The 101,783-nt window shown below is 39.5% G+C and overlaps 4 protein-coding genes across 4 annotated transcripts; 2 read left to right on the top strand and 2 right to left on the bottom strand.

Annotated features, from left to right (window-relative positions):
• Positions 1-1,164: 1,164 nt before the first annotated feature.
• On the top strand, positions 1,165-62,802 carry LOC124996672 (ras-specific guanine nucleotide-releasing factor RalGPS1-like). Its single transcript, XM_047569923.1, has 20 exons — positions 1,165-1,492; positions 9,615-9,754; positions 12,705-12,809; positions 12,953-13,003; positions 15,422-15,505; positions 16,118-16,207; positions 17,013-17,105; positions 17,995-18,121; positions 40,006-40,143; positions 41,832-41,925; positions 44,870-44,937; positions 50,599-50,725; positions 52,305-52,456; positions 52,581-52,629; positions 52,943-53,023; positions 53,850-53,955; positions 54,077-54,169; positions 55,440-55,545; positions 55,641-55,732; positions 57,501-62,802. Exons 2-20 carry the CDS (start codon positions 9,698-9,700, stop codon positions 57,528-57,530), a joined length of 1,743 nt encoding a protein of 580 aa, XP_047425879.1. The 5' UTR covers positions 1,165-1,492; positions 9,615-9,697; the 3' UTR covers positions 57,531-62,802.
• On the bottom strand, positions 19,734-31,889 carry LOC124996673 (angiopoietin-related protein 2-like). The gene is made up of 5 exons (XM_047569924.1): positions 31,534-31,889; positions 24,969-25,895; positions 23,773-23,966; positions 21,709-21,979; positions 19,734-21,089 (listed from the first exon to the last, which is right to left on the bottom strand). The coding sequence occupies exons 2-5, from the start codon at positions 25,858-25,860 to the stop codon at positions 20,890-20,892; spliced, it is 1,557 nt and encodes a 518-aa protein (XP_047425880.1). The 5' UTR covers positions 25,861-25,895; positions 31,534-31,889; the 3' UTR covers positions 19,734-20,889.
• A 2,901-nt stretch (positions 62,803-65,703) lies between the features above and the next one.
• fbxw2 (F-box and WD repeat domain containing 2) lies at positions 65,704-73,301 on the bottom strand. The gene is made up of 8 exons (XM_047570465.1): positions 72,608-73,301; positions 71,404-71,696; positions 70,409-70,631; positions 69,816-70,010; positions 69,335-69,468; positions 68,152-68,238; positions 67,838-68,007; positions 65,704-67,608 (listed from the first exon to the last, which is right to left on the bottom strand). Exons 2-8 carry the CDS (start codon positions 71,668-71,670, stop codon positions 67,320-67,322), a joined length of 1,365 nt encoding a protein of 454 aa, XP_047426421.1. The 5' UTR covers positions 71,671-71,696; positions 72,608-73,301; the 3' UTR covers positions 65,704-67,319.
• Positions 73,302-77,636: 4,335 nt separating this feature from the next.
• On the top strand, positions 77,637-98,425 carry crb2a (crumbs cell polarity complex component 2a). Its single transcript, XM_047569881.1, has 13 exons — positions 77,637-77,826; positions 84,286-84,978; positions 85,641-85,836; positions 86,497-86,636; positions 87,192-87,362; positions 87,447-87,560; positions 89,034-89,987; positions 92,210-92,784; positions 93,566-93,731; positions 95,684-96,554; positions 96,873-96,989; positions 97,198-97,324; positions 97,534-98,425. Exons 1-13 carry the CDS (start codon positions 77,775-77,777, stop codon positions 97,753-97,755), a joined length of 4,398 nt encoding a protein of 1,465 aa, XP_047425837.1. The 5' UTR covers positions 77,637-77,774; the 3' UTR covers positions 97,756-98,425.
• The last annotated feature ends 3,358 nt before the right edge of the window (positions 98,426-101,783 follow it).

Here is a 101,783-nt window from a genome sequence, read left to right as displayed (position 1 = left end):
GTGCTTCATATACTGTCAGTTTCAAACTAATGCTTTTTAGCATTACATTTTTATGGAATTTACTCAAAAATATACCAACATTTTCCATAATTATTAAACAGCAGCTACCTTAATGAATAATAATGAGGAAATCTGAAAAACTGATACCAGAAATATTATGCAATACCAATAGCCATTTTCCAGTTGACTGTGTGATGATAAGTGATGTGAATCACAATTGGTTTATGAACTGTTTAGCTGCAACAGCTAGGCCAGACTGTGCACAGTGACATGCATCTATGTGTGTGCCTTTTGTCATAACATAACTACACCATGAGCTGTTAGACACAATGGCACTCATGGGATCATTCTTCAAACTTTGTGGATCACACCCTTTCAAAGTACTTTTCCAGCAACACTGCAATATGAATCCACACATACGAAGTTCAAAAGGTACACTAGTGAAAACCAATGCATTCTAATATAACAGTGCTGCACTAAATCTGAGCTTTGTAAATTCAGCATTTGTTTAAAATAACAGAGAGCTGTTGATTCAACTGGGTTTTCCTTTTGTGATTGTAGTGAACTATATTAGTAGTATAGGCTACTATTGAAATGTATTATGTTGTACCGACACATGTTCTTATTGTTTTGACATTTTAGTTCAACAGCACCACAATCTAAATCTTAGTAATACAGTTGAATTATTACCTTTCTCACTCTGTATCAACATTTATGAAGAAAAGATAGTGTAGGACTGTATTTTTTTTTTCAACAGTAATGATGTAGCTAGCGAGTATCCATATGCATATAAATTTGATTTAGACCCAGAAGCAAAAATCTGCTCCAGCATGCAAGGCTCTTAAGTACGCTGAATGACAAAAACAACATCTAATTTTAAAATATTAAAAAATAATAATAATATAATAATAACTCTCTATGCTGAATCTCCAAAAGAACCTTTGTAAACGATCCGATGTTTGTTGTGATCCGGGCTCAGCCCACGCACACACAACTGAGAGTGTCAGATGTACGAGCCGTGATGCAACCGGTGAAGGCATCATCGATGCACCTGCGTCTGAAGGACGCTATCCCGGAGCTGCTCTCTGATTGGCCTAGCGCCGGCAGAGGCGGGACCGTCTGTGGAGCCGAGCGGATGATTAGGCAATACACCTGGCTGTCAAGATAAGTGCGCCTACCTGTCACTTCCTGCTGTCGGTATTTATTCATTTTCACTTCTTTTTTTCAAACTACGGATAATTCGCCACAACACTGCCATGACTGTATGATTCCGTCTAATGTATCCCGCACGGTTTGCGGATGCGGACCAAACGTTACGACCTTGGCTTCATGTTCGGCTCAAAGGAGGAGTAACCCCCCTGGACACTGTTGGGAAAACACCGCTTGGGTTTAATGAGCCAACGCATCTGGGCTCGTTATAACGTGGACACCTATTGTTTTTCGTCGTTCTTAATCCAGCAGCTGCAGGGGAGGAACTCTGCCCTTTGGGAAGGTAGGAACCGCAGAGGCGTTAACGTGCTGGTACTGTCAGCCTTGAGATGTGACTGAATCAGGCGCTGATGCACACGGTGGCAAAAGGCCTGATCGTGGGCTTCAGATGTTGCTGTAAGAGCCGCGTTATCTGTGGCCGATGTCGTGATAGGATAGTGTCGAACCGTGATTAACAGAACACGTCCGCCGTGTTTACGTTCTCCCTTCGGGGACGCGGACATGTGTTTGTCCGCGACGCTTGACGCGAGCCTCAGCTGTCAAAACATGCCTGTGTTTTGGGTGCAGGGCGTTTAGTAGTGGGCCTTGAGCAGTGAATGACCCTCCAATCCCAAGAGACCGAGTCTTCAGTGAATCGCAGCTTCACTAAAGGTGTATTGAAAAATGTCACCAGACCGTCAGTAATAATATATAATCTAAATCATCATGGTTTTTTAAAAAAAGTGTCCAGACATGGACAAGGACCGCATGATCTGACTGACTAGTGTAAATACTATGACAAGCATTTCAAGTGATACCACCATTTCAGTTTAAAAGCCCCGTATTACGTATTACAATACACACTTTGTATTCCTTTATTGACTTGTATAGTCTACATATGTTGATATAGTCTCATTTTAATGCAGATCTTTCAGAAAATCGTGTAGAATCTATAAAGTGAATTGATCTGTTGATTACTATCATTTTGAGGATTTTCTTTCAAAACAAACAAACAAGCAAAAATACGGACATGTCCTGCATGTGGATGTCAGTTCCCAGCATGGAGGAAAGGGAAAGAAGCGGATGTGTTATTTGGTACAAGAGCAGCATAGGAGTAATAGAGAGAGAGGAGTGATTACTGAAGATTTAGCATAGGACCAGTGGATAGTGGAGGAAGTAGCCAGCTTTGGCTAGGTGTTCAGGTTTGTCATTCACAAGTGACGATGTGATGTTGTCACAATGCAGCAGGAAGTCCATTTAAATATATTTGTTCAAGATGAGAATTTAAAATCAGCTTTAATAAACAAATGTTTTTCATTATTGTTATCCCAACATGGTGTGACATTGATTAGATTTTTTTTTTAGTGACATCGGGAATATTTGGCCTCATCAGTCTTCAAGTGCCACATAGATGCTAGATGGTGAAGAAGCGAGGTGACTGTGGAGGAAAGTCAGTCCATGGTACATGGTAAATAGCAACATAGCAACAGAATCTACATTAGGATTTGAGGCCCACAAAGGCCCTGTTCATACCTGGCATTACCATCCGATCTCTCCCATCAGATCTGTTCACAAGTGGCCAGCTTTAGCTACATGTGTTCAGGCGTGGCATTAACATGCACCTCCAGATTCAATCTCAGTTTTGCGCTCTGTGTGCAAATAAACCAAAAAATCATCTGGGGCGTAGTTTTATATTTTAACAGCAGATGTCTCTAATGAATCACTACCGCTGCTCCAGAACTGAGAACAGCATTGTGTTGTTATTGATCTCTGCACTGATGTTAATTAGACCTGCAAAACTCAGGTTGTAACTCCAACCCTGGAAGTTTGCATACACACCATAATCAGATATAATAAGACAAAACTCAGCAGATGCAGGAGTACCCCTGTTGTGTATAGGCAGTCTTTAATGCGACTCAAGACGCGTTGAATTCACACTACCAAAGGAATGTAGACTCATCCAAACACAAGCGAGCCAGACCACCTCCAGATGTGGTCAGTGACTGTATCACTCCTGTTCATACCTGTGTTTTACATGATCGAATCGCCCAGATTGGATTTTGAAGCAGAGCCTGAACAGGCCCATAGAGTGATTTGTGAACACCGAGTACATACATGCCCACACACACACACACATATCATGGACATATCTCCTTGGTATTCCACCACTTTTTCCATCTTTTCCACAGTCCCAAGAGGACCAAAGCTTGTGCACATTGTTGCACGTCCTCTGTCCCCCACTTGCAGTCACTCTCTTACTTTACCACTTCCTGTTTGGTGCTGTGCTGGGGAGAGTATGTCTGTTTAGAGTTCACAATATTTACATGATATTTTTTACAAAAGTTTTAGACACAATTTAAACATGTTCAATTAGCATCAAGACAAGAAAGAAACTGTCTTAAGTAGGGATGTCCCACTTATATCAAGGCCCATGTAGGCATTCATGACTGCGTCATATTGAGCACATAGTCAAACTGTCTACAATATTGAAAGTAAACACAGGTAGTAAAGTACTTATTTATAGTGGTTTTGTGTGTGTTTTGGAGGTTTTTCAACAGCTTGTGGTGGAAACCACCATCTACCGTATATCTAGCAACAATGCTGAAAGCTAGTTATATGAAACCAACACTGCTGTCTGTACACAGAGTAATGTTTATGTGTGCAAGAGTGGCAACATTGTTCGTGTTGTGGGTTATTTAATTTATTAACACCAATGTTAACATGTTTTTTTGTATTAAGAGCCAATACTTTTATTTTTTTAATCATTATTTGTTTTGCACAATGAAGAAGTCTTTACATTTATGTATAAAATAAAAGGACACCTTTAAATACAGAGCAGGTGGTGGAGGCAGGTAGATTTGTCCTCAGAGCTATGTAACTGCTGAGCATAAGTCAAACAAGACTGACACACATTATTGAATCAGGACACGGATCGGTGATACTCACTGTTAAAATGATTGGAATGCATCAGGGGAAAAAGACTTGATCCAGACATCTCTGGTCTTAAGGCACCTCAGACTGTGTTTCATCACTGATTTACACCGAGTGATGAGATGAGTTGTGTGTTGGGCTGCATCCCTTGGTCAGTTTCCTGTTTCATCAGTTGTACTTTCTTGCTGTGTCACATTATGTGTTTGTTCTTATTTTCCATATATTTATTCTCTCTTAGTTTAATGTTAGTTCAGTTTTATTTATTTCAAACATTCAGAGGGATGCATCAAATGCATATACAGTTGAACAAGAAACAGAAATGAAAATACTTCCAATAAGTAACTTAAATTACTGGAAAAGGAGTGGGGAGAAACATCACACTTATCTGGCCCCACCCCTTGTTAGTATTAATGTGTCATTATTCAATGGTTTCTTCCTCCTCTGCTAAATAATAATAATAAAAGCAGCAATAACAATGATAATATTTAAAGTGCTTTACATACCTTCTCTTCGTTCCCATACCTTCCCAAACATGTTCATCGTGTCTGATTTCCCCACCCAGCGTATTCCACAAAATCACTCCTGTGTGTTGTGTGAAAACAGCAATGTTTGAAGTTTAAATTCCCACTGAGATTATAACCCCTCATGATCCTGATGGCTCTTTTTTGCTGTCTGCATATTGTTTGTAGATTGCTTCTGTAAGTGTTTCACAAGACTTCCAGGCAGTAATCTAAATATGGTAATACCAGAGAGCAGTATAGAATATATAATGTTTTATGGTCCAGTATATCTCTAACTTTTCCCAGTATTCCAAGTATCCTCTTGCTATTTATTACATACATAAGCTAGGCTTACAGCAGATTTAGTTGTCAATGATCTCACCCACAAATTTAGTTTCATTCACACTCTCTATGTTTACATTAGCAATCATGATTTGTGTTTGAGCTATTGATTTATTGTTTCCAAATAACATAATCTTAGTAAGGTGCACGTCCATAGATGCAAAGAAAGTATGTGGTGCACTAGTGTGTCATGTGCCACTGCTACAGACTGTTTTTTTTCTTTCCTTTTCCTTGTATTTTGAGAATACATGATTATTTGTGCAGCCGACATGATGGACCATTTATGCATCACCAAAGGCAATCGCAACACTGGCAGTAATCATCACACAATTCAGCATGTTCTGCTGCACATGTTGACCCATACACACAAGTACTGGCCAGATCCTTACAGAGCATTGAACCTGAGCTTGTATAAATATGCAGAATTCATTCATTTTTGGGTTTTGATGAGAAAAGTAGTTTTCTTTTCAATTTAGGGCAAGCTTTTGGAAGTTTTTTTTTAATGGTAGATATTTGTCAGGGACAAGATATAAGAATGGTGAATAAAACCAAAGCTGGCTTTGTTGCTGTGGGCAGGTTAGTTTCAGGACTAGTGAAAAAAGTGCGGATAATGGATTTGGGGAAATGATTTGACCATAAGCTCTGCCCAATTTGTCAAAGATATTCTCCGTAAATGTTGCCAATTTAGGGCAAGACTAAATCACATGAGTGTGATTAGCAGGCGTCTGTTTGCATCTATTACAAGCATCACTGACAGGAGAATAGATTCTGGCTAGTTGAGTGTCTGTGTAAGGAATTTGCTTTGAATTAAAGCATGTTGTTCACATATAAAGAGTGAACTAAGTTTAAGGCAGTATCCCATATCTGGTCTGTTAGCTTTATATTTAGCTCATCCTCCCATGCACTCCTTATTAGGGCCTACTGATAAGAGGTTGTCTAACAAAGTTTTGGTAGGATGATTTGGGAAGTGAGAGAAGAGGTTTTAAGAAAATCCCTGACTTGGAAAAGGTTTTGTTAATTATATTTAATGTGAGTATATGAATTTAACTATAATGATAAGGTTACAGATTATTGTCAGTTATCTTGAGTTGCTGTGACAACACAACCACACTTAAAGCAGCATTTATTTGTCCAAGACAGATAACTGATGAATTAAAAGAAAAAAGTCCAAGAATTTCCAAGCTCATGAAAAGAGAAGTGCAGAATACGAGATAGTGTTCAGGCCAGCACTCCTCACCAGTGATTTTTGCTCACCATGATGAGAGTAGAGCAATAAACATGTGACTTATACCCATCTACAGTATGTGATGACAGTCAAGAAGTTCAGCCTGAGCAGCAGCATGCTGTCAACAAACAGGCGAGCAGGGTTGAAAACAAGTATTATGTTAAATATTATTGTTAGAATGGAAATAAACAACAACTCTAAAAGTTGTGTGTTTAATTTGATGAGAGTGCACCCAGTTGTTATTAAAACTCAAATCCCGTGTTGAATGATTTGTCAAATGCACAAGTCATTTCTCTCCATGTTCAGATGGCAATGAAGCAGCTACCAGCTAGTATTCTGCACATTTAAATGTTCTAAAGTTTGATGACGGCCTTGTACCTGATGGAAATCTACAGATTCATGTTAAAGACACAAAATAGTATTACCCTACAACACAAACATAGTGGACCTGATCAACAAAAAACACTATTGTGGGGAATAGTTTTATAATGGACTCAAAGAGCCCTTTTCCATGTGCTGCGATTGTTGTTAAGTTTAATCAGTATCTACACCCACTAAAAACATAAAAACGAGGGGGATTCCGGGGACTGGAATAACCACAAGGCTGATTGCAGTGGAAAAAGATGCTCCACTCATTTACATGGTAGTGCATTTGCATAAAGTTGGGGACTTGTAGGAGAGACTTTGAAGAAAGGAAAGATGAAAATCAAAACTGCTGAGGCAAAAATGACCTAGTGTCCACCTGGTTCCTGCAACCTCCCTGCCTGGTACACATCTACACGTCTTTCAAGCCCCACCACGGTTTATGTTGCATTGGTGTTCTCTGGTTTTTCCATTTCATATCGTGACAAATAGACTTCTCTTCCTGCTGTTAATAGTTTATAATGTTAGGCTACAGTAGGACTTTGTTTTTTATCTGTCTGAATTCTTTCTTTTTCTTCTTTTCTTTTTGTCTTTGCTGGAATGAGCTTATACAAGTCAGTTAACGTTAACATTAGAGGTGATCTAGAGCTGCAATCTGTAGTTAGAAATGGTTACTGTTACAGTCTCCCCTCCTCCCGTTCCCCATCCTGCAGGACGCCTCCTTAAAATTTGATTACAGTGTTGCTATGGAGATGATTTAGCCCTGACCCCTTTTTTGCAAACCTCTCGGGGACTCCCCTAAATAGGTGTTTGTTCTGTGAGAGGAGCATAATTATGTGCAGTGCAGGGATACTGTATGCTCCAAAGACTTTTGGTACCATTATATGGATATTGGACTAACTGACCAATAAAGTGGGAGGACACATGTCGGCTCCATCCAGGATGGGGAAGACAGAGAATACAGAGGACTCATCCGAGACTGGAGTCCGGAGTCCGGTGACTTAGAAATACATAAATGCAATACAAAGAAATTATACCATATTTCAACAAATTCTCCTTTGTGCCTCTGGCTGTAAATGTAGCGGTTCTCATGACTTCCCTGGTGAGAAGCTCTTTGTTGAAGACTTTGGTTTGGAAATTTCTGTAGATTTGCTGATCAAAGGCTCGGACACAACTTAATGATTTTTCTTTTCTTTTTTAGACTGTAAACTTCAAATCTATTTCTAATGTTTATATTTTAGAGTCTCCTATCCTTCTTTTCCTTTAATGACATTAATGCCTTTAAGGTGGATAATTTTGGAGGCCAGTTCATATGACGCAGTCCTCCATCACTCTCCACCAAGCTTGTTGACTTCCAGCACCTTGAGTAGCATTTAGCGTAACCTCGCACTGTTGGCTAATGCTAGTGGCTAGGCGCTATATGGTAAAGAATACAGACATTGTGAAAAACAAACAAAAAGACCAACATGTTGAAAAACAGTGTCACCAGCAAAGTCCCCCCACACCATCACACCTACTCCTCCATGCCTCACAGGGAGAACCACACATGTAGAAACCATCCTCTCGCCTGTTCTGTGTCTGGTGAAACCAAAAATCCCATCAGGCCAACAGAGTTCCTCTTTCCTGGTGTCCATTTCTTGCGTTTCTTTGTCCAAGCAATTTCCTTGTTGTTGTTGTTTATCCTCAGTAGTGACTTCTTTGCAGCAATTCTACCATGAAGGCCTGATTAACACGGCCCCTTCTGAACAGTTTAAATTGAGATTTGTCTACCACATCAAATCAAATCAAGCTTTATTGTCATTTTGACATACATACAGTGCAGCGCTAGTCAGACAGTCGTCTGCGTCACACTTGATATCCGTGAAGCATTTATGTGGGCTCTAATCATTTTAGGTTCTGTTACTTTGCAGTTTTAGAAACTGGTGACTCTAATTAATTCATCCACTGCACCAGAGTTAAATCTTGGATTTCTTGTCCTCACAAGAGATGTTTTATTGTTCGCTCCACTGCACCTGAAGATGCATTCATTGGTTTGAGTGATTTTTTCTTGTTGCTATAATATGGATTAGAATGGCAGTTTAATGGGCTATTCACTGTAGAGAATTGTTTACCAACCCTCTCTCTGCACAACACACAACAGTTTCGCTGTTGACACACAACTGTCACCCAATGATGCATCTTAATAGCATCTTTTCCCTCCCTGTCTGGTGAATGTCTACAACTTCTAAACATCAGAACAGCTGTATTCTAACCATGTTTTATGTATAAAAGAGCATTCTACAATACACAACAGTGTAAGAGTGCATCTGCTTTTCTAAGTGGTGGTTGTATACACATGCCCAATCTCAGCTGCCCACTAGAGGTCGTCGTAGCACTGAAAACAACCATTCTTATCATTCAGCAATGTTCTGGTGTCCTCTGCCTCTGTTTGCATTTATGACCTTGTGAGAGGTGTGAGCATTAGTTCTCAGCTTCATTACACCTAAGACAGTCCACTTAGCTTCTGATCTGCCAGTTTTGCAGAAACAAATAATGCGCACCAGTGTTTGTATGCAGTTTTCAAATAGTCAACATGTGTTTATTTATTTCAAACCATGAGCGGAAGGCAGTTAAAATAAAACCTCTGTCTTCAGTTGTGACCAGTCATTTAGGACAGTGTACAGTGTACTTTTTCATTTCATGATGCATTTCACAATTTGGCAAATGTAAGCACATACCAATAAAAACATGCACCACAGAGTATTTTACTGTCAGCATAAAAAACATTGTCCCCCGATATTTATCGTCTTAGTGTGAGTCTAGCAAAAGCTCAAACTTAACTCTGTAAACCTTGGGTGTGTTCTATACCTTTTTGCCCTACCCTACCCTTGGACGTTGTAGTTGGATTCCGAATTTTGTGCATATCTGTACAAAATGTTCGACCCTCTGTAATATTTGTTGTTGATGTAAAGATGTAACCAAAAAAAGAGAGCAACTGCGATGATCACAGGATTTTCTAACATGTCAAATTTAAAAAAATCTAAAACAAATCAGTGTTGAACACTTTTTATTTTTTTTCCCTCCAGGCATGGATGAGAGGTTATGTGTGCCCCCCAGCTAAAGGCCTCTGGCGCCCTGAACTGTGCATCCCACCAGTCCCTCTGTGAGCATGTATCGCAGGAACGGACTCTCGGATGGCACCAGCATCAACTCAGTCACATCAGAGGTGAGAAGGGGGAAAAAATGGTAACATTACTATTTGACTGGAATGATTGAAGATTCCTGAAATAATTTTGGCACAGCGCTTTCATCAACGCAATATTTCACTCCTTCATCTAGAAGGAACTGTGGATTCATTTATAATAATTTACAATAACAAACATAATGTGTAGCTCAGAGGTTGATAGAGCTGGGTAAAACTAAAACCTCTATTTTCTTCTACTGCCATGTGACAAACATCTGCTACTATTGGATGAGCTCAGTTCTCTTGCACAACTTTGAGATCAGATGATTGTTACCGTTATCATGGTGGTGCTGATTTGTTGTTAGTGTGTTGTGTATTTGTATTTTCAATGTGTGTTTAAAAGAAAGATGTCATCTCAGCAGCTGTCTGAATGTTTGTGTTCAAAACATATCTCACTGTAATACAATATCCCCCATGGTGGCTCCGAAAGGTCAACACAGCAACTCCAGAAGATGCAAAACACAATCAAATCAAGACAACCTTTTCTTCAATATGACAACGCAAAAAAACACACCCACAAAGACTGGCTACAGCAGAAAGGTTTCCTGAGGACGCCGGGTTTGTTGCAATAGTTTGGGGCCCCTGAAATGAATGTTGACTGGCTTTGACACTGGCAAAAAAAGAGGTCGAGATGTCAAGAGATTTTTGTGTCATCTTAAGTATATTTAGGAGTTGCAGAACAGTAGTAAGATGAGACAACGTTTTCCCCGAGACAACGGAGCGAATAGTAGTTTACAAGAGGTTCTTCTTGGCGTAGCACTCTATTTAGATTTCATTATGGAGCACATTTTAGGCAATACCCTACGCAATGGGTAGTCCCACAACCAATCAGAGCCATTTTGTTGTAAACATATTCAACTCCACAGCGCTCAGATGATGCGCCAGACTATTTTATCAAGAATACACATTGTGATGTTCCTTAATCTCGAATAATATAAATGAAACCCACACCATTCTTCAGTCTAAAACCCTAAGTGGGATTTGTAGTAGCTTTAAATTAGCCTCAGAAGTTTCACATTGTTATTGCCATAAATGTTAGATCAGCTTCCATCAGGTCAGAATGAAAGGGGGGCTGGCTTGGTCACACAAACTTTAACGATGACTTCAATGTCTCCTCTTTTGCTCTTTTAACATTTGGCACCTGTATTCAGTGAGCACTGTGTTTCAGTGGTGTATTACAGATGATCATACACATCACAGCATTTGTTTTAGACACGCTCCTTTTAGCTGCTTGTATTTTTAGTTTTACTTGTGACACCCTCACAATTTAAATCTATAAATCCAATGATTATCTGACAAGTAGGTGCAGTTACATCTTGCTCTGGATCAATGTGATGGACCAAGTGACTCAGCATCTCTGTCCATCTTGTTGGCACAGAAATTCAGTACTTTTCTTCCACCTGTTGCCCACATAGTCTCTCCAAAAATCTAAAACACATCAATTGTTTTGTAATTAATTTCTACATCTAGGTAATATTTTCTAAAGAAGTCCTTTGCATTTGTCTTAATTGGTTAAAATGCAAGAGGAATGAGACAAAGTCAGATTACACCAGTGCAATGAAGTGGAAGTCCAAAAACAACATAAGTATCACTCATTGTAAAAATCTGTTACCAGACTAGATCTCAATGAACTGGGCTGGTTGATGAGGCCATTACAGCAGATGTAGCTTAGAACTCCACAGGTCAGATATTCAGTACTCCAGACCAGAGACCCTCACAAGATGATGGAGGGGGAGGGGAAGGGAGGGGAAGGGAGAGAGTGAGACACAGCGGTTAGTAATAGAAAATAAATTATAAGAGACAGAAAATAAATTCTAAGATATTAGAGGACAGGAGCCAGAGAAGAGAGAGGAGAGGACATGTCCTCAGTGCATCGTCCCCCAGTGAACTAGGATAATGATAAATAGAAATAGTTAACCCATTTCTTGACCCTTACATTAATTGCAGTTACTGTCACTACGATCACTAAGCATAATTAGCCCTCCAATGATGTAATTGTTAATGCCACCATTTATATTCCCAAATAATACACACACACACACACACACACACACACACACACACACACACACACACACACACACCCCCCCCCTTGGTTGTCTGTTCTTATCACTGTATTGTCTCAAAAAAGGTTAAATCAATGCTAAATAAACAGACAAAGGGAGACATCTGAGACAGTCATAGCATATTACATTTAAAATAATAGTAATATGCTTGAAGTCATCTGTTTTTCCTTGGTATAAAAATCCAGTGAAATCATGTGTCAAGTGTCTGCTGTTGTGTTGCGTGTTTATATTTTTTTATATTATATCAGTGCTTATATTTTGAGTCATGCTCCACACTGTATGCCTCTTAGTGTTCGAGTCTTGGTGTGTACCATTTTTATTGGCCTCTCTGCCTGTGTTATTAAAGGTGGCCTGTGGAGTGTTATTTTTGTGGTTCTCACCAAGACAATCTATGTATCATTGAGGTTTGACTGCATTTCCTTCCTCATAAAGCGGTTCCAAAAATTGTCTTGTACTTCCCACGTCTCTGCTAGCTTACTGTCTTCATTTTTTGGCATTGTTGGCACAGTAATGTGTTCTGGAAAGTGTAGATCATCAGCTGCATTGTGTACCAGAGACAACAGGGGGTCTTTGGTCAAAAACCCTGGACAGAACTTCTAAATGCACTAGGCTTCTTGTGCTTGTGTTCTTGTGTGTTTGTGCCAGGGAATAGTTACACACAAAAAATAGATCAACAACATTTATGGTCTTGAGACAATAAATATCCAAACTCAATCTGGCCTTTTACATGATGGTAAAGGAACAATGACTGCACCCTACCCCCTAACCTTTTGTCCTTTAAAACCGACTCGCTATGTTTTGACAGTAGAGTAATGTGACAGCAGTTGTGCATGATGTGCTGATAGTTAAATGTGTGTGTCTTTCAGGCCAGCAGCAGCTCTGATTCTCTGGATGGACCTTGTGTGGACTATGCCAAGAGCTATGATGCCGTCGTCTTCGATGTGCTCAAGGTGACGCCTGAGGAGTTTGCTGTGAGTGGTCTTTTTGCTTTGTTTTAAGTACACTATAGACAAATTCACATCCAACAGCATAACAACATATATGTATTTTAGGATCAAACACTATGTGTATCATTGCTGCACATTGAGAAATATTGTGGATGTTGTTATTTCAGAGCCAAATCACCCTGATGGATGCACCAGTGTTTAAAGCGATACAGCCCGAGGTAAGAAACCCCTGTAATTATTAAGTGGCCAGTCCACTGAACATCATTTCCAGTTATAACTTCAGATTTTTTCCAGCATCACATTTACGATTTGGATATCAGCTGTGTTGTAACCCTTTAAATGACTAGAGTTTCTTAATCTGTTATTACTGATCTGCTTCAAACTATTTCTGATCTAATCACAACACCATCACCTCTGTTTTGGGCCGACCTCGTGGCCGAGTCCTCGGTTCAGCTTCCAGCTGGCTAGGTTTTTACTTCATATCATTCTTAGCCCCTTTTCTTGATTTTTTTGTGATTTATCTTTTTACTACGTATCATAAGGGTATTATTCAGGGATCCCCAACCCTTCTGTGCAGAGATTTAATCTATCCCACAGAATGATTCCACTCAATTTTCCATTTCAGTAACTTCTTATCAGTTACGATTTCACAGCTGTTCCCACTCAGCTGAACTTAAACTAGCCTACGTGGTTGAAAGTGGAAACCTCTGGCAGGGGAGCCAGGCAGAGATGGGAGACTCATCGGGAACTGAAAACTAGAAATAAGTGAAAGATGAAACCTTCAGATCCACATGGTAAATAGTTCAGATCCCTCATCCAACATGGTCTCCCCAAGTCAATTTCGTAAATGACAGCGGCACAACCAGGATCTTTATATTTTATATCCAAGAACTGCCATGCAACACATAGTCTAGTGCACGGAACTGTAGCTCCATTCAAACTGATAAGTTGATCTTTATTCTTAAACGTGCTGGAGTTCTAGGATTCCTCTTTCTGTGAATTGTACTAATGGCTCAGATTGTTATCCTGAAGAAAAGTTGACTGTCACTCTGACATGATGAAGGATACACTGCAATCTGTCTAGTATATGTGGCATCAACTCTAAATTTTTAAACCAGGATTAGGTTGAAAGACCTTCACCAGAAAATCTGTCCACACACAACATACCTGTTGTTACTGTATCCAACAGATCTATCTTTGATTCATCTGTCCAGAGCATATTATTACAGTAATGCTCTGTTATAACAGCAACATGCATTTCTATTATTTTATATTATAAACTAAATAGAATAATCATGCTGTTTTCAACACTATTGTTCTAGATCAGGGGTCCCCAAACTTTTTTCACATCAACTTTCCTTTCCATAATGAGGGGCCGGGGTCAGTCTATAACAGGAAATCATATGGGCCAAGCTAGCATACTGCCCTCTGTGGCGGGTCTCATGGTGTTGACAGTTGTTAAATTCTTTGAACACTGACACAGTAGGGTTGCAGATTAAACTCACTCAAGCCTCAGGTGGACACTCAATGAACAGCAACTTTTTACACTTGTGCATTGGCTTCATCACTCAGACCCAGAGGTTGACACCTGGGAGGGAGGGACTGCCTGTGGGTGGGGGAGGAGCAGTACACCTGCAGCTCATTGAGAAGAGTAAGAAGATGGATACATGCTTTCTCATTCAAGTCACCAAAAGTCTCCAAGACCAACAGACAAAGTTGCTGGTTTTCAGTCACTAGTTGCTTTTTGGAAAAAAAAAAAAAAAGCTAAATTGTGGAAGTTTAGTGGGATTGCCTTCCATCATTAAGTGGGGCACTCCAATTGGTTTGGCGGGCTGCGTCTGGCCTGGGGGCCTTAGGCTGGAGACCCCTGTTCTAGATCCACTTTGCTTTGTCTTTTCTGACTGTTGTTGCAAATGTTTGGCAATTGAAGCCCATTTAGAAAATTAAGAGTTTGTGTCCTTTAAAAAAAGCTGGTCACTGTTTGATATATTATGGTATGTTCACTGGAAAACTGTAGTTCTCCTCTTTGTCCTTCCTGGACAGCAAAAACTTTTTCCCGACAGACCTCTCATGCAGGTCAAGTTTGTGCATGATCCACTGATGCACTGGTGAAATTGTGAGGTTCTCCTGTACAATACATATCCTGGTTTGGTCAATACTGAACTAAATGACAGTGATCTGAAATCGATTCTGCCTTTAGATTTTTTCCCTGACGGTGGACAATAGAGGGCATATAGGAATAGGATCCTCAGACTACACCACATTACTCCAGAGACCCGGAGACTATCAGACCCTCAGTCACTGAGGTTTAAATAAATCAGGTTCCACCTGTAATTCCCTAAAGAGGTTCAAGTCACTAAAACCTAATCTGGAACCCCAGATTTTAATTTCATGGATTAGAAGGTGTGATATACAGTATGTAGAGGAATTCTAACCGGATTGTTTTTTATTTTAGTTGTGAATATGTCAGTCCATCAGCACTGTATCAAATATGATTAACGCTTTGCTGTTTTTTTGCCTTGTGTTAAACTCCCTTAAGACACACTCCTTAAAGTTAGCCACCTTGCTGCTGGTAGTATTGGTTCTTCTTACAGATTTCTGAAATCTGGTGGTTAATGTGATTTTTGGATTGGCAGGAGCTGGCTAGCTGTGGATGGAATGGGAAGGAGAAACACAGTTTAGCCCCCAATGTGGTTGCATTCACACGCAGATTCAACCAGGTACGTCTGTCAAATATTTCATTCTTTTATAACCTCTTCTTCTCAGATGGTTACACTTTACATGGATGCTGGATGTTTTTTTTCAGTCAGTTACCCGTTAATGATTTTCATTAAGCCAAAATAAGTTAAGTAAGTAATAAATATTACATAAGGTTTATGTACCCTTTATTATTTAGGGTTGCTTAAACACTTTAATACTAATTCATCCCATCTTAATGGAATTCTAAGTGGATCACCAAGTCAAACTCTTACCAGAAGTCTGCTTCTCACACTCACTGATGAAGTTCACAGATGAACTTTGAAGTTGTGTTTAGAGCATTCTGGGTTGCCCTATAAAATAACACATTTGTAAATTATTTCTTACAGTTTATTGCAGTTTCAAACTTGGCTTATGGACACATTTTATAAAGTCTAGATATTAAATGAGGGTTCCTTGGATTGATTTGACTCATGTAGATGATAGTTTCAACTAGTGCAAGTTACTCAGCCTCTGCAACTTTGTCAATTTAAATATGCCTTAAAGTCCATACTTTTATTAAAAAGCCAGGCTAAATTAGTGAATTAGTTGATTGTGTGCAGTTTTTCATTTATATTTGTATCTTGATGTTTCAGGTGAGCTTTTGGCTGGTGAGAGAAATATTAACTGCTCAGACGCTGAAAATTCGAGCAGAAATCCTGAGCCACTTTGTCAAAATAGCAAAGGTAAGTTTGGATTACATAATGAGTGCCTATGGCTTAAATGCCTACACCTTAATAGTAATATACAAGTATTTGATAAGATAAGACTTCATTGTTATAAGGTTTCCCATTGGGGATCAATCATAATGTAATTGCCACAATACCTCCTTCTAAATAAGATACCCACTGTTTATTGACCAATAGTTCATTTTAACAAACATTCACTGTCATTTCAGAATTGCCCTTTTGGGTATATATTAGCGCATTACTTATATAGTACTTTCAACACTTCTTTATAGTTACATACGCACATAATACTATACTCTGTAACTAGGGAAGGCAGAAGCAGACATGATGATGGAAGAAACTAACTATAGATTTCTGTTGCTGTTTCATCTTTATGTCAAACCCAACAAAGAAAAAAGTACTTTCAAACTCATTTTATGTATCTTTGTTCATTGTTTAAACTAAATGCTGAAAACCACCCATCGCATCTTCCCTTGCCATCCTAAAATGGCCTAAGCTCTTAGTTTAACGGTGTAAAATCAGGGAACCATGTTCCCAAATGTTGTGCTTACATTAAATAATGGAGGGTAACTGTAATAATGGAGGGTAAATAAGTAGAGATAAATGGAATTTGGTGATCTTTCAAAATATGTTGACATTTTAATCACTAAGTCATGGACGCACATTTCCTATCGTTCCTTTTTATATTTTCTAGGTTGTTACCAAGAATAATGTAGAGTTCATAATTCACATTACTTACAGACTGAATGTGCATTTTATCAAAATAATATTGTGTTCATAAAATATCTGTGCTTCTTCTCAGAAACTATTGGAACTGAACAACCTCCATTCTCTGGTGTCAGTGGTGTCTGCTTTGCAGAGTGCTCCCATCTTCAGACTCAGCAAAACCTGGGCGGTAAGACACAAGCTTCATGCACTGCTTCAGGTGGAAACAATGCATCGATTTCACACTACAATGTGACCATTGGCAATTACTAGCAAACAACTATAAAATGTGCAGTTCCAGTATTACTGCTGACGTTCAGCTTTCAAATTACGTATAGTACTATATATAAAGTACTTCAGCATATAATTCAACATGTTCTTTTAACCATTGCTTCGTCTAAGTTATACATGGACATAGAGAAATCTTGAGAAGAAGATAAAGACCCAAGAATTGCCAATAGCTTTGGCTTTTGTCAGGAGATTTTTCTGCCATTCGATCCATTAAAAATAAAAATGTTCCTAATCTATGTTTAAAGTCAATGCACATTAAAAAAACACAAGTGGACAACAGGTGGGGAAATTAATATTATACAAAACTCCAACTGGCAACGTGAGAATGCAGCACAGAAAGGAAAAAGACATCTGCAAGACTGTATGAATGTTTTTTTTTAAAAATGTGTTGTACACATACTATTGAACTGTTGACTTAACAGATCCAAATGGATTTGCAACGCTGTGTCTCTGTGTCTTTTACATCGTCATATGATGTAAACCACTGCCACTCAACATAACTCCCAAAGCACTCACTTTGATCCTGAGCAAACCTTTTTTGTCATATCCTGGGCAGGCAACAAAAAACATTTGTAAATGTGTCTAAATCGCGGATGATCGCCTGCAAGCCTCCTGTAATCCACTATCACTGAACAGGGCCTAATTACCTGACTGCAGCTTTCTTCATTAGATGTAAAGAGGAAAGAACTTCTGACATACAGTATATTGCTTTAGTGCAAAGTAAAGACGAGTACATCCGGTTATGAGTAATCCTTCAGTTTTCAATTGTTTTCTGTCTGTTGTTGTAGTTGATAAGTCGGAAAGACAAGGCCACGTTTGAGAAGCTAAACTATCTGACATCCAAGGAAGAGAATTACACCCGCATGAGAGAGTACATCCGCTCCCTGAAGATGGTGCCCTGTATTCCTTACCTTGGTAAGTAAACCATTTGTTCCTTGAGATTTTTTTTTCAAGACTGCTGGCTTCAAGTGTGATGGTGGATTCCTTTGGTAAGGAATGGTGTCTGCTTTGCATACACTCAAATCAGTCATAAAAAGGCTTTTATTTATGCATCCTTTCTGGGGATGGAGAATCTGATACAAATGGATATATGTTTTGAAACATAAGTTTTCAATAACTCTAGGCAGGATATGGACAACAGAAAAGTTACATTCATTTTAATATTTGGGGGATTTCAAAAGTTTTTAATGTTTGTGTCCTTTTTGTTGCTGTTAAAAATGTTATATATATGTTAAATATTAATATATGTTAAACAACTAAGCAGACAGGCCAACCAAGGAGCATAATAATGTGCAATCGTATGTAAACTGTAATCCTTAAACTGTTGTAAAACAGAAAGGAGACTGGGACACATACAGTGTATGATGAGATCAGACACAGATTAAATTGTAAAGTCCTTATAATCCATTACTTTGATTTTCAGAGAACCAAGGTGCTTTCAGGAATAGTGAGTTTGTCTGTCACTCATAACCTAAAGTCCATTTTGTCATTAAAAAGAAATTGGAACTGAGTTCTCCTAACAAAATAAAAATGCAGTAAGAAAATCTCCTTTGTTTCAAATGAGATTCACAGTTTTTCCAGTAGAATTTTAAAAGGTTTAAGGTTGGCAGTTTCAGTGCTAATGCTGTGTTTCCAAAAATCACATGGAAAAATCCATGGTGGATCACAATAGTGTTAGCATCTTGTTTTCAGTCTAGTTCTACATCTAAAAAAACAAAAAACATCTCCAGTTCTTCCTTCAGGCTGAACCTGGACATCAGCACATCAATCAGACTCCAGTAGGCTCCACCATGTTAGATATCATTACTCACTATCTCATAGGCCATGAAGTTCCACAACTGTAAAATCATATAAAGAAAAGGCTGACACTACACCGATAGCTCCAACTGACATGTTGTAACAATCCAATCTGTACAAGTAAACATGTCACAGATTTAGTTGGAAGACAATATTGTGAACATTTTGTTAACATTTTCCGAACCTTTTAGTCGAGATTAGTTTATTCTGCTGTCTCCAAATATCAGCAGCCCTAGCAGTGGGAAATAGCTCCCTGGAGTCATGACAGTTTGCCAGCTGTCATCACTTTCTTGGGGATGTCCAACCATGTGAGCACTGTTAGTCAAACACACTTGAACAGTGACATATCCCAACATTGAAATGAAAGTAAGGTTAGTCAGATTACTTAGTTGAAATGAAAGTGGCCTGGTTTAAAAAGAGCCTGACATTAACCAGGTCACCAAGAAATGTACAGCTTGTAAAACTCAGTTTTGAACTAAAAGTTCAAGTTTGTGTCAAGGCCTGATACTTCAGCAATAGTAGAACGGAACGACACGTGTCTCTTCATGATTTAGACGTGACCAAAACAAGATGTCATGTCTCTTTTGTAGTTCCAGTTTAACTGTTGCTGCTGATGATAGGGTGTTACGGCAGGGTCAGATGAGCAACAATGCAAACACTATAAGGAACTTCCTTCCTGTTAGTGGACAGAGGGTTGATTGTTGTCATATGAGATCACTGAAAACAAACACAGGATTGTAAATACTTTATTGTAAGGTCAGTAATAAAGCAGCATGTAAATACACAGGGTACCCGCTACATTCTGTGTCTGCACACTCATACAGTGACTGGTCTTTTCAACAAACCAGGAAACCTTTGGTGCATAGAAGGAAAAGCTGAAATGTGCTCACTGTTTTGTTTTTGTTTAGATGGCCTGTAGCTCTTTTTAACCGGATACCTGCAATGGAAATCTTGTTGTGCTTTTATATATACTGTATAACATATGTCTATATATCTATATTATTATATATATATATATATATATATATATATATATATATATATATATATATATATACATATATTGATTTTTTTGTATTTTCTCTCTACATTAAAATAATGATCTAATTAAAGAAATGCCTATTAAAAAGGTGTGGCAGTCTTGGTACCTAGGATCTGATAACTCTAAAGAATGCTTTACTACTCTGGTAGTTTCAAGACATGGTTATCTTTATACAAAGACTGGAAGCAGATAAATAGTGTTGTCTTCACTCCACATGTGCAAATCATTTGAGTAACCATGCATATTGTATTCAGTTGTTTGTTTCTCTGTGTTTGCCTGTGATGGACTGGAGACCTGTCCAGGTTCCCCTGCCTTTTGCCCAATGCCAGCTGGGATAGGCTTCTTCTTTAGGTTAAAGTGTGTGAAGCTAATGGATGTGTGACAGGAAATTAGTCAGGCAAATTAGACAAATTGTATCAAAATAAATTACCAGATTTCTCTCCTGCAGAATTATTCTCAATATATAATATTTATACATAAAATACATTATATGTATTCAAAATACCAATAATAATCCATACCAGTTTATTACCAGTAGTCAGTTTTGATCTCTGGATATACAGTACATTCCCTTGTTACTCTTTTAGATTCATATACAATGGGAATAATTGTAGGTGTTAATCTGAACAGAAAACAATATACTGTTGTATCAACAAAATAAGTAAAACCTGTAATTGTTGGAGAAATATAATCTGAAACAAAAAACATACCTATCTGCATGGCTATTGTTGAAGCTCTTTATCTATATTACAAATGTAAAACAACCAACAAAAAGGTTGAAGTTCTAATTAAGGAGGCCTTCTTGTGGTATAACACTGGAATCCTATTGAAGTCCACTAAAGCGTTAATGGAAGGTGTTTGAGCTGGGTCGTATCATCATGGTTACTTTCTTCAGAGAGTAAGCTCCTCCTCTGAATTCAGCCCAGTAGACCCCATCCTGATAGCGGCTGCGGTAATGCCCTCCACGGTACCACACACCGTTCAAGTTGGAATGGGCACAAGCATTATACCACCACCCCCCTTTCTGGTAGTGGGCACAGTTACCTGGAAACAGATGGATTTGATCGTTAATTATTAAGCTCCTGCTCCTTTCATTCTTATTACTTACTAATTGTTGTATAACAAGTATTTATGAATGCGTTCCTTAGGTCTGGAGCCTTAAAGCTTGCAGAATGTTCTTTCTGGTAAAGAAATACATGAAACTAAGTTGTTGTACTAAGCAGCAAGTTTTTGCTTAGCATGCGTTGGTGGATATAGACACATGTTAACTTGGCCCTCAATATTGAGTTCTGGAGTTCAGGATAGTGGAAACGGAGGCAGGCACCTTCGTAATTGCTCTCTTTCAATGCACTCACTCCCACATAACCTTCTTAATCCGTGTATCGTTCATTCTTTTAGTATTGTGGACTGTGGACAACATTGTGAGCTCAACCTTTTATAAATAGATTACATTTTGGAAAATGACGATGCCCAGCTTCAGTTGTCATTCATGAGTTTTCACCATTCTGTCACAGGAAGAGGTTGTAACTGTGAGTACACAACACAACCCTGAATATATGCAGTTATTAATCAGTCACCCACATTTGATGGGAGGGAGGATTAAAAGCAAAACCTGCCAATAATTACCAGCACAATTACAGTGTTTTGCATTGCATTCACTCACCTGTGTAGACATCATGGTCTCTGTCCAGTGTGGTAAACTGCTTGCCATTGTGCCAAGTAAGGGAGTCTCCAGCGTTGCCGTGGTATTGGCCCACCCGTAGCCTGTAGGAATCTGTCTCAGGCTCTACACGGAAGCTTGCATACTCTGCAAAGGTCTTCCGTCCAGACCAGTCTTCCAAGGTGACTAGCAGCTTGTAGGTGCCTTGGTTGGTCAGCCAGTAGATGTTCTCAAGCCCCAACCAGTATTCACCATCAATGTTTCCAAACCCTTGCTGTGAAATGAAAAATAAATGAAAGATTAAATTGACCTATTCGCAACAGAATACTATTACCAAGGGCCCTCATATACTTTAAAGCATATGTTTCCTCTTGCAGTTTTATGTGGTCCATTGATTTAGATTATGTTTTTTTGGTGAACCAAAATCCATTATTGCATGACTTGTTAAAGATCTCCTCCGCCAGTCTCTGGCTTTAATTCACGACACATGGATTCATTCGGGAGGAAGTCCACGTCCTTGCCAAACATGAGCGTGTAATTGGCTAGAATTGCCTTGACTCACTGAGGGTTTTTGACGAATGACCTGCTTAGACGTACTCTGTTGTGCTTTTCTCTGACATACTGAGATGAGAATCTAGATTGGCACATTCTCACTTTAGGCCACAGGATATTAATCTTTGATTGCTATAGTTTAACCCTCCTGAACTTGCACTTATGTAATGCTGGTCCCACCAACAGTAACAGGAAAACACAGAATGCTCATGACGTCTTTGGTTCACTGCACTGGCAGCAGCACTGTGAGCATGTTTAGTTCAAGGAAACTGAGTTCATCTTTGTTGTTGTGATCTCATAGAATGGATTTAGTTCAGTTTTTCTTATGATTACTCATATATTACACAATGCGTGGGTTGGCCAGTCTATTTTGCTAAAGGATTTCAGCTGTGTGGAAAGCCTCTATTATATTTTTTTTCATGAGGAGCTTAACTTTAGCTGCAGTTGTCTCTACAAATACACATAACTGTCTTTTGAGCATTTGGTACATATACACAAGCAAATTACAGCTAGAACTAACTCTGAATCTCAGAGTCAATCTGAACTAAAGTATTTGAATATACTCCACTTTAATGTTCTAAAAGTGATCCACTAAATTAAGTCAAACTTAATCCGAGACCAATCTTGCTTATGATGATGGAACGAAAACAGTCATCTAATCAATGACTTGGCATTTGCTTTTGTACATACACAGTTCACGTATAACATTATGATCACTTTTCTAATATTGTGTAGGTCGCCCTTGAGCCGTTTTGACACATCAGAGAATGGACATGGGCCTTCTGAGGGTTTCCCTTGTTTTTGAATTTTTCCTAAACTCTATCTGTATGTGTCTGTGTCAGGCTGCATCCTGCTGTTGATAGCTGCTGTTGATGGTGCCTGATTGGGTCCCTAGGTTGGTGCTGCATGTCTAAGTAACATCCCCGCAAATGACAGGTCCAAAAGTTTCTCAGCAGGACATTGAATTGTCACAACACGGTGTGTCACGACATGTTATTCACTTCTCCTGTCAGTAGTTTTAATGAAATGGCTGATCGGTGTACGTTCATGGTTCTCAGATGATGTGTCTTAATGTCTTGTTGTTTCCCTGACATTTGCTCCTTTGTACTGTAAGATTAAAACTCTTGGTTGAGTGAAATGTCTCAGTACCTATTTGATGGATTGCTACCACATTTATTTGTGTTCCCCTCTGGATGAGTTGTAATTATTTTGGACAAATGTGGTAACCATTATGCCTGCTTAACATCAGCATGTCAGCTTGTAACCAGCGTGATGTTTTAGCCCAAATGACTACTGTTTAGAAGTACAGCTGCATAACTGGTAGAGTAGTTGTACCATTGCATCACCTTTTAAAGAATGATGACTGGGCCTGTAAAGCTTATAGCACCCTTCTTTATCTAATCATTAGATGAAGAAGGGTGCTTCTAATGTATTAAGTACAGCATTTTTACACCTCAGCATTTCAGAACCATCTAGACCTCACATAGAGCCATTTAAATCCAACCTCATTAGTACCTTGTATGTGTCCCAGTTCCTAAAAAAGTTAACAGAGCCATCCTGACGTCTCTGAATGACAGTCCAGCCACCAGGGTCGTGTCTCTGGTCACACCAAACTTGCATGAGACGGTTCCTGTTGTGTGGTTTTAAGAGGTACATTCCACTAGTTGTGTATCCACTGTCAAGAGCCTCCAGACAGTCTTGAAACGGCCCTGCATAAGAGTATGGTGCAACAAAAAAACATATTGTATGTTGTGCAGAGGCTTTCGTGGCTGGCATTCATTTCACAGACATGCTATCTTCATAATTGTTATAATACTAACAATCTGTGCAACTAAGAGACACGGAAACATTTATGGAATATGGGATATAAAAACACATGGACACTGGGCTCCTGGAAAACTGAAGTCACTGCTGACCATGTGTTATCAGTGCCAAATATGACGAAAGCTTTCCACTGCCGCATATTAGTGTGAGCAAAACTGTGTAGCATTTCAACCATGGACAACATCTCATGGAAACACTGAGAGAACACACTTAAATGCCTGTACTTAAATCTCGTCATGCCATCATGTTTTGTTGTTACAAATTTTAATTGCCATAATGATAGAAAGCTATTTGCAGCATTTCTACATTGCTATAGGGATGTAAAAGCCTATTTATATGTGACACAGTAGACTGTGTAATCCAAACCCTGCACATCCATTTAAAAATAAATAAGTCTATCACAACGTACTATAGGGACATGGTCACATGTAAATGATAGTTCTAAAGTCCAAAAAATGTATTTTCTTATATCATCTGTATGTGTATTAACATACACTAAACTCATTCAAACTGCTTCTCTTTTACCTGCTGATATAAGCTTTATTAAAATAGTCTCTAATGTGATGCAAATGAATGTATATGTTTTATGCTTTATCTTTTTAAGCTAGAGGGTTAGTTTTACCTTTCATTGTGTATCTTATATCAATCACAAGCTATGGATATAAATTTGGTATTGAGAGTAATGCATCAGGCTTGGTTATTTCAAGAAACATTCAGTATTTGAGATTTCTTGTTTGAATCACTGCTTTCTTTCTTACTTGCAATCATGAAAAAGATGTCTGTCTTCATCTGTCTGCCTGTTCGCAGTCAGTACTAGACAATAAGTGGCTTGTCGATAATACACCTCAGCAGAATATACCAAAATCCCAGTGTGGTTATCTACTTACCAGAGGGCTCATTTGTGAAGCTGTAGGTTGAACTTGGTATTGTGGGTGGTGGTGGCGGTAATGCTTTGGCATTCTGGTCATTCTGTATCTCATTTGTCATGGGGTTGTTGGTGTGGCGAGGGTGGGGTGGTGGATGAAAGGGTCTGTAACCTCCAGGAGAAAGTGCAGGCATTTGTAGAGGAGGCTTGGGCATTACAGGAGGCTGTGGCCGGACAGGACGGCTGCGCTCCTGCACCGTATGACTGTATGAGTACCGTCCTTGCTTACAGCGTTCCTCCAGCTGCACCAGGAGAGCGCTCTGGTTGCTTGCAAGGGCTGACAGATGTTGGTACTTATGTTCCAGGTCATGGAAGCGTGAAACTAGCCTCCTCATCTCATTTGTGTGGTTGAGCACACGGGTCTCCAGCTGTGAGGCCTCTAGAGCATTGTCTCGTTTGCGGATAATCTCATGTAGCAGCTGCATGTAGAGCTGTGTTACTCGGGAGTTCATGTTGCGACTCTCTTTGCGCAGTAGCTTGACTTCATTGATCACACCTCCGTCAACCTCTACCAGCTGCTGCAATGCCTCGATCTGCCGTCGCTGCTTCTGCAACTCACTGTTGAGCAGCTCCAGCTCCTGTTTATTCACCCGGTTCTCCAGCAAGGCATCGGGCTCCTTAGAATTGACGCAGATGGCCCCATTGTTTTTCTGCTGTGGGACAATAAAGGTGTAAGAACATTTGTCTGTTTGGGGGGTGCTGTAGTCGACAACAGCACGTTTTTGCCGTTTAGGCGTGTAGATAAACTCTCTCTCCAGGATGTCATCACTGTTATCAATTTCTTGAGTGTCCCCCTGGAGTGTTGACTCTGGTCCAGAGAGGAGACCCAGTAAAACCACTACAGAGAGAAACATAGCAGAGTCCTGTTGGAGCCCAACCAAGGAGATTTCTGCAACAGAAAGGGAGGAGGTGTTAATCTACTATTGTGTATTTTTGTGTAATTACTGAATGGCCTTTTCATTCACCAGCTCTCTGCTCTCCCAGCACTCATAGCATAGTAGCTCATAGTACTATGAACAGATTACAGAGAATTTTTAGGGCTGTGCAAGTAACCCAGTTTCCTAAATATTAATCTGTATCTCGTAGTGAATTTTTAAAAGAGCAATAATGCAGCTAGATAAGGGGTGTAATGATGCACGAAGTCCAGTATTTAAATCATGGTTTGGTATGTTCTCAGTAAAGCAGAGCAAAGCAAGCAAATGTCCATTAGCACAAGTGCATCACATTTATATTGAATCTGAACTGACGATTTAAGTGGCAACATTGAATATTTTAAATTAAATACATGCCTAATTTTCTATAAAATGATGTACCACTATGGTGACTGAGCCTGTGCCCATTGATAAATTTATACATTTGCGTTATTATAATGGATGTCGTATGCTTGTTGCCAGCCAAATGCTGTAATGAGTGTATTATTTATTGTTAACCAGTTAGTAGGTGTAGCCAACTGCTTTCCTCATGCCCTACTGTTCACAGACTCATGCAGTGTTCAGCATAAAGTCACATCACAGTATCTCCCAAAATGACAGGAAAAAAACTATTATCTGTGTTTTTATTTTGGACTACATCAGTTTGCAATGCTGTCCTGTAGTGGAGTATTAAACTGCATATTCCTTTACCCTCAGTGTAATCAACTAGGACTGAAACGTTTCAGATTACCTGTTTAAAGCCAACAAACAAAAATACAGTTGAGAAAAAGTATTTATTGCCCTTATGCTGTACAATTTAAAATCTGACCTCTGCATTTTATCCATCCATTTCACACACACAAAGTAGTGAGCACACTCAAGGGGTTCTGTACTTCAGCCATGGAAAAGGTGATAGACTGCGTGTTGACTTCATCCTTACATACCCTTCTGGTCCGTCCTGGGTTCAAACTGATCCTGCTGTCTTAGCCCTCTTCTCTAGCCACTGGTGCCTAGTCTTAATTCAATCTTTTTCTGACCTTAGTCAAGTCTTTTTTAACTTCAACAACTGTGATTTAGTGTGGGTCATGCTTTTTTCAACTTATTTCTAATTTGCATTTTACTTGATAACTGCCTTATTTGATAAGTCTCTGTTTTTATTAATAATCATTGTTAGAAATGAACAATATATCAGAGATGTCAAATGAACAATAGATATCCACGAAGTAAAAGGTACCGTATCTTAGTCCTATACTGTGAAAATATTCTTATTAAAATATGAACAAGTAGGCTTTTTTAGCAAATGTTTTCCCTATTTTCACTCTTGGCTCAAACCTTACATAATGGCACAATGTGTTATCATGATGTTTTCTGGGATTTTGGATACAAAATGCTATCACAGCCTTGGAATGTTCAAAAACACAAAAAATAAAAGGGAACCTCCCCTGACAATCTCAATGTTATCATGTTGGGGTTTTTTTGGACATGATAGTTACAACATCATATCATGTTCTGCCAAGCCCCGTCTCAGCCAGGGCAGTTCAGACGCTGTTAGTGGACGTTGTCCATTTTCCCATAATACTGCAGACTCTGTAAATGTCTAGCTGAGGTTTTCCTCATGTTGAAAGATGTAAGTCAAGTTGTAAGTCAAAGAAATTACTTGCATAACAGGACCTAAGTGAGTTCATGTGTTTTCACATGCGTCATCGCTCTAGCTCTTGGTCCACGGTCTGGCTACAATTTTTTGTCAAAAATGCTTTTCAAGCCATCATTATACAGACAACTGAAGAAAAAGGCTGTAAGTCAAGCCAAGAGACGTAGTGACCACCAGCGAGTATACTGATCTTGAGCAGACTTACACAGGTGGGGCGGTTTCACTTTTGCATGAAACCACCCCAGTACTTTTGCATGTACACTACTGTGCAAACGTTTTAGACAGCTATGGAAAAAATGCTGTAAATTTAGAATGCTTTCAAAAATATAAATAGGTACACCCACCAATTCTCCAGAGAAGTCAGGCCAGAAGTGGACTTCATGGAAGAGTTGCAACCAAAAATCCATCCCTCTGACATGGAAACAAGGCCAAACAAAAACTTAACTTTGCACGAGAGCATAGGAGCTGGGGTGCAGAAAAATGGCAGCAGGTGCTCTGGTCTCAGGAGTGAAAATTTTAAATATTTGTCTGTAATAGGAGGCAGTTTGTTCACCAAAGGGCTGGTGAGTGCTATAATAATGAGTGTCTGCAGGCAACAGTGAAGCATGGTGGAGGTTCCTTGCAGGCTTGGGGCTGCATTTCTGCAAATTAAGTTGTGGATTTGGTCAGGATTAATGATGTCCTCAATCCTGAGAAATACAGGTAGATACTTATCCGTCAAGGAGGTGTATGATTGGCCCCCACAGAGCCCTGATCTCAACGTCATCGAGTGTGTCTGGGATTACGTGAAGAGACAGAAGGATTTGAGGAGGCCTACATCCACAGAAGATCTGTGGTTAGTTTTCCAAGATGTATGGAACAACCTACCAGCCAAGTTCCTTCAAAAACTGTGTGCAAGTACCTAGAAAAACTGATGCTGTCTTGAAGGCAAAGGGTGGTTACACCAAATATTAATTTAGATTTCTCTTCTGTTCATTCACTGTAATTTTTTAATTGCTGAAAAAACAATTAGCCCTTTTTGAAAATATTCTTAGTGTACAGCGTTTTCCCCCCACTCCTGCCTAAAACGTTTGTAGAGTTGTCCCATTCTGACACTAGTACTGTAGTTGTAGTGCAACCCAAGACAGTGGGTACACTGTGATGCTGCAGTGCTCCCAAAGCCAGACGCTTGCTATTCTTATTATCTTCGCTACGAGCCAGAGTGGTCAGGACTGCTAACACTGTTTACAGTTTTTGGTTGGTTTATGCATGTAGGATTCAACCAGTCTTAATTAAATGCAGTAGATACAGATGTTTTACCATGCATTACATGCTGCACGTGTCTAAAGATCTCTCTTGAGTTGGTTTGATTTGGCAGAATTCTTTCTGCCATTTAGCAAATTCATATTTGTGTGACCTAAAGTTGTGAAGAATATTTTACTAATAAAATATTATTGTACAAGTTTTAAAATATATAGAATCTACCCAGTGCTCTCTGTGTTCTGATACATCTGTTTACGAGTCCTGTGTTGAGCTGTAGTGTTGTAAATGCTTGTGGTCGTAATGTTTTATTGACCAGCTGTGGAGAAGCGTTGCCTTCCTGATCATTTATGCAGCTTAACAATCTTACTCTGTTTTTCGGTGGCAATGTACTGTCCATGTTTTTACAAATATATGTGTGTGTAGGAGTTTATACTGATAAGCCCAAAGAGTCGGATACTGAATTTAATAAATAAATCAGGATTGCATTGATTTTCAAAGCCTTAGAGAAAAATTCCTGCTTTATGGTTTATATCCATTTTTTTTTTCTTATTTTGTTCACTGGTGTTTCTTTTATTTTTACTCATCTCTTTCGGTAGAGAAATTTTGTGGTTAAGAACACGAAAAGTTGTTTTTGCATTGTATATATCAATTAGAATATTATGAAATATTACTGTGTGTGTTCAGCTTCTGAATGGGGAACACAGTCTCTAATTTGACTTGTGGTAACATATGTGGTATGAGCTGTATTCACATAAAATTGGGGTCTTCTGACAGTAAATGAGCAAGGGATGTCTCTAAACATGCAGTAGTTTTATTTATTTAAGTTGCAGGGAAAATATTTGCCTTGTCCCTACTGCATATAATATTTTTTGTTTTTATTAGATGCAGTTATGAAAAGAAACTGAGTACACGGCAGTATTTTATCTGTCACTGTGCTCTGATGAAGATGAATTGTTAATTTCCTGGTCTCGGCTGAACATAAAATGAGGTAATCCATTCAGCCCCAGAGGAACTGAACTGGAAGACACTGTGGTCCAGACAGACAATCACTTTTAAACTTTTTCACTTCATGATGTCTCTCTGTTTAAGCATGTATTTCAGAAAACATGAAAGTGATCTCTTTGAAACCAGCATCACCGTATGTCTGAGCACACGTGTTTACCATTACTCCTGGCAGAACTGTGCATTTGTGTTCCGGGTCTTTACACAGCTAGACATCTTGGCAACAAAACAAGCTGTGTAAACTTCTCTTATAAACACACATAGACCAAATACTATGGCACAAAGATGTTCATCAATGCTTTGTTCCTAAATTTTAATGTTGGGGCACATCCTTATCTGAACAAATAGTAAATCTGCCCCTAGCTACAGTGTGTCAGAGTATAGGCAAGATGTCTGGTGACTGGGAAATGTGCCACACACACCGTAAAATCTACCCAGGCCAAAGCATCAGCTACAGATCACCATCTGTCAGCCAAACCCATAGAAGGTGTCAGCAGACACATACAGAAAACAATCGCAGTCCTCTGTGGGTGACAGCAGAACTATTTAGCTGCACCCAAAGTGATAAATCAGTTTGTCACACATGCTTTATTTCTCCTCATCTCCCTTGCCCCTCGTTCTATCTTTGTCACTGTGTCTGTTCCTGGCATTCATTCATTCTCACCCACACACATGCGAAAACAGCAGCACCAGTTGCTGGTGGCCTCGACTTGTCTGCGCTACAAACACACGTCTGCGTCTGGACATAAAGGAATGACAGACCTTTGGAGGTCTTAAAACCTACTGGGGGTTGACAGGAAAGACACACTGGGATATCTACATTCAGTAGATTTGATATGAGTATTAAGTAATGCACAACTGTATGTAGCTCAATGGAATGTTGCAGGACTGCTTTCCTTTAATTAGTCTCTCATTAATAGCTTCCTCAACGTTTTACCTCTTGGCTAAGGAGTTACTGAAGGTTGGTTTAGGCTTTGTGTATTTTACATTTTAATCTGAAGTCATATAGCATGCTCAGGACTGTTTAAAGATACATACAACTCCACGAGTGGACCAGAGTGAGGTTTGTTTTTATGTTAGGAAATCAACATGGCAGGGTGCATTCCGATTGTACTATCCCTGCAGCTTTGAATTAACTTGAAATAGTATTGGCAAATCATTTAGGAATTTTGTGTTTCAAAGGAATGTGAGTTTGATCTGTTGGTATGCCTTAAGATTAAGATTTCTCTAACTGGTTATATTAAACAGTTTCAGTAAGTTCTTAATGGCCTTCTGATCATGATGCTCTAGATCTGATGCAGTATATTATATGATTCATGAATGTCACAAATGTAGTTCCTCCCCAGCTGTAATCTTAAATTCATCTTCAGCCATAGAGGTGCTGTCATCCAAGAATAATCCTGCAGACTATTATTCAGATGACTTCTTATTATTTGTTTCGTGTTATTGTTATTTGTTTTGATAATGAGACCATATATCCATAGATGCTGAGCATGTTCCACTCCAGCATAAAGCTGGAACATCTATACGCTATTTTCAAACGTGTTGAGCAGCCGTCCTTTCTTAAGTGTACATTAACCTAACTTTTAAGGAAGGTGTATAAGGTGAAAAGAAAAAAAAGGAAGACTGTGTATAAAAGACAGTTGTGTGGGCAAACGGCACAGTCAGGATTTAGTATATTTAGAATTGCATGAAAAATGTTCAGAAATTGCCTGACTTACCTCAACTTGTCTCTGCCCTTATATCCTGTGTCTCTGTGGAAGGTTTCACTCCAGCTCTTCACCAGTTACAGTCAGTCCACATTTCCCCTGCACTTTTGTGGAATTTCTTCATATTAGTCAGAATCAGTTATTTGTTGAAACTCAAATAAAAGTTCTGGTCGTGATGATGGCTCTGCAGTGTCCAATCTAGCAGCAGCAACAATCAATCCAGTCTTTTTTGGGAAGCAGGGCACTTCTCCACCTTTATCGAATGATAAATCCTAAAACTCATACCTTTTCCTCATGCAGAAATAGTTTCTCTTCTTCCCAGAGACTAAACCTTTCTTCCTTCCAATACAAGTGAGGTACTTGTGTTGCTTGTAGTGATTGAGCTCAGGGCCACACCCCTCTCTCCTCCCCGTCACAGCACAGAAATCATGGGGGCAAGAGACAAAGTCTCCAAGTCCCCCTTCCCCACCTAAACTCTTGTCCCCTGCAACTCCCCCAAATCTGTCCTTTCCTCCCTTTTCCCCTTGCTCTCCTCTTGCTTGCCCAGGACTCCCATCTGTGGGGGAGGCTGGGACTTCATCTGTGGGTCAGGATGGTAGGGCTGAGCAGCTGCACGTGTTGTAGTAAGGTCACAGGGCTGGAGTGTGGATATTGAATTGCACATACTGAGGGAATCTATGGGAGAAGTCTCTCACGTTTTTTGCTGTTGGTCTGTCGTTTGCTTCAGTAGCAGCTTACCTTTTGAATTGTACTGTAGGAATGTGAAGTGAAGTTCAGTGTAGGATAATGTGGGCAGAGTTTATATAACTACATAAAATGGATGTAAAATTACATCATTAATGGTAATATATGGTGCACGTGATTGCAGACAATGTTTCTATGCTGCCCTCCTCTGCCCTCTTACTTTGCTTCTGTTTGTTGAAGTTCTCGTTGCCTTTAAGATTACTCTCACTTTGCTATGAAACAAGGCAGTCAATTCAAGACAATTTGCCCAAAACAAGAAGGGGTTGGATAGAGTTTGTGATGTTGTCATAGTAATTGCTGGTTACATAACACACAACAAGCACTTTCAACAACTACTCTGTGACTCATTGTACAGTATTTGTTTTTCATTTCATGGGTTGTTCACAATCTTATTGCGTATAATAGGATTTTATCCTTTGATAAAAAATACACAAAAAAACTCCCTTTTTGTCTTCGAGAGGTCAGCTGGGTATGGAAGATAGATATCTTTACAGACATTTGGTGAAAGTCTAAGGGAGGAGAGGCTCACTTGTGTTTTTGTTTTAGTTCAACAATCAGAGTCAGAATCAGCTTTATTTGCCAAGTATGTGTGCACACGCAAGGAACTTGACTCCGGTCGCTTTGCTTAATGGTACAAGACAAAGCACTTAAATAAGCACAAAAATAAAAGTGTAAAAATATGGAAAAAAATGTTCAACATAAATTAAACTATCAGAAAAAATAAAAGGCAGAAGCAGATATAGACAATGGCCTTGAATAGTATGTATATACAATTAATGAAGAGTTAGTGTGTGAGAATGGTTGTGCATTCTGTGACTGCTCAGATTTTTTCGGAGCACCAGCCCAGGGAAAGAAACTGTTTTTGTTTTTGTGCCGGGTGGCTTTGGTGTACAGTGCTCTGTAACACTGGCCTGAGGGGAGGAGAATAAATAGATTGTGTCCGGGTAGAATTTTACTGCACTTACTGATTGTCGTCTGCAGTCTGTCCCTGTCATGTGTGGAGGCTGATCCAAACCACACTGTGATGGATGTGGTCAGGACAGACTGAATTATTGCTGTGTAGAAAATTATGAGCAGCTCCTAGGGCAAGAATTTAACGCAGGAAGTACAACCTCTGCTGGGCCTTCTCTCTAACAGTGTCAGTATGGGAGGTCCACTTCAGGTCCCATGAGATTGTGGACCCTAGGAACCTGAATGAGACCACGGTATAGATGGTCCTGTTAAGGATGGTAAGAGGAGGGTGAGATGTGGTGCTCTTCCTGAAGTCCACAGTCATCTCCACAGTCTTCAGCGGGTTTAGCTCCAGGTGTTTCTGACTGCACCAGAGAACCAGCTGATCCACTTCCCCTCTGTATGCAGACTCGTCCCCATCCTGGATGAGTCCAATGACGGTGGTGTCATCTGCAAATTTCAAACATTATTGTAGCTTCATATGAACTGTATTCTAACCAGAAATTACATGTATCTGCATTTTTAATTGTACAGAAGGTGAACTGAAGAATTGTAAACATAAGTGGAAACTTTGATTCGGCTCTATTGTTTATGGTGGAGAGCATCATTCATTTTTCATTATGTCTCAAAAGTTAGAATCATATTTGGCAGAGCCAACAAATAAACCAAGAGGCTCTACAGTGCAATAACAACATTATTGCAAATTCAAATCTCAAAAGGAAATATTATGAAGTTGTCTAAATGCCAAGTTGATATATGCTTCAGGGCTCATCTAGATGCAACGCTGCATAAAACCCCAATTAATCTTTTTATTTTTTGTTATGACTCTTCACGTATGTTTACTTTAACAAAATGAAATTCCTGTTACTTCTTGTAAGGCCTTTTGTTCATCATGCATCCTGTGTATTTCTTCTTTCCTGTGCTTTGTAAGAGATTACATGCCCCGGCCTGTGACTACACTCCAGTATCTGTTATTGCTTTAGTTTTCACACACATAGTTTGTCTGTGTGGGCTTTATAATGATCCATGGTGGAGTAACAAGTGTTAGGCAGCTGCTAATCAGGAAACGGTAATGGCCCATTAACAACATCTTTCCTGCTGTTCTCATTTAAAACAGGAATACAAGAGCAGAGGATGACTGCATGAGAAAATGATTGAACTTGCACATCAAATTTGTTTCATTGTTATTGTTCTAAACAGTTGTTATGAAGTTGTGACAGTATTGGACCTTCCTCTTATTGCGTTTCCAGGTTCTCTAAGGACATGTTCATCTCATCTCCCTTATTTGAGACTCACTTGGCAGGATGATAAAACGTGCTCCCTCTTCTTCCACACAGTTGGGGTGGTCTAGTCTCTCTCAATAGTTCTTGTCTTCCAACATGTTTCACAAATATTTATGGTTGTAGACTTACTCATGGTCCCAGTGGCCTCCGTGGATATTCATCTCTTTATGTGTTATTCAGGTATTCCTCCACTTTTTGTTTGGAACTTGACAGTGTCCCTGTTCTGTCTGCTTTGATGAATCTAGAAGAACTGAAAATGAGGGCATTTTTCCATTTGGTTCACCTCCCATCATGTCTTGCACTTTCTCTGTTGTCTAACCCAAATTCTTCATCCTCTCTGGCTGATCTGAACTGCCTAAGGCCATCAGACCTCAAATTTATACATTTATACATCTCAGGTGAATGAAAGCACCCAAGATGCACTGATGAGGGCTTGAGATGTAATCACTCAGACCACACTTGGAGGGGGTCTGGGTTGCGTTTCCAAATTCTTTAAGTTGTGTGCATTCAGGCCACATTGACACACTACATGCTGGGAGGAAAACAAACTACTCAGTTATGTCATTGTACAGTTTAAGCCTGAATCACATAATGAGTTTGTAGACGGCTCGTGTCTTGGCTTTGTTGTGCATGAGAGAAGCATGGGGATGGAAAGAAGGGCTGTAGAACACTGCTGACAGAGCACAGCTGAAAGATATTACACATCATACTCAGGCATCTGTCAGGATGACATCATTGGCTAATATTTGTTAAGCACTTCGTGTTGTGTTATGTAGATGTAGATGTAGATGCAGAACCTGCCAGCACAACTGATATCATGCACAATGAGTATGTCAGTGGGAGGGAAAAACACAACAGACTGTGGGAATAATCTGTTGTCATTAATGGCTATGCAGTCTTAATCTTCTGTGTTTGGAAGTTAATTTGTCTTCTTTTTTATTTGAAAATTACAGTGGTGAGGTATGATGGACATTGCAATCTATCGCTTTTGAGCCAGTACCGCAGGCTTTAAACATGTAGGTATTTATCATTACAGTAACGGCTTAAATGCTAAAACACTGCATGAGTCGTTACCCAGTATTTCCACAACTGTTTTCCAACTTACCCTACCCTTGTCAGCTGAGCCCTGACAGTTTTACATGTTGAGAATATTGTAGTTGACACACACTCATGAATATGATGTGCAATCATTAGTAATAAAGGCTGTCACTGCTCAGGTGGTGTGATGTAGTTTTTCCCATCTTGTAGCATGACATTGCCCTGTGAACACAGCTGCCTGTGTGGCTGAAATTCTTATTTGCCAAATTGATGAAATAACAAGTGGGATGATGTTAATTTAACAATATGAAAGTAACTTTGTATTGTGACAGAAATGCCTGACTTATATATAAGTATACCTGATAACACTGAATAATATCTAATAAAAATTTAACTGAACATACACCTTCTCTCATTCAGTTCACTGACAAGGTGTATCCAAACTTTTAACTGGTAGTGTACTGTTGAATGACTGTAAGGCTGATGAGCTGTGGCCTAGACTGGCTTTGGTTCTTTACAGTATAGCATTCACAACATTGTTAGCAGAACACACAGTGAGCAGGGTGGCAAAGAAAGCTTTGATTAAGTACTTTGTATGTGTTTCCGTTGAAAGGGGTTTTATAAATGACCTGTAACTCTTGTAAAGTCTCATCTCGCGATATTTATGGGGCGGCAGGAGGTACAGTGATCATCCAGTAACCGAAAGGTTGCCGTTTCGATTCCGCCGAATCCCCAGTCTGTCAGTGTGTCCTTGAGCAAGGCGAGTAAGTGATGTTTGGTGGAGGTTGGAGAGGCCGAGGCACATTTTTAGGTTTAATGGAAATGTATAATCGTCATTGCAATAAATAGACTTAAATAAATAATCAATATGACCAATATGCATCAATGACACCTGGCTTAAGTACTTTCAGTAGTGGCAGTGCTAAGGTAAACAGGTAAACGGGTGTGCATTAGAGTCCCAGGTGTTCATGTGTCACCCTACCACCATGGGAGCAGCCGGCCGAGGTTCCCTGACCACTGCTCCATGACCTCTGACTCGTCAAATGCCTCACCCCCCATGGGGCGTGTTTCCTTTGTGCTTCTGAAGATGAACCGTGCTACTGAAGAATTTCAACACACATGTGTGCATGAGTGTGTGTTGCAGTGTTATCTTGAAAGTGGCACAGAGTAGCCAAGTTACTTCTTTATGTATTACTTAAAGTATTTTGGTTATAAAAATGGGATTAAACATTGAAGTGGACTTTAAAGAAAGTGTTGGTTCATACAGCCACAAAATGATAGTTAACAGATTTTAAACTTTGTGGTTCAGAATTAACTAACTAACTAAACAGCTCAATGCTATGTGAATCCAGACTTGACATAACCTGATGTGTTAAAACCTGTCACGTGTGTGTTGTCTTTCTATCAATAATCTGTTTTTCTGTACATCCAGTTACAAATTTTATAAAAAAAAATCTCCTTGTTACTATAAGGAGAAATCCACATCATTTCTAGTTAACATGATAAAGGTATTTTTTTACCCCATGAATTTTGCTTTCTTTGAATGGTCTGCTAAGCTGCTCTGCACGTCTGCCCCTGAATTTATTGGAGTCCTGTAACTTTTATGAACGCACATTCCCCAGCATGTTCACCTGTGCACTCTGGTCCTTTCTAACCCTATAAAAGTCTCCCCTCATTTTCCACATCCAACATCAGCCACACTGCAGATGTAATTGCCCGTCCTGAGAACAAAAAAAGCCTGATTGTCCATGCTTACAATGGCTTACGTACGTATGTAGTTCTAAAGACCAAACATTGTTGAGTCATTTGAATGAACTCATTGTTTTTATCAAGTCAGCCAGAAGCCCATTAATTTCTATGGGAACCTCTGTAATCTCTCAAATATTTGTGATGTATTTTGGAGATGCTGCAGGTTGCACCAAGCAATTGGAAAAACACATTAGCTAACAGCCTGCTCCTTTCCTTGATTTTGCTGATAGTCCAGCTGTTGTGGTGAGCACACTGCACCAACACTAATCATTTAAATGATCATGAAATTATGTGGAGCAACTTGCCATGTGGGGAGATGGTACCTAATACAGTTTAACCAATCAAAAAGACAATCAGGTTGACTGCTGGTCTTTTTCTTATTTGTTCTGCTTCAGCTTCATTTAGCTACACATGTAGATCCAGTGCTAGCTTTTTTTCCTCCAGTGGCATTAGTGGTTTACGTTTAAAGATATGCATTTCCTTGCATTTAATTCTCCCCAAATATCAACAAATTTATGGGCAACAAGCAGTGCTGTGTGGAAATTAGGCATTGGGTTAGTTTGTCAACACAAAAGAAGTTTTCACTCCAAAAACCCCACATAAACTATTAATTATTGAACCGATTGCTATTTAAAATGCATTTCCTGAGCATGAGCATGGAATGTACAATAGTTTATGTAGTGGTGAAGTATTCAGTAGTAGTTAATAATCCTGGACTACCTTGGAAAGTCAGTTGTTGGCAGAAGCAATGTACACTTGATGTGTCAGGATTCAGTATGAATTTGAGTAGTATCGAGTCATGCTAGACTTTACTAGAATAGAGTGATTTTCTGGACTGGAAGTGGAGCTAGATAGGTCCTGGCTAGTTTGGAAATTAACAGTAGGAAAAAAACAGAACCCAAATCATGTGATTAATATTTGTAAGTCATAGGTTAAATCAGGGGGTTTCCATATGTCGACATAAACTATTTAACCCACATACAAGTCAGTATTAAGATTCTTAAATCCATTTTTCTTGGTCCGTTTTCTTGAGTTTTAGCAAAATATAGGCTATTTAGCTAAAAAAAACCCTGGATCAGTCTAGCCTCTGACGCACAGGGAAACCAATTAAAGTAATCCTTTATACGCCTTGTTACTGTGAAAAGTAATGTCATTACTGTTACATATATTTAAGTAATGTCTGTGTATAGTGTTCCAAATATGTGTGAATGTTTTCACCATCTGTTTGTGATTTCTCAGCTTGCATTATTGTGGGACTCCCAGCTCCTCGATGAATAATACTTGAGCAATGTTTTTGTCCTCACCATTTAGCATAATGGTGGTCATTAAAAGCCACTAGGAAACCAAAATTAGCAGCTATTTGTCTGCTTTAGTTTTACAGTTTTTTGTTTAAGGCTCAAGGAAAGATGCCAATGGCTTTTACTTGTAACCACAAATTGATGTGATCAACATCTGAGAGTAAAGCTGTGACACGTAAAGAAAAGCTGCCAGTGTGCCAGCCATAAAATGTGGGAAATCCTCACCAAGTATACCAATTATACTTTTGCAAAACACAATGAAGACTTGTTGAGAATGACATGAACCAGTTAGTGAAACTGTAAACCCTGTCAAGTACTGTTAACAACAGAGATAACCATGAGGACAGAAGATCAGTTATTTTATGATTGTTTGTTTAACAGATTTCTTTCTCTATAACAGTATACATAACATATATGGAATATGAGCAGAAATGTGCACGTGTAAAGATGGTAGTCAAACACAATCACTGACTTACTTTTGTCTCAATTGAGTCACTTCAATATTTGTTCATTATAGTTTTTTTACTCTACTACATTGTACAAAGTTTAGTCATGTGTTTTGCATCTTAGACCACCAGGCCACCATGCTGCCCCTCATTTTGTAAATTACTTAATAAAGCCTTTTATGTCACAGTTCTGTCTCTTGCCGTTGAATGTGGCAGGCTGCCTTGCTCTATGAGGCGCACCCCATTCAGACTTAATTGGTGTGACTTTTCAGACACTTCACCCATGAATACAGGCCTGGAACAACACACAAAATGTGTTAAGCTTGGAACTGTTCTGTCAGATGTTAAGATATTACTAACAGTATTATTAGATATTAGTTTCAGTGGAGACATATTGGTACTGTGAACATTTCCGCCCTTGGTATCAGTCCAATTTTCATTTTTTTCATGGCTGTAAGGCTTTGTAAGATTTGACCAATCAAACAACTGAGCACATTCCTCTCAGAAACAGTCATTTGTTGGAGATTTTACATAGGGATGTTGAAAATGATGTTATAACCTGGCATAAAATACATGTGTGACTGTTGTGTGTGCCGCTAGAGCATTTATATGTGTATTATTGCTATGGTCATCTGTGAATCTAGACACCCTTTTTCCAGGTTATTTTTACACTGTTTTGTTGTTCTGTCCAAATTCCCTGAATCAGAAATGCATTTTTTCTTGCGTCAAGTGTTCGTAGTTACTAACGTTCTCCTGAGGAACATCCTCAGGTCAATTAAACATCCACTATCTATTAAAGAGTTACAAAAAAAGTATATGCATAACTCACATATACCTTGATGGGTTCATTTAAGACCTAATCCAAAAAATGAATAATTGCTTGCCATAACACTTCATTTCTATTTTTGACCATTTTGGCAGTTATTGTCAGTGCTGAACTATGGGTGACATGCTGTCTCCTGTCATTTCCGTCAGGGATCTACCTGTTGGACATGATCTACATCGACTCAGCCTATCCTGCATCAGACAGTATCATAGAGACTGAGCAGCGGACCAATCAGATGAACAACCTTTTGAGAGTTATCTCCGACCTGCAGATGTCCTGTAACTATGGTGAGAAACAATGGTGTTATAACACATTATCCAGCAGGAAATATGTAGTACCTGGCCGATAGTGCTGGTCACCAGTACTCTTGACAGAGTCTGAAAGTCTGAAATATTCTGAAAAACTGCACAGTGGGATACTTGGAAGAGATGATCTTCCTTGTATGGACCAGCACTATGACATAACTTTTCTTTTGTTTCGAAAATTCTACAGTCACAAATTCACATTGATAGCATCTGCTAGAGATAGTACTGTACGTTTTTCTTGCACTACATTTGAGCAGGCAGCACTTTTATGTGAAAGCCATAAACGAGTGGAATGCATCCATTTTTTTAAGTTCTGCCAGCAGCATTAAAGACAAGTGGAAAAATTTGCTAAAAGCAACTGATCATTGCAGCCACTGACACTTCTGTTCTGTTGGCCTGGTTTTGAATTGTCTAACATACATTTGCTTACAACATGGTGTATGTTCATGTGTGTCTTCACTTGTATTGGCTGTTAAAACAGTTTACACATTTCCCCATTGTGGGACAAATAAAGGCTTTCTATATATATTCTATATATTGTAGGTAGTTGCTTTCCTATTGGAAATAACATAGCACACTCACATAACATCATTCATTAAGGTGAGCACTTTGTTTAAAATTAAGTTAAGCTTACAGTGAAGATGTAAGTGAAGTTTTGGGAAATCTGTGAAATTAGCTTGACTTAAAGTGCCAAGGGGAGGCATTCAAAAATTGCCTTAACTCTGATATAATCAAATGGTAACAATTATGTATAAAAACAACTTTACGTGAACCCTTACACAAGAGAAACTATTCAAAACTCTTACTTACCAACAGTACACCTCTGCCTCTGACTTTGAGCAAATGTGCATTTCATAAAATGGTATATACAAAATAGACAAATGCACACACATTTGGCCACAATAACTTATCAGAATTTATTGTATAACATAAAAATTGTTTCAGGATGCATTACTGAACTTGTAGCCCCAAACAGAGCAAGCACTAAGGCAAATATGGCCTTCATTCCTTTTAAGAGGAAGACACCTTGAGCAGATCTGAGCTAATATGAAGAAATCCGTTGGCTTAAAGAAGGAGGTGGGACAGAACAGAAGTATACATAATTAAACAGACAGCATATTTAGTGTGAAGTAATACGCATTCAATGGTTTTTATTTATTTTTTATTATTTTCTACATTGTCAATTAATGCTGAGGACATCAAAACTATGAATGAACACAAATTGAATTATTTAGTAAACCTAAAAAGTGTTCAACAAACCAGACTATGGTTTATATTTTAGATTCTTCAATGAGCTTTGCACAGTCAAGAAGACAGCAACATACACCTCAGAGAATGATAGTGATAGAATGCTGCATCAGATGTTTTGGCCTCCACAATCATTTGACCTAAACCCAAGTGAGATGGTTTGGGATCAGTTGAACTGCAGAGTCTGGGAAGCCCTTCAAGATTATTAGAAAACCATTCCAGGTGAATGAAGCTGATTGAGAGAATGCCAAGAGTGTTCAAAACTGTCATCAAAGCAAAATGTGTCTACTTTGAGATCTAAATTGTATGCTTTTTGTCCAAAATGCCACGTGTGCTCCTTCATAGTTTTTACGAGAGAGAGAGAAAGAGAAAGAGAGAGTGTGTCAGGTTGAGTTTAACTTTTTCCAACCATTTTCCTTCAGATCACTTGCTGACCCTGCCACATGTTCAGAAGTATCTTTTGTCAGTTCGCTACATAGAGGAACTTCAGAAGTTTGTTGAGGATGACAACTTCAAGTAAGTTTTATCGTCAAATGCACAAAATTATAATATTTATGTTTTATTTATTGTTTTAACAATGTCTAAAACACCCTCACACTCCTTTTTTTGTTTTTTTTGTTTTTAACTTTCTTATGGCCAGATTAACAAACCATTTAGTGAATACATTGTCAGTGTCCGTATCACTGGTCACATAGGCTTTTGGAAATGTGTGTAAATTTGATGGTGCACAGGAAACAGAATACATGGAACAACAGCTCATATATATTCCTCCATGGGGAGTTCATTCATCCAGCTGGCACTGATGAGTTTCTCAGGTGGTGTCTCAAGTCCTCTGCTATAGCTGTGGCTGTATGTCGACACTTTGGATTCACATATATCCTCTTTTTAGGGGAGAGTGGCAAAAAAACTTTCCTCTTTTTAATTTCTAGAAAATGATCTAAACTATGCCAGTGGAGAAACAACCTAATCAGAGCTGCTAGATCAGACCACTGACCTGCATACACTGACAAGACCTTTAAGTTTTAACTGAAGTTGAAATGTGAGAGGAGCTTTTCTGCAGGTCATGTGTGTAGGAGTCCCAAGAGCCTGTCATTGGTTTTGCCAGTCAGTAATGCATTAAATCATTGGCTCCCATGAGAGGCAGTGAATCATAATTAGCTTAAAAATGTTCCATTGTTAAACATGATGCAATAGTCCTGAATACAACCAAAACTTAAACCATGTAGAATTATGATCAGTATTGCAAATTCAGGTTGTTGCTTTTAGCCTATATTTGGCACCATTAAATATATGCCAAATTACCGTGGATGTTGTAGATCCATGGATGTCCAGACAACATCACTACATTTTTTATGATACTGAAGAAAAGTCAATGATATTTGGATGATTTTTTTCTAAGGAGACTTGAGAGACAAAGGAGACATAGGACAGTGAAAACTTGGGGAGTCACACTGAAACCAAAATATGGATCAAACCCTGTGGTAATATTTGGGTAAGGTCTCGTAAAATGAGTCAGTCAGCTCTCCCCAAGTGTGCTGACAGCTAGAAATCTCCAACAAAGAAAAGTATGAAGTATTTGGGCAGTTTTTGTGATTTTGCCTTTGTACAACACAATGGATGTGAAGCATCAGTGACGGTGTAATTGATGTGTAGTGTTTTAGCTTTAAATTACGCAGAATAACACAAATATGACTTTGTATTGGGATGGGAGACATTTTTCACATGGCCAGGCTCAACAGTAACTGGTCCTTTGTGGCCTGTTTCCTTTGTATGTTATGACAGATTGAGGAGCTAACAGGTCTAGCGTTGATCGCTATTCGTGAGAAGTCTCAGTATCGTGTACAAAGAGGTGTTGATTGAAGTGATCATCAATAGGCTGAGTCATTCTTAAAAAGAAGAAATATAAGCTCGGCAAACACTTGGAAGACAATGAAAGACCATGGAACAGATTTCCGATCTCCCAACAGAAGTCCCTGCCCCTGTGTAGTCTATTCAGGGAAGATGCACAGAACTCTCTTCTTACAGCAGCTACCTGCCTAAGATTCATTTAAGAATGCACTACTCATTGAGAGTTGTATGGGTATTTACCCAACTGCGACAACAAAGTATGTCAGCTTGGCAAGCAGCAGCTTGCAGACAGAGTTCGATGACACCGCTTGCAGATTTTTTCCCATCCTTTTGTTGTAACCATGATGAGAATTTATTTATTCATTCAGCATTTTTCAACTGAAGGGTCCAGCCATTCAATGTTTAATTATAGTGCAGCTTAGTGGGTATACAATGGGCTCAGCTTTTCACTCTAATCATTTCTCACGAGGGTCAATTCTCTGTACACTTAAAATATCAACTGGCTGAGTAGCTGAATTCAGATCATCTGTAATGGTTGTTAGCATCCTTGTTCACTGACATATACCATACAGAAATTCAGCTGGATTACTGACGAAGGAGAAAGTGTGGATAGTGAGTTTTGTACTTGTGTCATACATGAACTGTTGGTGTTCCTGAGCCTTGGGCACATTCTCCAATGAGACCCCAGTGTGTGTGAAAATTGCAAGAGTCTAGGATTTAACCATCTATCTATTAGACATTTGAAATATGGACTGACTGACACATCCACACTTAAAACACAGAAAACGACTCACTCCATTCAAACAGATTTTTCTTTATTTTGCTTCAGTATACTTTTGTATATGCATATTTTAAGTTGTGTTACATGTGTTCTATTAAATCCATAACCTGGCAGCTAAGAGTTGATAGGCCCAAGAAATTGGGCCTATCAACTCTCTCTCAGAATCTCAGAATCAGAACATCAGAAAAGTCCTGATGTATTTGAGCTTCTTCAGAGCACCACATGGTCAGCAAATATAATTTACTTGAATGTAGTATTTCTCAAATTTCAGAACTGACATAGCAAGTAATTTAAATTATTCATCACAGTGCAAACATAAAGCTACAGTCAATAATGTGCTTTATATTGCAGGCGAATACACTGGAATAAACTATGAATATAAGACGTAGCGGAGTACTAAATTTTGCATAACAACCTTGTGGGAATGGAAAATAAACACTGGACTTTTTTTTGGAGCCTAGACTGCAGAACAGAAACCTCTTACCAGTCCATTTTTACATCAGTGGCTGATTGAAACAGTCACGGCTTCATTTACTCAGTTAGTAAATGCTCAGTTAGAAAAGCTGGTTCTGATTTTTGTTTAATGGTCTTTCATAAATAAACTGGAACTGCTGTGAAAAGCCTGCATCTGGCTTTGTGAAGGCTTCACCATTGCACTCCACTGTTAGTGGTTCAGAGACATTACCCACACATTCTGCATAATTTTCTGACTTATTGACCTCATCATTAAACAGTTGGGGTGACATGAGAGCAGTCAGTGGGGGTATTTCAGTCTAGACTATAGTTACAGCAGTGGGCTGACACGTCTGATGGAAACCATTTGTGTTGTAGGCTGTCTCTGAAGATTGAACCAGGCAACAGCTCCCCTCGCATCGCTTCTTCAAAAGAAGATCTGGCAGGTAAGACACACGTAATTGAACTATTCCTAATGTGTCCCCCAGAGATCAAATTGTGCACCTTCTCACATGTCATTGTAGTGCATCCATTCACTCCAACAATCAATCATAAATTGTAAATGCAAACCCTGATGAATACTGGTGTGTATAAATTGCTGCTGTGAGGGATGGTGGCAGTCAAATCAAGACAAAGTTTCAGTATCTTAGAGCCTGCAGTGCAGGAGCAGGACCGTTCCCCGGTTTGGTTGGATATATTCTTTGCTGCACTTGGTAGTGGCGTTATAGATCCTATGTAGAGGATACAATCCTACACTCCATAGCTAAAAAAAAAAAAACTATAGACATTTCATTTAACTTGAAACTCCATAAAGCATACACCTATAAGCATGCATGAAAAGAACACAAAGTGTGTGACAGCCACTATGTTGTCTCCATTGTCCACTGACAGCAATTTTCAGAAATTTTGAAAATCTCATTTGAAGTGTTACAATGTTGCACCTCTATAAGCTCCAAGCTCCTCTCTGCTTCATGGGATAGTCTCATTGAATAATTCTCAGTAGTTGAATAGTGGTCTAACAAAAAATTCTAACTTGTAAATGGTTAAGATTTTGCTTGGACTTTGTGTTAAACTCTTAAGACAGATACTTAAGTTTGTGTGTTAAACTGTGAAATCCATTACTTATTGTTTGGGTTGTGGTCCAAAGCATGTCGGTAGAAAAGAGCCCTGAGGTACTCCACAGGCCAGAGGGACCGTAAAAGGAACCAATAGCAAAAGTTACTAATTGTTTTAAGGAACCAATCATTATCCCTTTACATCTCTGAAAACAGACTGAGATACTGTCATCTGCTGGAAATAGAATCTGGGAATATTTCAGAATCTCCCTTTATGAGCATGACAAACAGATGCTGTTTGGATGAAACACACACAGGGCCCAGACTTTCTGAGGGTTTATGTAGCATGTGGGCTGCATAAACAACCAGTGTCAACTCTTCCGTCAATGTCATTTTCCATTATTTCCCGCTTCTTCCATCTCCACATTGCCTGTCTGTGTAGCAGAAAGGCATAAAACTGAATTCTTCCTGCATCGTAAACTGTTCAAACAGGCCAGTGCAGTGGGAGTTGTGACCTCCCTTCCACTGTGTTGGAAGCATGCCCAGCTTGCCTGAGATGCCTTGTTGATGTGAGAGGGTGGTCAGTGCTATAAGCCTGGCATTGTCTCCATCTTCCATCGATACATCCACCTGGCATTAAATGTTTTTTCTTTAGTTTTAATAGATTGTATTTTATTTAAGTAAATCTTTCACATCTCACTCCCTTCTTGTCACTTTATTTGAATGAAATAGGCCACTCACTCACCACCTCTCCCTCGTGTGTTTTGCTGTGGTTTGAAGGAGTTGATTTGTTATTGGCAGAGGTGGCAGGAACAAGACATACGCAAGCTGTAAGTCAGGGTAATGAAGAACTCAGAACCACAATAAAGGTAGACATTTCCAAATACATGCAGAGTCACTTATTTTTGTATCATTTAAATTCAGTTATCTGTGACCCCCTCAGTCTGAGAGTAATTTAGTCGTTGTTTAGGATGGGACAGTTGGGGATGTGACAGTCCCTGTGTGTGCGTATAACACAGAAATAAATGTTGTGTGCATACTGTCCTGCTGTGTTGGGTGATTGATGAAGGCTCAAAACTGTACCCCCTCAAAACTCCCACGGCCCAGAGAGTCTGGGGAATAATAATGTTAGAAACTCATAATATGAACAACAAGTTAGGTCAGTTAATTCTGTTTTTGAGTATATAACCATGTTGCATTAACAGCTGACTAAAACATCCCATGGGCAACTTAACGAGGGGACTAATAGTGGTCTAACTGCAGCAACGTGTTAGCCATTGATCTTTTTCCATTGACTCATGTCTCAAAGGCTGGCCAGCCACATGATTATTTGTTGTAGTTTCCATAGTAACTGCAATTACTACTTTCTCTCTCACATTGCCACTTATCAAACAATTTAGTATAATTTCTGACTCAGATAATTTGGTTTATTAATCTTAGCAGAGTAACAGACTGATTTAGCGCTAGTCATGGGATTGTGCAGTAAAGTGGAAAAAAGGGAAAGTTTAAATTTTATTCCATGTTTATTACAAGAGGATCTTTCTGTGCCAAGAAGGTAATGTGCTGCAGTCACTGCAGTACACACTACAACAGTAATTCACTTAAGATGGAAGCATGTGTCCGAGGCTATTAAATTGAAAAGTGTTACTGGAAACTGTGTTGTCTCAATTTGAACTTTTGGTTTCATTTGGCAAAGCTTTGTTTTATTATCCGTAAAAGGTAATTTGTTCCTTAGGAGTAGATACACATTTTCCTTATGCATATGACCTAGCAGCTACATTTCTTATTCTATTATGATGAGTTCAGATTTGATTATCAGAAGCGTCACATTATCATAAAAAAATGCCAAAATTCAAACCTGAAAACACATTACAGTACATCTTACACTATACAAAATTGTTGAATTTGAACAAAATTTTCAGGTTTAGTGTATGTTCAGAGTTTTCCATAAACACCCGCTTACTTGCATCAAATTCTACAACAGGTGGTCTGGTCATCTGTTATTGGGCTTTTTACAGCGCAGCTTTCTGTAAAATGCATTACAAATGCACACTAAAACAGCCAATGTTGTCAAAGACCCAGGCCTGTTTCATCAGGAAAATGCGGAATCCAGGTTGAGGGAGAGGGCGTTGCGTGAACCAAGACGTGGCTCAGCAGGAGTCTTTGTGGACTCAGATAAAAGTGAAAATGAAACTGAAGATAACGTTGAGATGATTCAATAGATTGACACAGTTGAATAAGTTTAAATTGCTTAGATGAGACAAGGGTTTCCCCCTTAATGAACCTTTTTTACATTTATTGAATAATGGTGCATTAAAATTTGTAGTTCAAGTATACTAACTGTGTAAGTCTGTTCTAGTGACATAGTCATAGTGTTAAATGTGAGAGAAATGTCTACAACCATGTTACGACCCTGTCACTAGTTGGAGAATGTTTGAAACAGCAAGTTTCTGGTGCCTGGTGGTGTTCTCCCAGCTAGCAATGGCAAATACTGAATTAGTAACGTCTGGATACACGGCAAATTGCTTGGTCTTGGCCATGGTTTTGACAGCACACAAACAGCCGAAGGTAGGGGTGGAAAAAAGGACTGTTCTGGTTTGTTGGCTCTATCTGCATAAACACATCCCGTGTACTCCGCACACTACCAAACAGAGGATTTTCATTTAGTCACTCTCTCCATGATGGCCAAGTTGATGTAAGATGGAGTGCTCAACTAAACATGTACATGGACATAAACAAGACATGACATGATGCTTTCACCCAGCTAAAACATCACTTAGGCAATGTATGTGTACGTGGCATGGTTTGAATCGTTATGTTTCAGTTGTCTACTGTATTGGGAAACCATGACTGACTGAGCTTTTCGTGACTGTTTCACCGCAGACCAGAGTCTGCTTTATTCGTGTAAGCTGTGCTGTAATGTCTTGGCAGCAGTTCAACTAGCTGAGCATGCACACACGCGTGCTTAGAGATGAGCTAAGAGCTAACATCAATCACCTGGAATATGACTTTTCAAAGGATTTATTACATTATCCAGACAGACTAGAGGCTGCAACAGTGCTGACATACAACGTCATGGAGTCTGTCTGGGAGTACATGAAGACACAGAAGACTCTGGAATAACCTGCCAACCATAATGTACCTACACATCATAAGGAACAACTTTCAAATATGAATGAATGACATATAAAATCAATCAAAACACACACTAATGTTAAGATAGTCCACCATGGTGGTGGAGAGTGTTGCCTTCAGCTGGACAGAAATTTTGTTACTCTAAAGGTCATAGCAAATCACTCACAGCTGTTTGAGAATCAGTCAGTGAGCCCTCGAAGACTTTCTACAGTCTTAGCAATTCTACATTCTTGTAAGTTTTTATACGTCTGTACTGTGCATCTTCAGGGTATGTGCCAAATTGCTTCCATTGAGCAGTTAAGATAATTCAGTCTGGACCACACGGGTGGACCAACCATTCAACAATTACAATCCATCCAGCTTGTGATAACAAACTGTCTCTTGGTGACCTTCGGTTGTCTGGTTGATGTGACTTGCATATTAAGCAGACATTAACGGCCTAAAGTTCATTCTTGCTTTTTGTTACCATCAGAGTTAATATTATTGAGGTTTTGTTCAAACCATTCAGTATTTAGATATAAAATAACAAGCCTGGTTATTTTATTAACCAAAAACTGGATCCAAAATGGACCTGCTGAGATTTCAGCTTCCAAGATGCAGCACCCCAAACCAGTGCCAGGCCTTTACAAGCTAATAGTAGAGTAATTAAGCCACAATGGGGCAGCATCAATACCAGGGGGATCATTCTCTCACCACATTATCCTTTAATTTTCCCTTCACCACGTTATTATTTGTGATTACAAAGTTGTAGAGGAGTAAAACGTTCCCGCTAGTCAGATGGAAAGATTCTAATTAGAACAAATTCCGTAGTGCCTCATCAGTGGGAATGTATCCGATTCTTCAGCAAAACAGCCAATCACATGCAGCTGCCTCTGTTTCTGAGCTCTGGTCCCAAATTTTCAAGAGGCTCTAAAGGCCAAACAGTACAACAAAGTAAATTTCAAGCCGAGCATATTGAACGCAGACTACCCAGCTGGGTCCAAACTGGTCACGTCTAGCTAATTGAATGGCCCCAGTGGGTTTCCAGTAACAGGGAACAGAAAGTGACTCAGAAGTTCCACTGGCACAAAATGCTCATCGCAACACTACATTAATTCACAAATCCTTCCAGGAGGCAGAGCTGGAGCCAGACTGATGATAGGATGATGAAGGCACATGTGTACAATCGCTGTACATAGAACCTGTAGATGGAGTGACCCCACTGGGTCTTGCTGTAAATAAAATGTTCATGTAGAGGCTCTTGTGCCTCACTGGTTCCATCTAGTGGCTTTATTGAAGAGCACATATACACAATAAAGTGTATAATATCTTGTGTTTTTGCCATGAAAGGAAACTAACACTGACAAACAACTGAAATATAAACTAATCTAATTAAATGAGCAGTTATCCATGTATCCAAACCATATAACTTCAAGGAAGTACTGTGGTGCTCAATGAAAGTGTGTCATGAGAATTGGAGGTGAAAGGCTGTCCAAGGCAAAGTGTGCTAACATCTATTATTAAATTGATTTAGAGTTTTTCCTCCACAGTTTACATGGGAATAACTATTTTAGGGCAGAAAAACCTTGCACACTGCTGTGTAATGATGTCCTGTTATCGTGTACATTAAATTCAATAAGTGAATGACAAGGATACGGAAAATGTTTTAGTACAAAGCCTCTGTAAACCTCTGTGTTGTTGTTGTAAAATCATTTAGTTGCCTTTATGATACACGGTTTTTCAGTACAATTTAAATTCTATGAATGAGGCCAACAGCCAGGTGAAAAAAGCATCCTTGATCAGAGTGTGTGTCTGGACATTACATACCAGGCATTGATGAGAGACCTTCACCATCGTTCTTATTATTACACGTGCATCTTTGAACATAATAACAGTAATGCAACATATAGCAACAATGATCTGTGTTCTGTGTTTCAGGTCTGTCTGAGGTATCTGTCTCTATGAGGTATAACCGCAGGCCTACCTGCCCTGACGCCTCTGTGGGGGTCCATATCCCTACGCCCCCTCCTTCTCACCACAGGAAGAGCCATAGTCTGGGAAACAAGTGAGTATTTTCCGTAGTTAGATTTGGATTAGATTAGTTTGATTTGAGCCATACAAAACATACAGTACTGTGCAATAGTTTTAGGCAGGTGTGGAAAATGCCATAAACTGTGAATGCTTTCAGAAATGCAAGTGTTAAAAGTTTTTTTTCACCAGTTAACAAAATGCAGTGACCACCCTTTGCCTTCAAGACAGCATCAGTTCTTCTAGGTACTTACACACAGTTTTTGAAGGAGCTTGGCTGGTAGGTTGTTCCAAACATCTTGGAGATCTAACCGCAGATCTTCCGTGGATGTAGGCCTTCTCAAATCCTTCTGTCTCTTCGTGTAATCCCAAGCACACTGGATGATGTTGAGATCAGGGCTCTTTTGGGGTCATGCCATCACTTCCAGGACATCTTGTTCTTCTTTACACTGAAGATAGTTCTTAATGACCTTGGCTGTATGCTTGGGATCGTTGTCATGCTGCACAATGAATTTGGGGCCAGTCATACTCCTCCCTCATGGTATTGCATGATGGAAAAGTATCTACCTGTATTTCCCTGCATTTAGGATACCATTAATCCTGACTACATCTCCGACTCCATTTGTAGAGATGCAGCCCCAAGCTTGCAAGGAACCTCCACCATGCTTCACTGTTGCCTGCAGACACTCATTATTGTAGTGCTCTCCAGCCCTTTGGTGAACAAACCGACTTCCGATAAAGACAAATATTTCAGATTTTCAGTCCAGAGCACCTGCTGCCATTTTTCTACACCCCATGTTTTTGTGCATAGTTGAGTGTCTTGGCCTTGTTTCCATGTCAGAGGGATGGATTTTCTGGCTGCAACTCTTCCATGAAGACCACTTCTGGCCAGACTTCTCCAGAGAGTAGATGAGTGTACCTGGGTCCCAATGCTTTCTGATAGTTCTGAGCTGATGGTACAGCTGGACATCTTCCAATTTCGAAGGAAATTAAGCTGTGTTTTTCATCCTACGTCTACAATCCTACAAAATCCCTGTATCTATAATGATTAAGGCTAGTTTGAAGGCAAAGGGTAGTAACACCGAATATCAATGTGATTTAGATTTTTCTTTTGTCCACTGACTTTGCATTGTGTAAATTAATAAAAAAATAAACAATCATTATTTAGATTTTTTAAAGCATTCTTAGTTTACAGATTTTTTTCCTGCCTAAAACTTTTGCACAGTTTTATGTGTAGTGTAAATACATTACACTGTCTCAACCTATACCAGACTGCTCACTGACCTGTATTAACTAAGTTGGGACAAGGACATACGGGAGATACGGGATACCTGAATTTGTTCCAGAGAGAAACACAAGAACATAAACAGATCATGTGCATAAATATAATACAATACAAAACTAGTGTACCAAATACAGAGATAAAAATATAATCTTTTTAAGCAATTTAGCCTTTTTTTTTATTTCTGAACTTTCTTTTTTCAAATTGACAAAGAAGTTCAGTCAATAGGCCCACATGGCAACTAGCATTTCAGTTCTTCTTATTTAGAGTACGAAAACATCTTTGGACACATCTGTGTTTCCTTTGTTGTCTCATGGCTGATCTCTATCCACAGTATGATGTATCAGTACGGTATGTCAGAGAGCAGGAGTGCCACATTTCCTATAGAGAAAACACGACACCTGCTGGATGACAGCTTCTTGGAGTCTCAGAGTCCAGTTAGAAATGATCCACACAGTACATCGGTGTCCAATGGCCTATCTTTAGGTAAGTGTGTGATGCAAATGGTATAGGTATTCATTTCTTTCATGGCAAATAAAAGTAAACTTCTAAATTGTTATCTTTTCTTATATACTTATAGACAGTTTTGTTTTTCTTGTCCTCCTGATAGGCAGCAGTGAAAGTTCATTTGGGGAGGAGCTGTCGCCTGGGATGGAAAGGTGAGAGCCATGCCATTTAGTTCTAAAGAAGAATTAGAATATAGAATAGTGTCTACAGCATGTTCATCATGAATGAAATCTGAATATTTAAATGTTGCTAAAATCCTCCATGACATTATTCCCTCTGTGTATCGATGTTAGTGTGAGAAAAGAGATAACCCTCAAATAAGGAAGATATTTAATGTGTGTCAATACATGGCAGATTTAAAGCAGCCCGTGACCGGGCAGTATGACGTGTTTCAATTGGTGCACCTGGACACACTGAACTGTCCACGAGCCTTTCAGACTGACTGTGACAATATATGACATACAGGGGCCGAATGTACGCAACACTGGGCCCCAACTGGAGGGTTCCACTTCGCAACTCCCCCAGGAGCCGCAGCTATGTTTACAGGTACTGAGTGACTAAGAAAGAAGAATGGGTTCATTCTGGAAGAAAGTACAGTGTTAGACTCTAATGTTAACTCATATGTAGGTTTGACCAAAGCTAAACACTTACTTGCATAACAGTTTTAATTGGGACTATTTGTGCGCTATACAAGTCAGGACGACCTGCAACCTTCCTTCCCTGCGCTATGCCGTTTTAGATCTGAAGAAAGAGACACTTTCTATTTCTTGAAATAGAAAATAAATTATTTGTTGTATTTGATTAGTTCTTCAAACTTCCTTTGTATCTTCTTACCACTGAGTCACACCCACATCTATAACCTACTAATCTGCTATATATAACCTGTAATGCTGTACAGACTATAAGTATAAGTTGTTTTAATCTGCTTTAATGAGTAGGGTTTAATCACTGGTCAGCAGATTAGATCATGCCTTTGGCCTGCTTTACTTCAAAGCTACAGTCTGTACCAGTCACTGCAGAGGTGACAAGCCTTTTTGTTTGAGGTTATTGTCATTAGTAGATTTCAGCCCATACTGATGTTGAACATTGTAAGTACTCTGTATATGGCCAAAATCTATAGTAATTGCACAGGCCACATGTATTGTACTATATATGTTGATGAGATCTGTATAAATTATCTAGACTTACTCAGTGTCCACCTCAGGTCAGCAAAGTAGATCAGTGTTCTTAGGAGCTCCTTCCTGTACTACTCTGATGATTGACATTAGTTTGAACTGAAACGGCATATTGTGTTAAATGGAAAACCCTGACCTCTGAACACTAGTCCAGTTGCACATAATGTTCCATCTTTTTGATTTGCCAACATTCTTAGCTCCTCTGCTGCCAACTCTTGCTATGGGTGTAGTGAGGCTGGTGGTGTAACCATTGAAGGACCCCTGCGAAGGAAGACACTGCTGAAGGAGGGACGAAAGCCCAAGGTATGGAGAGTTGTCTTCAAACACCTCAAACATGATTTACCGTGTCAATAATTGGATTAAAAAAAAATTCTAAGATGAGAGATGTGTTTTCTCTATATCTGTTTATTATGTTGTCTGGCAGTTGTCGTCATGGACCAGATTTTGGATCACTTTGTCTGGATCAACACTGACATTCTATGGAGCGAAAGCGCTGAGGGCCTCTGAGAGGAAACATGTAAGTTTGCTTTAAGAATGCAAAACTATTCAAATTTTGTAATGTCATCAGCAGATTTCTACATTTTGGATGGATTTCCATGACTGTCTCACAGTAATGTTACTACTTTGGTGTATATCAAACTTTTATACTCATGGATCTGTAGTGGACATCCTGGATAATCATTTATTTTAACAAACTGGGACGAAATACATCAGGTAAATCACATCCACCCAGATTTCTGACAGACATGTTGTAGCTCGAACACGGAAAAATTAATGCACGCTCCTAAATTCAGTTTTTCTCTGCTTCTTAGTTCAAAAAGAAGTTCTTCTTTTTGCAAAAATCAGTTAAATCCTGGGTCATAATGAACTGTTTTGAAGTCATCACTTTAGGGTGAGGGATGCATGCTCTGTGTTCTGTAAAGCATCTTGAGACAATCTAGACAATCTGTTATTGGATGTGGAAATATCTGAGTACAAGGATGAAATAATTGTGATGAGTTTACTAGCTCAAAGCAACTTTGAAAACTGCAAGACTTGTGGGGTGTTAAGTCAGCACCAGTGAGTGGTCCAAAATATAAACTATGGCCAGGGACAGGGCATGGTGCTTGAACAAGCAAGACCAATGCAAAGTGACTTTATCCATCGTTTTGTGCATTTCTTTTCTGCTGTCTCATGTTTGGCATTTGGCCATGTTTTTTTTTTTTTTTATTGTAGAAACATATTTAGATGAAAGGGAAAACTGAGTTGAAGCCAGGGATAGATGGTTCTGATTGAGACTAAACATGTTAACAAAGCCTGACACGCCTCCAAACATACCTCTCCTTGAGTCTGATATGTATAGAATTACAGATTTATTTACAAAAGGACCACCAGCACACTGATCCGAAGACATAGATTTAGATAATGACATCACTGCATGGCATTGTACTTTAAGCTTCTGGTGACACAATCACATATGATTAGTTGACTGTTTCATTGAGCAGATGAAAACAGTGGACACCACCTCAGCTTTGATATTTTATGTGACAACACTTATGTGTTACTTTGTACCTTGGCTTTGCTGGATTATTCCACTGTAAATAACGGGGTTTTTCATCAGTAGTGTGCAGTGTTGTTTACTTTAAATCTAGTAGCAGCTGAAGGTTTCTGTCCTGGTAAATGATTGTAATACTGATAAGTATTGTAATGCAATGAGCACAACTAGACCCATTCACTGGTTTATTGCTGTTCTGTTTTATTTTTTTGCTGTGAATCTGATCCACTGCATACTTCTGTGATTGCAACAGTACAAGTCAAACCCCTGTAAGAAAGTGTGTGTTACTGGATGGATGGTGGTGCTGCCAGATGACCCGGCCAGACCCAACATCTTCCAGCTCAATGACCCAGACAAAGGTCAGCCTCACACCACCACCGGGGCTCCTGCTGATAATCTTTTTGTGTTCATTCCAGTTCAGATACTCAACAAGAACATTCATGTCACTTTACAGGCAATGTTTACAAGTTCCAGACAGGATCCAGATTTTCAGCAATTATCTGGCACAAAAACCTGGAGGAGGCCTGTAGGAGCAGTAGACCTCAGGTATGTTTAACACACACATCACACCCTGTTTGGATCAGGCGTCTGTTTTCAGATGGCCATTATGTACTTAATAATAATTAGAACTCTATTTACTTGCATGAACAAACTCTAACTGAAAGATCAGTAAATCAATAATTATGTCTTTAAATAATTAATTAGAATATTAAAATGAGACTACGCCATTTAGTTTTGAAAAGGTTTCTAAATTGTACTTAAGTAATTTCATTTTATTTAATTTTAATTAATTATTTATTTTTACATGGTTTTGTGGTTGTAGCCCTAACCCTGAGCTAACGCTAAATTGCCGCTCAGTGTTCTAGTACAAAAACGAGTGTTAAAATATTCTAACATTTAAAAATTAAACTTTGATTAGAGGTTTTGCTGTTTTAATTATTATTTCATGCTGTTCTTATGCAATGAACAGATTAAGAGAAAAGAACTGAGAATCTTGAGAGAGAAATCATTTGGGTGAATCCTTTAGTATTAAGTGTTTGACATCATTTGCAGTCTCTTATCCACTGATATTAAAACCGGTCCTGATCTATGCATGTGTTGTGACTAGACATAGAGAAAACATTTATGACCCACGGCATTAGTGTTTTGGTTTAGTCTCGGTGCCACTCTCTGCAGCAACAGGCAGACAGGCCCTTCTACCTGGCATCAAACAGCAGATAATGTCAACTATCAGGTGGTAAACATAATGAAGCTTTTAGCAACTACTGAGGCAAAAATACTCCTAAAAGAAATGAATACACTATTGCATCACCAGACATAATGTTTCTTTTTTTATTGTCTGAATCAAAACTATCCTGTAATGACGGTTCTCTGTCATCCGGGTCATGATAACTCCAACTCTAAGCTCAAAACCTTCAAATCAAATTGCTGTTTTTTTTTTCTTTTAGATAATCAATACAAACTAAAAGAAACGTGGTTTATACAGCAGTAGAGTTAATGCTGTTTTAAATACAACCTCCATTGAAAATCAAGTTTTTCAGCTTGTTTAATGACCACATGCTAGAAGACAGTCTGTATCACAATCAAGATAAGCAGTCTACTCTGTGGCCAGTTGGGCCGTTTCAGTGGAGGAACTGAACTGTACCAAATGTCTCAAAAACAAGGATTCAGGCTGCCAGGGTTTCATAAATACCAAATCAAGGAACTGATGGTATCAAATAACAGGGTGGGACTTAGTTTAGAACCAGATGCTTTTGTCCACAGTCTTTTTAATTAGAATTTGAAACATTCTTCCAAACGCTGTCATGTAACTAACTTGTCAGAGCTGGTAATTGCCAACATTAGCAACACATTATCAGCTGTTTGATGACATAGTATAGCTGCAAGTGTGTGTATTACTGTTATGTTTGTTATATTGTGGTGAGTGATACAATGAAAAATGCATTAGAATATTTACACATCAGTGAGAAATAGAGAAAAAAACGAGCCTACTGACAGTTTGCTCTGTGTCCGGTTCAAACATGCATTCCTGAATTATTTCAGTAGTTCAACTCACCACTGTGTTAAATAGACTAGTTTAACAGTGTTTGAGCAAAGCAGACTGTGAGCGGGTATGTTGAGCTGTAGGCAAGTAGTGAAATATCTACACATACTGAATGAGGCAAAGATGTAAAGTAACAGGTGAGTCATTTTAAGACAGACAGGGACAAAATATGTTATTTTGATGAACAGAGGTGAGTTTTTAGTGGTGTAATAAATGCCAGGGCAGGAAGCTTAATATTTGTCCTGAATGTCTATTCTGTTCTCTCAACAGATGCCAGCAAACCTCATGTCTTTTGAATGAGCGCAAACCTTACCCAGCAGGACATTTTTGTGCCAAACCCATTTTTTTGGGAAGTACAGACTAAATGATGAAACAGTGGAATTAGGTGGTTTTCTACTTAAATGTGATAGACAAACATCTGGAACTCACGGTGACACTGGATCTGTGACTATTATGCCAACCAATACCCGCTGTCTTCTTCACCAGGACTAAGTATAGTATGAGCTCTGGAGAAGTCCAGCCAATGGAAGACTTAAGTGAGGTTGGTTTCTTTCTCTAAGCTTCCTTGTTCACTGTATTTATTACACTGCGATAAACATGTGAGCAAGCACATAGGTTTTTGGCCCATGTTGGGTTTCTGATCGTATGAAAAGTGCACCAGTGTGTACTTATATGGACAACAGTGTTAGCTGATTGACGGCTGACGCTGATCTTCGGTTTGCAGAGTTGTGTTGTACGGCCTTCAACTAAAGCATGGAAAGCTGAAAATGACGTCCCGCTTGTTCAAATGGTTCAACTTGGGAAACTGCTATTGCAAGGCTACTAAGAAAAATGGATGCCTTCTCATTAGGTAGTCAAATAGGGTGACATTTTTTGTTTCTTCTGCATTCTAACATCATAACTAGAAAGCAAGTAGGCAGTGCACATCCCCTAATGAACTTGGATCATTCATGAAAGGTGTGTTGTCATAAGCATAAAACACAACCTCATCTCATGGCATCATTATAGTTAAAGATCAGTGCTGCAGCAAAAAAGAACCGATGATGAGTTTTCATCAACCTTCAGCGTTGCGTTGTACAGCTGGACTGAATGATTCCAAAGTAAGAGATTTGTGTTCATATGAATCAACACAAAACCATGAAGTTTGCTTTATGAGCCAATGTGAAATTGCTGATCAAATGAAAAGGCCCTGGACCAGTTCACCTGTTCACACGCTACCTCAGTTGGTAGTTCTCCTGTAAAAATTGTTTCCTGATGTACATAACAAGGTTTACAAGTAGTAACAGTTATTGTTTTCTACAGAACAAAATAAAAGTTTTCATAATCCCTGGAAACAATACTGAACAAGGTGATAATTACATCAGTACTGCAGAGGACAGCCAGGAGTGTACACCAGTGTGCTCAGGCAGCTGGTTGAGTGAATTTAAAAGCAATTTGCAATGAAGTACCAAGTTAACACAATTAATTGCGTGTAAATACTGTATTTATTTATAAAAGAGTTTATTTTTTTGACAATTGGCTATCAAAGGGAAAATGGATTCACCACCTACTGCAGGAAGCTGCTCCTCAGAGAAACTCTTGGTGCTCAGCCACCCTAAAACCTGGAACGACTGTTCTCCAACTAAAGAACACTGGGATAAGGAAAGACTCCTTCAGCACTGGTACGCTTAAAGAATCTGTTTTTAAAAAGCAAAATGTGATGATGTTGGTTTTAACGGAGGTTCCTACTGCATTAAAAGGTGTGACCATCATGTGACTATTAGTGATCCAATAAGATTTTGTACAAAGTCATCACCGATGCATCCACAGAGAAGTCGAGGCTTAAGAAATTTGCACTAAAAGAATGAGATTGCTGCTACAGTAGTCAAAATGACGAAGCAAGAGGAGCAAGGCTCAATGGGTTCGTATTCTGATGCCTCCTGGCTGCCTCTCTGTGGTGTTATGGAGACACAGATAAACGCTCCAACCTAGAACACATTAGAAGAAATGGCCAAAAACCTTGTGTTGACGTGAACAATGTATGTGGCTTCACTAAGAAGAAGTCTGGCAAGTGAAGACCATGAGCAGTCAGACAATCAGGTTGGAAATAAACATCCAAATTATTTAAACTTAAATTTTTTTTTTTACTAATTTTACTAGGAAAATTTGTCCCACGCATTGTACACTGTCACACCCTGAAAGTGACCTCAAGTAACAGTGTCTGCTGCAAAGTGTGATGCAGTATGTGAAAATTCCAACACAGACTGCACAGCTGTGGTATCAGTAATGACTGTGATGTCGGTTTGTTATCCTGATTTCTTTTTTACTCCAAAAATGGATCAACATTAATGGCTTCAGTGACCTCAGTATAGATTCGTCACATGATTTATGCCATTTATTACAAACATATGTCACTTCAGTTATTCCTTCTATTAGAGTATTAGACAATTCAGTTTCATCTTCTTCAGCAAGTAAAGTGAATTTATTTCCAACCTGTCTGATTGCTTGACTGCTCTTGCTGAAGCTGTTTGTTTGTGTGGCGAGGGAATGCCATGTGCACAGATTCCTTTAGTAATTTAAATACAGTGTTATCATATGACACGAAGGCACCATGACCGAATATTTGAAAATAAGTTGTAATAAACCAGAATTATTACCCTTAAGAGATGCACTTATTTAAATTAAAACATTAGGACATTACCTATAGGTGGCATATTTCTAATGCATCTCTTTTGTAACTCAATGTAATCAGAACAGTGGCAATAATATTGTAAAAGAGGAATGAAATCATTACTTATTTCATTTTATATGTGCTGTCTTTTTTCTTCATTTTGGATGAATAGTAGGATTAGTAGGATTTCCTCAACTAGTGCAGTGGTATTGTTGTCTGTCAGTGGGGGAAAAAACGGTCATGAAAGCTCTCTTGAATTCCATAGGACCAAAGCAGCGATGTTTAAGAACACTTCACTACAAATCACATTTACTTTTCGTCATAGTGCTGGACAGCAGTGAAGAGCATGCAGAAACATGCATAGATACTGACTTTCACTTGATTCTAGTCAGCAGTGCAGCACATTGAATCAATCAGCAGACACAAACCTCTTGCCAGGTGTGAGGGGGATGGGGAAGTCAGAATGAGTTGTGAGGTTTGGTCACACTGACTTTTCATCTGAATAAAACGAACACTAAAACTTAATTTTATTGGAACGTCATTAAAAAGTAAGAATCAGTATCGTGGATAACATATAAAGATGAGCAGACATGTGCATGTGTAAAGACAAAAGTATTTTCTATAGTATTTGCTTTAAAATATAAACGTCTGTCAGGCTCCACGTACAGTACACGTGTATAAATTCTTGCCTGTGTTGTCAAATCAAAATGCACTTATATAAGTGAATTACACAACCAAAGCTATTTTCATTGATTTTTTTTTTTTTTTTTTTACAATCGCTGTAAACCAATGTCAGGGATAATAACTGATAAATACTCGAATGGGTCCTTTGAGAAAGACTTTCATTTTCTTTTTTTCTCTCTGATTAGTAGCAGTCTTATGTGTTCCAGTCCTCTTACGTGGACTGTAAAAGATCCACTCCATCACACGTCAGTGACTGAGCCTGTGTTTCTCTTTAGTAGCTGGTATTGCACAATTTTACTTTTGCGGGTCAGCAGGGCACGGAGTTCATTGATTTACGTTGCTGCATCACATTTGTGATTATGAGTGGAACCAATGGGCTTTCATGACACTCTGCTGTTGTTCACTATATGAATTTTATTTCAGGGAACTTCATCAGGATAGAACAGAGAGTCCAATGTGTCACATTATATTATTATCATTGTTTAGGGTTTTGAGCAGAGTCAAATGTGCAAATGTACAATCCAGTCTCAGCATTGAGTTGTTATATAACACCAGAAGGTATTGACTGGCTTTCAAATTAAACTGTTAAACTGCAGAAATTTACTTTATCCATCCAGTAAATTATGAATGACTAATTGCCCATTTTAATGCAATAAGTGAGAATCTACTTCTGTGGCAGAAAGTTATTGAATATATAAGGAGGCTTTTGCCTAAAGTCTGGACTGAGCTCAAGTTACTTACTTTGTATATTTCTGAATGACTAGATCAATGAAATCTACATTGATACATCAATCTGATTCTGGGAATGAACACAATGACAATTTGTAATATGCTTCTGTGGATACTACAGAAGAAATCTTCTCCATGTAATTGCATTCCATAAACACGCAATTACAACTTACAATTAGATTTGTTTATTAATTTCTAAAAACTATTTTTTTAGTAGAAGTATAACCCTTATGTAGCAAACGAAATAGTCGGCAAATCAAATTTTTATCCAAAAATCATGTAAAAACTTAGAGACATTAAAGTATTAATATTATCATCATTGTGAAACAATGAAGTCTAACTGGGGTTTTTTAACATGTTTCCCACAGAGAGTGCCAATCAGGCCAAGAGTATCTTGCTTGACAACAATTAAAGCCAATGCTGATGGATTTATGAGTGAGGAAATTAATTTCTTTAAGTAAACTGCAGCTACCAAAAAAAGTGGGTTCAAAAGTTAAGATTTTTCCAAAGTTTTCCAAAACACGGCCAATGTTAGTGAAGAATATATTGTACCCTATATATAAAGCAGGCTGACATGTTTCTATTTCCTCCCACTGTGTAAAAGTGAAGGCAAAATATGGCAGAAATGGGTGCTGCCCTCTTGTGGTGGTGACATAATGTGCAGCTACAGACTGTCCAGTGATTTGTGATCCACCCTGTTGAAGCTCTCAGTTCCAGCTTCTTCTTTTATACAAGTCGCTGTGCAGAAATGACCACAGGGTGAGGGTCGCCCCGCCTGACCAGCCCTGATGTGAGCACAGACCCCTTGAACGTCACTTGTTATGATTTTTGTGGCCGCTCATCGTACACTAACCGTTTTCCAGATAAAAATGATGACTAACTGCTACTGGTTAGCTAACAAGCTATGTATCAACTATTTTTCATCATTTCTCTGCTATTTGTTGTAGCTAGGTATTGCGGGCAGTGGTGCAGGAGGCGGGGCCATCTATCACCATTTCAAGATGGCAACACAAAGATATGCATTTGTATTTTGTGTTTTCTTGTGTGGATCTCAAATGTTGATATAAGAACCAAAAGATTACACATGTAGAATAGTTTTCGTCATCATTGGCAGTTGTTTTCTAGACACAGTTATCCAAATGCAAAAGATCTGAATGTAGTGTATGTTACCATCAGTTTGTACATGATTCTATCGTATCACTCTCTCCATGAAGTATTGCTTTTCTGCTTTCTTTTAGTTGGTATATAACTTGTATATGTCAGAACTAAACATGTTTCTGTTTTTTATCCAATTCCCAAAAGTACTGATTGTTTTCAGTGGGACATTGCATGTATTTTTTGTGTACACAATTTCTAGTGTTGTAACTGTGAAAAAAAAGATAACCACTGGGTTGTTATTATCAGTCTGTGATTATTTTGCTAAGTTATTTCTTACCATGACATTGCTATATGTTGCTGTATTTTTCAGCTTCAAGCACTGAATTGGGAATAAAATATATGTACAGAAAATCATTGACTTCCTGTTGCTTCTGAGGTGGGTCTTCACATTATTGAGAAAGAGTTCTAGTCATAAAATCCAATGTGAAATGAAGAGTGTAAGATCTATAGGGCTGCTTAAAGGTTTTTGCACACTTCCGGAATTCCTACATTACTGCACAAAATGAATGAAAACATTGGTGGATTTTTAGGCAAAGAGAACCCAGTCAAACAAATTAAACAAATTTAAACTTAAGCGATTATTTATTTAAGAAAATGAATCGGTGCATCCCTTGTTTTTTAGTATCTGTTGTGACCCCCATGTTTCTGGTAAATGCTGATCAGTTGTCTTCAGCAATTGGAGCCATTTCAACCCATTCGTCAGAACAGAACTGTTTCAGTTTTGAGATGTTCGTGGGTTTCATCACATGAGCCGCTTGCTTGCCATTTTTACCAAGGCTTACAAATTGTAAGCTACAGGCCCCTGATCTGATGCTTCCGGTCAGTTGGATAGTCACCAGTAATATGATTTTTCTCTCAGCAAAAGTCTTGCTATTCTATTTTTTAGTATTATTTTTAATGTTGAGAATAAGTATGATAGAGACATTATTTACCATACACCATCAGGAATTGTGTTGCATGTCATTCACCTCTTTATTGTTTTATCAAATAAGACAATTTCCATTTGGACACGCACACAAACATGCTTGTATGGTTATTTTTGTGAGGACATTCATTGACATAATATATTTACTAACTCTCATTTTTACAAAGTGCCTAATCTCAGATCTATCCTAAACCTAATTCTAACTTTAACCTCATACGTACCCTTATACTAAAGCCTGTTAACACCTGAAAAGAGGTGAAAACTGACCAAAAGTCCTTACTTTCCCAAAATTCGAATTCGTCTGAAACTCAAATTGGGCCTTAGAACAGTAGCTGTACAAGAACACACACACAAGGCTATCTTTGCAATGTTTGCTTCATTTTCTATATACTGCATATTATGTTTTGTTGGTAGGTGCCTCGGGTACTTTGAAAGACAATGGTGCTGGTGGTGAGGGTAGTTGTTGATGATGTCGCCATGATCACCACTATTATTATGAATCTGTCAGATCAAGAATTTTCTGTTATGCTATGTTAACATTGGTCACACACATATGCTGCCTTGCTGAAGTTAATCACTCTGGCTTCCAAACACTTCCTTTTGTCCAGATGTTTTCTGTATCCACCCTTCTTTTCACATCTTTCAGTTTACAGATGCCAAAAATATTGGGAGGAGAACAATGCGCTGCAGATTAATAAAAACTGACAAAGAGGAACTAGATTTACTTGTATTGTCAGCTGTGCTCCAGACCAAAACAAATGCAATTCTTGTAAAGAAGGCAAACTTACATTTTGTTTTTCTTCTGCCTGAATCTAGACTACAGTGCATTGATTGTGCTGCAATACTAAAGATGCAGGGGTACAATCATTTTGAGACTGCATTAGTCATTAAAATGGCATTTTGTGTTGAATTTGGAGAAACTGCTTGAATTAGTAGGTGTGTTGTGCTATTTAAATTGTTCTTGTTTGATTTGTCAGTAATTGTAATTTGCAATAGGGGTTGAATAATTTTGATTGCTACTGTAACTCACCAAGCACCAAAATCAGTCCTCTAACTACTACTGAGCGTGTGTTGGAAGTCATGAAAGAAATAAAAGGGCATTCTTAACGAATGAGAGCTGACTTCTTACAATATATTCAGGTCAAATCAGCTTTGATCCAAACACAGTGTGCAAAAGCTTTTATCATCTGAACAAAATCAACAATATTTTAAAGGTGCTTACTGGTATGCGTTTTTATGCTATACTAATCCTTAATGTATGTATAGTTTATTATGAGATAAGGTGAAATAATCTTTTAATTAATCCCAAAACTAAACATTAAGTAATTAAAAATGTTTTTTTTTTTTTTTTTTTTTTAAAAATAGCAAATTAAATACAACAGAAGTTCTATATAATCTACTGGGAGTAGACTTAGTTGTACAGCCTAACAGCAGCTGGAAGGAAGCACCTGTGGTAATGCTCTCTCACACACCAGGTGAAGCAGTTGACTGTTGAAGACGCTGTCCAGTGCTGTTATAGTACCATGGAGGAGGTGGGACTGGTTTTCAATCAGTGATGACAGCTTTATTATCACCCACCACCTCCACAGGCTCTAGAGGGCAGCCCAGAACAGAGCTGGCCTTTTTCCGCAGTCTGTTCAGTCTCTTTTTGTCTTCTGCTGAGATGCTGCTGCTCCAACAGACCACTCCACAGGCAGTGGCTGATGTTACCACAGTATCCTCAGCAGGGAGAGTCTCTTCTGACTTTTTTTGTAAAGCACCATAGCATGGTCAGTCCAGTAATGTTCAGGTGTATAACCAGGCAGAAATCCATCACTTTCAGCTGGAGGCAGTTTTTCCAGCAGCATACTACAGAGTCTTCTATGAGTCCTCTACGGTCTCCATCTTCCCCATCCTGGATGAGGCAGATGACTGCAGAGTTATCACAGACTTTGCAGATGACAGCTGGTAAAAAGATGTTATGTCAGCAGTGTAGAGGGAGAAGAGGAAGGGAGCCACGACAGTTCCCTGTGGGGCTCCCGTGCTGCAGAAGATGGGAGCAAATACCCCAGCCATCTGATCAGAACAGGACTTCAGAAGCCATCCAGATATAGCTTATTATCTTTGATGACTACGTTTGAGTCTGGAATGATTTTCAGTTTGTATTATCTGATGTGGGTCACCAGATGTTTTGCTAATAACTGTCTGCAGCATGTCACACCAGTACACAAAGTGAAACTAGCTCCTAGAGACCGCCATTTACCCTCTCATCTCTTAAACAACATGCACCGGGACATGACGTTAGCCAAATAGAAAGATGGCATGATCAAAAACACGGATACAATTAGTGCATTTGCTACTGTTATTTATTTGAAAGACTGCAGTCTTTAAGCAGATTGTAGATAGATGCAGGTGGCCAAAGAGCTATGACAGTGCAGATTTTGTGAAATAAAACCATGTGCAGTGCTGTGAATGCAAAGTAACCAAATCTGAAAAGTTACATTAACAAAAACCCTATTGTCTCATGTCACCTGTCTCTTTTCAGTTTTTCACTTTATATACAAGTCACATTATTGTATTTTTAATGTGGTACAATGGTTTGCCAGAATACCAGTGGTATTTTCATTACAAGTTAAAAACCTAGACTAAGAAGATGGTGTTTCAAGAAATGGTCTGTGTCCAAGGAAATATGATTAGTTAAATTGAAGTCTGGTAGATTTGAACACAGATGTTTTTGACACTCATTAACAGCTTTAGATTCAGTTTTGTGCAAGTGGAAGCCGAATTAAGACATGATCCACAGAATGAGTCATAATTTAAAGTTCCTCTTACTATAAAAAGGAAACCATCAATTCAATCTTTGTTAGATTTCTCGTAAATTAAAATAGTGATTTTGCACATGTCTTACAACTTCTCTAACTTTCACAGCTGCACAATGGATGGGGGGCTTTTACAAAAATAAACCTTATGTTTAACACAGTCAGTGACTCAGAAAACAATTCACTGAGTAAGTCATGTCGGGTAGATAGCTATAAAATTACAGACATCTTAGGCTGTTAGAGCACAGTAAATATGAAAAATTCAACATAAAAGTAAGATGTACAATGCAGGCGTCATTCTACTGCAATGTGCCAGAGTTATCAAGGAATTCCAATTTGTAACATCAAATGAACGGAAAAGGCACGTCACATTTCTCAAGCTGACATTGAAACCATACATCCCTTAGAAAAAAAAAATATTCAGTGGAAGTAAAAGAAACCATACATGTTTCACATCGCACACAGCAGTGTAACTGAACCACTTCAACTGACAAGTCTGCAATAAGTTTCCTTCGTTGGGTTGGTCTGTAAAAACCTTGGGGCATTTCTCTTGCTGTCACCATCTGACGTCAAATGAGGTGTCTTCTTTTATTTACAGCAACTGTGTATAAGGCAACCCTGCTTTTCTTCAACACCGATGACAGGTAGGTACAGCACATGTGACATAATCTCCTGTTAAGAAAAGATCATCCAGAGATGCCACCCAATGACTACACTACGAATTAAATGTTGGCTACAATATTCTCACAGAACCATCCAAAAATGCTTGTTTCCACATTAAATTAGGGTTGTGTTAATTTTGGGATCATTTTTTGTTGTGTCACTGGCACAACACGTGACAAAAGTCTTTCTTTATCCAAGATCAGAAGACCAATGAGGTGTTCAGGTTTCTGCAGGAATATGGATCAAGCACTGACCCAGCACCATCAGTGAAAGTCTTGTCATCTTAGTTTGCCATTCATTTCCATCAGTGAATGTTCATGTTTGTCTATAGAGGAGGACTGTATGGTGAGGAAGAAACAGATAAAAACAAGATGCTTTGGTCCATGCATAACGGTCTTGGCAGTTAAGGTTTGTATATTCCAGAGCACACATGGGAGTGGCTCATATTCTAGCAGTCTGAGGTTTGGACACGTTGCTTACTCCTATCCATTCTCCTTCCACAGTACTAAGTGAATGCTATGATCGGGCATGCTGGTGGCAAATACCAGTCCAGAGTCATTGTCCCCATCCAGACCGTTTAGCCAAGAGGTCACACCAGCCAGGAAGCTTGATCCTCGTTTAGATTTTCTGTAGGCTGGTAGAGGCCATCGGCCTGAGATAGCCTCTGTCCTCAGGTCCATTACATACAGGAAGTGGTTGTCGAAAAGGAGCGCAAACACCTCTCCAAAACTGAGCAGGGACAGGTTGGCTGGGTCCTGTGTTTTTATCACCCTGTGAACAGAAAAGTCAGGCTGGAATCAAAGTGTCTGTGGGAGATACTTGAGATACAGAGCTCCCTCCGCTCAACCCAAAGGCCCCACTAACATCAATCTGTTACCAGACACCACAGGACGCCCTCAGAAGGCCCATGTCCATTCAACCGCTTTGGAGGCACAAGACAGACCTACACAATATTAGGAAGGTGTTCATAATGTTAACCTTGATCAGTGTACTACTTTACCTGAGTATCTCAAAACTGGCAAAGTCCCACTGATAAACTCCAAGGTCAGAGCTGCACACAATGTAACGTCCGTCAAACTGCAGGCGAGGCTGAAGGCTGATGCTGCGATCCTCAGACACTGACAACGTCTTCAAACACTTACAGTTGATCTCTCTGCCTAAAGGCCAGACCTGCAAAGGGAACACAGTACGACTCGATCCTATGGATATTTCAGTCATACAGTAACACCGCCTTCAGCATTGATGACTCCGTCTTTCTTATTTATTTATTTTTTTTCAACTTAACACACAACAAACAAAGGTCAGGAGTCTTACCTTAATTTCATACTTATCAGCACTTAGGAGGATGTAATCCCCAGGACTGTGCATCATTGATTCTACATCGCTCTTCTGTAGTATCACCTGATGGAGGGACAACACACAGCAAAAATTAGGGAAACTCTGGGCCTGTTCAGACTTTGCAGTAAAAAGAAACTGCTTCCATCCAGATGCAGATTTCATTTGCCGAGATGCAGGACTGACGGATTTAAAAAATCCTGGGTTCCAGTGGCCATTGGCCTTCTTAACAACTGATAGCACTGTAGTCACTTTAACTGACTTTGTTTGGTTGTTAGACTGATGAGTGTTAATTGTTGTCCCGTGTCGTCCCAACCATCTCTTTGTTGTGGATTCAATTGTCACTCTCTTTATTATTAGCTTTATGTCATCGTTGTGTCACTGTTGTGCTTTTTTTTACTGTTGTTTTTTGCTGCTGGCTGCACTACAAATTGCCCCCCGGGGACAATAAAGATCTCTTGATCTTTATTGCGAATGCAATTTATCGCATTAAAGACCTCCTATACTCAATAGAAGTGATCCTGCGTCAGCAAACGTTTGACATTCATTCTGAAAAAACACTAAGCACTATTATTAATGATCAGCTGAAAAGGGAAAAGCACCATACATGACGTCTGTTCATTAATAATGACAGCCTTTTAAAATGTTTTGTCCTTGTAGCTCTTAACTTACTAAATAATAAATAAATCCAAGTAAGAATTAATAAATGAAAATCTTTAATATGAGTACAGCAGCGCGATCCTGCCATTAAATAATGTATCGGCATGTGATTAATTACTGATGCAGACATGTTGGTTAAGTTTGGTTAAGTTACTGTTTCCTTAATCACTAATGTCTTTCTTTACCAGAGATTATGATACGTATAGAAACATCCAGGGTTGGAGTTATAATGTGAGTTTTGTTCAGGTCTAACTAACATCAAAGAGGAGATGAAAGAGGAGTAAATAATAACTTAACATAAAACAGAGCTGTTCTCGGTTCTGGAGCAGTGGTAGAGATCCATTAGAGACAACAGCTGTTATAATATGCTACTGAGCCCCAGATGATGTCAGGGTTTATTTGCACACTGAGTGCGAAAGTGAGATCGGATTTGCAAAGCTGGCTGGAGAAACGCATAAACACCAACAGAAGAATAAGTCTCAAAAAGAACACAGTGAGTTACCTTGGTGACCCACTCGGTGTGTCCAGTCAGAGTGTTGAGACAAGCACCAGCAGACAAAGCCCAGACTTTAACAGAAAAGTCTGCAGAGCCACTGACCAGCAAGTCCAGCTCATCATTGTAGTCCACACTGAAAACTGAGCACATACACATTCATAATAACGGATATAACGTTATATAACGGAGCCATCACATATTAAAAAGCATCAACCATCACATTGTTTATGGATTATACAAGTGAGAACTAATGAGCACAGTTCACTGGAGTTGCTCTGAAGGAGTTGTACTTGTCTTGTATGACCTAGTGCTAGCTGTATCAAAATACATTCTAAAGCTCCTCATCAGAATTTTTTTTGCGATGCTGCCGTGTGCCCATTTGCACAATAGTTTTTCATTTGCTTCTAAACATGATCATGGCTTCTCAATGTTTTTCTTGGTACACTAAACAACCCTGGACAGAGAGTGGCTGAGAGTTTAGACCAACCTGCTCCTGTGTGGCCACGGAACTGCTGGATTTTAGCACCTGTGCTCCATTCCCAGCTTGCAATGGTGTTGTCAAAGGACCCAGTCACCAGTTTCTGTTCGTCAAATTTTACTGCGGCGCAGGTGTGCGTCTGAATTCCATAAATACACTGTCCAGTGCGTACATCCCATAACTTGGCAGAGAGGTCATCAGATCCTGAAAAACACAATGACATCTATGTAACAGCAGCAACTTTGACACATAATACTCTACAGAGTCTGACACAGTGGTGTGGGTCATGCTGGACAATCCAATCTGCAACGTTTGTAATTTTACAGGTACATTTAATCCACTTATCTTCCTTCTGTCCTTACTAATACACTGCTGGACTGGTGCTCCCAGCTTGGCCCAGCAATGTTCATAAGAAATAGGGATGCATATGTGGTTTCCATTTACAACCAAGTGATTATTGGCCCTTATTAGAACTTCATTGGAAAATTCATTGTCCATGTCCTTGTCCAGAAAAGTATATTGTCTGTATTACAAAGGTCGGATTATTCGGCTTATTCTAAAGCCGACCATTTAAAGAAAAATAAGACAGGGCCACACTGTACCTGTGCAAAGGAGGCCATCCTTATAGTAGAGAGCGTATACTCGAGCACTGTGACCAATTAGTGATGATGTCTCAAAGGCCTCCTGATCCTTCAGCTGCATCATGCGCAGTTTAGCTTTCAGGTAGACCCCTTTCCAGTGCGTCGCATCCTGAATGGACTCATCAATCCTCCAGCCAAGCTCCCGGCACACACCCTGCCACACCTCGGTACACGAGCTTATCACCTAAAAAGAGACATATTTATTGGCATGTTTAACCAGGAATGAAAAATAGTGACCACTGAATGTTTGATTTATTGTATATTTCAAGTAAATTCAACTGTACTTTTTTTTGTAAATTTTACTTCTACCTCATTCTTATTTTAATACATTTTTATGTCTATGTCTTGTTCATGTATGTTTTTTTTCTTCTATCTCATGACTCCTGGTCAAAATAATTCCGGTGCGGGGATCAATACCGTGATCTTGAATCTAGAAAAAGAGGAGCTATAACATATACTGTATTAGGATTGGATATTTTTGGTTTGACAAAAATATTTATTTTATCTATTTTATCAGTGATCAGTCATGTCTTGTTAGTTAGAGATGATCTCACTAATGGGTAGAGACGCTTTCAGGAGCAATAGGGCAGAATGTAACACAAGTGCAAAGTTGTTTGAAACATGCAAAAATATTTCTGATTCCTTATGAGACCAAGTGGGAGTTAATTAGAACCTAACTATCTAATTATATTTGCGCCCTTGTTAAAGATCGGCCTTCAGCACTCCTACAATTAAAGCTAAGAGTCTGCGCTTCAAGCCCATGTCCATTACATTCAGGAATTGTCCAATGTAGGGGACCAGGGCAAAGCGCTCAAAATCCATTAGTAACTGATTGACCTTTGAATTTTCCTTAATTTCTCTCTTTATCCTTTGATACAAGTGAGTGAAACGTGATTTCAGACAAGACAGGCGAGAAGCACTCCATGATAATAGACGCCATGAAGCACCACACACACCTTATTCCACTGTTTGCAGACCAGGCAGCAGGTGAGCAGGGTTTGAGGATCCAGCCAGCGCAGCAGGTAGAAGGCCAGCTCCAGAGGCAGGAGACGCAGGAAGTCGCGTTTGAGCAGCGTCTCCAGTCCATTAGACAGATGACGAAGCTGCACCGCACCACTTAAAGATATGAGGTGATCCAGAGATTGGTTGCGCTGCTGGTCATTTAGAGTAAGGAAAGTGGCAGAGACTGTCTCCAGCCACCCCTCAAAGGCCGCCTTCTCCATGGGCACATGGGAGCGACCTGCAACACCTACAACAACAACAACGCACGGTCTAACTTCAGCACTCACCCGCGGATGATCTAAGAGGAATCTGATCAATAATGTGTCTAGGCTACAGTGAGGGATGCTAGAAAGATGTGTTCCAGTAATTTTCCAAAAAAGCCCAAAGATATTCAATTTGTAATGATAAAAATAAAGCAGACATTTCAGAGGCTCCAACAAATGGATGACGGGCTTTGTTTCATCAAATAACAAAACACACAGTGGTTAAAATATGACCTTTGAGTGATCAGCTATGGCACCCATGTTTTGTTTATTTGGAAATGCTACGATATAAAATGCATTATGTAGCTAAAATATTTATCTGCTACTATTCTTATTTTATTATAACTATTATAGCTGATCTCTTCAAGCACAGGACAAAACTGGTGCAAAATATGAATTCACAGCTTATTTAATGAAGGTGCCAATAATCTGCTGAAAATAAGTTTTTAAAATGTCAGGATCTGTTGTTTTTCTCTTGAGGATATTTTAGTGTGTCTAACATTGGATAATAGCAGTCTGCAGTCTGTAGTGTTAAAGGATGAAAACATATAGTACGAGTCTGTGCAGCTAGAGCGTTTACATCAGGCTTACTAGCTAAGGCTGTGCAAAAAAAGAAACTATGCTGGTCTGCTAGATAACCTGTCTGTGCATCTGTTTCAGTTTCCAGTTGTTAAAATCACCCACTCGCTTAGATGTACCCTGACTGGGTTGTGAGCCTTTTCTTATGTTTATACATTCAGTATCAGTTAGTAACTTTTGTCGCTAACGTTAGCTAAGTAACACTGCTACATCTTAATGACAAGCAACCGGGAGTGCTATCGTCCAAACTATCAATGACCAGCGTCTGCTAATAAATTCAATTTCATATCATTTAAAATTTAAAATATCCACCAACCTGAGCGTTGCAGGGAGGGAGTATCTTTATCGCCACTTTCCTGGCTTAATTTACATAGCGAAGTTAGCTGTCGTGAGCTAACCTGTCAGCCACCAAGTTTAAAGGATTGTTCAAGTAACGTAGCTTCGTAGCTAATGTTAGCCAACCACCATGGTGAGTGTACTTAAATATACTAATACTGAATTACAGGTCTCTAATAGAACAGTTATCTTTGTACTTCCCAAGCAGAGATGTTCTATGTAAAGGGCTATCTGCTCCTGACAGCATGAAACCCAGAAGATAATGGAAACGCTAGCGGTGGTTATGTCGTTGTCACCCTCGGTAACGTCTTAAAGGAGGACTCGCAGGATTGCTTGCAAACACTTCCTCGAAAACAAGGCGCAGGGTCCGTCAAGGCCGAAAGAAGTAAGTGTCATCACTGAATTCCTCACACACTCACTTGCTACACGTGTACTGTGTGTTTTTGTTCCCTCCTTAAATTGCATTGTAGTTTTTGTTTCCCAACGATTTAACTTGCCTGTAAGACACTACTGCGGGAAAACGGGTGACATATTCCAAGGTAAACCAGCTTCCGGTGTCGCGCAGAATGTGGAACGGTGTGAAATATATGGCCTCTCGTTTGCCCCTCATGTCTGCCTTTTTCTGTTCCGCTACCTTTAAAGAGCAGCGACAACAGATGCTCTATTTTAAGCAGTGAGGTCGAGCAAAATAGCATAAACTTCCAGTAATGAAGGGGCGAATTTTCATTCGGACTGTATGCGCGCATGCTAGATAAGAAGATGATAGTTGAACTGTGCTGTAGGGGAATACCACTAGAGGGCAAACAAACACAGAACAAGTCTGGACTGAGAAATTCGTGTATTTTTTGGTAACTTTTAGGGTGTTTTAATATACATTATGACTAATGTTTATAAATTATTATTGTGATTTAATTAATCAGACTAAAAATAAAATAATTCTTAAACTGTTAGTATTTCTTGCTGGTATTACATTTTTTTCCCCCCAATTTATCTGTTTAGTCCTTCATTTAAAAGGGTGTACTTCCTGAGGAGGCTTAGAAAATTTCGTCTGTAGCCTAAGATCCCCAGCAACTTCTACACCTGTATTGTTTAGAGTATGTTGAGCAGCTGCACTGCATCACCATGTGGTATGGCAGCACCACGGCCATGGACCACAGACGCCTGCAGAGAGAGATGAAGACTGCTGAGGAGATCACCAGGAGTCCACTGCCCTCTGAGTTTCTGTTTACAACTTCAGTTTATTGTTACATTTCATATGTGTGTATCTATTTGTCTATTTTGTGTGTATATGTGTGTGTGTATTTTAATATATATATTTATATATATATATATATATATACACACACATATATATATATATATCACAGTGTTACAGTATTACAAAAAAACAAACAAAAAAAACAATAAAAAGACAATATTACATCTGATAGACCTTTACAGTGTGGACTGGGAATTTTAAAAAATGCTGAAAAGTGGAATATAATATAATTGCTAAGATTTTCAAATGTAGACAGCGAGGTAGTTTGTGCAAGATAGGCACTGCAAAAATGCAAATTATTGTACAAAAAGAATCTCTAAAAAGAGCAAACAGGTCTCAAAGACAAGTCTCAGGTGGGAGTTATTGTTAACTCAGGCTGATGTTTTACAGCGTGATGGTGGTGGGGATGAAGGACCTGTGGTAGCGTTCCTTCTTGCAGCAAGGATGCAGCAGTCTGCTGCTGAAGGAGCTGCTCCCCCCAAGGCTGATGCAGTGAGAGGGGTTGTCCATGTCCGCTTTGCCAATATACAAAATATATTACTGTATTTTTCACATCCTGCCTTTCAAAGTGCTTTGTTTTTGTATTATGTGTATTCATTTTATATTCTACTTTTAAGATTTTATATTGTTATCCATTTGCGTGGACAGCAAAGAAGAATTTAATTGTACAGGGAAACCTGTTTCCATTCTGTGCACATGACAATAGACTCTTTGCAACTTGAATGTTTGAATTTATGATTTCTTCAGATCTGTGAGCCATTCCGTATTCATCTGAAGCTTTTATGTCGTAGAGGCTTCAGGTCAGGCTGGGCTTTCTTTTGTTTCCCCAAGAATCACTAATCACTAATACAGTAATTCTGGTAAAGTGGGTAATTGATCTGACCTTACACCTCACTCTCACTCTCACTCTCTCAATAGTAGTTTCGACAAAAGCCATTCTGTTAGTTGTGCATTATAGTACATGATTCACAGTTCATTTAAACAACATGGACTCAACTGTTAACAAAGGTCACATTAACCTGCATGGGCCCCATGAAAAACTATACTACCAGTCAAAAGTGTGGACAACTTCTCATTGACCTGAACGAGAAGGTGTGTGTACATCCCTGTGATATCTCCAGGCTTCAGGTTCCCCTGATGAACCATACCTTAACCTTGGATTGTTTGACATTCCAGCCTTGCCCATGTATTTGTTTTAAGTTAACAGGACAAACCCCATGGTAGTTGTTCAAATGCTATATCTGGTAAACTGCCCACCACTCAGAGTGATTCTGAGTACATCGGAAGTCAATGACAGACTGCACAACTGAGACATTTATCTGTCAGTCACACTTTAAACAACCACACTGGTGTCTCAGAATGTTCAGTCATTTGAAAAGTGGCAGTCCTATCAAAATCTAAACAGAGTTTGATGTCCTCATTAGCCCATTACGGAAAACAAAGAGTAAAAAATATACTGATCTCAGATTAATGGCTCATGACCTCAAGATGCACGAGGAACATTGTCATTTGGATGACACAACTGATGAGTAACAGATTGGGTTAAAAAAACTTCGTCAGCGATGGTGTACTTTTCACTCCAACTTTATCTGCTACAGATTAGGGAAGAACCTCTCAAGGACAGAACGATGAATCCGGTCTCTTTTCCCCTTTGTGGTTTGAATGTTTATTCTGTATTTTAGCATGGCTAGCATTTACATAACTCAATGTACTAGAAACATCCAGTGAACGCATCAGCCCAGGTGTGACTCAGATGTGAGTTACCGTATTTTGTATGTTTATTTTTAGGAAGTTTTATCTTTCAGCTGTAGTTCTCTTGATGCTAAGGCATTTGTAACGGATGTGTGCTGCGTGTAAAGCTCCACATGGGATGAAAGTTTTAGCTTTATCAATGATATTGGTTGTTTTCACTTTTTCTTCAGCCTGCTATCAGATCAAATCTTCAGTTGGTCCAAGACAAATATCAAAATATAAAAGACACTTATTACAAATTTATGTCACATCAACTAGCACAACAACATGGTCAAGCATAGCGCATTTGGAAGATGATTTCCATTAAACCACTGGAGAAAATTAAGCTTCCAAGATAGATGAATCATTCTGATTTTGACATTATTGTACTTTCCTCTCAGTTCATTGGGTGCACTAGAGAAAACAACAGTTCTGCACTATACTCCCCTTCATGACAGTATATGTTAAATCAGCGGAAACAGGAAGGTGGTAATTCAGCCGGATGATTGTTGTGGTGGACTTAGTTTGTAGTGCAGCCTATTATTTTAACTAAAATAAGGTTATCAAAATAATGAAACACAACACAATATAGTAGTACAACGAACCACACAACCAAAGTGCAAACACAGTTGAATCAACACCTTCTCAATTATTCCAAACTAATGCTGTATCCCAGAACCCTCATGAAGCAATTTATTGAAAGACTGTTTCTTTACAATATGTTTGTTTTCACTTGTCCAATGCACTGCCAAATGAGTGTATGTCTGCTACCTCCTCTTTGAATAAAGGTATCAATTGTCACCCATTTGAGACTTTTAATCCAGTGTTTGTTCTCCAGTCTACTATATAGTTTATATCTTGCCATTGTTCACATAAGTGATGTGGACAATACACAATATCAAGATCATGTGCCAGTCACGGTGACCCAAAGTTTACTAGTGCAAATCTATTCGGTAGGACACGGGGTGTCAGGCGCAGCTGCTAATAGGGAGGGTGGGGGATGGAGGGAAAAGGGAGGTGCAAGTTCCCAACTGGCTAAGAGATGAATGTCTGACTGCTAAGCTCCAAGGCTACAAAAGAGCCACTAAAGCTACTGAAGCTGCTGCCTCATTAGTAAAGACAGTAATGAGCCAGGGACTAAATCCTGGCCTGGATTCACTGGATTGTACAAGTCAACCACAGGCTGGATAGCTCACAAAAGGACACCCAGTGAATTGGATGGTTGCATACAGACCAGCATGTCCCCAGTAAATGGAATATGTGCGCATATGGCATCAATGTAATTCAAACCTTTCAGTTTTTGGACCTTCCATCAACTTCGGTATGAAATGATTAGTGAGAAGCTGTAACTTATTAGATGTTTCAGAATGAATAAGAGAGGAATGGGGTTTCAGTGAGATGTGTCTGCTTTAACTTGGTTTATTCTGTATGATTTGAACGTCACTAGCAGATATTTGAAACTGATTTGAATTACTCTGTGGCAATCTGTAACACAGCTGAACTAACACTTCCTTCTTTTTCCTTGTTCATTCTTTTTCACATTTTTGAGTACATTTCATCCTTCATTTGACAGTATGGTATATTGGAATGCTTTCTAAAGTAACAATGCAGTAGTGATATGACACTTGGAATGAAGTAATACTGTTATTACGAATGATTAAACAGAGTCACATTTAACACATTCAACAATCTCTCCAACACTAACAAACAATGAATGTGCATACAAGGCCCTCAAAAGTAAAACCTTCACGTTCCTTTCACCCACGAAAACATGAGTGTAATTCATGTTTATCAAAATGTTTACAACTCTGTATGAGGTACAACTAATAAAAAATGAGAAACGTCAGAGCAAGGATGGCAAATGAGTCTGCTTCACAGCTGAGCATCAGTATTAGCAGGTGTTGGTCCAGCTCATGTTTTCCTTCTGTCTCTCATGGCTGATTACACTTTGTGAGCCCAGAGCAGGGAGGGCTTTCTGTAGCCAAGCATGGGTGGTGTGTAGCATGCCTCCCTCTGAACACAGAGCAACAGCAACACAGTGAGAAGTTTCTTCGTCTTCTGGCAGCATGTTAAAACGTTAAAACAACAGGACTTTTCCCCTTCTAACTTTTAAATTTTACCTTGTGGTCTTACATAGACCCAAGTCAGAGTTTTTACCATGGAGTTAAATCTAAAGACGATGCTGCTGACTATGATGATGTTCAAATGGGGTGAGTAGAAACACTCAACCTTTTTATATGTGAAATTAAATTAGTTACATGAAATGATCTAAATACACATAAGAAATATCTCACATATATTTATTGTATTCTTACTGACTAACAAAGAGCATATTAGATGGTATTTTATTACCCAAAGTATTGCTGTGGATTCTCGTTTTCTTAATCAGTAACATGAACAGGTCTCAGGAATGCCATCTGGACTCGCTAAGATGCTGCTCCAGGAACAAGTGGTGTTTAGGGGGTGCTTGTTGGGTGCCTTTGTTTATTAAGAGACTGAAATCGATGGAGAATAAACTGGGGAGCTCTGCCCTTCCTCGAGTTTGACAGTGACAAGGAACACTTGTTCATTCACAGCTCATTTTCTTTGAATTTTTGTTTTACAATATGGAGAAGCCACAAGCATGTGGAGGATCATCCTTTCAAATTGCACTTTGTGAGAAAGACATCTTTATTGGATTCGTATATGTAAGCCAGGGTGTTACTGGTTCATGTGTTGTAGGTGTGTCTTCAGAGACAGCAGTCTCTCTCTGACATACATACTTGGGTTTTAGCAGCACCCTTTCTGTCAGATTTGACACATGACTGGTTCAGAATGAGCGACAGTGCTTCTCAGTCATGCATAATCAGTCAGAGCAAACAGAGATGAGAGAAGCTCATTCAAATCTGTCTGTGCAAGGAGGTGCAGAACAAGGTCCCATAATGTCCAAAAAGTTAGTATTTTGTCCCTTTGTCATTTAAAGCTCCTCCTCGTCCATAAGTTGTTTTTAACTTTACTGCAATTGGCCCAGTCCTTTTTTAAGTCTAACATTTAAATGGAGATGATTAAATGCAAATCAGAAGTTGTTACAGCCACTGCGTATATCTAATTTCTGACTCTTAAACAGGACTAAAGGTTTTGCTTTGTATTGTAAACACACCTGCATCACTACTAAAAGGTGGCTGAGTGTATTGTTTGACTAGGCACTCGCTAGCTCTCTGAGTGTTCTCAGGCTGTGGGCCAGGCTGTGATTGAGGGTGTAGAAGTATTGTACTCGCTAGAGTAAGAGAATAATCACAACTCAAGTCTAGGGCATCTTACTGATGTGGAAACAATACATTGTGCTTTCCTTTACTTTCCTTTTACAAAACAAGGCAGACACAACTCATCTCAGTTGATACATGGCATGTGAAGCAACTGGTTTTTGAGCCAATCCAAAGATATACAGTTAAGACAACATTATATTAGATATTAGATTCCACTAGACTAGTTTATGTAAACGTTGCTTGTGTTCTTAACATTGTCAATATAATTTGTAAAACCTTTAAAGACATGGGTGAAGATGAGGTGAGAATAAAGACTTCAGAGAAAGCTATGTGTATAACTCTAAACCTAACCTTAACACTTTAGATTTTTGGATTATTGCATTGCTGAAAATAGATTAGCTGCTAATCTGTCTCAGTGGTAGGTCAAGACAAAAGGCAGATTACAGATTAAGGGATGATATAATTGACAATGGGAGCGGGTCTGACAGAATGTTCTGTTTGTATTTGTGGAAGAGAAAAAGCAGTTGATGATGAGGAGCATGGTGGCTGTACTGTACTGTACTGTTACTGTTACTGTGAAAGATTAGATATATTTTCACAGTACAAGTATGTGTGTGTGTGTGTGTGTGTGTGTGTGTGTGTGTGTGTGTGTGTGTGTGTGTGTGTGTGTGTGTGTGTGGGTGTGTGTGTGTTCTTTCTGTAGAATTTTCATTTTCTTTGGTCGAGTACAGTCTGGCAGGAAAGTAGAAAGAGGAGAGAAGTGCATGGCCTGCGTCTTAGACGGTCACCTTCCAAGAAGCCCTCAGTGTGTGTCACCCTGGATGTCACTGTCTGACCCGCTTCTTCTGGGCCGCGTCTGATAGCTACAGCTGTCTGGACAGTCAGCTTTAACCTTGTGTGTACAGTGGATTATCATGAATGATGAACAGGTTGTTGGGTTGTGTCTGTACGTCTCAGAGTTCATGCTCCCTCTGCTACACGTACAGTTGCTTTTTTTTAGGTCAGGTATCACTGACTTATACCTGCTCTTCAAAATCTGTACATTACCTGCACTTAACAGTTGTTGTGAATGACCCATCCTATTTTCTATGTCTGTGTACACACAAATATATTTTGACTTTTGAGCTGAATGGATAGCTGCTTTTGATGTTGAATCTCCAAACCCAATGGAATGAATAAATGACTAAGCATACAGTATGTTTCAGTAAGATTTTAAAAGGCTGGATGATGTCTAGGAATAGTACAACATAGAAAGTCTGTGTGTTCTGTGACTGTGTGTTCAGTATGTGCAGATGAGGATGAGAACAATCACATAAGATCATCCGCTATATCTTGTATTGTTAGGTTCTACGTATTTCCTTCAGCTCGATATATGTATCTATGACGAAGATGAAGTTTGTTTATCTTCCTGCTCCTTTATCTCCAGCTTGTCTTAGTCAGATCGGTCCCTCCATATGAGCTGGGTTCTGCTCAAGGTTTCTTCCTGTTAAAAAGGAGTTTTTCTCTTGCCACCGTCGCCCTCAGACTTTCTCTGGAGGTTTTCTGGAGCCAGTTTTTGTGAAGCGTCTTGAGACAATTTGTATTGTTATTGACACTATATAAAATGGAATGGAATGGAATGGAATGGAATGATGAGGAGGATAGTGAGTTGCTGCTTGCTTGAGCTGCTAACAGGGATGATGATGGGAGCCAGGTAGACCAGACAAGGTTACAGGAGCTGATTTAGGAGCTCTGGCTCTATCTATCTGGCAGGAGTGTAGAGGCAGAGTAGGAGGGAGGCAGAGTGTGGCAGAGCTGGATACCTGTGGAAGGCTTGATTGTGGTGGTGCGGTGATGCTGTCCACCTGCTCCTGCTTCAAAAGCAGGTACAACATATGTTGTAAATAAATAAATAAATGAATAGATACATTTTAAAAAGCTGGGAATTCTATCATGAAGGCTCGCAGAGAATATTACATAAATATGCAGTAAACAAACCATAGCATGTTTTATAGATTGTAATGTAAGATACAGCCAACCCAGCACTGGAACATTTCTCTCAGGTTTTGTAAATCAACATGATGATTAACAAGTGTGTAATGAATTGTTCTTTGAATAAAATGTTAAACTGCGCCTGCAGTAAAACGGAGACTTTGAGTGAGTGTGTGAGAGAGAATGTGGTGACAGAGTAGGTGACAGAGGGGACACATGCTAGAGATTGAAGCACGAAGCTGTAATCTGTGCAGGTATCCTGCTACCAGGAGATTAGACGAGCAAGGGGATTGGCCCCAAGAGGCCTGAGAGATTACAACATGGAAAGGCTCTGTAGGTCAGGGAGGCCATCAAACCTGTTATGGTGAAAGAGGGGGAGGGAAAGTAGGATGAAAAGTGGGAAAGTGGGGTGGATCACAGAAAAAGAGGGAAAGCATGAGCACAATTTAAACCTGGACATAAATCTTAAATTTTCACAAAACAGAAAATATAAAGATGATTAAAATTAGTAGTTTATGAAAAAAATATTTTGAACCACAATTAAGTAGGCATCCAGGGAAAACTACCCAGGGAAGTGCGGGTAGTTGTACCAAATAGTACCCAGCCTGCACGAAGACATAGAGAGACCAACATTGAAATGTTGATTCTTCTTCTTTAAACACACTATGTTTGCAGTGTTGCCACAATTATCTAACCCATAAGTTATGTGATGACAAGAGGACACATGTTCACAGGAAAAAGGGAGAGAGCAGAAGTCACAAAATAGCACAACCTCCACATTAGAGGTTTAAAGGCCCGAATACTCTTGTACTTCCTCAGCACATGTTTGGACGGTGTTTGACCCAAAAACACTTATGTTAAGTTTCTTACCAGTCAAGCAAAGGATCACCTCACTCAATATGTTTATCCTTACCTCCTTCTTAGACGTGAACCTAATCTTGAAACCCTTGACAGCCACCTGGAACTGCTAGTTTACAGGTGGTTAACACTCTCCTAGACACCCACTGTAATCTGTACGGTTCAAACACACTTAGTGTCTACACCTTAGACTGAAGGCACGATGCACCTTAACCAAAATTAGGAATGACAACAGCCTTCTGCTTGAGAGGAGCAACATCAGGCCATGGTTGGAAATCTGCCTTCACCTGGCAGACCTGAGCAAAGCTGCCAAAAATAAATCAAAGTCAGTTTGCAGTTGACGCCTATATTTTGTGCTTATTCTGGAATTAAGACGCACTGCACTTTGATTTGCATGTATTGTTTACAATTATACCTCCACCAATGAATGCAAGCTGCTAACTGCCATAGTGCCACAGTCTATCCCACCATTCAGAGCCATATTTTATCATGACTCCTAAGCCATGCCCTCCATACAGTTTAGAGTCTATGGATTATTTAGTAAGTGCAACTGAATATTGACTACTAACTACTATAACAACTGTTGTGAGGCAGTTGTTATATTGTTATAAAGAATATTCCATGAGTGACATCCATACAAATTCACCATACAAAGTACACAACCATCACTCTGTTAGTGTAGGATGGGCACTGACTTATTATAATCACGCTTACATGAGTCATCATGCTTAAATGAATGATGCACACACAGCACTGTGGTGATTTTAATGAGGGCCCAGCAATGCACCTCTTTACATCCAGAAAACGATCCACGTGATAACATTACCAAAAGAAATATTGGTTTATTTCTTTGTGTATTGCCACACTCTCCGTGCTTCCACATTCCTCCCCTCTGTTACTCACGTCACTGTTAATATCTTTCGGTTCAGTGGGAATTTGGAACCAGGACACTGATCAAAGGGTTGGGGGCAGGAAGGCTGGATGGGGGTATTTTGGAGGGGGAATTGAGTTTGGCCAAATAAAAGGAATGTGGACTAATTCCACAGGGATCTCATCATAAGGGAGAGTAACTCCTCACTAAATGATCCCGCCCCACTGATGCCCACTTTGTGAGATGACATACAGATGAGCTCACCGAGCGTTTTTTCATGGAAGTTAATGCACAGTGCAACCATTATTTACACTAACTACAAGCTAATTGAAACAAGAAAACAATTCAAGCTAATAAAAGAAAGTTCCCGATGGGCTGGCCCTGTGTTAATTAAGAGCAAAGCCTGCTTGCATCTTTGTGAAGCAAGACTAAAAGTCCCATAGTGGCCCCATTGAATGCACAATGAGCACAGACATTTACAGTCTTCTTTTATGTGACTGTTTTGTAGGTTAACCACCGTTTTCAGTTTCATAGAAATTTGGTTTCTCTACATTGTTGTTTGATTCTTTTTTTCCACTCATCAGGTGCAAGGTGAGAAGAATCTAGATTAGCTATGATACAAACAGTGTATTGTGGAGGCAGTTGATTCAGTTTTTTAGACATTCGAGTCTTGATACACATCTCCTCCTGTGTGTCGTGCTCTCACCACACTCACCACAAGACTAAAAGTAAAGATACTGTGTTCCTACATCACATGACATAAATCTGGTTTTATTAACTGTGATAACCCTGGTGATCAGAACTCACTGAGAACAAGATAGACTCTTGTACGTGTGAGAGAGAGCTTAAGTGGTACAGTGTACAGTATGTTAGGTCTTAACAGTGCCAGGACTCCCACACAGTCTTTTCTGAAGTGAGAGGAGATTAGAGGAAATGTCACATTGAATTGAAGTACGTATGGTTTAAATGGTTCTAAACTAGGTCACCTGTTTTAGTCACACAGTCGTGTCAGTTCAGCCACTTGTTTGCTGCTGTTAAATAGAGACAGATATTTCATTTACATATCCCCTGCTGGTGTCTCATCAGCATTAGTCATATGACAGACCTGACATGAACCTTTGTCTCATACGATGCACAGTGTGCAGTCCCACAACACTGGACAGTAGGAGGGAGGGAGTCACTGTTTGCTGGAGTTTTTGTTTGTTTGTTTTTAATTTAGCTTTAATATGTTACATAATAATCACAGGAAACAGCAGTTTTCTACCTTCACATTTCAAGTTAAAACATTTTGCTATGTGTTTTGGAGAATTGTGTATAATGTAAAGAAGAACAAATTTATGACATGAAAAGTCTCTTGATTTTTAATATTTCTGTGGCTGAAAATGAGTAATCTTCAATTAAGACATAAAACAAGCAAATGTATGTGTGTGTACAATATTTGAACGCCCTCCGCACAAAAATGAATTTTGGACCAATGCATTTCTCCTGGATTGTTGAGCCTAGCATTATGGAATGATTCATTCAATCTCACTCAGGGTCTTTGTTGAATGATATAAGTTGGAGTTATGTTCAGTTCAAAGTTACATAAAGAAGAAACAATACAGCTAAAAAGAAAAAGGCTTTGTGGGGTGTTATGACCCAGGGTCATTGTGTAATATTTGTCAGAAACACACATCTCAACATGCGTTCATTGACCTCAACATAACATCTGCTATGTTTTACAGGAACCCTTTGTACAGCTACATCAGAAAAGTGTTTGTCTGCACCCTGCCACAATGGAGCTACCTGCATGGACACATCGGATGATTACGCCTGCATCTGCGCCAGAGAGGGGGTGCGATACATGGGTAAAAACTGTGATGAACTCTATGACGCTTGCTTCTTTGCACCATGTGAAGACTGCACCAGCACCCCTGGTACCACAGAATACCACTGCATCTGCCCGGATGGACTGACAGGTGACAACTGCACAGAGGAATTGGACGAGTGTCAGAGCAACCCTTGCTCTGAGCCTCGTTCTCTTTGTGTAGATCAGCTGAACGGCTACTTCTGCCGGTGCCCTGCGGGGTATGGAGGACGGGACTGCAGGACGCATGTGACTGACTGCATCGATAAACCCTGCAGGAACAATGGGACTTGCTTATTACGACCAGAAGGCTTCGAATGCCACTGTGCACCAGGGTTTGAGGGGAATACCTGCGAGGAAGATGTGAATGAGTGTTTGTCAGAGCCCTGTCAGAATGGTGCTATCTGTATGGATGGAGTGGCAGAATTCCACTGTTTCTGTGTGCCAGGGTTTCAGGGTTACAACTGTGAAATTGACATCAATGAGTGCGCTTCAAGACCGTGCGAGAACAATGCCACATGTATCAATGAGAAGGACCACTACGACTGTGAGTGCCTGGTGGGCTTTGCAGGTACAGCACACGCACACACACGTGCACACACACACAGATTCTCCATAAATAACCTAAGATTGTGTTTGTTTTTTCACTGAAAGCTTGAGCTACAATTGTAAAAAAAAAAGTTCAGATACATAATTCACTGAGGATACAGGCATTACTTGGATCATGTCCACTTCTACTTGTCCACATCATTTGTTAATTTCAGGGTGTTTTGCCGGTTTCCGATAAAGACGGCTTGAAGAGTATTTTAAGATGTTTTGAATCAGGCGCTTTATCTCCAGCTCAGATAACAACTGACAAAGAGTGAGAAAAACACTCCCGTCTTGCCTTTCTTGCCCTCCTTTCCCTCTCCACGAGCCTGCTCTGTGTCAGAGGAGCTCCGTGTTATCTGTGAGTGCTCGGGCTAGATTGTACTGCTGCATTCCCCTGTCACTCTATCAGTTAGTTTGGAGAATGTAAAGAAAGGCTTTTATCACCTCGGGTATCTTAAAACCAGAATAGACACCCTGATCTTAACAGGTGGGCAGTTCACTGTGGTTCAGGCATGAATTACAAATATGTCACCTATCATCTGACCATAAACAGTTCACCTGATATGAAAATTAGCAGCAATAATTGTTTTGATATCCATCTGTTCTGAATCCTACGTAATAAATACATTCATGTTCCTTTAGGAGTCAACTGTGAGACTGAAATAGATGAGTGTGAGTCCAGCCCCTGCCACAATGGAGCTACCTGCCACGACCTGATTGGCATGTACTCCTGTGAGTGTCTGCCCGGGTTTGACGGTGTCAACTGTGAGATTGATGTCAACGAGTGTGCCAGTGATCCTTGTCAAAATGGAGCTGGCTGTCGTGACATGGTGAACAGGTAAGCCGGACATGCAACAGTGTAACCCGTGTCTGTCTACAAGGAGAATCACCATTGAGTTGCCTTCACTTTGTTATCTTCAACTGAAAACTTAGTATCCATCCATTCATTGTCTAATACTCCTCGTCCTTAGAGAGTCTTACACCCAGAAAATATTCTCAATCATCCAAATCAAACACATACCAGCTGGAATTAAACTGCGGATATTCATTAAGTTGGCATGCACTTCAATCATGAGGATTTCAGAACACCCTGTGAGCACCAAGAGTACAGTGGAACCTGACCAAAAAAGGCTTTAATGTCTATTTTATCAGTTGCATTTGTCCTGCAATCCTGGCCATATCTTTAGACCCATCATATGGTTCCATCTCAATAACGTTTTAATCATCTCAAGAAAGCAGCTTTTAAATCTCTCCATCACACATGTCACCTCATGTATTTTTACTTTCAGAAAATATGTGTGGAGTTTATGTAAGGTAAAAGTTTGTAGACAAATCTTAGGAAATAGTGAAAGAAACTGAGCCTGAGTCTTGCTCAGACGTTGCTCTACTCTGTCATGGTCACTTTGTTCACACTGAGGAGAGTCTTTTTCAAGCTGAGTTTAGAATGTTTCGAATTTGAATATCCTGCAGTGTAAACACTAACTTGTGTCTTTTGCAGCTATGAATGTGACTGCAGTGACACAGGATTTGAAGGCGTCCATTGTGAAGTGGACATTCTTGAATGTGCTTCTGATCCCTGCCAGCATGCTTCTACGTGTTTGGAAGGAGTCAAAGGATACAGCTGTCTCTGCTGGCCAGGTACTGGCATACATGACGCGCTTATCTGACCTCCATGACGCAGTTCACAGCACCCTTAGCTGTTGAATTTAACATATGCGTAAGCATAGGACACAAAACGCACACAGACAATGAGTCATCTGACATTTTGCATTAAGTCAAGGCAGTAGTACCAACTAGAATTTCCACCATCCAGTTAAACAATTTCTCTTATAGACAGTTTGACAATTATGCCCAGGCATTGTACCCATAATATTCTAGTCATAGTCTAAAATGAAATTTTGATGTCAGCTTTATAATAAGAGATGCCCATGTAACTGTATAACAGTAATTCATAGATGCTTTCTCAATCTGGTTTTAAAAATTCTGTGGTTTTCTCAGATTATTGTACTGGACTACTTCTGGAAAAGCTCTACCATGAGAAAGAAATCTCTAGAAATATGATGGAAATGATGAAGCTTCTTTAGAATATCATTATTATGATTTGATGGACATTGGGAACAATGCATACAGTCCTTGAGTGTGTTTAATGTGAGAACAACAGATAAAACTATATTTACAGTTTCCTTTGTCTAGGTTATGAAGGTCCAAACTGTGAGATTGACATAGACGAGTGTGCCGAGCATCCCTGTGAGAATGACGGGGAGTGTTTTGAACGCTCAGACCCATCTCACTGGGAGCTAGAGTGGGAGCTAAGCTTTGCGGATGCAGCTGGTTATATTTGCCAGTGTCAGCCTGGATTTGCTGGTCAGTACGAATAAATAAAAATCACTCAGTAAGTAGTCAAACACTTTTAGATCTTCTGATAATGTTTTTTTCTTCACGTTACAGGAGAGAACTGCTCTGTCAACATCGATGAGTGTGAGTCCGAACCCTGCCATAATGGAGGCGTTTGTGAGGATAAGATTAATGGCTACACCTGTACATGCCCGGATGGATTCTTAGGTGGGTCCTTTAACTTATGATATAATTATTACAAAAGCTAGACAGAATCATCTGTTGCATGTTGTATTTAAATACTATATGTACTAAATACTACTGTTTTAGTGATTCTGTTTCCTGGATTAATGTTGAGGAGTAGGCAACACATAAAGTGAATTTGTACCGAAAAAGACACATCAAGATATCCAAATGGTTATAGCCATTTGGGAAAGACTCAACCACCACTATAGCTGCATCTCTTATCATTTAGACGGATAATATTCAGTTCTGTGTTTGAATGTCTTAAAACTTTGGGTGTCTGACAGTTATCTGTGGGCTTGTTCGGTGTTAAGTTCATAGTAACCTCCAAACCCTGACTTCATGAGTACATGCTTTTATCAGTTGAGGAATAACGTTAAATTAAGATATGTGGTGACCAAAGTGGAGACAGAAATTATATGTCATGCTTTTATTTCTACTTGATTAGAATTCTCTAATGCAGTGGTTCCCAATCTTTCCCAACTCAGGGCCCATTTTTAAGTCTCAAAAAGTTTTCACAGCAACTCCAATTCCATAAATCTGGAGGCCATATCTTTTTTATTGATTCAGAATCATCGGTAACATGACGTTACAAGACCTTCAGTATTACATTTCTCAAGATGTCCACACACACACGAACACACACATTCTTGTATGGCCATCTTTGTGAGGACACTCGTTGACATAATTCATTCCCTAGCCCCTTACCCTAACCCTAACCATCTCAACTAAATGCCAAACACTAACCCTAACCTAACCATAACCTAATTGTAACCTTTACCCTAAAACTGAGTTTTAACCTTCAAAGCAGCCGAAAAGTGAGGACTAGCCAAAATGTCCTCACTTTACACAAATGTCCACAATCTGATGGTATAAAACTTAAACTGGTTCTCAGAAAGATAGCTGTACAAGTACACCCCCACACAGCCACCCACCCACACCCAAACCCACACACACACACACACACACACACAGCTGAGTCAATCATTCAAGGAGCTGTCCATCAGCACCATACATTTATCAGACATGACTGTTTTCAAACTTTGAAACTCCCCGGTTTAGTTTACTAAAGTTTTACTTTAGTAAACTTTTATTCCCCATATTTAGTTTGTCTACTTAGCTGAGTGGTTCTTGTCATATCATGGTTCAACATGGTCTCAAAGACAGCCATAAAAGGCAATAAATTACATCATTCATTCCTCATGCGTTGAGTGGGAAGCATTCCAACCCTGAGATACTGACAATAGTGTTGAGAGCTGCCTATGGCAAACAGTGGCTACATGATGTAATCAAAAATATAAAACATATATTTTCTACATAATTCAATTCCTTTTGTTAAAGATAGTAGTATAGTAAAGATACCTCTCCAAACATGTTTTTCTTTTTTGCATTTGCATTTGCATCTGTAGCTAGAATGAACTTCCTTTGTCTGTAACAATCATTGTCATCTCCCTCCAGGTGAGCTGTGTCAAGTTAACGTTGATGAATGTGAGAGCCAGCCATGCCAGAATGGTGGCTGGTGTGAAGATGGCAGGGCCTCCTACACCTGCCACTGTCTTGAGGCAGAGCCAGGTGAACTTCCTTGGGGAGGTGATCACTGTGATGTCAGGCTCCATGGCTGCGTGGACCATAAATGTCAGAACGGAGCCACATGCCATCCATGGCTTCAGGATGGAGAACATGGGCACACGTGCTTGTGCCCTCATGGCTTCTTTGATGAGCACTGCTCCACAAGAACTACATTCTCCTTCTCCACTCCTGGATACATTCTTCTACAGGTTGTTCTTGAACAAAGGACTCGCAGGGAGGCTGAACACCATGCTCACCAAGGTTTTGGGGTACAGCTACGCTTCCGGACCACTCTACCTGATATGTTGCTCTTCTTCAGAGGGGATGAGGACAACCATCTCCTCCTGGAGATTGTAAATGGTGGTCTTCATTCAAAAGCCTTTTCTGAAGAGTCTGAATTGGATGTAACATTTCATGGTTTGGTTAGTAATGGAGACTGGTGGGAAGCTCATGTTGTCATGAATAATGAAGGTCTAGTCTTGATTGTGAAAGGTCCTGGCTGTGACAGGGATGGATGCAAAGTTATAGATGATGGTTCAGATGAGCCACCTTTCCAGGCCTCTGAAGCCTTTACTAATGTATATATAGGTGGAACACCAGACGAGCTTTTAGAGTACTCCCTAAGTAGTGCCAGCTTCATTGGATGTATGGAAGACCTAATGATTGACTCTAAGCCCATCTTACCCCAAACACTTCCAGAAGACCAAGGGCATGAGCTTGGATGTAGCAAGACTGAATGGTGTGAGCCTGATCCCTGCAATGCACATGGACATTGTGTGGACCTGTGGACCAGCTACCAGTGTGATTGCTACCGTCCCTTCCACAGTGAGAGTTGCTCTGAGGGTAAGCACTTTTACCAAAGCCAAATATTCCGGTAAATCTAGTCTTATTAGGCTTGTCATATTTTGTTGGTTCTCCATGTGTATCAAATAAACATACTGTAATATCCAGGGTGTACGTTTTAGTAAAATGTCAGTTAATATCAACTACAGATTAACCCAGCAGTTTGGTGCAAGCAAAAACAAAAACAATGATATGGGTGTTGATGAAAGCTGTAACCACAGAGGTCCAGCTTCTCTCAGCTGAGATTGTGACACAGCCAGATGTTCCATCAAACATACAGTGGGGGAAATAAGTATTTGATCCCCTGCTGAATTTGTAAGTTTGCCCACTTCCATAGAAATGATCAGACTCTGGTTTTTATGGTTGTTTACTGGTTATGGGTATAGACAGAATATCAGTCGAAAATGCATAAAAAACACACAATCTAAAAGTTATAAATTGTTATGTATTTTATTAAGGGAAATAAGTATTTGATCCCCAAGCACAACACAAATCAGTACTTTGTAGAGAAACCTTTGTTGGCAAGCACAGCGATGAGACGTTTCTTGTAGTTGGTCACCAGGTTTGCACACAGCGCAGGAGGGATTTTGGCCCATTCATCTTTACAGACAGTCTCTAAATCCTTCAAGTTTCTTGGCTGCCTCTTGGAAACTCGGAGCTTCAGCTCCCTCCACAGGTTTTCGATCGGGTTAAGGTCTGGAGACTGACTAGGCCACTCCATGACCTTAATATGCTTCTTCTTGAGCCACTCCTTTGTTGTCCTGGCAGTATGTTTTGGGTCATTGTCATGTTGGAAAACCCACCCACGAGGCATCTTCAGTGTTCTTGCTGAGGAAAGAAGGTTTTTGTCCAAGATGTTACAGTACATGGCTGCATTCATTGGCCCCATAATGCGGTGAAGTTGCCCTGTACCCTTTGCTGAAAAACAGCCCCAAAACATGATGTTTCCACCTCCATGCTTAACCGTGGGTATGGTGTTCTTTGGGTCATACTCACGTTTTTTCATCCTCCAAACACGGCGGGTCGAGTTAATGCCAAATAGCTCAACTTTGGTTTCGTCAGACCACAGCACTTTCTCCCAAGCCTTCTCTGAGTCATTTAGATGTTCACTGGCAAACTTAAGGCGGGCCTGTACATGTGCCTTCTTGAGCAGGGGGACCTTGCGGGCACTGCAAGAGTTCAATCCATAACGGCGCAGTGTGTTGCCAACTGTTTTCTTGGTGACGGAGGTCCCAACTGCTTCCAGATCATTAACAAGCTCCTGCCGTGTTGTTTTAGGCTGCTCCCTCACCTTTCTCATCATCATCCTTACTCCATGAGGCGAGATTTTGCGGGGAGCTCCAGACCGAGGACAGTTGATGGTCCTTTTATGGGTCTTCCACTTGCGAATAATGGCACCAATAGTTGTCACCTTCTCACCAAGCCTTTTGCTGATGGTTTTGTAACCTATACCAGCCTTGTGCAGGTCTACAATCTTGTCCCTGACATCTTTTGACAGCTCTTTGGTCTTGCCCATGGTGCTGTAGAAGTTGGAATGTAAGAAACTGATTCTTAGAGCAGGTGTGCTTTATATACATGACGAGTTAAGATCAGGAGTATTGGTAATTAGTTGACTGAGCATAGCTGTGTGCCACATGCGCACCAGCCAATCTGTAGGAGCCTGAATTCTAAGTGAATTGTTGGGGATCAAATACTTATTTCCCTTAATAAAATACATAACAATTTATAACTTTTAGATTGTGTGTTTTTTATGCATTTTCGATTGATATTCTGTCTATACCCATAACCAGTAAACAACCATAAAAACCAGAGTCTGATCATTTCTATGGAAGTGGGCAAACTTACAAATTCAGCAGGGGATCAAATACTTTTTTCCCCCACTGTAACTGGAGTTTGCAGAAGGGATGCTGGTGAGGGCTTATCATAGAGGAACTTGTATGTTCATCTGCTTCAGTTATTGGAGAGAGTTGCCCTGCAAAAGACTTTATTATTATTAATTTTAACACTAACAGTTGATACCCGTTTCATAACTGGTTACTGGCAAAAGGAGTTTCCTCAGGATATAACACTAAAATGTAGAGGAAAATACAGCACTAATTGTTACCACTCTCTACTCCCGCAAATAGAGTCAGCATTTTTGGAGAAAGATTGCTGATATATCAACATGTTGGTCTTAGTAATACTTGGGCTTTTAATCAAAGCTTCTGTTCATCTCCTGACAGAATTTCCTTCATCGACCTACAGCCACGAGGACACAACGAGTTTCAGTGCCTATGATATTGGACAGGACCATAGGAACAACTTCAACGTGTCTTTCTTTCTGAGGTCACTAAAACCAGATGGCCTTCTGTTCCAGCTAAGGAAACCCACTGGGGAAGACGGGGGAGAGGTCTACTTCTCGGTCTACTTGGGGATGGGGAGGGTTTTGGTCAGCTCTCTACCCAAGAGTGCCCCACTCACAGCTCCCATATTTGTGACCAGTGGTGAAAAGCAGCTTCTACAGGTGGAAGTTCAACAAAGGCAGGTGATTTTTGAGCATGCAGGCCTCCGTTACAGAATAGGTGAGATCCCTGAAGTGAACATTGAAAGCGGGGACCAGGCCTATGTTGGAGGACTTCCAACTGCCTGGGACTCTGATGTGTGGGGTGGCTATTTCAAAGGCTGCCTGCAGGATCTTCGCTTAGACTCAGTCCATTTGGGTGTGGATGGATGGAACAGCTCAAATAAAGAAGATGTTTATATGCCAAGTGATGCTGACAATGTGAAGGATGGCTGTGTCAGTGACGATACTTGCAAGGTAGGAAATACTTCACTACTCTGATGTGCCAATAAGTTCTTAGTTTTACTGTCACAACATCTGCATCCCATTTGAGGGCCCATCTCCTTCATCTTACCATAATATATACATACAAGCACTCAGACTTTTCATGGTTGAAAATTAATTTCTGACATACTGAGATTTTTTTTACTACCATCCAAACTTCCTCTCAGCCTAAAGAATCCCTTAAATATCTGCCACCATCAACCATCACCAACAACATCCAGCAAACATCATGTGATATTGCAAATCTACAAATTACATGTGCTGTATACATTCCTAAATAGCTTTCTCAATTACGTTGCGGTAATTGAGAAGTGTAGTTATGTACCTGGTAGCCCTGAGTCTCCAGGGGGAAGCTAGAAGTGTATTACGGATGAATGAATTGGGGAGTGAAAAAACAATTTGGTTACAGAAAGCCAGTGGTTTTGGTTAAATGTGCATGTTGTGCATGTGCATGTTGTGTATGTGTTTTCTAGTATTAAGCTAAACCGCCATGGTTCCCTAGCTTTAGCCAGGAGCTGCCAGAGTCAAACACAACCATAACTCACCACAGTTTAATACGTTGTTCCTAGTCTCACAGACAGAGAACATAAACAATAAATAAAGCCAACTTGATAATTTATGGTAATGTATCACTCTTAAACTATGGCATACGGGAGACAATTATTGACAATTTTGCATACCTGTGTGCCACTTTAAATCTTTTGATTATATTTGCTGTCTGGATACAATTAAATGGCCCTGCTTTTTTCTACAGACGAAGCCTTGTCAAAATGGAGGAGAATGCACCATCACATTCAACGATTTCATATGTTATTGTCCAGAGGACTACACCGGAAAGACTTGTGAAACACGTGTGTGGTGTGTGAGTGATCCTTGCATCAATGGCGGCCGTTGTGTGGACCTTGCTGATGGATATGAATGTAAGAACATAAGAGCATAATTTTCTGACTGTGATTAGTCACAGACATTTTTCATTTTCTACCAGTTTCCTTATGTATACATGACAAACACATTTTGTTGACTCATTGTCAGTGGCAATTTTGGTTTGGAAATTCTGGTGGGGCCATGCTGCAAGGCAATACAGAAATACCATAGTCAACACCATCACAACAAAAACACAGTAACATGTGAGAGAGGGGACTACAACACCTGACAACAAACAGGTGACAACAAAATTGCAGCTGAATGATACCATCACATAAACATGCCAATCTGATGACATATCATGTCAATAACACCACCAAACTGCAGTGTTCTCACAAAATGAGACTCAAGATTGAAACCACAACATGACAATAAAAAAACACATGCCATGAACAGCAAACACCCAATACACGATAATCAACATACAAAGTTGACATACATAATATATCCCCCACCAAAAATTGTAATTGGTCACAGTGGTGATTGGTCATGACATTATATGCAGAGACAGGAAAGGAAATCCAGTTTTACACACCTGCTTTTAACCTACAGAATACTTACAGTCTCATTCAGTCGCCACAGTTGTTACTTACCTTAACTCACACAACAGATTGAAAAAGAACTGCCAAGCAGCCATTTGTATTCGACTCCACAGTAAATACACTACAAGCATTTTGACAGATACCAGTCACTTTCACTCACTCTTGCCAGTGACACATTACGGTTACTAATCGACCTTTCCCAGACATGTGGGAGCAGTAAACAAACCCTGGTGCTCTAGATCTTGGAGCTACTCCACTCTTCAGTAGTTCTCTTAGCGCATGAACACCAACATCCCATCACATAGAGTCAGTGAAGTGACAGTTAGCATCTGCAGTATGAATGGCTTCAGAAAGCCTTCAGGACTGAAATATCTAAGGTCAGTTATGTCCCTTTATCTATATGGACCACTAAGCTCGGGTATCAGGATATAACAGTCTAGCTTCCTTCTGAACACCTTTTCAGCAACAAACACTGAATCTTGTTGAATCGTCCACCTAAACCTAGTACCCTGATTCAAAACCTATTTCTGGCTGCGTCAACACTGCAACACCCCTCCTCTGGAAGTGACAGATTTTTGTGACTTTGCAAATTCAGAGGAGTTGACTGGAAACTAATGAGGGAAGATCACATCAGGAGAAGTCAATTCAGTAATCAAAGGGAGCAAAATACAATAGGTAAAACCAGACAAGAAACACCAAGGAAGAGCTTTACAAAATAAAGACAGGTAAATGGTGTTGCTTTTATATAGTGCTTTTCTACCTAATGGTACTCAATTCGCTTTTACAACAAATACACATCCAGTTGCTCTCAGCGCCAGTTGCACAAAGACACAAAGAAAATCAAACAGGGCTTTTTCTTTAATTAATTGTCATAAGAATTTACAAAAACAATGTTATGGGTGGCTGTAGCTCACCAGGGCCAATTGTTCATGAACCAGACAGTTAGTGGGTGAATGTGTGTGTGTGTGTGTGTGTGTGTGTGTGTGTGTGTGTGTGTGTGTGTGTGTGTGTGTGTGTGTGTGTGTGTGTGAATGAGTATATAGATGTGACTGTAACCAGTACATGGAAAGCACTAAATGCAATACTATTTAGAATGTCTCTTTAGTTGCAACACTTGCTGAGTAGCATCCACAAATAAATACATATACCATATTTTCTTATGTAAAGTGAGTACAATAAAAAAAATATATCCTGGTAAAATCTCAGTTTTGGTAATAAACCAGTTTTTGTGCTATAGTGTTCACAAGCTTTCAAATTATCTAAATGTATTTTAGGCACTGAAAAGTATAACAGTTGTTCAAAAGACTTGAGTTATTAGTAACTGGATAGATGTGCCAACTCAGGTTCTTTGCTAAATGACAAACACTGTAATAATAAGAAACTGTTTTCTCCATGTTGTTTTTTAGGTCTGTACAATGCCACATTTGAGAATAACCCCGTGCACTACAGTGCTGGAGGCTCCCTGGTGGAACCTGTTTCTAATATATACATTGAGTTGCGGACTCGATCAGAGAATGCTGTCCTCCTGAGGGCTTCATGGGGCTCCGACCTGCTGATAGTGGGTGTGTTGGACTCTTCAGTCCGCGTGGAGATCCACATTGGCAACAGCCTGGAGACTCTGACTTTTACAGGAGTCCGTCAAGTGGCAGATGGGAGCTGGCACCGCGTTAACGTCTCCATGGCGTACAATGATCGCAAAACCTCGCCCTGGGTCATCACTGTGGATGGTATCACTGACGCCAGTAGTGCGCCAGAGCGTACAGGAAGTGTTCGTTTTCTCAGCGAGAAAGGAGCTGACCTGGCCATTGCAGAAAGCTTCACCGGCTGCCTGGGTGCAGTGATGCTTGGAGGACTTTACCTTCCTTTTGTGGAAGACTACAAAGCCCCAGAGCGTGCTCAGTTCCATTTCGTTGGAAAACCAAAGATTAATTTGGGCTGTACCAGTGCTCCTGTTTGTGATCGAGGTCCATGTCTGAATGGAGCCACATGTGAAGATCTCTTTAATAAATTTGGCTGTGTGTGTGACTCTGGCTGGGAGGGAGAACAGTGTGAGACAGATACCAACGACTGTGCATCTCAGCCCTGTGTTCATGGAAGTTGCAAGGACTACTTAGCTGGCTTTGAGTGCCTTTGTAATCCTGGATATGCTGGTGAACTTTGTGATGAAGATATTGACGAGTGTGAGCATCACGTCTGTGAACATGGAGGCACCTGTCAGGATGGACCCAACATGTACACCTGTGTCTGCACTAAGGACTACAGTGGTCCTCGATGCCAGTAAGTGCAAACTCATTCACATACCATAGACTGTATATAAAGCTGGGTGATGACATTTATGCTGGTCCTGTCTGGCCCTTGATGTAGCTCATCACCTTGAAAGTGATAGCAGGACCATGATACCTTGTTTTCATCCCCTCAGTTGCTACTCCACCTCAAGTTACAAGATGGTCACGCCCATTTCCATCCATATTTTGTCTGTACTTTTGTGCCACAGGAGATAGTGATGAAGCACTGTCCAGCTTTATCGGGACTGTAGGTTCAAACACTATGTGCCTTATGTTATATGACGATAAAATGTAATACTTTTTACACCAGGTGGGACTACCCTCCAATCCAGTGTGGTAAAGATGTCCAGTGTGCAAATGATGGTGTCTGCAGTGATGGACTGTGGGGAGCCAACTGTACATGCATGCCAGGTTTTACAGGCAGCAGGTAAGCGCTTTTCTTTTTCTTATAAATCTGTGGTCTATAGTAAGTTCCAAAGTATGATAATATATCCCGCAAGTGTCTTTTATGCTTTGTCTCTTATAATATAATATAATATAATATAATATAATATAATATAATATAATATAATATAATATAATATAATATAATATAATATAATATAATATAGGTATTAATTATTTTTTTCTTGCAGGTGTGAATTGGAGATCAATGAATGTGAGTCTAACCCCTGCCGGAATGGTGGTTCCTGTTTGGATCGATTCAACATGTTTGTGTGTGAATGCCCCCCTGGTTACAGCGGCCCGATCTGTGACACCAATGTATGTATTTGCAATGTATCGTCAGGATTTTATAGGTGACCCTAGTCCACTACGCTGGCAGTATTCATACATCTTGAAAGTGCTTTTCATTTTCTGAAGCATGATCATTTCAAACAAACTGAAATTACCAATAGAAAAACTACCCCCATGTGATGCTTTAGTAAATATTCATATCACAGGTGCAATATCTGTCTTTTGTGCCTTTGCAGAAACAAGCCCGTAAACAAGGAATCCCATGGCTAGTGGTAGCCATCCCGCTGCTGTGCTTCTGCGTGCTGATACTGGTCATTGGCCTGACCTTCATGCTGCTCACAGCAAGGAAGAAGCGACAGTCGGAGGGAGTGTACAGCCCCAGTGCTCAGGAAGTGGCTGGAGCCCGACTAGAGATGGACAGCATGCTCAAGGTCCCACCAGAGGAAAGACTCATCTGATACCACAACTGATAAATGAATAGAGTTTGCGGTGATCTGAGCACTGCTGGCGGATGCACAGGACTCACTGTGAAACATGTAGCTCCTCTGAACTTGGTGGCTGATCTGAAGGATGTATGTTGTAATATATAGCCCTTCCTGGTGGAGACAGCTACTTACCCTGGGTTGCTTCTATATGTTGTTTGTGTAAACCAGGTGTAAACCAATGTGTAAACCGGGTCTGTGGTGTATCTTTTACAATTTCAACAAAACAACCACAAGTTCACCAGACACTCACAGATAGAATGATGACACTCACATTAGGGGCAAAAATCTGCATTTTCATCAGTCAAGCCAACCCACAGCGCTATGAAGCTGCAGCTTCTCCAGTGGACACTAGATGGATGTAAGAAAACTCTCACTGTACCGGAGTGATGGCAAAATGCTATTCCATTGGATGGCCAAGTTTTCTCCATGCATTTACAATGTATGATTTAACAAATACTTTTACACGTTAAAGATACTAAGATTTAAAAATGTTTGCTACATCCACTTGTTTTTATGCATATTCGAATTTGCATGGAAAATCAGAGCGGTGGACAAAATGTTGTACTTAGCCGAGGAACTATAAAGGTTTAGGCACTAAAAGTAAAGGAAGGATCTTTAAAAAAACCAAACACCAGTTCAAGCTCAAAAGAAAAAAAATTAAACAAAAGAATGGCTTAAAGATTAGTGAACTGACTTGTTCAGGGTGACTTGTGCAATGAGGAGAGGCGCAAGAAACACAGTGGGGCATCCTCAGTTTGAGCTGTCCAGGAATACGGCCCAATGGAGTCTATACCCTGGAGCAGGGGTAAAGAATGATGCTGAATGATCTATGAGATGGAGTGCAGAACTACTAATGAGCTTGAATTGTTTTTGAAAACATATCTGAGATCTGCATTTCTCACTCACTTTGTTGCACTTAAGAAAAAGGTAATCTATGTGATGGAGAAGAATTTGCAGCTTTGCTTGTCACAGGCTATAAAGACTTCTCTGTAGTGTATTAAAGGTGAGCACAAAGACTACTGAGCAGGGTAATTAACTGTTAGGAACAGGAGAGCAAAAGAGGAAATGCAAACAAAATATCAACTGCATTTTATATGAAGCCACTGTAAAGCTAATCTTTGAGATGCAGTCCATTTCAAAGTTCACACAAGGTGAATTTTCAGAGTGGTTTGTCTTTGTGTCAAGGCTGTACAGTTTGTATATTTACTACACGTTTATTCTGTATTTTAACTTTTGTCATATGTATGTCATATAAACAAAGGAAGGGATCATGTTTGTCTGATCCATAGAAAGGTTTCTCATTCACAATCGGCCAAAACCATATTTAACGCTGACAAATTCAGAAAACTTCCACCGTTGACACTTTAGGTAAATCAAACGTGTCAGAGAGACTTTTGGAATGACAGGTGGAATTATTGGACAAGAATAAGTGTAGGCAAATATAAAACAACCCTGGAACCCATTAAAATGTGAAAACATGTGATGTACAGATTAAGAGTTGTACAGTAGTACAAATGCATATGTTTAGTCCGAAGTTTCATCTTGGCTGCGCTGCATATGACTGATATATTTGTTTTCTTTATTTTGGTTCATAAAATGCAGAATGTTTTGTTTGTAATGTATTATTAACAATAAAGTTGAATACTCTCAAAGCACCAAATGCAAAAAGCAATCATCAAAGCACCAAGGAGCCCATCACACAAAGATGGATAGAAACACTAGTAGAACATGTTTGTGCCTGGGATTCTGTCACGTCAGACAAAGTCTGGTCCAGAGTTTATTTTATAGGCTTCAAGGTTTCTACCTACCTTCATTTCATGAAAAAACAAAAAAACAAAACAAAACATGCAGCACAAAGCACCCAATCACTAAGACTAGACAGTCTCAGGTGATGGTGTAAACAGATAAAGACTGTACTGAGCAAATATTACACATGCTACAAGAGTTGCCTTGTCAAATATTTTTCATCATCTCAATTACAGATATAGAGAAATCCCATTTTAATTTTAACAAGACTTCCGGCTCGACTTTGTAGTACTGTAACCATGGAGGCTATAGCAGTAATTAAAAAAATGATACTGAATGCTCATTAATGATCAACAACATAATATACAGATTCAAACAAAATACATAAAGTAAAAACTGTATCAGCCAAAAAATGGAAAACATTGTTTCTCATTTTCTAATTATGATAGAATGATGATTTTAACCTCGTATTTGCATGACATGAACTGTGATGTTTCAAACATTTGAAGAAAAAAACATTCATCTTTGCATATTCATTAAGAAACACATTCAACATGTTTGTTAGACATAGAGGCTAGAAAGAAAGCCTGCATGGCAGAGTTCCAGGACCAAAACCAGTGCTGAGCAAAAAGAACATCAAGACTCACCTCAGTTTTGCCAGAAAACATCTTGATGATCCCCAAGACTTTAGGGAAAATGTTGTGAGGACTGACCAGACAAAAACTGAGGTTTTTAGAAGGTGAGTGTCCCATTACATCTGGTGTGAAAGTAACACTGCGTTTCAGAAAAAGAACACCACACCAACAGTAGTGCGATGGTCTGGGGCTGTTTTGGTACATCTACCAAAAAATCCTGAAGGAGAATGTCTATTTGTTTGTGACCTCAAGCTGAAGTGAACTTGGGTTCTGCAGTAGGACAATGATCCAAAACACAGTCAATCTCTGAATGGATGTAGAAAACTAAACTCAAAATTCCTCCACAGCTCTGTAAAAGACTCATTGCAAGTTATCACCAACCACTTGTTAGGTTTAGGGAGTTATCACTTTTTCACACAGGGTCACCATGCAGGTTTGGATTTTGTTTTCCCTTGTTTTATGTTTACTTGTGTTATCTTTGACTAATAGTTAAATTTGTTTGATAATCTGAAACATTGTAGTGTGACAAACATGCAAAAAAAAAAACAAAAAAAAACAAGAAACTAGGAAGGGGACTCTGTACTGTATTACAAAAGCACTGGCGGGAAACATTTCTGATTTCTGGTTCCTCTCACAGTTTGGTTCCTATGTCCAGACCAAATGAGAAAAAATAAATACTTTGCTCTTTGAATGCGTCCATAGCTGGCATTATGGCACATGGCTAATTCAAGTGTAACACTGTATTACATACAGTGCAGTACAGTTCTGTACAGTATTTCATATCTTCTCTTCAAATGTGTCAAACACTAAGTTAAGTCTTGAATATGCCAGCTAAGACAGCCCCGGCAGATTGTGACCCTCCCTGTGATATCCTGTCCCTGGTGTTTGCAGTTCCATCATTCCGACTCCAGACTCAGCCCTGTTTAATTACATGTACCACTACTGAATGTTAAGTAGACTGTTCTAGCATGAAGCATTATGCGGTGATCAAGAAATGCTAGATGATGTACAACATGACAAAGACTAAGCATTTTCATGCTTGAGTCATGTGTGAAAGGTAAAATGAATGCTGGTCTTCTCATTTGTTTCTCTTCTCATTCGAAGATCGGCATCTACTGTCAGTTGGATCTTAAATGTCTGCATTTCTAGGGGATTTAATCCTCCCAAAGGGCTGTTTCGAGATCCACGGTCCTTCGTTTAGAGCAGTTTCAAAGACGCATGTGTGTACTGTTGCTGCTGAACACATTCATAAGGGTACACAGACCTGTCCAATGATGCACGCTTGCATGCTAGCTACTGGGTTCTAATATGGGGTCACTTAATGCTAGGAAGGTGCCATGCCTTGCCTCCATTGAACTTGACTTGGAAGAATTCACCCATCCCAGGTCTGTGCTTGTCCAAGTGTATCATTACTACATTCTCAGTTACAGGGTTAGCTTACCATCTCAAACTAACACAGGAAAAGTTATTTTAACTAAGAAACACAGACCAATGTAGGACAGTGGTGTGGATTTTAGTTTTGATACTGGTTTTAATATTTCTTTTCTACATATGGACATTGTGGCGTGTTTGTGAGGCATAGTAGGGGGCATATAGTTCAGACAGACTATAAATTCTAAT

This window comes from Mugil cephalus, chromosome 19, assembly GCF_022458985.1.
Source record: "Mugil cephalus isolate CIBA_MC_2020 chromosome 19, CIBA_Mcephalus_1.1, whole genome shotgun sequence".
NCBI classification, from domain to species: Eukaryota; Metazoa; Chordata; class Actinopteri; order Mugiliformes; family Mugilidae; genus Mugil; species Mugil cephalus.
Note: the sequence above shows the minus strand (reverse complement) of the source record. Positions and strands in the feature narration are given on the sequence as shown.

Excerpts from the sequence above, each read along its gene's own strand:
- LOC124996672 (XM_047569923.1), top strand. The coding sequence starts at position 9,698 with ATGTATCGCAGGAACGGACTCTCGGATGGCACCAGCATCAACTCAGTC. Across the intron at positions 53,024-53,849 it reads AGCCGCAGCTATGTTTACAG|CTCCTCTGCTGCCAACTCTT; the intron begins GTACTGAGTGAC and ends CAACATTCTTAG. Across the intron at positions 55,546-55,640 it reads GCTCAATGACCCAGACAAAG|GCAATGTTTACAAGTTCCAG; the intron begins GTCAGCCTCACA and ends GTCACTTTACAG.
- LOC124996673 (XM_047569924.1), bottom strand. The coding sequence starts at position 25,860 with ATGTTTCTCTCTGTAGTGGTTTTACTGGGTCTCCTCTCTGGACCAGAG. Across the intron at positions 21,980-23,772 it reads GGAACTGGGACACATACAAG|CAAGGGTTTGGAAACATTGA; the intron begins GTACTAATGAGG and ends TTCATTTCACAG. Across the intron at positions 21,090-21,708 it reads AGACCATGATGTCTACACAG|GTAACTGTGCCCACTACCAG; the intron begins GTGAGTGAATGC and ends ATCTGTTTCCAG.
- fbxw2 (XM_047570465.1), bottom strand. The coding sequence starts at position 71,670 with ATGGAGAAGGCGGCCTTTGAGGGGTGGCTGGAGACAGTCTCTGCCACT. Across the intron at positions 70,632-71,403 it reads TCTGCAAACAGTGGAATAAG|GTGATAAGCTCGTGTACCGA; the intron begins GTGTGTGTGGTG and ends GTCTCTTTTTAG. Across the intron at positions 70,011-70,408 it reads GGATGGCCTCCTTTGCACAG|GATCTGATGACCTCTCTGCC; the intron begins GTACAGTGTGGC and ends TGTGTTTTTCAG.
- crb2a (XM_047569881.1), top strand. The coding sequence starts at position 77,775 with ATGGAGTTAAATCTAAAGACGATGCTGCTGACTATGATGATGTTCAAA. Across the intron at positions 77,827-84,285 it reads TATGATGATGTTCAAATGGG|GAACCCTTTGTACAGCTACA; the intron begins GTGAGTAGAAAC and ends TATGTTTTACAG. Across the intron at positions 96,990-97,197 it reads CCAGGTTTTACAGGCAGCAG|GTGTGAATTGGAGATCAATG; the intron begins GTAAGCGCTTTT and ends TTTTTCTTGCAG.